The following is a 143682-nucleotide window of genomic DNA, read 5'->3' as shown; positions in this document are numbered from 1 at the left end:
GTTAACATAATTGTTACTGGCTACAAACATAGGTTCCTTAAGGGAAAAAGGTTTTCTTAAATCTGCAAAAACAAAACACCAAAAAAATCAGCAATATTTCAAAGAAAAGTCACAAAAATTATAATCATCCGTATCAGTCTTTAGTTTCATGTAACCAACTCTTGATTTTCTGCTGGCACTTTCGTGAGGCCATCAGTTTTTCAGTTACAATTCTGTAATTTCTTACCCAACCCAGTTTATAATCTGAAAGTTTATTGGAAGTCTGTACTCTAGAGTGTTAGAGTTCTTTCCGTGAATTTTTCTGAAGATGCAATGTATTTTGCAAAAGCATCGGAGTAAAACAATAACTGTCTGTAAACAAAAGGACCCCAAAATGGCAGCTGACAAAGAACTTAGCTAATTGGTGACATTTAACACTTTAAAATAATCAGACCTATGACTGATAACCAGGACAGATCAGAATTTAGTAATGTTATATAATTTTAAAACGTTTATATCAATAACATTTGCCAATACAATATCATAGGTCCCCACGAAGCAATGTTTAATTATCCTTTTAACTATGGTGACAGTTAAAGAATTTTAGGTGAATGCAGAGAATTAAATAGCTGTAAGAAAAACCTTAGCATCTGTGATTAAGGACCTGATAAAAACAATATAGGAAATTTATTTTGATAAAATATAAAATCTCTATCATTCTGGTAGACTACTCAAAGGAAAAACCTGTCATAATTTTTTACCAAGAACAGCCTCAAAGCTTGGAGAAATTATCCTTTTAAGAAAAAAAAGACCAAGTTTTAATTTTGTACCAGTGTACTTTGACATTAAAACTCATTTACTAAATTGGATTTAGTTTAATCTTAGCCAACTTGGCCAGGCATAAAACTCCTCAGGATTTTACTTTTACAAACTTGTATCACTTACTTTTTATATTTAGAATTTGTCCCTGGTTTTTTCTTTCCTTCTAGTACTTTAGGACAAATTTATCTTTCTTAACCCAGCAAGCAAAAATACTTTAATTTTTATACCTTCTTACTGAAAACATACATTTTACTTTCCTTGAATATGGAGATGGTTTTTTAAATTAATTTTCAGTAGCTTTAGTTATGTATCTTAATCAGAATCTCTAACCCTTATAGAACCTAGTAAAAACTAAAAAGCAATTATGAACTTTTATATTAACATTGTAAACTTTTTTTATAATTTTTAGAAACATGTCACACTACAGTAATAAAACACAAGCCGTGTTTACTAATAGACCTAAACACTTTTTAGTTTCTCTGTAATAAGAAGCCAAAAGTAGATAAACTTAGACATATTTGGCAATAATGTTTCAGTGTCCCATCCTATCTGAAAACAAACGACATACTCAACAGATTTTATCATTTAACTTAGTAAAACTCTAAAGTTTTAAGTTACCAAAAAGATATCAGAAGTTATTTTTAAGCGTATATACCATAAAACATAATTATTGTACTCAAAAACTTTTCCCCTTTTTTATCTATTTAAATTATTTCTTTTTAGCAATTATGTTTAGATTATTCCCAAAGACTTCGTGTGACATCAAAGCAGTTAGCCATCATCTTAAGTACATACATCATAATACATAATTATTGTTAAAAAGTTTCTCCAAAAATTCTCATCCTTCTACATTTATTCAGTTTACCTATCTTCAATAATTATATTTAGATCCTACAAAAACCTCATGAGACATTAAACAAAATCAGCTATTATTCTAAGTTACTACTCTTGCTGACAAATTTTGTAACAGAGTAACGAGCTCATTTGACCAGTGAACCCAGGCTGTATGCCTGCATCATGTCCAATGCTGATAACTTAGAGGACATGCCTATTTTAATCAAACCAGCAAACTTCAACAGGCTTTCATTCATCAATGATCATTTTATATTATGTTAAATAATTCTCTCTTTTAGAAGCGTCTGTATATTAATCAAAGACCATATTCCATTATGAGAGATGTTGAATGCCCTCTTTTAAGGGTGACCCCTAAGGTGAGCTCATCTGAAACAGAGATTCCCCAGAATGGCCATTACAATTTCAAATTGTCTCAAAGGTGCACTTATTTTCACTTGTCTTCCTTAGATCAGGAATTTCGAGGAGTTGAAGCGAAGCTCAGCGAGAGAGGTGAGAGGAGACGCAGACTGGGCTTCCGCTGTTGGCACGTCTAATTAGTTAATTATTTTCTCTTAAAGAGGCAGTGACATATTCCTGATTTTATTTAGAAGCCTCAAAAAATTAAAATAGGTTTCCTGTTGTTGTAGCTGGCTTTGTACAACTGCATATGTAAATACATCAGTTTGGGTGAACTGAAATTGGCCCATTTTAAAGTGAGCTGTCCTTTGGCATGTTTAATTAACATTGCCTGAAGGGTAGATTTCTACGCTCTTACAGTATCAGGCAGGGGAAACGGTCCCCAGTGAGACATAATGTTTACCCCCACAACATAATCTATAACACAATCAGGCAAAAGAGATATAATCATGTTACATAAAGTCCTGTTAAATATACCAACTTCTACAAAACTTTATCTTAATTTTACCCACTCTTACGCTTCTAATTATAACTTATATTAGAATTCCATAACAAGTTCCAGTATTATGATATTGCATAGGGGAAGCATTTCTAGCCAGTCATAACATTTATTTCCAAAAAAACCCAGGCAAAGTCAACATAACCTCTTCACAGAATACTAGCTTAAACACTTTAATCTTTAAAGTCTTACCAGCCTTAGCAGCCTAACTGTTGCCCTAAACAATTGCTGGTCAAGTTTCTCACTGTGATTTCACCCTCCCGACTTTTTAAATTTTTCCAAACTGAGGTGAATAGAACAGGCCTGTCTGATGTCCTTTAATGTTGGGGGGCAGCAGGGGGATCATTTAGCCTACCCAACCGTAGGCAGTGTTTTATTAAAACTTTTGTTTTAACTTTATTTATGTCTGTCCTATTTATCCCATTTTCCTTTTTAATAACTAGCTAAAGATTTCCATCCTGTTGGTATGAGCTCTGTGACTCTTCCCTTTCTGATTTCTCTTTGTTAACTTAATGTTTCCATTAGCATCTGTAAGACCACGCATGAGAAGAAACTGAGACCTCAAGTTTGATTAAGTTCTTAAGACTAGTCATTCCATTTCCCCTTTAATTTGGTCTTCTCATAGGTACCAATAAAACAACTGTTTATGACAAGAGCTCTCCAAAAGTTTCCCAACTTAAGGATCCATTGTTTATCATTTTCTCTCCAGAGTTTAAAAGAATATTGTGGCCATACGGTGTTACAAAAGAAAATCATCTCTTTTAGACGTTGGCTTATAACTATAATTAGACTATATACTCAGAATCAGCCCCAGTGGGCTCCACTTGGGGACAGACAGCACGTTTCCCATTCCGATACACAGAGACAGACAGATACACAGATCCAGACACAGAAAAACCAGACACCAGTTCATCTCTTCTCCTGGCTGACATCACCCGAAATAAAAACCCTTCCCTTGCTATAAGCCTGGCATTCCAATTTTTATTTGGCCCCTCTTGTGTGGTGGGTGAGGAACTTATGTTTGTAGCTGCTGACATAATCACTTTCCTTCCTGAGAAAGAACACAGTAAATCTTTTTTTGTTTTACCTTAGGAAAAATTGACAGTTTAATTAGAACTAACTGGGCAGGGGCCAGCCCCATGGCTGAGTGGTTAAGTTCTCTCCCTCTGCTTCAGCGGCCCAGGGTTTCACTGGTTCAGATCCTGGGTGTAGACATGGCACTGCTACTACTCTTGCTGAGGCGGCATCCCACACAGTACAACCAGAAGGACCAACAACTAGGATATACAACTATGTACTGGGGGGCTTTGGGGAGAAGAAGAAAGAAAAAAGATTGGCAGCATATGTTAGCTCAGGTGCCAATCTTTTAAAAGAAAAAACTAACTGAACAAGCAAGGGGAAACTCAACAGTTTAATGAGGATTTCTGGAATCTGCCTACTGACTGCCCTTTACATAGGTAATAAATTATCTTCCTCCTGAAGCCAATCTGAGTTAGCATTTTCAGTTATTGTAGCCAAAGGCGCTGTCATTGAAAGTCCACTGACCTACCCTTGGACTGTTGCGCAAAGCCCTCTTACAGCATCCCAGACAACAGAGGGTCTGTCCTGCGGTTAGAAGTCACTTTACAACAGAACTCCACAATCATTTTCTAAACTGATTTCAATATTTAGTAAAGCAAGACAAGGGGGCTTTTCTTTACATTTAGCCCAAATGTGCCATGCTCAACTTCAAGCCTAGCTTATTTCCAGTACCAGGACCCTGAAGATGAGCATCCGTCCCTTCTGGCCAGTTCCCCTGCAGCTCTGAAACCCATTTGCCTCAAGCCGTAATACCTACTCTGGCTGCCAGGTTGGCCCATTCAACTACATCGTTTGCATTCTTTGTTTTCAAAGAAATTTGCCCCTGCAACTGTCACATTTCATTGAATCTGAAACTCTGTCAATACATAAGACCACAATTTTATGTACTGCTAAGTAAGAAACCCTCTGCCAGGAAAGCTACGACATGCCATTGACTCTACGGCCTATCCTGACTTTGGAGATGCTAAAATGTGTTTTAAAATGTGTGCATCTCAGAATCGTTGAAAAAATGATAATTCATCTTTGCACAGATGTCCCTGAAAAATCACAAAGGAGGTGGAGAGGCTGTCACGAGCTAGTTGACCAGAGGAACTCAAGGGTGGGTTTAGAAGCATTTAATTGTTGTTCCAAATTGTTTTTTTCCTTTTGTTATGTTAAGGAGATGCCACCAGCAACCACCTGGAACCGGACCAGGCCTCACCGCAAGACCTCACCTGTGACCTTTGCCTTATTTTGAAGGGTAAGAGCCCTCCAGGAGGAGATTAGGCCTTATTGCAATCACCTGCAGTGTGTGTGGAAGCACGATTTCAAACTGAGCTTGTGCAAGAGGATTCCCACCTCTCCCTTGGGAATATTCATTCCCCATCCCAAATAAAAGGTTCCTGCTTCCCGTGGTTCGGGGACGCCATGACTCTGGAGATGATTCCCCTGGGTCTCCTTTTTGCTGCAAACATACTTCACTTTGTGGGACAGCTGCTTCTGGTGGGGAGTCTGATGTGACTCGCCAGGAGGGGACCTGCTTCAGTGTCATCAGTAACCAGACGGTTCATACCACGTTGCCTCCTGTCATTAGGAGAAAGCTGACCCTGTGAAACAGCACTGTGCTGGGCCACATGGCGTCTTGTTACCTACAGTTGCCCTCCGGAAGCTGGGTGTCCACCGAGCATCTGCCTGGGCCCTGGTCTATGGAGCAGCCTGTCAGGGGCCTTTGGCGCCTGGAGGTCTCTGAATGCCTCTTTGTAGTGTGCATGCCTTTCTTCCCCACATCTCTGAGTGTGAGGACATGCCAGGGCTGGTGTGGAGTGTGCAGAGTGCACTTTACCAGGCAACAGTCTATCTTTGTGTTTCGAGCACCTCCTCTCCTCTGAAACTTTCCCTGTGCCTCTGACCCACCGTTTACCTGTGTGTGTGCTCACGTGTGTGTGCATATGTGCTCACGTGTGTGTGCATGTGTGTACAGGTTAAGGTGGGTCTCCCACCCCTGCCCCAGACATTGCTGAGCTCTCTGGGGGACTGAAGCCACAAGATGCTGTCGAAGAAAATAATCCATAACCAATCTATAAATGAAAATTTGGAAGAGTTTATTCTGAGCTAAAATCTGAGGACCATGGCCTGGGAGAGCCTTTCCACAAAGGAACAGAGCACTCCAAAGAAGGAGGGGTATACAGGGTGGCTATATACCCTCAAACAGGATGTTTCGCATATGATTGAAATGTCCCTTTTAGAATAGTCTCAAGGCTGCTCTGTCAGCACAGTGATTGATGGACACAGCAGGTAGGTCTGCTGTCTCAGTGAACACAGCAGGGCGGCAGGTCTGTTGTCTCGAGCTGGGTGGTCACAGGTGAGCTGGGTGGTCAAAGGTGAGTGCAGCAATCAGTTCCTAGCCTAAGGAAAGGTGCTTAATCTTTAAGGAAATGCCAACATTGGGAGGGGGAGGGAAGTTGCACCTTTATCTCAGGGGCCTTTGTTCTTACCATAGGGAATGTCTAAAGCAGATATACAATGCATGCTCAACAGCCACAGTCAGGCCCTTTTGGAAAAAACAAAGTCAGGCCGAATTAGGTTTTTACCAAATGGCTTCCTCATACACTCCAATATATCCTATTGCTTGACATTTCAATTTGTCAATGCAAATGTGCGGCACTGAGAGTTCAGGTTTCCTGCCACATGCAGGAAACCAGCTTTAGGAGACAGCAGAAGAAAGCCCACCTTCGAACGGAACAAGAGGATACTTGGCAAGAAAGAGAACAAGGCAGTTCCTGCCTCTGGTTCGGGTTTCATTTCATTTAGTTTCAAGCCCAGACACATTCCTGCACTTGGGTTCTGTGACACATTCCAAGATCCGTTCCAAGAGGATATCTTCTCCTGCAGCACAAATGTCTAAAGAGCATAGCAACCATACCCCCGACTGAGGATGCACAAGCTGTGATGAAGCTCCCCAGGACCTGCAATGTGTGCATGCAAACTGGTGTTCGTCTGAGGGACGGGCGGACAGTGTTACACTGGGACTCATAGATCTGACCTTCCGAAGTGAGTAACGCCGAGAACTCTGGGCCACACATAGAATTTTTCAGACTAGCTCACTGGTGTTTAGATCTTTGAGCTCAAGTACTCCCCTTTTTCTCTGCTGTATCTCCAGTGTCTGCAACAGCGGCAGGCACAGAGCAGACGCTCCATAGATATTAGCTGAATAATCAACCATGTCTACAGGAGCGAGCCCTCGGCCTGCCGTGGAGCACGTGTGAAGCCTAAGTGGAAGCGTCTGCAGCACCCGTCCCCCTCTGCTACCCACTGTGAAGTTAGGCAAGTCGCCTCGCCCCCACCATTGCATCGGGGACATCATCACCTTCTTCATGGAGCTACCTTTAACTTCGAGTGGGATGGTCCCTGTAAAAGCCATTCGTAAACTGTAATGTGCTGAGCAAATGAGCTGATAATGATGCTAGTTTTAGGACCACATGGAAAAGGCACAGCAGGTATTTTAAGGGTTAGAAACAAAAGCTGGAAGTCTGAAAGGACAGATACAGAACAGATTTTGATTTAGGAAAAGTTTAGGGAAAAGACAAGACTCTGTAGTTAGGAAGGGTCTTCAGAGGCCGACCCAGGCCCAGGAGGAGCGGCTCCACGCCCACCTACAGCCCCTCCCCCGTTGTCACTACACCCAGCCCCAGGGGCACGCTGTCAGGGGTCTGGTTCCCCACTGGCCGCGTGTTGACGAGGCCGGGGCACCTGTCCCCATCCCCCTGGGTAACCTGTGCCGTGCTCCATGAGCTTCTTCCTGCCTCCAGCTCCTTGGTGTAAAGGGAGAGGATTAAACGAGTTCAGTGGTTTTCTAAAGTTTTTAATAGCAGAACTGTGTTTTCAAACAAAACCCTGCATATATAAAGGTCAAATTAGCAGATCTACTGTAACTATATGCAGAGAAATTATAGTGGGTGCCTTTCGTACGTGGATGATCTACAGTGAGTGTTCTTGTTGGGGCATGGCTGGAGGCCCAGGACATGCTCTTCCCTGCCCGCTCAGCCCATCTCTTTGGCGTCTCCTTCAGCACTTCCATAAAACATTAGGACGCAGAGGACACAGCGGAAATGCCTGAGCAAGATGATGTCCCCGGTGGTGTCCTTCTGCTGCAGAAAATTGGCATGTGTGACCCGACCCTCAGCTTCCTGTCGTCATCCTGTCCTCTCCCCCAGACACAGTGCTCTCTTTCTTTGGAAATGTGCTTTTTATTGCCCTTGTTTGAGCAAGATGTCCTGAATGTATGTGTGAAATCAAAGGTTAATAATGAAACCCTCTCCAGAAACCGTCTGGCTTGGTAGGCAGTCAGCCCAGCTCACATGACTGCATAGCTGACTGTTAGGTTTTCCTTTCTGAAACCACACCTGGTACATCCACAGGAGCCCAGGGTGAGCCGCTTCTCTTCTCAGAAAGCACTCCAGCCACCTGCTAGTGCCACCTGGCCACAGGGCTTCCCGGAGCACACGGTGCTCCAGGCGTTGTCAACACGCAATCATGGACCTCCGTTGGACAAACCATCCCACTGGTCTGTCTTCTAGCAGACATGTTTGTCAGTTTGAGCTGGCTTAGTGGAGGAATGGGGATCCCTGGGTTTTTTTATTATTATTAAAGCTCCATCCACCTAAATCTTTGTGCCTTCTGTTGGTTTATCTTCCCCAAGAATCAAAGTATAAGCATTAATCAACTCTGCCTTGGGGACCAAGTTGGCCTTTAACTTGTGTCAATGTGGCAGGTGAGGAAGGTGGGTGACAACTAGAAAAGAGATGACCGATATCTTCCGAGAGAAGATTGAACCAGGGTCATTGCTTAACTCCACTTCCAAGGCCAAAGACAGAAAGGATACAGACCAGACGGTGTGGGACAAAGCAGGCAACAGAAAGCTCAGTGGGCCAAGACCACACCTTCCACACCAGCTCACATCTCCCAGAGCTGGCCAACATCAGAGCCAGAAGGAATCTGAGAGGACAGAAGGAACCTGTGAGGCTCAGAGAGGGGGGTGACTCACCCAAGGCCACACAGCAGCTGAGGCAAGACAGATACAGGCCAGGACTCCTGGCCTCTGGTTTAGATCTCTTATAGCCTTTGTGGTACTTGGAGAATACGTTATTATAGGAAGTTCAAGGATGAATGGGCAGCCCTGGGCCATGCCCAGGGCCAGTGCTGTGATCACAAGGGTATTTATCCAAGACCCAGGGCATTTCCAGCATGGTGAGATCCTTGGCCAAACATAGTTCTGGGGCCTAGAGTCTGTTCTCATGCGCTGCTGCCCGCACCCTCTCCACCCCAATGCACAAGCAAACCTTTACTACTGACCCTTATTTTCCCTACATCTGCAGTCGTGGGTCTTGGAGCCCAATAGTTCTAGTTCAAATGCCCGCTCCTCACTAATTAGCTGTCTGGGTGACTTTGGGCTCATCACCTAAGCTTGCAGGGTCTATATTTCTTCTCCTGTAACTTGGAGACAACACCGAATCTTCCCGGGCAATGGACTAGTTCAAGAATACAAGATCCAGCATGCTGTCTCAGTGCCTGACAGTCTGGTGTAAGCCCCTCGCCAGAGCTCCCCGGGGTCAGCCCCACACTGCCTGGCCCCTCCCCTCCCCCAAGCCTCCTCCACCTCCTGGCTGGTTCCCCTGGGAGCATTTCCTTAGAAATCATCTGCCTGTGAATCTTCATCCCAGGGTCTGTTTCCAGGGAGCCCTCCACCCGTATCAACCCCTGAGGGTCAGCAACAGCTGAGTAAGCCTACAGAGAGCTCCTGAAATTGCACCTGCCTCAGGCGGTTGCCCCTGTGGATGGACACAGGTGTAATTCTCCTCCTCCCAGCGTTTGTGAGGCCCTGACGACAGGGGGGCATAAGCTTTTCTGTCCAAAAAGCGGAGGAGCTATCTTGTCATCTTACTAACCCTGGGAAATCCCACTGCCTTCCCTCCAGTGCAGGAGCTTCTCTGATTCTCCCCAGGCCTCTGGTGCAGATCCTCGGGAGCCAGGAGTTCTGGGGCACACAGGAGCACCCCCTGTATTCGGCGGTGGGAGCACCGGGATGAATCCTCCCCTCTGCTGTGGAGAGCAAAGTTCTGCCGTGCTTTGCTAAAAGACCACAAGGAGAGGAAGACTGCACACCCACAGGGATTTGTGAGGCCCGCCCACCCCACTGTCTTCTGGGAGCTTCCTTCAGTCCCACTTTAGTTACTCAAGTGCACAGTGAGAAAGGACTGAGCTGGGGGATCCCACCCGGCCTTCCCTGGCCTCCTGGTAGAGCCCGCCAGCAGCCTCGGCGGCGCCTCCCCCTCGCAGGGTGGCTCGTTCCTCCTTTTCATCAGACCCACGGACTCCTGGGCCATTCGTATGTCTCCACACGAGACTGCAGAGCACAGAAACCTGAGTGTTTCTGCAGCGCAAACAGACGCCTCTGCACTGAGAGGAGCAGGTGGGAGGGAGCCCTCGTCCAAGCCACGCAAGTTCCAGGAGCACGTGTGACATTCCTGGAGGTGCCAGGCCCGGGGCACTCAGCCACTAACTCTGGTCACAGAATGCAGACATGGGCAGCGGCAGAGGGTGGACAGAGTGTCAAATACAGCCTGAGAGCTGGGACAAGTCGACGGCATCTCCAAGAGTGAGGGTGGACGTCAGGGTGGGGGGTGCAGGGCAGGAAAAGTGGGGTTACAGGGCAAGCAAGCCGCATCCTATCTTATCTGGTCATGTGATAACTGGGTGGCACAGTCCTCCCACACCAGGTGTTCTCACGGCCCATCAGAACCCCCTGGAGGGCTAATTAAAACCCAGGTTGCTGGGCCTCAGCACAGAGCCCCGATCCAGCAGGTCTGGGCTGGGCCCCAGGAATCTGTGTTTCTAAAGTGCCATGTGGTGCTGATGCTGCTCATCCAGGGACCCCGCTTTGAGAACTGCTGGCTAATCCATGTTCTCAGAGACCCCACCCGGCACATGGCTCCTCGTAGATCACGATTGTTAGTGTTCACTTAATCGTCAGTCTTACTCATCAGGATGAAAATTCCACCAGTGTTTGCACAGTCCTCGGCCCTTAAGAGACACCAACATACACTGTTGAGTGAGTGAACGGCCTCAACAGCTGGGCAGTGGGGGGTACATTCCAGAATACAAACTCCGCACATACAAAGAATGACTATTTACCAAGCAGTTGCCAAGTGCCAAGCATAGTACATGGGATAGCTCTTTAAATCCTTATGACAATCCTATACAGTAGATGTTATCAGTACTCTGTTTTCACAGATGAAGGAACTTTGGCTCAGAGAGGTTAATTAATTTGATCAAAGTCACACAGCTATGAGAGAGCAGAACTAGAACTGAGTCTCACAGTCTGACTGTGCTCATAACCCCTGTACCATATCCCCTGTACTATAACTCCTATACCATAACCAGTACACCATAATCCCTATACCATAACCCTTATGCCATAACCCTTACACTATAAACCCTACATCATAACCTCTACATCATAACCTCTACACCCTAACCTTACACATAACCCCGTACATAACCTGTACACCAGAAGCCCTATACCGTAACCCCTACACCAACCCTGATACATAACCCCTATGCCATGACCTCCACACCTCTACAGATACAAAAAGACTCTTCAATAACTCTTTCCTGAAAAAGACTCCCCTGAGATCCCTGCCACTCACAGCCCAGGTGGAATTCACTGTTCGTCCCTTTGGACTGGAGTTTCAGGTTCCCTGAGAGAGGCAGGAGTGATGCTGGCGAGGGCAGGAGGTCATGATGGTGGGAGGAAGGGGTGATGATGGAGAGAAGTGGGTAGGGTGATGATAAAGGAAGACAGGGGCAATGATGGAGGGAGGAGACGGGGCGATGATGGAGGGAGGCAGACGGGGTGATGATGGAGGGAGGCAGGCAGGGGCGGGCCCGGGAGTGCCTGGTAGGCCATGCAATAACGCTAGCACCTTGTTCTGAAGGTACAGGTCAGCTATGATAGGGCTTTCAACATGGAAGAAAGATCAGAGACACATTTTCTGGATTGTTGTAGCCTGGATCCTCCAAAAACCAAGTCTGAGTCAAAGCTGTGTGAGGCTGTGATCCCAGGATGAGGGGTGGGAGAGTGAGACAGAGAAGGGGAAAGTCCTCTCAGAGATGCCTTCTTGGGTTTGTCACCACTCAAACCTGAGGCACTGAGTGAGAAGCCTCTTGGCCCTCCTTGGCAAGATGAATGAACGCATGGCAGTCTGCTCATACCTCAGAATGTCATTGAATATTTGCTGAGAGCTGAGAGATTTTCCCACAATCCCACAGCTCGGGGATGGGGGACAAACCTGACCCCACCATCCAACCCCCAAGTTGTCCTTTGCCAGGCTGAGCAACCCCGCCCTCCAGTTCAGTTGCCAGACAACTGCACACAACAAGGAAATTCTGGCCCTCTTAGTGACTTTCTGGAAATTCTGAGCCCTCAGCAATTGTGCCAGCCATGTTTCCCAGTAAATTTCTCTCCCTCTGGGCATAAATATCATCCAAATGCTAAGCTGGGATCCTGAGAACAACTGGCAGCTGAGACAGTAGAGGCTCCCAGGGCTGCATAAAACCCAGGATCCTGGAATTCGAGCGTCAGCGCCTCTGTTAGGAGAGAAAGGGCATGGACCAGGGACTATCAGGTGGCCCGTCCGTGTCACCTCTGAGCTCCGCTCACCTCACTAAGGTGCCCTCCCAGGTCACCTCCCCAGCACCCGAAGGGCTTTCCTTGAGCTGCGAAAGATGGAAGGTGCAGGTGATGCATCCTCGGCAAGGAAATGATCCCACAGAGGCAAACCCGCCAGGCCAGAGGCGACTCCATGGCCACCACCCCTCCTAAGACTGACTAGGCCAATGCTGGTCCACAGGCACGTTCCAGAAGGCTAGACTCTGGGCACAGGCCGGGTAGAGCCCGAGTCTCTGCCAGATCTGAGAGAGCATGTTCTCTGGACCCTCCAGTCCCAGTCGTTTGGAGCATCTTGGGGCCCACCAGCCCCTGTCAGATGCTCTGAGGCCCTTTGCCCAGCTAGAACTAGCCATGTTCCCCCACCAAACCCTTCTGAAGGCAGATACTGGTCAGGCCCAGGCCCAGTCAGGCCCCATGGCCCTAACTTCTGGTCTGGGGGGACTTGAAAAGCCCACCCAGAGTCTCCCTTCCTCGGGAAGATCAGAGCAGAGAAATGCATTTCATCCTTTTAGATGACGCTTGAAAACAGGCTTTCAATAAACCAGCTTCATTGCACAAAATTCATAGAAATGAGCATCATCCTGTTTGGTACAGTCCCCAAATCCTGACTGGAGGCTGCTGCCACGGGGCTGTCTCAGAAGGTCAACCACAGAGGGTAAAGCACCTCTGTGAACCTACGAAGACCCCCTTCATCAGTGTTTTGTCCCAAAGCCTCCACTACACACCCACTCGGCAGTGATTTCTGTCCTCGATCCCACAGGGAGTTGGAGTTGCAGCCAGGACACTGGACTGGAATCCTCATTGCACACACAGGCTTGTGCTGGGAAAGAGCAAAAGGCAATACTCACATGTCCATTCATCTGTCCAAGGAATGTTTGTTGACCTCTTACTATGTGTTACACTGAATCCACAAAGCCAGAGCAGGGCACTCGTTACGTCTGCTAAGGAAGGCTTCTCTCGGGGTGTGACTTGGGAGTGGAAACCGGAGTTAAGAAAAGGAGCTGGCCACATGGGAAGATCAGGGAAGAGGCAGTGGGAGGAAGCACTGTGGGACAGTGTGAACACGGTCAGTGCGTGAAGAAATGGCCAGGCCTATGTGGCTGGGGCTGTGAGGCTGAGGGAAGTGGGCAGAGATGGTGCCGAGAGGCAGACAGACGCTGGGTCACACAGAGCCTGAAGTTGCTGAGACTAGGGTTTGTCCGGAAGAGATGGGAGGCCACAGGGGCCAGGGAGCATGGAAGGTAGTGAATTAATGGAATTGTGGCTTAATTAACTCAATCTGGCTTGAGAGGGGAAGAACTTGAAGGGAGGAAGAGCGGGAACAGGGACAGGAACATGGGCACTCTTACAGCCCCCTCAGGAAAGACCACAGCGGCTTGGCTGGGGGCAAGGGGCCAGGTGCAAGAGGTGTTCTGAAGGCAGAGCTCAGGGGTGGTGCTCACGGATCAAGAGAGTGGTGGGAACAAAGTGAGAAAATCAAGGCTGGCTCCCAGGCTTTTGATATGAAACGCTGGATAATCAGTAGTGTTAAGAACTGAGATGAGGAAGCCTGTGACAGAGTGGTGTTGGGGAGGTTTCATAGGGGAGGTGGTAAGGCAAGATTTCCATGTTGGGCAAGTTAGGTTCAGGAAGCTGGTTAGATAGCAAGCAAGATGCTGAGCAAGCGGCAGATGCAAGGCTGACTCAGGGAAGGGAGGTGGTGACAGCAGCATGAAAGCCACCAGCATTTAGGGGGCGTTCACGGCAGTGAGCTGGTGAGACGGCTAAGAGAGGGAAGCTGGAGGAAAAGAGAAGAGAGCTGAGGACTAAGCCCTAAGGAGGAGCCAGCAAAGGAGAATGAAAAGAAGAGGCTGGGAGGGAAGAGGGAACCCGGCATTTTCAAAAGGAGGGGGATCAACCACTGCCTTCCAGAGCTAGCCACCTGCCAAAGGGAGGACCAGCCAAGGGATTTGGTGATGGAGGCCCTGGGTGACTTGACATGAGCAGTTCTGCGGGGTGGTGGGGGCTAGAGCCTGATTCAACCGTTCAAGGGAGATTGGGAAGGGAGCGAGTGGACACGGGCCACATAGATCAAAGGCCAAAGGACTTTCCCTTGGAAAACAGGAAAACAGAGAGAAAACAGGGGATATAGGACTCGGAGGGTTATTCAATATGAGACCTGCTTGACCCTGATGAGGATGATCGAGGATGATGAAGTCTGATGGAGAGGGGAAGATAGGAGCCAAAGACCTCGAGAATATGAGAAGGGCTGGGATCCAATGAACACTGGGGGTACTGGGGATGCTTGGAGCGGGGAGCAAGGCAGGAGGATCGAAGGCCAGGAGAAGCCTGGCCAGCTCAGAGCATAGACAGGGGCAATGCCCAATGGAAGAGCAGCTGGACAGGAGGCAGGCTGTGCCAGCCAAGCAAGGGTGAGCATCAGAAGCAAACTTTGACCACTAGAAAGGGGGCTACCGATTTATCTGAAGGAGAGTTCCTTCAGTTTCCCGTCCTTTCCTTTCTTCCTGCCTCCTTGCCTTCCTTCCACTGATACCTGGTGGGGGTCCGTCATAGGCGCACTGCCCAACGTGTGCACTGCCCAGGACGGACAAGAGAGATGACCTGCTTTCAAGAGCACCGTCTTGTAACAGAACAGAAGTCAGGAAGCCTAGTCCCAGGGCGCTCCTCTTCAGTCGTTTTCATAATAAGCCAACAGTCTCTCCAAAGCCACAGAGCTCTGTCGACCACAGTCCACCAAACGATACCCTCCCCCCAACCAAACCCCTACTTTAACTTCGTAGGTAATTTTTCCTACTTCAAATTTAATACGTAGTTTTAATACAATGTTTATGAAATAGGAACAAGATAAAAGGAGATAAAAATCCTCAGTATTTACCTAGAGGTGTTCCTACCTCTACGTAGCCATACCTAGACTGGTTTGGTTTACAGCTTTCATCTTTCTATGCATACAGAGATGAGGGTTTTTGGTAAAAAATAGGACAATTTTGTACATGCTGGATTATACCTGTTTTCACTTAAGAACATCTCCCATCTGTCTTTTCAGTCACTAAGTGTTCTGCGACACCACTTTTGATGGAATTCCACTCAAGGGATGCAGCATGATGCTTGGGAGGGGGTCTGTGTGGTGTGAAATTCTAGGCCCAGGGGACACATTGCCTACATCAGACGCCAGCTCTGCTGCTTATTGGCTGCCTTCACTGCTCGGTGCCTCAGTTTCTTCATCTGTAAGGTGGGGTAATGTAGGACCTGGGCCTTGCTTGCTCAGCAGAAACCCCCAGGCCCATGGCAACCGTGTGTCCTTCTGGCCCCCTCTGGGCAGGTAGCCCAGCTACCAGTATTTGTGACAATCTGTGCCTGGCCAGCCTGGATCCTCCCTTATCCCAGGAAAGGCACATCGTGTCTTACGGGGACACAGAGACCCTCCACGTGAGCTACTGTCCTGAGAACTCTGGTCGTACCAGGGACAGCCCTCTGGCAAGCATGCAGCCTTTGTTCCTCTGCCTACTTAAGCAAGCTTCTCTTGGGGGGCGGTTGCAGGTGCACACTTCCGTCCAGCCGGCCGCCACTGGACACGTTCCCTGAAAGTCAGTCCCAATAAATCTACATGTCTCATTCGCAGTGTCCAGGTCATTTCTTCGGTCTCGTGGCACGATATCCTGCCACCCTAGCCCAGCCGGGCTTGTAGCAGAACAGGTAATGATGGCATCTACCTCACAATGTTGTGGTGGAGGTTAAAAGGGGTAATTTACTCAAAGTGCTTAGTGAGACTTAATAACCATCAGCTAATGACAATTTATTTCCTCCTTGTCGGGCACTTAGCTTCTTCCCAATTTTCTATAAACAAGCCTTCAGTGAACAACTGTAATAATTTGCTTATTCTAAAATATTTCCTAAAGATGCATTCTTAGAAGTGGAAAACTTTCTCATACAAGTTGCAGAATTGCCTTCCAGAAGGAGTCTTTCAAGTTATGTTACAACCAGCAGGATGGGAAGTGTCCTTTCCCCACATTGTGCAAGATTGTGTGTGTGAGTGTTTATTTGTTTATAAAGCTTTCCAATTGTCAAACAAAAGATGCTACCTTGGGGCCGGTCCCATGGCACAGTGGCTAAGTTCATGCGCTCCACTTCAGTGGCCCAGGGTTGGCATGTTCGGATCCCAGGTACAGACCCACACACTGCTTGTCAAGCCGTGCTGTGGCGACATCCCAAATAAAATGGAGGAAGCTTGGCACAGATGTCTGCTCAGCAACCCTCTCCCTCACACACACACAAAAAAGATACTACCTCATTGTCACCTTCCTTTTTTTCCTAAGAATAACAATTTCTCAGTATGAACCAACTGTGTTTGATGCACGCGATGCAGCCCCTGTGCGTGGCTCTGCTCCGTGTTTCAGTGCTCATCTCTCTCTTTTAACATCTGAGTAAATGTTTCCCTCGTTCACCATCTGCCTCCCAGTTCTGGGTAGGTGTTTTGATGTGCAGAGAGGTGAATACTCATAGTCAAATCTCCTTCTTTATAGCTTCTGCCTTTCATATCTTGCTTTGAAGCGTCTTCCCAAGCCAAGAATACAAGATTCTACCCAGGTGTTCCCAGGTGGTCTCCACTCATTCCTGAAGGCCCGCTCAGGTCCTGCCTCAGGGTCCAGACCCCAGAGGTCACAGGGGCTGGGCAGGGGCCTTGCAAAGAGTACAGGCTGCTTAGAGCCAGGTGGTGCCACACTGGAATGGGGAATCCAGACTTCTAACCAAAGTGCTCAGTGTCTGTGTTTGGCAACCAATTAAAGTTTTATAAAGAAATACTGTACTAGAAAAAAAAAAAAACCACAGCAACACAGAGCACCAGCACAAACCAAATATGGCCTGTGAGCTGCCAGTGGACAACCTCAGTGCTTTTGCTTCTGTGGCACTTTCCCTAACTGTGCTGGCTCAGCCTCTGCCTTCTTGCAACAATTGTCTGTGAATCCCTGAACCACTGGCTATAATTCTCTCTTTGGCGATTATACAAAACTTGGATTCCTTCATTATAAATCGAGTCTGACCATGGGCCATACTATGACAGGTTTTTGACACTCAGACTGCAGGTTGTTGGTTTAAAACCTAAAATGTGGCTATTTTCAGCCCAGCCCTGAGGTGCAGGTGGTGGATAAGGAGCCCACATTTTTAACCAGGTGCAGCAGCTTTGTGGGACGTGGCTAAATTACTTTACCAACATGGGCAGTGGCACCAACGGTACCACCAGCAAGTCAGCAGAGCAGGTGAGTTCATGAGGAGCAAAGTCAGCTCAAGAATGGAAACTATGGCCTTCACCACATTGGGCCCTTGCTCTGGCCAACTAGGCTTGCAGCTGTGCCATTCACTGACCATGCTGAGCGTTCTGATGTGCACCACACTGTCTTACACAGGAAGCTCTGGGTCAACAGAAATGGTTTGAAGATAACCGAAAGGTGTTCCTCTGACATGTGATTCAAGCCAAGTGTACCAGCAAACCCAGAATGGATCTCCCTCCTCACTACAGCCCCAAGCTACTTACATGAGGTTTTTGCAGAATGGACGATTGATTTACTGTCCATTCTCTCAAGCCAGTATCTGGGAGATGGCCACCAGAGTCTGACAGCTCATTCTACAGTCCGGTGCAGGAGAAGTTTCTGCTTGGCAGCTCATCAAACCCTAATCTTCCATTGATTTCATGGCAGGGAGCATCACATGGAGCATCTCTTGCTCCTCAGTGAAAACTCCAGCCTAGCATCTCTCTCACAGGTGCCCACAGCTCCCAGGGTCAACCCCAGCACCAACCTCCAGTGGCCAAGCCAGACTCTGCTCTTGGCAGATCTTCTCACTGTGGTGTGGGGGACCACAGTCCTCCTCACCAGGCTGAAGGACCTCTGGTTCTTGCCCAAGGGACCACAGGGAGGAGTCAGGTTACAGATTTCCCATTTAAAAATCTCGCACCTGCTTCTTACTCATCTCTTCTTGTCAACGGTGTCTTTAGCATATTTGACATCCAGAGCAGAACATTTTTTAAAGCTCCTTCATCTATACAATAAAATTATTTCAATAACAAGCATTACTGTAGAGCTACAGAAATAAAGAGAGCATGGTATTGGCATAGGACATCATATAGATCAATGGAACAGAGTCCAGAAAGAGACCACACATATATGATTATTTATTGACAAGGGTGCCAAGGTCACCTAATAGGGAAAGGACAGTCTCTTCAACACATGGTGCTGGAACAAGTGTACAACAATATGTATAAAACAAAATTCAACCCATACCTTGCACTAGATATAACAATTAATTTGAAATGAATCATAAATATAAAAGAGAAAACTACAAAACTTCTGTAAGAAAACATAAGAAAAAAATTTTTGTAACCTTGGGTTAAGAGGCAAGTTCTGAGCAAAGACACCTAAAGCATTATCCATAAAAGAAAATATTGATAAATTGGACTTTGTCAAAATTAAAACCTTTTATTTATCAAAATGACAGCACTAATAAAATCCAAAGTTACATATTGGGAGAAAATATTTGCTGATAAAAGACTGCATAGCTCATAAAGGACTTGTATCTGAAATACATAAAGAGCTTTCAAAACTCAAGAATAAGAAAACAAACAACCCAACTCAAAAAGATGGGAAAAGATTTGAACAGATGCTTCACTTAAGTAGAGATATGGTAAAGATAAAGTGATAAATAACCACATTAAAAGATACTCCAGAGGGTCAGCTTGGTGGTATAACAGTTAAGTATCACTCTGCTTCGGTGGCCTGGGGTTCTCAGGTTTGGATCTTGGGTGAGGACCTAGCACTGCTTGTCAAGCCATGCTGAGCCAGCATCCCACACAAAATAGAGGAAGATGGGCATAGATGTTAGCTCAGTGGCAATCTTCCTCAAGCCAAAAAAAAAAAAAAAAGAGGAAGATTAGCAACAGATGTTAGCTCAGGGCCAATCTTCCTCACAAAAAAAAGAAAGGTACTCCACATCATTAGGCAATAGGGAAATGCAAATTAAAACCATGATGAGTTACCACTACATACTACATTAGGATAATGTAAAATTAAGAATACTGACAATGATAAGTGTTGGCAAGGATACAGAGCAACTAACACTCTCATACATGGCTGGTAGGAATGCAAAAGAGTACACTTTGGAAAGAAGGTTGGCAGTTCCTTATAAAAGTAAATATACATTTACCACACAACACAACAATCTCACTCCTAATTATTTACCCAAGAGAAATTATCAAACTGTACATCTTAAAAGAGTGAGTTTTATCTTATGCAAATTATACCTCTAGATACTTGACTTTAAAAGTAAACAACCAGGGGCCAACCCAGTGGTGCAGCAGTTAAGTTCACACATTCTGCTTCTCAGCGGCCCGGGGTTCGCCAGTTCCAATCCCGGGTGTAGACATGGCACTGCTTGGCAAAAGCCGTGCTGGGGTAGACATCCCACATATAAAGTAGAAGAAGATGGGCATGGATGTTAGCTCAGGGCCAGTCTTCCTCACAAAAAGAGGAGGATTGGCAGTAGTTAGCTCAAGGCTAATCTTCCTCAAAATAAATAAATAAATAAATAAATAAATAAATAAAAGTAAACAATCATTGGAGCCAGCCCTGTGACATAGTGGGTAAGTTCACACACTCTACTTCGGCAGCCTGCGTTTTGCAGGTTCAGATCCTGGGTGTGGGCCTACACCACTTGTCAGCCACCCTGTGGTGGTGTACCACATACAAAATAGGGGAAGACTGGCACAGTTCTTAGCTCAGGTGAATCTTTCTCACTAAAAAATATAATAATAATCATGTAATAATCAGTAATCATTATTGTTTATTTGTTCTTTAGATTTAAAATGATTAACAATTTTAATAAAAGCAGAAATTCTACTGTAAAAATATTGTTCAAACTCAGCAAAATATTTCATGTAAGAACTAAAATTTGCAATTACCAATAAGAAAAAAAAAACCTCAAAAATAATTCTCTATTTCACTGTTTTAAATTTTAAACATAAATTTAGGCTCCAATGATCACATCACTGAGTGGTCACGTGACAGAATTGAAGTAACTCAAGTTCTACTCATTTATCTTTACAAACACTTTGCTATTGTGTTTAATTTAGAATCTTCTGACAGTGGGGTTTGGAGGATGGCGGCATAGGAGGATCCAGAGCTCACCTCCTCCCATGGACACAGCGAACCTACAGCTCCCTGTGGAGCAATTACCCCTGACAGAGATCTGGAAACTGGATGAAAAGAACTTCCAGAACCACGGACGACACGAGGTGGGGCAGAGTGCAGTCCTGCTGAGGACAGACCCACCCTAGCCTTGGCGCCATGCAGTCAGTAGCACTCTCAGAGGGACGGAGGTGCTCCTAGGGGAGCAGGGATCTGAGCTCCACGTTAGGCAGCCCAACCCTTATCGAGCACAGGAGAGACGAGACCCCATAATACTCAACTTTGAAAACCAATGGAGAATATGCTCAGGAAAACTAGAACTTCAGAGAAAGGAGAACCTGCTCTTAAAGGCCCACGCACAGACTCACTCGAAAAGGAAACCAGCATGAAAACACCAGATAGAAAAGTGTGTAATCCATTGGTACAAGAGACTCACTTACTAAGCCCATAGAACATCCTGGAGAAGCAAGAGGTGGCTGAGCCCACCCACCCAGGGACTGCAACACAGGAGGCAGCCATTTTTGTGACCTAGTTTATTTTCCCTGACACAGATGCTGACAGCCACCATTGGATCCCTTCCTCTAGCCTGTTAGCACAGGGGTCTGCCCCACCCACTAGAGCACCCCAGGCAGGAGAGGCAGCCTGCTCCAGGGCCAGCCCTGCCCACCAGCAAGCCCTCTGCGAACTTGTGGGTCCATGTAGCTGGGGTGTGTGGGATCTCTAAGGAGGGGTGAGTGGGTCTGAGTCACTGGGGCAGGGCTGTGGGTCCATGTTGGTGGGGCATGTGGGCCCATGGGCAGTGTGGTGGCTGGGCCCCCAGCGTATCTGTGCTGCTAGCCATTGCAAACAGCCACACAGGGGATCTGCCCTGACTTCTAGTGCCTAAAAACATTGTGTGTTGCCACACCTGGGGCCAGCTCCACCCAGATGCTCTCCTGAGGCAGGTGTGTATGGAGGGACAGCATAGCCAGATCTGGCCAGAGACCTGGCCCACCCAAAGAGAGTGGAAAACAGCCATGCGCCAGAGGGAGCCACACCAGAGGCCTGTAGCAATTGTGAGCCCCTGAGCCTAGCAACAAGACATTGGGAGCCTGACTTGCTTAACAACAAAACAGCAGTAGTTTTATACAATTATACCTCACAGCCAGCTTTGCTGGTGCTTGCCATGCCCAATAAACTGACCATAGCCATCACACATGGCTGAGCCTTACAAACACCAGGTCCAGGAAGCCACCTGCCCTACCCCTGTGCCTGCAGCAATAGCAACCCTGCCACAACAGAAGAGTACATGCAGCCCAGAGAGGGCACACTCCTGGAATATTTGGACAAGAGGGGAGGTGACAAGAGGGGAGCATGTTGCTGGGCCCCATAAGGCATCACTTAGATAAAGTCATATCTCCAAGATAGGGAGATGTAGCTGATCTACCTAATACATAGACATAAGCACAGAGAAGTAGGCAAAATGAGGAGACAAAGGATTATGTTCCAGATAAAGGAATGGGACAAATCCTTAGAAAAAGAACTAAACAAAACAGAGATTAAAAAATCTATCTGATAAAGAGTACAAACTAATAGTCACAAGGATGCTCACTGATCTTGGGAGAACAGATGAACTCAGTGATAACTTCAACAAAGAATTGGAAAATATGAAAAAGAACCAATTAGAACTGAAAAATACAATACTGGAAATAAAAAAAACTCACTAGAGGGAAACAACAGTAATGTAGATGACACAGGAGAATAGATCACGGATCTGGATAAAAGAGTAGAAGAAATCACCCAGGCTGAAAAAAGAAAAATGAAATAAAAAGAATGAGGACAGTCTAAGGGACATCTGGGCCAATATCAACCATGCTAACATCTGCATTATAGGTGTCCCAGAAAAAGAAGAGAGCGACAAAGGGGCAGAGAACTTATTTGAAGAAATAATAGGTGAAAACTTCCTTAACCTGAGGAAGGAAACAGACATCCAGGTACAGGAAGTAGAAAGTACCAAACAAGATGAATCCAAAGGGGCCTACACCAAGACACATAACTAAAATGTCAAGAATTAAAGATAAAGAATCCAAAAAGCTGCAAGAAAAAACAACAAGTTACATAAGGAAACCCATTAAAGCTATTATCTGACTTCTCAGCAGAAACCGTACAGGCTAGAAAGGATTGGCATGATAATATTCAAAGTGCTGAAAGGAAAAAAACCTACAGTCATGAATACTCTACCTGGCAAGTTTATCATTCAAAATAGAAGGAGAAATAAAGAGTTTTCCCATCAAGCAAAAACTAAGGATTTCATTACCAGTAAACTAGGCTTAGAAGAAATGTTAAAGGAATTTATTTAAGTAGAAAACAGAACAACACAAATAGGAATAAGAAAATTATCAAAGAAAAAATATCATTGGTAAAGGCAAATACATAATTAAGATAGTGGATCAACCACCTATAAAGATAGTATGGAGGGCGAAAGACAAAAGTACTGAAATCAACTATATCTGTGGTAAGAGACTAAGGGATACAAAAAATAAAAGAGGCAAAATATGATATCAAAAACATAAAACTTGGGTGGGGGTATAAAAGTGTAGGGCTTTTAAAGAGCTTAAAGTTAAGAGACCACCAACTTAATATAGATTGCTATTTACACAGGTTATTATATATGAACCTCATGATAGTCACAAACCAAAAACCTAAAATAAATACACGCAAAATAAAGAGAAAGGAACCCAAACACAACACTAAAGAAAGCCATCAAATCATAAGGAAAGAGAGCAAGAGGAGAAGAAAGGAAGAGAGAAGAACTACAAAAATATCCCCTAAAAAGCAATGAAATGGCAATAATACTTATGAATAAGTTACTTTATCAATAGTTACTTTAAATGTAAATGGACCAAATGCTCCATCAAAAGACATAGGGTGGCTGAATGAATAAAAAACATAAGACCCATATATATGCTGCATACAAAAGATATACTTCAGACCTAAAGACACTCACGAACTGAAAGTGAAGGGATGGAAAAAGATCCTCCATGCAAATAGCAAAGACAGCTGGGGTAGCAATACTTATACTAGATAAAATAGACTTGAAAACAAAAGCCATAACAAGAGACAAAGAAGAGCCCTGCATAATGAGGAAGGGAACAACCCAACAAGAGGACATAACACTTGTAAATATCTATGTGCCCAACACAGGAGCACCTAAATACACAAAGCAAATAATAATAGACACAAAAGGAGAAATTGACACTAACACAATAATAGTAGGGGACTTTAACACTCCACTTACATCAGTGGATAAATCATCCAGACAGAAGATCAATTAGGAAACATTGGCCTTAAATGACACATTAGACCAGATGGACTTAGTAGATGTATACAGAACACTCCACCCAAAAACTGCAGAACACACATTGTTTGAATGCACATGCAACATTCTCCAGGATAGATCACATATTAGCCCACAAAACAAGTCTCAATAAATTTAAGAAGATTGAAATAATACCAAACGACTTTTCTGACTACAACAGTATGAAACTAGAAATTAACTACAAGAAGAAAACTGAAAAAGCCACAAATATGTGGATATTAAACAACTTGCTACTGAATGACTATTGGATCAAAGGAGAAATCAAAAAATATCTGGGGAAAAAATGATAATGAAAATATGACATACCAAAATTTATGAGATACAGCAAAAGCAGCACAAAGATGGAAGATTATAGCAATAAAGCCTACCTTAGGAAACAAGAAAAATCTCAAATAAACAATCTAACAATACACCCAAAGGAAGTAGAAGAAAAAAAGAACAAACTAAGCCCAATCTGTAGAAAGAAGGAAATTAAAAAAAATCAGAGCACAAACAAATGAAATAGAGACTAAAATGACAATAGAAAAGATCAATGAAACAGAATTGGAAAGATAAACAAAACTGACAAACCTTTAACTGGACGCACCCAGAAAAAAGAAAGAAGGCCCAAATAAATAAAATCAGAAACAAAAGAGGTGAAATTACAACAGACACCACAGACATAGAAAGGATTGTAAGAGAACAGTATGAAAAGCTATATGCCAACAAAATGGATAATCTAGAAGAAATAGATAAATTCTTAGAATCATGCAACCTCTCAAAACTGAATCAAGAAGAAATAGAGAATCTGAATAGACCAATCACCAGTAAGGAGATCGAAACAGTAATCAAAAGTCCAGGACAACGGGGCTGGCCCCGTGGCCGAGTGGTTGGGTTCACGCGCTCCGCTGCAGGCGGCCCAGTGTTTCGTTGGTTCGAATCCTGGGCGCCGACATGGCACTGCTCATCGAACCACGCTGAGGCAGCGTCCCACATGCCACAACTAGAAGAACTCACAATGAAGAATATACAACTATGTACTGGGGGCTTTGGGGAGAAAAAGGAAAAAAATAAAATCTTTAAAAAAAAAAAAAAAAGTCCAGGACAAGACAGCTTCCCTGGTGAATTCTACCAAACAGTCAAAGAAGATTTAATACCTATGCTTCTCAAACTCTTCCCAAAAGTTTAAGAGGAGAGGAGACTTTCTAACTTATTCTATAGGGCCAACATTACTCTGATATCAAAACCAGACAAGGACAACACAAAAAAAGAAAATTACAGCCCAATATCACTGATGAACATAGATGCAAAAATCCTCAACAAAATGTTAGCAAATAGAATCCAACAATACATTAAAAGGATCATACACCACGATCAAGTGGAATTTATTCCAGGGATGCAGGGATGGTTCAACTTCTGCAAATCAATCAATATGATACACCACATTAACAAAATGAAGAATAAAAATCACATGATCATCTCAATAGACACAGAGAAAGCATTCAACAAGGTTCAGGACCTTTTATGACAAAAACTATGAATAAAATGGATATAGAAGGAAAGTACCTCAATATAATAAAGGCCATATATAACCCACAGCTAACATCATACTCAATGATAAAAAATTGAAAGCTATCCCTCTAAGAACAAGAACAAGACAGAATGCCCATTTTCACCACTCTTACTTAACATAGTATTGGAAGTCCTTGACAGAGCAATTAGGCAAGAGAAAAAAATAAAAGGGATCCAAATTGGAGAGGAAGAAGTAAAATTGTCACTATTTGCTGATGACGTGATTTTATATAAAGAAAACACTAAGTAATTCACAAAAAAACTGTTAGAAATAATAAACAGATACAGTAAATTCACAGGGTACAAAATCAACATAAAAAATCAGTTACATTTCTACACACTAATAATGAAATAGCAGAAAGAAAAACCAAGAATACAATCCCATTTACAATCACAACATAAAGAATAAAATACCTAGGAATAAATTTAACCAAAGAGGTGAGAGACCTGTACACTGAAAACTATAAAGCACTGTTGAAAGAGATTGAAGAAGACACAAAGAAATGGAAAGATGTTCTGTGCTCTTGGATTGGAAGAATTAACATAGTTACAATGTCCATACTTCCTAAAGCAATCTACAGATTCAACACAATCCCTATCAAAGTCCCAATGACATTTTTCATGGAAATAGAGCAAAGAATCCTAAAATTTATATGGAACAACAAAATACCCCAAAAAGCCAAAGCAATCCTGAGAAAGAAGAACAAAGCTGGAGGTTTCACGCTCCCTGATTTAAAAATATACTACAAAGGTATCGAAATCAAAATTGCATGGTACTAGCACAGAAACAGATACACAGATCAACGGAACAGAATAGAGAGCCCAGAAATAAACCCACACATCTAGGGACAGCTAATTTTCAACAAAAGAGCCAAGAACACACAACGGAGAAAGGAATGTCTCTTCAATAAATGGTGTTGGGAAAACTGGACAGTCACATGCCAAAAAATGAAAGTAGACAATTATCTTACACCATACACAAAAATTAACTCAAAATTGATCAAAGACTTGAATGTAAGACCTGAAACCATGAAACTTCTAGAAGAAAACATAGACAGTATGCTGTTTGACATCAGTCTTGCCAGTATCTTTTTAAATATCACGTCTCCCTCGGCAAGGGAAAGAATTTAAAAATGAGACTACAGCAAACTAAGAAGCTTCTGCACAGCAATGGAAACCATGAACAAAATGGAAAGGCAACCTAACAATTGGTAGAACATATTTATTTGCAAATCATGTATCTGATAAGGGGTTAATATCCAAAATATATAAAGAACTCATACATTTCAGCAACAAAGAAACTAACAACCCAAATGAAAAATGGGCAAAGAGGGGCTGGCCCGGTGGCATACTGGTTAAGTTCACATGCTCAGCTTCAGCATCCCGGGGTTTTCAGGTTCGGATCCCAGGCACAGACCTGACACTGCCTGTCAAGCCATGCTGTGGCAGCGTCCCACATGAAAAATAGGGGAAGATTGGCACAGATGTTAGTTCAGCAACAAGTTTCCTCAAGCAAAAAGAGGAGGACTGGCAACAGATGTTAGCTCAGGTCCAATCGTGCTCACAAAAAGAAAGGGGGCAAAGACTCTGAACAGACATTTTTCCAAAGAAGATATATAGAAGGCCATCAGGCAAGTGAAAAGATGTTCAACATCACTAATTACAGAAATGCAAATCAAAATCACAATCAGATATCACCTCATGCCTGTCAGAACGCCTATTATTGAAAAGACAAGAAATGACAAGTGTTGGAGAGGATGTGGAGGAAAAGGAACCCTCATCCACTGCTGCTGGGAATGCAAATTCGTGTTGCCACTGTGGAAAATAGTGTGGAGACTCCTCAAAAAATTAAAAATAGAAAAATCATATGACCCAGCTATTCCACTTCTGGGTATTTATACAAAGAACACAAAAACACTAGTTTGAAAATTAGTTCACTGCAGCATATTCACAGTAGCCAAGACTTGGAATCCACTTAAGTGGCCATCAGCTGATGGCTAGATAAAGAAGATGTGGTGTATATACAATGGAATACTCCTCAGCTATTAAAAAACAGATGAAATCATGCCATTTCCAACATGGATGGACCTTGAGGATATTACTCTAAGCCAAATAAGTCAGACGGGAAAGCCGAATACTGTACGATTTCACTCATATGTGGAAGCTAAAACAACTCCAACAACAAACACATAGATACAGACAACAGGTGGGTGGTTACTAGAGGGGAAGGGGGAGAGGGCAAGGGTGAAAGTAGAAAAAGGGCACGTGTGCCCTGACAGATGGTAGTTAGCCTTTGGGGGGCCAATCCACCCAAATATAATGATGTACACCTGAAATTTATATAGTATTATAAACCAATGTTACCTCAATTTAAAGAAAAGAAAGAGAAAGGATCTACTGTTGAAGCACAGGAATACGGAGGTTTGAAGACGCGATTTGCATCTGAAGGGAACTTGGATGACTCTGAATGTTTGTGACCTGACTCTCAAAACAAAAGTATGTAGCTCAATCTAGGTGTATGGGGAGCTGCCTCTATAGATGAGAGTTCTCCAGTCATCAGCCAGTAGAAAGCAATGCCTATTAAAGAATAAGTAATAAATACACACTAATTTAAAGCACCTATATAACATATATAGCATACACATATAATATAGGACATAACATATTTTATATAATATATGTAAATTATACCTATCATACATAATTGAAACTCAACAATAATCAAAGCAATTGTTTAGAACTTAGATCAACCAGAGTAATACGTTACCACTCACGTTGTTTAGTGTCGCCAGCGCATGGTCGTAAGGAGAAGCCGACAGCTCTTAGGCAGGTTAATCACTGTTGTTCGGTGCTCACAGACAAGGGGAGGAACACCGCCATCATCACCACCCTCACTTCCAGAAGGAGGAGAAGGGACTTGCCCCTCACCCCAAAGTTGTCGGGAGTGGCCCCATACCTCTGCTCAGGTCCCAGTGGACAAAACAAGATGAGCTGAGTGGTCCAGAGGCTGGATGCAACGGGATGGGGGCGGGGTGGAGCCGACAGGCCCTACAGCTCCCTCTCTGCCAGGGCTGCCTCGTCTGCACACCTCATGTTCCGGAGGACACACAGACAGAAGAAACGGTGTACGTTGCATCTACAGCTTTTTAACCTGCTACCCAACCACAAGGAGATAGTTCTTGTCACCAAAACTTTTACTTGCAACTGGCGAATGTTAACAATTAAGCTGGTAAATTCGGAAGGCAGTTTTGTTTTCACAGCCTCCTTGGTTCTAGAGGCACCCTGGCCACACAGAAGGGCTGAGCCAATTTTACCATCGTTCCTCCATAACCAGAGCAGGACAAGTGACAGAAGCACTCAGTGCCTTGTTTTTTCCCAGAACTAGGGGGCGAGCCTCGTGGAGTGTCTTAATAACCTGGAACCCTAGTGTGCTGTGTGGGAACCAGGCCTCACATCGTTCAAATTGGGACTCCCACACACATACTTCTCCCCTTCTAATTTGTCTATCAATTTTTGAAAAGCTGACGTTTAAGAAAAATGAAATAAAAGATTTTTTGCCACTTATACAATTTTTCTAAATTCTTCACCATCCTTTCACAAATAAAAAAATAACTTGTAATTTGGTTTAGACAGCCCCTTGTAGAGAGGTGGGGGAATTTCCTGCTCCTGTTTCCTCCTTCCAAAGGAAATAGGAGTCTTCGCTTCCTTGCAACTTTAGAATTCTTCAAGAGACAGGAAACGCGACAAAAATCAGAGTTAGACTGGGTGCATCAAGGACAGCTGACAGCACATGAACTGTGACCTCTGTTGACATACTCGTTTAGGGACTGTCACAACAACCTGGACTTCCCCTTGAGCAAGTGGCGTCTTTGTGCCCCAGGTGGAGAAGTGAGAGGTGCTGGGATGGGGGAACGTGAGCTCCCCGGGGTGAAGATCACACCCAAAGAAGACACAACAGGGCCCAACCTCGCAGCCTGGAGGGGAGCCTCTCTGGCCTCACCACTCCTTGTCCCTGGCCCTGTTCCAGTCAATGCTTATCAACAGCCTGAGGTGGACAACTGCGGGAGATCCCACCATGGCAAGCACTGGACTGGGAGGGACGGCTTGTTTATGGGGCAGCAAATCAGACAGATCCTCACAGGCCGGTGTCGGACCAAAACCAACCAGATGTGAGGTCCCACATTTGAACTCAAAGGATCAGTCATCATCCAGAAATGGAATGAAGGAGACTTGAATTACTAGCAGTTCTGGTGAAAAAGTCCTACCTTTTAGCTCACCACAAGCTGAATATGAACCAACAGTGTGACATGGCTATTAGAAATATTAATTAATAAGCTAGAACCTCTTCACAGGGCATCCAAAGAATTTCTTTGGCTGCTGCCAGTCACCTCCGTGTCTCTGCTGCCCATCACCTACATGTCCCTACTGACCGTCACCACCAGGTCTCTGTCCCTATCACCTCTGTGCCTTTGTAGCTTACACCACTCTCCTGAATTCAGAAATGTTTCCAACTATTTATGAGACCTCTCCACTTGAACATCCCAAAGACCCCTAAAACCATACACCAACACACATCATCCACCTGCCATACTCACACCCACATCCATCACACCTGCAGCCCATTTTCCGAGGTCTCCAGGTGGCTCCAGAATTAAATACCTGAGCTCTGTCTTACACCCCTCCCATGTCTCTTCCTCACTTCTGCCAAAGCCGCTTCCCAGAGAGCATCCTCTGCTGACCACCACACTGCCCACCTCAGCTCAGGCTGTCAGCACCTCCTGCCTGGACAGTGGCAATAACCTCTCACCTGGGCTCATATCCTCATTCACCAAAAGACATCCAGAATGATGCGTAATATTCCCCATCTCCTTTAGGAGAAAGCACAAATTCTGTAGCAAGGCTTTAGAGGTCCCTCAAGATCCAGTGCCTGCACACATTTCCCATCCCACCTGCCTCTCTCATTCACAAGGAGGACATCCTCCCACATGTCACACATTTGTCCATACCAGACCCACAGTAGGGATTGCAATTCCAACCTGGCTTCAGTCCCCTTGGTCTAGACCTGGCATAAATATAAACTCTGTGAAGCATTTTCTCATCACTTTGCCCCCTACTCTCCTCTCCATTTGAATGCACTTTATTATGGCACTTTTCACAATGTATAATGAATCTCTGTTTACACGTCAACCTCAGTCATGAGACTGAGCAACCTGAGGGCAAGACCAGGTCTTGTCTTTATAACCCCAGCACCAGGTGCAGAGGTTTCAAATGCTCACTGAAGAAAAAATTAATTGATTAATGCCTAAATGCATGGAAAGATGAATGAATGAGTGAGTGGATGGAAGGATGGATGGAGTTTGGATGGATGAAGGTTTGGATGGATGGACGGGTGAAAGGGTTCCTCCCTCCATTCCTTTGCACGTTACAGTGCCCCCTCCTGCCTAGCTGAGTCTCTTCTCAGGTGCCATTTATAGCAATAGGGACTGTCATTCCAAAGCCAGCCCATGGCTCATCAGTGTGCAAGCATGTCTGTGAAAGACGTTTCCAATCAGACTCATGAGGCAGAGAAGCTTCAAGGCACAGCAAGCCTGCATCCTAACAAGCTGTTTCCGGAAGTTGTGGCACCAGCTGCCAGAAGAACAAGGGAGCTTTTCTGTACGGGCAAGTGAGCCACGCCTGAGCTCCTGAAGGAAGTCTTCAGAACTAGAGAGAAGTTGCCATATCTTCATCTCTTGTAGGAAAAAAATTGCCTTGGAGGAAAATGGAAGAGAGGGAACTGCCATTCAGAAGAGGAGTGGCACACTTCTCTGAACTTCTCAGAGCCTGTGACTCCCAAGGAAGCACTGACATTTTAAGCCATGCTGAATAATGAGCAGGTAGACAACAGATTGCAGATCCATTACAATGAAAAGTGGAAAGGAATTTTGTTGACTGCTAATTAAAATCTTATCCCCTTTCAGAGCATCTGGCAATAGAAGCAAAGGCATTCATTACACGTACAGGACTCAAGATAGACGGGCAATCAGTGTATTTTACCTTTGGAGAAACATTCAAAATACATAACCCCCCAGTCTTGGGAAGATTCCAGCAATCTGAAGACACTCTAGCAGTATTTAAATGCCAACATTCAGAACACCTTCAAAGGGCTGCATTTGAGTGGGTTGTCATTTTGTGTCATGCTAGTTACCTTTCTCTCATAATGACTTAAAGGCAAGAGTTACTTGAATTCTGGCTGAAGATTTATTACACCTGCTATCAAGAGACATTTTTATGTTGAGGCCTTTTGGTTTGTCATCTGCCCTCTTGGAAAATCAGAGAGGCAATAAAAAAACAGCAGAACAGATCAAAAGGTGAAATAGGTTCAAAGAAACCATTATTACATGGTAAGTAGAGCTTTTATCTAATTTAATACACAGTTTAGGGTTTCTAATGGTCTTGGCTAACCATCACTCTAAGTGAGAGAAAATGGATATAAAAGAAGAGATAAATGGAAAAAAAAGAAATAACTGCCATTAGGGTACTGATATGTGGCCACTTTACATATGAGGAAACTGAGATTCAGAGTTTCTAAAAAACCAACCCAAGGTCACACAGCTATGTCAGAGATGGGTGAGGAGGGTTTGCAAGGAGGGTTGGCAAGGAGGGAAGCAGTTGCAAGAGCCCCTGTGGTGAAGGGATGGGACTATGGGGTCTGGCTGAGGTGGAAGGCTATCCACAGGCAGCTGGGGGGAGGTGAGGAGCCCACCCAACACCAGAACCTGCCAGAGAACAGGCTAGGCCTTACTGCGAGTGGAACTGAGTCATCTCTGCCACTGGAAAGATCTTGAAGTTTTGAAAAAAAAAAAAAAAGGGGGTCTCTGCTAAGAAGACAATACACCCAGTGGTTTGGAGTTAGAAATCACACTGCCTCTGCTGAGGAAAAATAAAAGCTGAAAATCCAGGTTACAGCAGACCTAGATTAACAACCTCCAGGCTCCTGACAGAAGCAAACTTATATCTTTTGTGGAGGTGTTTTACACCAGAGGCACAAAGCATCCCCACAGATCAATTGTAATTTTTTTCAAAAAATCACTAAATATTTGAGGGAACAAGCCACTCAATCTAGAGTCAAGGACAACAAAAAAGTGAGGAGAGAGAATTATACTGTGAAGACTGAAGGCATGAGAATTATCAAATTCAAAAGTATAAATATGCTTAAATAAATAAAAGTGAAGGAATAAGAGACTATCAAAATTGAACATACAGTTTTAATAAAGTACCAAATGGAATTTTGAAAATGAAAAGAATATTAATTGAGATTTAAAACTCAGTGGATGAGTTAAATAGCAGAATAGCTAAAGAGAGAATTAGTCAGCTGGAAGGCAGAGCTAACAAAACTACACAGAATTCACACCTGAGAGAAAAGAAATGCAAGACAAGGAAAGCACTAAAAGTAGGAACCAATCCCAAAAAGATAAAGAAAGAATCCACTTCTGGAACAGAAGTGTGAGGAGCCTGTAGACCTGCTCCCTGGTGAAACAACCACAGGTGGTAAAATTATTTTTAAAAATAACAACTTTTGAAGTCTCTGGAAATTGCCCTAAGGGCATAGAGGAACTGAAAGAATATTTGCTCAAGAAAATTTACTAAATCTCAGTGAGAATTGCCATAATCTGTGGACCTTGAGCCACAGCCAATTCCCCCTCCTGCACCCTAGCCAGGCTTGATGGAAGCTGCACTCCAGAGGATGCAGCCAAGGAGATGGGGTTCCTGACCACTTCAGCCCCTAATCAAGGGAGATGATACCAAATCAAGGGGTATGGCCTCACTAGGAGGGTCAGGATACCAGTATTTCTCACCCCTCCACCTCTGAGTTGTAGAGGCTAAATTCCTGGTGAGTGTGGCTGAAAGGTCAAGAGCTCCCTTCTTCCACTCAGCCCCACTCATAAGCTAGAGACCCTATCCTTGGAGTGGAAGGCTGAGAATGCTGGTGCCGTGACCACCTTACCCGCAGTTACCTCCCCCCAGCTTACCCTTCATGCTGGGAAAGGTAAGTGAAGAAGACCAGAGACTAAGGTTCCCACCCAACCCTGAGAGTAGTGACTCAGAGACTGTGCCCAGGGGGGAGAGCAGGCCACAAGGACGGATGGCTTAACAGCAATCCCCAAAGGAACTGACTTAATTTGAAACACAGTGTAGGCAAGTCCAAGTCTAAGGGTGTTCTAGAAAACAATGGCAATATTGGATAAGTAATTAAGAGAAATCTGGTAGCTTTATGAAAACAATAAGCTAAACCACAGGCCAGCTACATTATTAGATGGAATAGGAAAGAGAGAGTCAAAGAGAGTCTGGTAAACCACTATCATCCTTGAGTGACTGTGCATTTGCCCAAGGCTGTGCCCTCTGAGGAACAGCACCAAAGGCTCCACACCACAGGAGAGATAGACTTCTTAATAGACTGATAGACTCAGAGTCTAGCCAGGTCATTGAACAAATAAACAACAACAAAAACAAACTCCAGAGAGGAGAGGGGGAACAGTGTCAATAGTTGCTACAATGTATCGCCTAAGGCCCAGATTTCAACAACAACAAATGTATGAGACATGCAATGACCAGGAAAGAGTGATCCTTATACAGGGAAAGAAAGTGGGAAATAAAAACTGCCTGAGAGAGGAGCCAGATGTCAGATATAACAGACAAAGCCTTCAAAGCAGCCATTATAAATATGCTTAAAGAACTAAAGGAAACGATGCTTTAAAAGTAAAGGAAGATATTGATGACAACATCTCATCAAGTAGAGAATATGAATAGAGACAGAGTTTATATTTTTTTTAAAAAAAAGGACCAAATAGAAATTCTAGAGTAGGAAAAGTACAAAAACCAAAATGAGAAACTCACTACAGGGGCTCAACTGTAGATCTGCACTGTCATGAGAAAGGATCAGTGAATTTGTAGATGGTGGAAATTATGCAAATCCAAAGAGCAGAAGGAAAGATTGAAGTAAAAATGAAGAGAGCCTTTGAGAAATGTGGACACTATCAAGCATACCAACATATGCTTAATGGGGGTACCAAAAGGAAAGGAAGGAGAGAAAGGAACAGAAAAAATATCCAAAGATACAATGGCAGAAAACTTCCCAAATTTGATGAAAAACATAAATCTACACACTCAAGAAGCTCAATGAACTCTGTGTAGGATAAAAACAGAGATTCACATCAAAACACATTATAGTAAATGCTGAAAGACAAAGAGAAAATTTTTAAAGCAGTAAGAGAAAAGTGACTCATGCACAAGGACATCGCAGTAAGATTAACAGCTGCCTTGTCCTCAGAAACAGTGGAGGCCAGAAGGCCCTGGAACAGCATATTTAAGGTGCTGAAAGAAAAAACTGTCAACTAAGAATTTTAGATCCAGCAAAACTATCTTTCAAAAATGAAGGCAAAATAAAGACATTTCAAGATAAACAAAAACATATGTTGCTAGAAGACCCATTTACAAGAAATACAAAAGGAAATTCTTCAGAATTAAAGCAAATGACCACAGGCAGTAATTTGAATCCAGACACACACACACACACACAGAAGAAAAAAAAAGAACAAGGAGCAGCAGTAAAGGCTCCATCATTTTCAGCAGAGGGACCTTCAAGGCTACTATGCAACAAGAAAATAACGAGGCATTGAAAGTAGCGTTTACTGAAAGAGATGAGGAGGAGTTCAATGCTAATGGCCACAGTGCTCCACAAGCGGACAGTGTCAGTCAGCACACAGAACCTTCCATTCAGGCACAAGCCTTTCACTCTCACAACCCCACCAACACCCCTCATGCACCTGCAGGACCACTAGACTGATCCCAGCTCTAGATTAATCAAACCACCTGCTCCCTAGAGCTTCCAACCAAGGAAAGCATTATCAAAGTCAGTAATGTTGTACTTGTATTATCTGTAACAGCGGGTCTCAAACTCTTGTGCATCAGAACCACCAGGGGGCTTTTCAAATTCAGATTGCCAGGCCCCACCCCTGAGATTCCAGTACAGCACGTCCAGGATAAGCCCAAGAATCTGCTCTCCAACAAGTTCCCAGGTAATGCTGGGATTTATAAATGTGGAAACTAATTTGTAAAGTATCTAAACTCTGTGCAAGTCCAACAAAATATGTTTGAACCAGAAACCACTGCAAGGCAACATCCACAACCTTGGGTGCTGGGATCCAACGAAACTGTGTGCACTCAGGGCCATGTGGTCAGAGCTAAGCTGTAGAAAGACTCTGGGAGCTGGGCTAGGACAGGCCTTGGATGGAGCAACAGTGCAGGCAGGAAGACGCTGCAGGCATCCACAGTGGGGCGAGGGGGCCTCACACCAGGCAGGCTGGCCGGCGATGCCTGATCAGGAGTTAAAGTGAACATATTTAAAATAAGTCTAAATGGAGGAAAAGAGACAAATCTTCCCTTCAAAAGACAATAATTTATGTTGCTACTACCCCTCCCAGAGGCAGAGTTTAATCCCCTCCACCCAGCATTGAGTGTGGCTCGGCTTAGTGACTTGCTTCCTGACAAACAGAGTATGAACCTGGCAAACCTACATGAGCCCGTGGCCGAGGGCAGCCTCACTAGTCATGCCAGGTGGGTGTCAGGACCCCTGATAGAATGTGACTAAAAGGGCACTTCGCTTCTGTGTGTTCCTCCCAAAGCCATCACCCCAGTCTAATGTGAGAAAAACATCAGACTGTCGACGAAAATAATCCATAACCAATCTATAAGTGAAAATTTGGGTGAGTTTATTCTGAGCTTAAATCTTAGGATTATAACCTGGGAGAGTCTTTCCACAAAGGAACTGAGCACTCCAAAGAAGTGGGGGTACACAGGGTAGTTATATACCCTCAAAGAGGGTGTTTCACATATGATTGAAATGTCTCCCCGACAATAGTCACAAGATTGCCCTGTCGGCACAGCGCTTGATGGACACAGCAGGTAGTGGGTCTGCTATCTCGGTGGGCGTAGCAGGAGGCAAGTCTACTGTCTCAAGCTGGGCGGTCACAGGTGAGCGCAGCGATCAGTTTCTAGCCTAAGGAAAGATACTTAATCTTTAAGGAGATGCCAACCTTGGGAGGGGGAGGGAAGTTACACCTTTATCTCAAGGGCCTTTGCTCTTGCCATGGGGAATGTCTAAAGCAGATATACAATGCATGCTCAACGGCCTCGGTCAGGCCCTTTTGGAAAGACAAGGTCAGGCTGAATTAGGTTTACACCAAATGGCTTCCTCATATACTCCAATATATCCTATTGCTTGCCATTTTTATTTGTCAAGACAAAGCCTGGAGAGCGCTCTGAAGGCCCCTGACCAGTACTGCTCAAACTGTCTAGGTCGCGAAAACCAAGGAAAGTCGGAGCAACGGTCATGGGCCAGAGGAGACGCAAGGGACAAAAGGACTAAAGGCGGTGTGGCCAGGATGGAGTCCTTGAAGAGAAACGACGTTAATGGGAAATCTGGCAACTTCTGAACCAAGTCTGGAGTTTAGTTAATAGCGCTGTGCCGATGAGAATTATGACCTTAGTTTTGACAAATGTACCATGGTAATTGAAGATGTGAATGATGGGGGAAACCGGGTGAGGGTGATAGAGATTCTCTGTGCTATCTTTGCAACTCTTCTGTAATCTAAACTTATTCCAAAATACAAGTTGTTCACACATACACACACACCCCCAAGAAGCTCAGCCCTCTGGCTGAGGAAGGCTCCTGGGTGAAGGAAGGGCCAGGCAGAGAGCAGAGACTTTGCCTTCCAAACATTAAGGAAAGTCTGAACGTCTTAGTAAATATGTGAATGAATGAATGAAATGCAAATGCTGGTGCAGAAATACATACATAGATCAAAAGCACACCTTATGGACCCCAAGGCAGACACACACACAGAGGGGCTGGATAGGCCATAAATTTGACAACAGAAAGCAATGAGTAGGCAAAAAATGCATTAGAAAAAGCATTTGTAGAAAGAATGGCTAGCTATCCGCTTTACCTCCTGAGCAAATGTGGAATTCAGACGAATTAAATACTTAAATAGGAACAGAGCTAATTGAAGGAAATGTAGGAAATCAGCGTAATCCATGACTGAAAAAATATTCCCTAAAAAAAAATAATAATAATAAGGCAAAACCCGGATAGGTTTGTCAACACTGAAATTAAGTATTTTGATTCAATAAAGCTCCCTACACAAAACCAACAGACAGATGACAGATTGCAAGGAGACATTTGTAAACTTGTAACCTGACAAATTATTGATATCGAAACTGTGCAAAGAACTCCTACAAATAAATAAGAAAAAGGACCCGAAACATCATAGGAAGAAGGGCAGGCACTTCACACAATGGGAAGCTTCAGGTTAGCAAATCACGGAGATGCTCGCACTCACTGGGAACCAGAGAGAAGCATGTTTAACACCTCTGGGCAAGTCAGAGCAACAGGGCTCAGATTTCTACCCCCGCCCACCCATACCTGAAACAGCCAAAACACAGGACAAAATATGTGCAGTAACTGTAACGGAAAGTTCGGTCTCTGAACCCGACGCCAATCCAAATAACGAGAACAGAGTCTTGAGTGGAAGAGGAAAGGTTTTTTCTATGCCAGGCACAGGGAGCAAAGCAAGGGCTCATGCCTCAAAAATTGTTAGCTCCCCAATGAGGAATGGACAGGGATTTTTATTGGGGGTTTTGGGTAGGGGAGGGGGGAACATGTAGCTTGTGCAGCTCTGTGCTTTCCCTCCAGCCTGCGTTTGGCCTTGAGAGGCTGCTTGCAGCAAGGCGGGGGGAGGGTGAGATAGGAGGATGGCAGGTGGGCGTCCTAAGCCGTTGTCGTTGTCTAGTCTTCTTGTTTGAGGCGGGTTCGAGCGCCGCCGGGAGGGAGTCGAGGAGTTGAGGTGTGGGAAGCCTCCGCTCCTTGATACTCTTGAGACAGCGGCTTTCCTGGCAAACTCAAGGACACATGATTAGCTAAACTTTAGTGTGCCTCCAACTCCAGGCCACCTGGGCTTTTAACAATTTGTAACTCCCATTTAGTTGTAAAGCTCAAAGAGTCCAAGTTTAAAGAAACAGTTATTTACATGTGAGTGGAGCTAGAGAAGCAGGAAAGGGGGTGGTGGGTTTTAGTTTTAACCCCCTAAACGCTGGGTTCAATGTGGGGAACTGCTATCAGGGCTGATGTTAAGAGCCTGTAACATAACTATTTGCAAGACTTGGGCATCAGGCAGCAGAAGACAGGATGGCTGAGATGGGAAAAGCGCTCACGGCCAGGAGACGGCATTGGGCCGCGGTGCAGGGGGCGCCCGCAGAGTCCAGGGGTCTCCCCGCACACGGCAGCTCGGAGTTCAGCGAGGAGAGCGCAGAGCAGACGACGATGCGCTCGGAGACCTGCAGTGGCCCCAGGCCTCAGGTGAGACAGGCTGAGCACGTGTGTGGGGAAGCCACCTGGAGTTGGGAAAGACGGGCTCAGAAGGACAGGAGGGCATTGCAGGAGCTCACACAGGGCCTGGCCCATCCACCTGGAGGCAGAGGACACAGGCCTGCAGCGGGCAGTTTCAGCAAGCGTAAAAGTCAGTGACGTAGAGCAATGCTAAGTCGAGCTGAGCGTTCCTGCTGGTCTCACCAGTGGGCACACGTGTGGCTGCATTCAGCCAAAAGGTTAGTTGGAAGCTGGGCTCAGCTGGATGCTGAGATAGCTGGACCTCAGTCTTTCCACTAGTTTCAGGGCTCCCCAGAGCCCAAAAGCAGAAGCAGTCAGGCCTCTTAGTAGTTTAGGCCTGGGAGTGTCATTTCCTCTGCATTATATTGGTTAAAGCAAGTCACAGGGCAGGGGACTACTCGGGCTGCATATACCAGCAGGCTTGGATCACTGGGGACCCCAGCGTTATGGACTACCACACAGCATGCCCCCAAATTTGCAGCACCCCTCACTCCCTCCCCCACTGTGGCAGCCAGTCCCTTCTGAGCTCCGTCCTCGTCCCCTGCCCAGCCTTTCCACCCTCCTTTGGGTGGAAGCTCTGTCCTCAACTTCAGGCCACCCTCTGGGGTGCTGACACCCACCCCTAGAATTCGCCAACTTTGTCCCCCCAGGGGAGAGTGACTGTGGCCAGACTGAGTCCCTGGAACAGCTTTGTTCATCCCTGCCTGACATGACTCTCACCTGACCCCAGGCTTCCTCTCCCACTACACCCACCTCGTTCCACCCAGCGCCCAGCGGCCCTCACGTTCCCATGCAGAGGATCTCATTGGCCAGGCCAAGCGCTCCCTAGGACCCATCACTGGTGGGCAGGTTCACCACACCCTCAAAATTGCCATCCTTGAAGGGCCCAGCGCTTTAGCGTCTGCTTCCTGTTCATCTCATCCTCTTGCCCATGCTACCTGCTAGGCTTGGCTGAGCAAACTGGTCCCAAGATTCCTATTTGGCCTGAGGTAGAAGGTTGGCTTGGGTGGCCACTGTGAGCTGCATCTCCCACTCATCCCCTGCAGAGGCCTGGCCGAGGGTGGGGCACGCCTTGTCTGCAGCAACGCCTGCAGGGCCTCTCCCAGTAGACAGGCTCCTGACTCTAACGACCAGTTCATACAACAGACATCACTCAGCTGCTTTTTAAAAATATTTTTTGAAACAATTTTTTATTGAGCTGTAATTCACATACCATGAAATTCGCACTGTTAAAACAACTCAGTGGGTTTTAGTGTATTCACAATGTTGTGCAACTAATTCCAGAACATTTTCACCATCACAAAACAAATTCTATACCCATTAGCAGTCACTCTCCATTTCCGCCCCCCTTGATCCTGGAAATTGGTAATCTACTTTTGTGTCTACTATGGATTTGCATATTCAAGGAATCACAATATGTGGGCTTTTGTGTCCGGCTTATTGAAACCAGGAAACAGCCGTTGATGATTAAGTATCTAGGTACTAAAGTAGTTTTTTGCAATTACTGATTATAGCTTTTAGCTGTTTAACCCACCCATTGTTAAATGGCTGCTTCGGCAATAGGCTGTCTGACTCCCACTAGGCTCCTACAGATAACACCTCCCTGGACCCTGGGTCACCATGGTAATGGGTGTGTGAGCTATTTTTCAGGAATTAGAACCCCTTGTCCACTTCAGGCCACTTGAGACCACCAACCCATCAACTGGGCCCGCACAGATGTCTAATAGGTGACCTTTTGACGTCAAGAGGCTAAAAACTCCACCCTCAGATCATGTTAACGCTGCCATTGTGTGAACATGGGTCCTATGAAGAAGCATGGAGTCTGACTACGCTTGCGCAGATCATCAATGACCTCACCTCTCCTCACCTCCAATCACCTCTCTCTCCACATTCAGACCACCTTGCCCCCCCATCCCATGAATATCCCTGAGTCCCTATTTTCTGAGAAGCGAATTTGAGACTCATACTCTCACTTCTTCACGTGGCTGCCTTGTGAGTAAACCCTCTCTCTGCTGCAAACTTGTCTTCTCGGTGTTTGGCTTTCTGGGCGGCGGGCAAAAACAAACCTGGTCCTGTAACATTATTTCACCTAGCAAAGGTTTCCAAGATTCATCCATGTTGCAGCGTGAATCAGTACTTCGCTCCTTTTTATGGCTGAATAATACTCTGTTGTATGGATAGACCGCATTTTGTTTATCCATTCATCCATTGGTGGACTCTGGATTGTCTGCACCTTTTGGATATTATGAACAATGCTGCTATGGACATTTGTGTACAAATTTTTGTGTGACCGTGTATTTTCAATTCTCTTAGGTATACACCTCAGAGAGGGGATTGCTGCATAACTGGGTAACTTCTGTGTTTAACTTTTGAGGAACCATCAAACTGTTTTCTAAAGCGGCTGCACTATGTTGGGTCCCCACCAGTATGTGAGGACTCTGATTTCTCCATATCTTCACCAACACGCGTTATTGTCTTTTTTTTTATCATAGCCATCTGAGTGAGGGTCAGCTGATATTTACACAATAAAATTTTATTTTTACATCCCAAAAATTCAGTACACAATTTTTAACACAATAGAGTACCAAAAAGTTTTCACTTTCCAAATACAATTGGTAGAATGCCCGAATCACTGTGTTTTGAACAGAGCACCAGCAGCCAGGGCGGCAGCTTGTATCTTCTGAAGATAGCTGCACCACATCTCCCACCCGCATGCTGTGGCCCTGACACTCCTCCCACCGGGAGGTGGCATCCGTGTCCCTCCTTTCTGAACCTGGGCGTGATGTTGTGATATAATAAGAAAGATATATTTGGTCTCTGCCCTCAGTTCCTGGCACAGAGCTCCTAAAACCCTTGGGATTTCCTGAGTGATGGTGGGGATAGGTGCATCTTTTGTTATAAGAGTTGGTCTTAGTCCTGGATCCTGACACAAGAGCTTCTGAGAATCTCCAGAGTGATGAGTGTCTTTTGTATGCTAATGAATGACTGGTGGCTGGGGGCCCCTAGATAACTTCAGGATGAAGGCTGGTCACCAAAAAGACCAAGGCATGATTAGAGGGTTGGAACTTTCAGCCCCACCTCCCAACCTCCTGGGAGGGGAGAGGGGCTGCAGATTGTGTCGATCACCAATGGCCAATGATTTAATTAATCATGCCTGCGTGATGGAACCGCCATAGAACTCTAAACGGTGGGGCTCAGAGGGCTTCCAGGTTGTGAACACGTGGAAGTGCTGGGAGGTGGCCGCCCAGAGAGGGCCTGGGAGCTCTGCGCACCGTTTCCCCCGTGCCCTGGCCCGTTCACCTCTTCCACTTGGCTATTCCTGAGTTGTATCCTTCATAATAAACCAGTAATATTAAGTAAACTGTCTTCCTTAGTTCTGTGAGCCATTCTAGCAAATTATCGAACCTAAGGAGGGGGTTATGGGAACCCCTGCTTTGTAGCCAAGTTGGTCAGAAGTACCGGAGGCCTGGTAGGTAGTTAGTGTCAGAATTGAATTGCACTCAGTTGGTATCAAAGAATTGGTTGTTGTGGGTAAAAGTCCCAGACACATTTGGTGTCAGAAGTGTTAAGTGAAAACACCAGCATAGTACTGGGTCTTGTGACTGCTTCGACCGACAGACAGAAGCAATGCCAGTGACTTCCAAGCCTGAGTCCTAAAGGGCAATGCAGCCCCCACCTTGCTCGCTGGCACTCCCTCTTGAAGCCCTAAGCCACCATGCTGTGAGGAATACCTGCCACAGGGAGTCCTGTGGAGGCATTCTGGCGGATGCCCCAGTGAGCCTGGCCTGTGAGCCATCCCAGCCCAGGATCCATACATGTGGATGAAGAAGCCTCCTGAGGACCCCAGCTGCCAGACTTGGGGTCTCCCAACTGAGGCCATGACATCATGGAGCAAAGTCCAGCTGGCTCCCCATGCCCTGCCCAAATGCTGTGTCTCAGAAGCTGTGAGAAGTGTAACAAAATGGTTGTGTTAAGCCACTCAGCTTTGGGGTAATTTTTCACACAGCAGTAGTCACTGCAGCCATGATGAAGATTTGCTCTCAGATGGTGCTGGCTCCAAGGGTTCCAAGGATGCTGAGGGCTGCAAGGGCAGCAGGGTTACCTCCTGCCGTGATAAAGCCACTGCAGCTGGTGACCAAGAAGGGATGTGCTAAGCCTATGACATCCTAGCATCGTAGGTAATCCCTCGTGAGGAAGCATGATACAGTGTTTCAGCTACCTGTGGGGGCCTTATTTGGGGTTATCACTTATGAATAAGCATTTTATGGTGATTTAGATACATTTTAGAGACATGTTTGGAGGTTTGGGTCCACGAGAAATGCGTTATAATTTTCCCCATCCAAAGCATTGGGAGCAGGCTCCTGCTTGGTGCTCTCAGACTGGAATTCTCATTTTAGGAACAGACTGTGGCATCAGATGAGCAATGTCGAGACACCGGCCTTCTCCAGCCTGTGTGCATGACGCCTCAGGAGCCCAGAGGGAGAAGGAAGGACTGTCCAGCCAGCCAGTGCATCCTCAGTCCAGGCTCTCACGCCCTCTGACCCCTTCAGACGACCTCCCCCTAAATTCTAGCCGGTACTTCCCTGGTAGGGAGGAGCCGCACCTCCCTGGGCCCCACTCGCCATGCGCTGCGCTGAGCTACCTGCCAAACCCAGACCCTACGGCCACATACATTCCCCAGAGCTGCTCTTTCCTGGCCCATCTCCCCTGGCTCTCCTGGAGGCCCAGCCGGCCAACTGCCCCTCACTCGTGCCCACTGCCCCAGGGAGAAGTGTGGCTGGTGTGGAGAGGGCAGGAAGATGAGGGGGTGGTCGATGACTCCTGACTCCACTGGCTTTGCTCTCCCTGCCAAGCCTCGGAGGCTCATGTCATGTGGAGGAGGGGGAAAAGGGGTCACAGAAGAGGAATGGGGAGGGGGCTGGCCCGGTGGCACAGCAGTTAAGTTCGCACGTTCCGCTTCTCGGCAGTCTGGGGTTTGCCGGTTTCAGATCCCAGGTGTGGACATGGCACCACTTGGCAAGCCGTGCTGTGGTAGGCGTCCCACATATAAAGTCAAGGAAGATGGGCATGGATGTTAGCTCAGGGCCAGTCTTCCTCAGCAAAAAGAGGAGGATTGGCAGTAGTTAGCTCAGGGCTAATCTTTCTCAAAAAAAAAAAAGGAAGAAGAAGAAGAAGAGGGAGAAGACACAGAGAGGTTTGGAAACATTTCTTGGAGGGTGCCTGGTCACATTCCTACCCAGAGTTTGGAGAAAGAGCAGGGCAGGCGGTTCTTGGCTGGGAATGTTTCTGCGGCACCATAAATGAGGGCAGTAGGAGGAAAATTCACCAGAAGCCCTTGCTTCACTGAGAGCAGCATCTGGGGGATGTTCCAGCGACCTCAGGAGTGAGATCAGACAAGGTCCTCCTGGCAACCCCTCAGTCCCCCGGGCTTAGCAGGTCTCTTTGATTCTTAGAACAGAGAGCTGAGCCCCAGAGAAACCCACCATGCTTAGAGTACTTGTAAAGCCCCACACACGCATTCCCATGGTGGCCCTGGAGACAAAGGCACTTTTGTCACCCATTGCCCACTTACACCACACGTCCCCCGAGCAGGGCACAGCCATCAGGGTCAAGGCCATCTAAGGACCAGTAGAGGCAGTCCTTCCTGGAATGGGGGGGTGACTCCATGTTATTGAAGGCTGGTGCCTAGGCCGCAGTGTGGCCCGGGGAGCCCCCGTGGGAGGGTGGTGGTCATGAACTTGACTCCTGTCTGGAAGTGCACCCTAGGGGTGTTGGCAACAAGCCCCCAGCCATTCGGACTGGGAAGAGGAGATGTCCTGCCAGTGGCCTGGCCGCCCTTATAGGCAGAGGAAGGGTCCTGCAGTTTGGCCCCAGGTCCCCATGTGAGAAGGAGCCTGGCTCTCCATCTCCACTCCTGCCCCTCTCTCGTCAGAGCTAGTGCGTAGCCAGGTGGGGTCCAGGGCACTGGAGTACAAGTACATGTTGTCTCAGTGCTGTGGGGGCATCAGGATGTGAGCCAGCGTGGAGAAGAGGACGGGGTCAGCCAGTGCGGCTGAAGCCTGTGCCTGGCCCACCTTGGACAAGGAACAAAGCAGAGAAACCGCCAACCACCACCTTCCTGGACATAAAGTGGGGGAACTGGCAGCCACCCAGCATGGACGAGCACCACGGGGCTGCTGCAGCCAGCGGCTATATGCAGAAATCTCCAGGGCAGGAGGCAACCACAGCGTCTGCGGGTGATGGCCGGGCCCACGCAGGAGCAGCCAGGCCACAGAGCAGCCTCTCCTGTCCCCTGACAGCACGTGATGGACGAAATAAAACTAAGGCTCCCTGGGGCACACAGAGCCCAAGAAAGCCCGGCGGAGGCTTGTGCAGCGAGCGTCAGAGTGGAGCAGACAGGAAAATGGTGACTGCAACCTGCAGGGCTACAGGAAGACCACGGCCCCCGGGCTGCAGCAACCACAACTGACAGCCCGAACCGCGGGGCTGAAGGAAGTATCTGGCTGAAAGCATGGCGCCGGGGCTGAGGCCTCGGGGCGGGCTGGTCCCCCGCCAGCAGTCAGCCGAGGGGGCTGAGGAGGAAGGATGCTCAGCCAGGCAGGCGGAGAGCCCTGAGTTACCTCCTGACACAGCAGACCGAGGTCTGGCTTGGCCTGGGGCACCCGCGTGTCCGTTCACAGCACAGAGGCCTGAGCTGTGGGCGGCCGAGCACCTGGGCAGGAGCTCTCCCTGCCCCACCACGTGACAGCACCTGTCCCAGGGGAGGGATGGGCCTGTAAGCACATCCCCCAGAGGACAGCAGGAGGGCGTGTGGCTGTGTCCCTGCCACACTTCACTCTGCCCTGTGATGTGAGCATGCTTCCTCCGCTGGAAGATCTCCGTTGGGCGTGAGGAAGCCTGATGGTTAGTGTTTTGAAAGAGAAAGGAAACATCATAGTTGGAGCCACAGCCGCCAATCATTTTATTTAAAAAAGAAGTCAGAAAAAGTGTAATAATCTAAAGGGAAAAAGGCAACAACCTGCTGGTACCCACAGCATTGGGGACCACCTCAGACTCTGCCCATGGCCTGTCTGGGGACCCTGCCACATGAGTGTGCCTGCGTCACCTCACCCCACTCCGCGTGCCCCTCGCTCCCACCCAGGGCTCCAGCAACTCTGCTCGCTGCTCGGGATAACAGCAGCCTGGTGCACGCCAAGGTCCCAGGAGAGCATTATCAAACAGGGGCAGGGCACACGACTGCCCAGCCCAGCACGGCCCAGACAGTCCTCCGTCCCCACTCACTGGCATCTGCCCCCGCCCCTGCCCAGGGGAGCACGGAAGACCTTATCTGGATCCCAGAGCTTCACCCATGGCTTCATGAAGGACTTCACAGTGAGAATCTAGCAGGCGGACCATCTGACTGTCCCCTTTTGGGTTTTTTTGCCGGGGAAGATTCACCCTGAGCTAATATCTGTTGCCAATCTTCCTCTCTTTTTCCCTCCAAAGCCCCAGTGCATAGCTGTATATTCTAGTTGTAAGTCCTTCTGGTTCTTCTTTTTTTAATTTATTTTATTTTATTTTATTTTTTTGAGGAAGATCAGCCCTGAGCTAACATCTGCTGCCAATCCTCCTCTTTTTACTGAGGAAGACTGGCCCTGAGCTAACATCCTTGCCCATCTTCCTCTACTTTATATGTGGGATGCCTACCACAGCATGGCCTGCCAAGTGGTGCCATGTCTGCACCCGGGATCTGAACCAGTGAACCCCAGGCCGCCAAAGCAGAAGGTGCAAGCTTAACTGCTGCACCACCAGGCCGGCCCCACTTTTAGTTCTTCTGTGTGAGCTGCCACCACAGCATGGCTACTGACAGACGAGTGATGTGGTTCTGCAACTGGGAACTGAGCTCAGGCCACCAAAACAGCGAGAGTGGCAAACTTTAACCACTAGGCCATCAGGGTTGGCTCCTCTTTTGTTTCTTGAATAAAGGGCTTGGGTGAAAACATTTTGGGCTGATGTTTGCCTATTAGAGTTCTAAATTCTTTACTTTTCTGTTCGATAAAATTGGTCAATTGCATCAGCTGGGGGCCTGGTAAGGAGAAAAAGAGAATGCCCTGATGTCTGGACAAGGGCTCGCCCAGAACACTCTGGATGCCGCCCCAGGAGCCCCACGCCAGCCTTCCATGGGCCTGTCCTCAAGTGCTCCTGCCCTGAGTGCCACTCCACCTCCTGGCCACCCTTCCCGGGCCCGGCCCGGCCCAGGCCCCATTGCCTCACACTGCCTCCTGCATTCCGGTCAGACACGGCTGGCCCTCTCCAGCTCTCCAAGCTCCAAAACGCCTTTTCAAAACCACTCTGATCAGAGTCACTCACGCTAGGATGTAAAAACTGCCCAGTGCCCCGCCCCCCCACGTACATTTGCCTTCTCAGCAGAGACCCCTCTGGTCCAAGGCTCACCACACACACGAATCTCTCCTCCTTCCCAAGTCAGCAAATGAATTTAAGAGGGAAGAAACCTCTTACCACAAAAAGAATCAGAGGCAGGCCATCAGCGAGCTGGCTGCTTTCAATTTCTGGAAGACAGAAAGCAGATGGAAACGCATGGGTGGATGAAACAGACGGTGGGACCTGCATCCCAAAATAGGAGCAGACAGGGCGAGTGTGCCTAGAAGGACCCAGAGAGGGTGCGGCTGAACCACAGGGCTGAGGGTGGATTTGAGAGGAGTCACCCAGAAAGAACACCTCAGACATACCCAAACAGGCGGGAGATCCGGTCTCCTGCCCCTTAACCAGGAAAACACCTAAGGACCAGTTTCCATCAGGCCACGGAGGTTGTGTTTTCTCTTCCTATAAGATAAGCCCTCGGACGGCACAGCAGCTGCATGACAGAAAGCAGAGTGAGGGTTTTCAAGTCCAGGTGACCACTCTCACCTCCCTTGTGACCACTGACCAGCAAACCGGGTTACACCAGAAAAACCCCCAGCAACAGCCCTGCCTAACCAGGGGTTGAGGCCTCTGAGGCTGGGGGGCAGGGTGGCAGCCATCAGCAGCCTCCTGCTGCCCACTGGACGCAGGAGGGACCCACCAGCCCAGCCCTGTTCCCTGCTCAGGCCACGTGTCCAGGATGTGTCCAGGACACGAGAGATACCAGGGGAGACACAGAGCATCCCACCCAAAAGTGGTCTTGGCACTACAGTGTGACATGAACACAGAAAGCCGCCTGACAGCAGAGCACTCCACAGGGGCCAGAAACCTCCACCCCGTCTGCCCCTCCTTCCCCCACCTCGAGACCACACTCCCTCGGGGTATGGAGATGCCCGTGATGATAACAATCCCTTACAAGGCACTTTCTGGGCACTGACCTGCCCACAAGCCTTGAATGGCCAAACCCATTTAATCTCTTTCCAACTCCAGGCAGCAGGGCCCGTCACCTTCCTTTTACAGAAAAGGAAGCCAAGGCACACAGCGGTTGCCCAGGTCCCCCAGCTGGGACCTGGGCCAGCCTGGACTTGAACACAGGCAGTCTGCCTCCAGAGGGCACTCTTGCCCTGTGCTCAACTGCCTCTCAACAGCACATTGTTCATCCTTTAATTTCTGTTTTAAACTAACATACAGTAAAAGTCGTTGTTCTGGGTTACAATTCTATGAATTTTGACAACCATACACAGTCATGGAACCACCACCACAATCAAGATTCAGAACGGTCTCATCACTCCAAAGAACTGCCTCATGCTGCCCCTTAGGGGTCAGCCCACCCCACCCCAGCCCCTGGCAGCCGCTGATCTGCTCTCCATTCCTCCATCGACAGCATGTTTTTATGGACAAGCATGTTGGTGTCCAGGGCTTTGCCCCGTCCCACAGCCATGGGCCCTGGAGCTTGGGGGTAATACAAATTGAGACAGAAAACATGTCAGTGACAAAACCTTAGAACAGTTTTTGACATGTGACTCCACATAACTGGAGTCAACCAAGGTGCTGGGCATGCCCAGCTTGAATAGAACAACCAACAAAATTCACTAAGCCTGGGGCTTATGCCCACTGTGGGCCCTGGGGCTATCTGGATAGACCTCACGGAAACAACAGTAACAATAACCATTTATTAGATTAGTTCTACGTGCTGGATCTCTCTCAGGTCAGCCTGGCAAAACTGAGCCTTGGAGAGATTGACACTCCTGAAGTCATGCAGAGTAGTTGCAGCAAGGCCAGGATGCTGAAATGAAGCTGCTCTGGCTCTGAAGCCAGCACCTTCAACCACCAAGCTATGTTGCCTCCCATGTGTACCCTCTCCCTGACTCCATTAGTGATCGCCATTGGTGTCAAACACCTTCAAATAAAGTGATGAGCAGCACAGAAAGAGTGACTGGAATACAGAGCTCCTAGGACATAAAGCTCAACGATATTTATTAACATTCTTCTCACCTTGTATATAAAACAGGACTGTTCCTCTCCTCCATTGACTAGCACTTTTGTCATTGGAGCAGCAATCCATCCACCACGCTGCCTCCCTCCCAGCGGCAGGATTAGACATCCATGATCGGCTGTGCAATTTTGCGGTTCCCCCACTACAGAGGCAGGGGGTATTTCCCTGCCTTTGCCTCTGGGTGTAGCCAATAGAATAAGACAGAAGTGATATTGTGCCAACTCCAAGCTGAGGCCCCAAGAGGCCTTGTGTCTTTCCATTCACCCTCTTGTGCTGCTGCCAAGGCCATGAGAACATGCCCAGGCCAGCCTGCTGGAGGATGGAGATGTGTGGAGCAGAACCACCCTGGCCTCCGTTGGCCAGCTCCCAGCCCGCAGATGCAATTGAGCTTTGGAGCCATTGGTCGTGCAGCAACAGCTGGCAGACTTAGTGGTCATCACCTCACTGGAGATGGGCATTCTGGGTGTCATGCTTCCATCTCACAGCTGAGGAGGGTGAGGCTCAGAGGTGCCCAAGATCACATAAGTCGTGTGTGATGGGGCTGAGAATTAAATGCAGGTCGTCTGGCTCCTAGAACGGAGCAGTTTGCCCCCTTCCTGCCACCCTTTGAAGAACTGAGCCAGAGCTCTTGAAATTGCCTCTCACCAAACAATTTTTTTCTGCTGGAACTTTCTGTTTCTTGGACTCTGTGCATCAAATTGCCTGGCTTCCATTAAAAGCCAACACAAAAGTGAAAAGAGGAAAGCTCTGGAGACTGACCAGGGCCCTTCTTTACAGGAGATGGCCACCAGCTCCACGCATCAGGTTGGAATTCAATTGTGCTCTCTTTGTTGACAAGTCTTCATGGAAATGTGCTTACTCGTGGTTTCCAACTTCCCAGATAAGCCTTGCTAACAAATATGTGAAAAATAGAGCTGACCCTTTTAAAGATTTAACACCAAATGTGAACTCAATCCAAGACCCATGATTAAGAGGTTTGGGACATTCTGAAAGAAAAATCTTGTTTGTCAGTGTGGTTCAGGGTAGAGGCAGAGTCCTCAGTCACTTGTTTCTATACAGAATAGGCCTAACTTCCATACTACTAACATTATTAAATAGGATTACCCACCTTCACTTCTGAGAACTCAAGTAATTTTCAGGAGCCCAGTTTATAGGCACAACAGGGGCTTGAATAGGGTCAGTGCTCTCCTATGGACAGTTACCAGCCCCCAAAGTTTCTGAGACTCAAGTGTGGCAAACAAAGTTAGATGCCATATGTTTCTCCTTTTCCTGACCTGGATCTCATTGGTGTTTAGACAGCAGGGACCCAACCTTAAATTGGGGCAGGGAGGGCAGGGGCGGGTCAGGAATGGTCCAAGCCAGACTTAGGAGCCCAATTCTTTAGGTAGTGTTTCGTTCATGTATGGGCATATGACCCAGTTCTGACCAACGAGTCATTATGAGAAATCTTCTGTGCACTTTGGAGGAAGACATTTTTTCTCTATGTTGAAAAGAAAAGAGAAGCCAAGATCGATCTGTCTATCTCACCTCCCAGGATCCACTTGCTGCTTGCCTTTCCATGTGATAAGGTGGGGAGATAGTATGGGAAAACAAAGCCTGGAGTTGGGGCAGTCATCTTGCAACCATGAAGCCTGAAGGAAAAAAGCCAACAGGTTGAGAATGGCAGAGAAGAAAGATGCACAGGACCTGGGTCCCAGATGACAACGGTGAGCCCCTGAATCAGCTCTGGCACCAACTCCCTCCTTACTTTTTATAATGTGAAATAATTATGTGGGTTTTGTAAAGACACTATTAGTCTAATGCTCAATTTCTTGCAGTTGAAGGCAACAAACTGACACACAAATGCAGCAACTTGCTTTATGAGGCCATCATAATCTTGATTGCTAAATGTAAAAAGGACATTTTGAGAATGGAAAATTAGAGGCTAATCTTCCTCATAAACATAGATGCAAATATCTTAAAGAAAACAGTAGCAAGTAAAATCCAGCAATATATGTAAAGTAAAGGGTAATACAATGCCCAAGTTGGGTTTATTCCAGAAATGCAAGCTTGACCTATTATTTGGAAATCACCTGTTATGTTTCACCACATTAACAGAATAAAGGAAAAACACAAGACCATTTCAATAGGTGCAGACAAGTATTTGATAAAACAGCCACACATAGGTGGAGACATGACAGGCTATAGTGGGACTGATCTAGATGATGATTTCACAATTGTGTTCACTGTGAAAATGCATCAAGTTGTAATGCGAATTGTGCCGTTTTACAAATGTATGTTACACTCAATTTGAAATGCTTGCTTAGGAATAATGGACCAAATTTTCTCATAACAATTAAAGAAATTGAATAAGAAATTAAAATCTTCCCACACAGAAAGCACTAGGCCCAGAAGGTTTTACAGTCAGGTGACAGATCTCTGCAATTACACAACCTCCCCAGAGCATGTAAGAAGAGCTTGATTCAGGAGAATGGTAAAACCTTGACACCAAACCCAAATGGCTTACAAGACAAGCTCACTCACAAACATAAATTCAAAATCCAGTGCAAAATTTTGGAACTTGAATGTAGTATTTAAAAACTGATAGCGTGATCAAGTGGGGTTTATCTCATAAATGCAAGGTTGGTTTGAAACTGTGGCATATAGTTTCTACATAATAGGTAAAAGGAGAAATATCAAGATCATCAGTAGATGCAGAAAAAGCACTTGATAAAAGTCAATTCTTCATACAAGCTAAAAACTCTAATCAAACATTCTGAGAAGACAGCTAAGTAGGATGCACCAGGAATCTGTCCCCACCTAGACAACAATTGTGCTTGCAGAATCTGGATGATTTAACTATTTTGGAACTCTGGAGTTTACTGAAGTCTTGATGCTTCCAGGGGAAAGCTTGGACAGCAAACTGTGGTTAATTTCAGTCAATGTCAGCTCTCAGTACAGCAGCAGCTGTGCATGTGCTCCTGAAGCAGTTGCACACAACTTTGGAGAGCCAGGGTGGGCAAAAAGGACCCTGTCTTCCAAAGATCAGGGATGGTGCTCTGATCACTGCTGCTTCTTATCCCAGAGGTGCAGACAAAGAGCTAGGAAGCCATTGTTCCTGCACCTCCCCATTATTACAAGCCCTTCCCCCTTTGGCTAAAGTGAGTTGAAGGGGATTTAAAGGGGGAATGCCCTTTTTTCTCCCTTCACTTTTCCCTTTTCCCCTTTTGGGAGCCGTTAAAGACTAGGACACTCAAAAGCAACTTCATATACAGGGAAAGTTAGAAAGTCACTGTGTACGCCTAGGGGAAGGTAAAGGCTCAGACAAGACATGAGAAGCCCTTAAGTTTATACCTCAGGCTGAAATACAGCACAAAGATAGCCTGAAGCAATCAACAAACAAAACTAATAAACAAAAATGAAAAAACTGCACACTCTGAGGAACAGAAAATCTGATTTCCAGAGTTAGCACATTATTAGATTCAAAAGTCCAGTTTCCAACAAAAATTCACAAGATATACAAAGAAACAAAAGTATGGCTCATTCAAAGGAAAAACAATAAACTAACAGAAACTGTCCCTGAAAAAGAACTGATAGCAGATATACTTGACAAAGACAACTATCTTAAATATACTCAAAGATTTAAAGGAAGACATGGGCAAAGTCAAGGAAAGAATGTATGAACAAAATGGAAATATCAATAAGACATAGAAAACCTAAAAAGAAACCCAAAAGAAATTCTGGAGCTGAAAAGTACAATAACTGAAATTAAAAATTAACTAGAGAGATTCAAAGGCAGATTTGAGCTAGCAGAAAAAAAGAATCAGAGAATAGAAGTCATTAAGTTTGAAAAAAAAAGATAGAAGAAAATTGAACAGAACCTAAGGGACCTGTGGGACACCATCAAGCAGACCAGCACACCCATTGTGGGAGTCCCAGAAGGAGAAGAGAGAGAGAAAGGGGCAGAGGGAATATTTGAAGAATTAATGGCCAAAAATACTCCAAATTTGATGAAAGACATCCAAGAAGCTCAACAAACTCCAAGTAGGATGAATCAAAAAGACCCACACCTAGACACATTATAATCAAATTTTCAAAAGACAAAGAGAAAATTTTGAAAGCAGGGAGAGAGAAGTGGCTCATCACAATCAAGGAGTCCTCAATGAGATTATCAGCAGATTCCTCATCAAAAACTTTGGAGGCTAAAAGGCAGTGGGCTGATATACTCAAAGTGCTGAAAGAAAAAAAATTGTCATCCAAGAATGCTATATCTGGCAAAACTGTCCTTCAAAAGTGTGGAAGAAATTAAGACATCCTCAAATAAACAAGAGCTGACGGAGTTTGTTAACACTAGACCCACTCTGCAAGAAATGCTAAAGAGAGCCCTGCAGGTTAAAATGGAAGCACACTGGACAACAACTTGAAGCCTTATGGTGAAATAAAGATCTCAGTAAAAGTAAATACATGGGCAACTATAAAAGCTAGTATTATTGTAACAGTGGTATATAACCCTAGGGGTTTTTTGTACACAGAAACAATTATTAGCCTAAAAACTAATATTATTATAACTTTGGCTTGTAACTCCAAAATCAAAAACATTTCGTTTTCTACATAATTTTAAAAACAAATCCACTAAAAAATTATCATCTTATATTTTGGACACACAATGCATAATGATGTAATTTTGAGACATCAACAACTGAAAGGAGTGGGATGGAGATGTTAAAGGAGGAGAGTTTTTGTGTGTTCTTGAAGTTAAGCTGTTATAAATTTAAATTAGAGTGTTATAACTTCAGGACATTAAATGTAATCCCCATGATAACCGCAAAGAAAATAGCTAAAGAATATACACTAAAGGAAATAAAAAGAAATTTGTTTCACTACGAAAAAGCACAAAAGAAGACAGTGATGCAGGAAATGAGGGATAAAAAAGCTACAAGGCATATAGAAAACAAATAACAAAGTGACAGAAGTAAGTCTCTCTTAAATAGTAATGACTTTAAATGTAAATGGACGAAATTCTCCAATCAAAAGACAGAGATTGACAGAATAGAATTTTTTAAAATATGATACAACTATATGCTATCTACAAGAGACTCACTTTTAGATCCAGACACAGAGTTTAAAGTGAAAGGATAGAAAATGATATTCCATGAAAATAGTAATGAAAAGAGAGCAGTGTTGGACATATAATATCAGAAAAAATAAACCTTAAATTAAAAAAGTTTCGAAAAGTCAAAAAGGATGTTATATATTAATAAAAGTTTTGATATAGCAAGAAGATATAACAAAAACATTTATGTACCTAATAACAGGCCATCAAAATATATGAATCAAAGGGCCAGCCCCAGTGTCCTAGTGGTTAAGTTTGGCATGCGCTGCTTTGGCAGCCTGGGTTCGGTTCCCAGGCATGGACCAACACCACTAATCTGTCACTGGCCACACTATGGTGGCAGCTCACATACAAAAAGAGGAAGGTTGGTAGCAGAGGTTAGCTAGTCTTTCTCAACAAAAAATATATATATATGGGTGAAGCAAAAATTGACAGAATTGAAAGGAGAAATAGACATTCTACAATAATAGTTGGAGATTTCTTTATCTCATTCTCAATAATGGATAGAATAACCAGACAGAAGATAAGCAAGGAAATAGAGGACATGAACAACACAATACCAACTAGATTGAACAGACATATACAGAACACTCTACCTAACAACAACAGAATATACATTCTTCTCAAGCACACAGGGAACATTTTCCAGGATAGACCTTATGTTTGGTGATAATTAAGTCTCAATAGATTTAAAAAGATAGATATCATACAAAGTATCTTCTCAGTCCATAGCAGGATGAAGTTAGAAATCAATAGCAAAAGAAAAACTAGAAAATTCACAAATTTGTGGAAATTAAACAACACACTTTTAATGACTGATGGATCAAAGAAAAAATAAAAAAGGAAATTGGAAAATACTTAGAGGTGAATGAAAACAAAAACACACATATCAAAACTTATGGGACACAATAAAAACACTGCTAAGGTGGAAATTTATAGCTATAAATACACTAAAAAAAAAGAAAGATCTCAAATCAACACTATCTTTACAACATAAGGAATATGAAAAAGTAGAACAAAATAAAACAAAGCCATCAGCAGGAAGGAAATAATGAAGATTAGAGCAGAGTTAAATGAAACAGAATAGAAAAATGAGGAAAATCAATGAAACCAAATTGTAGCTGTTTTTCAAAAAGATCCAAAAAATGGATAAACCTTTAGCTAGATGGACTAAAAAAAAAAGAGAGAAGACTCAAAGTACTAAAATTAAGAATGAAAATGGGGACATTACTACCGATTCTAAAGAAATAAAAAGGATTATAAGAGGATAATATGAACAATTGTATGCCCACAAACTGGATAACCCACATGAAATGGATAAATTCCTAAACACACAAAACCTGCCAAGCTTAAACCACAAAGAAATAGAAAATCTGAATAGACATATAACTAGTAAGTAGATTGAATCACTAATCAAAAATCTCCCAAAAAAAAAAAAAAAAAAAAAAAAAAAAGCCCTGGACCTAATGGCTTCACCAGTGAATTCTAACAAACATTAAAAAAAAAAAAAAACTAGCACCAATCCTCAAATTTTTCCAAAAAGTGGAAGCGGAAGAAACAGTCTCTAACTCATTCTATGAAGGGAGAATTACCTTGATACCAAAGACAAGAAAAAAAAACTACAGACCAATATCCTTTAAGAACATTTATGCAGAAATCCTCAACAAAATACTAGCAAACTGAATTCTGCAGCATATTAAAAGGAGTGTACCCCATGACCAAGTTGGATTTATTCCTAGAATGCAAGGATGGTTCAACATATAAAAGTCAATCCATGTAATACACCACATTAACAGAATGAAAGGAAAAAACAAATAATCATCTCAATTGATACAGAAAAAGCATTTAACAAAATTCAACACGCTTTCATGATTTAAAAAGAAAAACACTGAGGTTCTAGTTCAAGATGGCAACATAGGAAGATCCTGAACTCACCTTCTCCCGTGGACACAACAAATCTACAGCTATATATGAAATAATTTCCTCTGAAAAAATAACTAAAAACTAGTGGAGTGACCCCTTCACATCAGACAAATGAGAGGGAAACCACATTGAAACAGGTAAGAAAGGCTGAGACACAATCTCACCATAAATCCCACCCCTGGCCCAGCAATCCACAACAGTTGGGAGGGAACTCAAAACCCAGAGATTCACCCTGAGGACCAAAGGGTTCATGCCCGACATCAGATACCCCAACTTTTAGGACTGGCACCTGGGAGACGAGTCCCCGAAACATCTGGCTTTGAAGACAAACAGAGTTCTCGCCTACGAGACCCACAGGGCTGTGGTGAACTGAAAAGTGCCTCTAAAGGGCTCATGTCCAGACTTGCCCACCCCAAGCCCAGCGCAGAAGCAGCCCTTGGAAAGCTCCCAGACTATCTGGAGACGCGCATTTGCTGACTCTGGAGCGCTGGTCTGGGGCAGGGCCTGCCGGGGACACTTCACGGACAGAGGCTGCAGGGCACTGCCTTCCTGTTTGCCTCTGCCCTGCTCAAACCAGGGAGCTCCATATTTTTTTTCCTTTGAGGTAGGCACCATCTTCTGTGTCCTGCTAAAGCCCATGGGCACCATCTTTTTCTTTTTTCTTTTGCTCTTTTTATTTCTTTTTTGTTTCTTTTTCTTTCCTTTTTTCCCCCCTTTTTCTCTTTCTCCTTCAGCAGGTGCCGTCTTTGCACTCCCTGCTGCCCTGTTCCAGCCAGTGAGGGATAGCCTCACGCTCTCTGCTCTGCTCCAGAGCACCAATATATCCCAGGGGGAGCTGCCACACACATCTAGTGCTCTGGTTTTCACATCTGGTGATCCAGTTTTTACAGCTGCCACCCAGGGGCTGCCCCTTGGTCACCAGGCTCTAGAGGCCAGGGGGTCTTGCATTCCTGGGTGCCCTGGGAATGTAACGATCAGAGAGACAGTTCTCTGCAGGCCGCCACCCGCAGGGCACCGCACAGACTGCAGCCCGAAACACATCGCAGTTTATCTGAGGCAGAGGCCTATTTGCTGGTCCAGGAGCTCTGGCCTGAGGGGCAGGCTTCTGGTCTGGCACACTCATAGGGGCCTGTGGAGGGGTTCTTAGGGAATGGAGGCTGGTGAACACAATGTCTGTGCTCTCCCTCTGCCTTACTCCAGCTTGCTGATATCTTCCAGAAAGGAGCTTACACCCTTGTCTGGTGCCCCGATTTTTGCAGCTGCCACCAGAGGACCCTCTACATTCCTGGCTCTGGTGGCCGGGAGGCCTTATACTTGCAGGTCCCTCAGGACTATAACCAATGGAGAAAGTGTTCTTAAACAGCTACCACCCCCAGGGCACAGCAAGAGGTGACAGACGCAGGAGCTCCATCTTTCTGTGAAAGAGGCCTGTGAGCTTATCCTCACAGCTGCAGATTGAGGGGCAGGCCTCAAATTAATGCACATCTTGGTGCTGGCCATAAACCTTTCCTGAGACCCTGGAGGGTGAGCGCTATCTTCGTGCTCTCCCTCTGCTACACTCCAGAGCACCAGTAGCTCTTGGAGGGGGGCTCTTACACGTATCTGATGCCCCAGTTTTTACATCTAGCGCCCTGATTTTTGTAGCTGTCACTCTAGTACCCCTTGACTTCCTAGTTCTGGCTGCCAGGGTGGCTTACATCCCTGGGACCCACAGATCGTAACAATCAGAGTCAGTTCTTGGCAGGCCACCATCTCCCAGGCACTATACAGAGCACAGACTGAGACACACCCCCACCTTTTCTGGGAGAAGCCTGCTTGCCTGTCCTGGAGCTGTGGCCTGAGGGGCAGGCTTCAGGTTTGGTGCACATCCAGAGGCTGCAGAGGCACTCTCAGGGAACGTAGGCTGCGGGCGCCATCTTACACTCTTCCTCTGCCTCGCTGCAGCTCACTGGTATCTCCCAGAGGGAGCTTATACACTTGTCTGGAGCCCCAATTTTTGTGACTACTTCCCAAGGGACACCTCCTGATCACCTTGCTCTGGTGGCCAACAGGGCTTATGCTTGCAGTCCCACAAGATTGTATGTATGTGCATTCTTTAAAAGCTGCTGCCCAGGTTATGGCTTCCAATCAGCCTGAATCTAGATGCTGACTGAGATCCTCCCCTTTTTGACAATGACAATTTTCAGCACACCCTCAACTATTGGGAGCTATTAAAAACAAAATAGGCTGCTGAGACAATCAAGAGTGAGGGCAGGTTTGAATGATAAGGCTCATGTACTACACAAAGCCAACCTTTCAAGACTGAGAGAGGTGGCTACTCCATCTAATGTACAGAAACCAGCACAGAGAGTCCAAGCAAAATGAAGACAGAAAGGAATATGTTCCAAATGAAAGAACAAGATAAAACCTCAGGAAAGCACGTTAATGAAATAGAGATAAGTAATTTACCTGATAAAGAGTTCAAAGTAATGGTTATAAAGATGCTCACCAAACTCAGAAGAAGAATGAATGAATACAGTGAGCGCTTCAACAAAGAGATAGAACATACAGGAAACTTCCAGACATAAGTCACAGTGCTGAAGAATACAATAACTGCTCTGAAAAATACAACAGAAGGGTTCAACAGAAGACTAGATGAAGTGGAAGAAAGGATCAGTGAACTTGAAGACAGGGCAGTTGAACGCACTCAATCAGAGCAGCAAAAAGGAAAAAGAATGGAAAAAAGTGAAGATAGCTTAAGGAACTTATGGGACAACATTAAGCAGATTCACATTATAGGACTCCCAGAAGGAGAAAAGAAAGGGAAAGGGACAGAAAACTTGCTTGAAGAAATAATGGCTGAAAACTTCCCTAACCTGGGAAGGAAACAGACATCGAGATCCAGAAAGCCCAGAAAGTTCCAAACAAGATGAACCCAAAGAGAATCCACACCAAGGCACATTACAATTAAAGTGTCAAAAGTTAAAGACAAGAAGAAAATCTTAACAGCAGCAAGAGAAAAACAACTTGTTACGTACAAGAGAGCCCTCATAAGACTATTAACAGATTTTTTCAGTGGAAACTTTGCAGGCCAGAAGGAAGTGGCACAATATATTCAAAGTATTGAATGAAAAAAATTTCCAACCAAGGATACTCTACCCAGCAAAAATATCACTCAGAATTGAAGGAGAGATAGAGCTTTCCAGACATGCAAAAGCTAAAGGTGTTCACCACCACTAAACTGGCCTTACAAGAAATGTTAAAGGAACTTCTTTAAGCTGAGAAGAAAGAGTGCTAATTAGTAAGAAGAAAACATAAGAAACTATTAAAAACACTCAAAAACCTAGGAATAAAAGGAAACTATCTCAATTTAATAAAAATCATATATGAAAAACCCACAGTAAACATCATATTCAATGGTGAAAGACCAAAAGCTCTTCCTCTAAGACCAGGAACAAGACAAAGATGTTCGCTTCCACTGCTTCTGCTTAATACAGGACTGAAAGTCCTAGCCAGAGCAATTAGGCAAAACAAATAAATAAAAGGCATCTAAATTGGAAAGGAAGAAAAAAAATTACCTCTGTTTGCAGATGATATTATATGTAGAAAACCCTAAAGATTTCACACACAAAAATTGTTAGAAATAAATGAATTCAGCAAAGTAACAGGATATAAAGTCAATACACAAAAATCAGTTGCATTTCTATATACTAATGATGAATAATTCAAAAAAGGAAATTAAGGAAACAATTCCATTTACAATAGCATCAAAAAGAATAAAATATTTAGGAATTAACTTAACCAAGGAGCTGAAAGACCTGTATGATGAAAATTACAAAACATTTCTGAAAGAAGTTAAAGAAGACAAATAAATGGAAAGACATCTCACATTCAGTGATTAGAAGACATAATATTGTCAAAACGTCTACACTACCCAAAGTGACCTACAGACCCAGTGAAATTCTTATCAGTATCCCAGTGACATTTTTTCAAAAATAGGAAAACTCATCCCCAAAATCATATAGAATCTTAAGGGACACTGAATAGACAAAATAATTCTGAAAAAGGACTGGAGGACTCACAATTCCTGATTTCAAAACTTACTGCAAAGCTACAGTAATCAAATAAGTGTGGTTCTGACACAAAGACAAACATATAGACTAATGGAAGAGAAGTCCAGAAATAAACCCTCGCATGTATGGTAAAATGACCTTCAACAAGGATGCCAAGACCATTCAATAAAGAAAAGAGAGTCTTTTCAACAAATGGTGTTGTGAAAACTGGGTATTCACATGCAAAAGAATGAGGATGGACCTTTACCCAACACCATACAAAAAATTAACTCAAAATGGATCTATGGCCTAAATGCAACACCTAAAACTGTAGCACTCTTAGAAGAAAACATAGAGCAAAAACTTCACAAAATTGGGTCTGGCAATGATTTCTTGGCTATGGTACCAAAGTCATAGGCTACAAAAGAAAAAATAGACAAATTGGACTTTAAGAAAATTTTAAAATTTTGTGCATCAAAAGACGTAATCAACAGAGTGAAAAAGCAACCCACAGAATGAGAAAATATATTAGCAAATCATATACCTGAGAAGGGATTAATATTCAGAATATACAGAAAACTTCTAAAACTCAACAACAAAAAGATAACCCAATTCAATAATGGGCAAAGGACTTGAATAGATGTTTCTCCAAAGAAGATATGCAAACGGCCAATAAGCAGATGAAAAGATGCTCAACATGACTAATCTTTAGGGAGCTGCAGATCAAGACTACCATGAGATATCACCTCACACCCATTAGAATGGCTATTATTTTTTTAAAAAAGAAAGAAAAACAGCAAGTAGGTGTTGTCAAAGATGTAGAGAAATTGTAACTCTCGTGAACTGCTGGTGGGAACATAAAATGGTAGAGCTGCTGTGGAGAACAGTATGGGGATTCCTCAGAAAATTAAGCATAGAACTACCATGTGATCCAATGGCCCCACTTCCGGATATACACTCAAAAGTATTGAAAGCAGGGCCTTGAAGAGGTACTTGTACACTCCTGTTCATTACAGCATCACTCACAATAGTTAAAAGTGGAAGCAATCCCTGGGTCTGTCAGCAGGAGAATGAACAAGCAAAAGGTGGTATATACATATAATGGAGCATTATTTAGCCCTAAAAAGGAAGGAAATTCTGACATATGCTACAACATGGGTGAAGCTTGAGGCCACTATGCTGAGCAAAATAAGCCAGTCACAATAAGACAAACACTGTATGACTCCACTTTGATGAGGTACTTAGAGTTGTCAAATTCATAAAGACAGAAAACTGAGTGGTGGTTGCCAGGGGCCAGGGCATAGAGGGGAATGGGGAGTTGTTTAATGGTTATAGAGTTTCAGTTTTACAGGAAAAGAGTTCTGGAGGTGGGTAGCAGTGACAGCTGCACAGCAATGTGAATATACTTACTACCACAGAACTGTACACTTGAAAATGGTTGTGATAAATTTTATGTTATGTGTATTTTACCACAACAAAAAATTGAAAAAAGAGATCACCAATTAAAAAAAAACTCTTAGTAAAATAGGAATAGAAAGACAGCTGTTCAATCTAATCAGGTTATATGCAAAAAGACTTGAGTAAATCTCATACACCATGTAAAAGTTCTAAAAAGCATCCCCCTTTAAAATCAGAACACGACAAGAACATCTACATTCACAACTTCTACTCAAAGTCATCTGGAGGTGCTTTACTGGCACAAGAAAACAAGTAAAATTCTTTTTTAAGTATATAAGAATTTGAAAGTAGGAAACAAATGTGTCATTTACAATGGACTTCATTGTCTGCGTAGACAACCCAAGAAAAAAGAGAAGTGACAAGCAAATTATTAGAATTAAAGTTTAGCAAGGTTCCTAGATAATAAGGTCATATTCAAAAATCAATTGCATTTCTAAAGCCCGGAAAATGTTAGAAAATTAATTTGAAAAATGTCACAATGGTAGAAATTAAATAAATTTTTTAAAGGCGCACAGGAACAAATCTAACAAAAGATATATGAGACTTTATGTGGGGAAAATGCGTAAAACTGATTGAGAGACATTTAAGGAGACCTAAGTAAACGACAAACTTTGGATAGGAAGACTCGATACTGTGACGATGGCAGTTCTCCACAAGCATTAACTGATGACTGCAACCCAGTCACAATCTCCATGAGATAGTTTCCGGAAACTGACCAGTTGATTCTAAAACATATATGGAGGGGTAAAGGGCTCAGCAGAGCCCAGATGCTCCTGAGGAAGGAAAACTCAGGGGAAGTCTTGCTCAACTAATTGTCAAACTTATTACAAAGCCAAAATAACACAGAGACAAACAATGGACAACAGAACAGAGTGTGGAGCCCAGAAACGAACCCCGTGTGCTTAGCACAGGGCAAGAGCAGACTGCGGAGCAGTGGAGAGATGACCTGGAAGCAGTTGGTGAGCGCCGCAGAAAGAGTGGAAATGGATCACACCTCAAGCATGCATGCCACCAAACAGAGGAAGACCTAAAGATTTAGGAGCCGAAATAAGACACTAACTTTGTGGCTCTGTAGAAGTGTTCGTTAAACAGGACGTGAGTTTGCAGACGGGTATGTTCACTGTTGTTTTTCAAAACTGTCCATCCGCAGGTGCCACACAAAGGTCGGAAATCCAAGTCAAACGCTAGGAGATTTGCAAGATACGTCTTAAAACAAAAAGAATTTGAGACCATAATGTATACAAAACTAGAAAAAATAAGAAAAACGCAAACAACCTAATGGAAAAATACATGAATTTGCATTTCACTGAAGAGCAAACCCAAATGGTCAGTAAAATGCAAATTTAGAGAAGGCTACAAGTTCCCTTTGACCAGAAATTCTGTTTCCCAGCAGCGCCCCAGGGAATCTCCCCTGTGCACACAGATGGAAGACTGGAAACACGCGGGACTGGGGAGTGCACCGTCACATGGTCACACAGCGAGACCCAGTGTGACTGCTGCACTGATGAACAGGAGTTTCATGTGTGAGTACGAATAGTTTTGAAAACTTAATGATGAGTGAAAGAAAGGAAGTTACAGAAGATTACGGACTGTATAATATTCTCCATATCAACTTTAACAACAAGAAGTACGCTGAATGCCCAATTCTGAAGAGTTGTGCCCACTTGGAGAGGGCAGGAATGGAGCGAGGGGCACGCAGAACCGGCTCTCCGCTGTGCGCGTAATGTTTTGTTTCTTTAAAAAATGAGGAATCTGAACTAAATAGGGTAAATGGTGACTATTGTCTGAATCTGAGTGGCAGATGTCAGATGCTTATTGTAGTAATACTTTGGTATTTTCTTTACATTTGGAATATTTCATAATCTCAAAAATTATTACCAGTTTGGGGCTGGCCCAGTGGCCGAGTGGTTAAGTTCGTGCGCTCCGCTGCAGGCGGCCCAGTGTTTCGTTGGTTCGAATCCTGGGCGCGGACATGGCACTGCTCATCAGACCACGCTGAGGCAGCATCCCACGTGCCACAACTAGAAGGACCCACAACGAAGAATATACAACTATGTACTGGGGGGCTTTGGGGAGAAAAAGGAAAAAAAAAATAAAATCTTAAAAAATAAATAAATAAATACCAGTTGTAAAGCATCAGCCCTCAGGTCGTGACCCTCCAGAGTGGTCAGTCCCTCTTCCCTGGAGCCAGCCTGCCCTGAGAGTTATGAACAAGGAACAACATCCCAAAGGCAGGCACTGGGTAAGGACCAGGAGAAGCGTGAGTCTGCACTGGATGGTAGTGCGACAGGAGGCGTGGCAGAGTCTTCTAGCGAGCTTGCCAACCTGCCCTCGGCGCCAAGGGATTTTAGGAACACTGTCAACGCTCCTAAATACCGCGTGTGTAAAAGCAGAGAGAAGGCTGACGGAGCCAGGAAAACCAGAGGGTGCAGTCATGAGCTTCCAGTTCACTGAGCACTGATAAAATGATGGATGTTGCCAGTGAACGTTACAACTGACTGAAGAATCCAGAAGGATAGGTGCACCATGCCACCTCTGTGGCCTCAATTACCAGCAGCAAGAAGCAAAATCCCCCCAACACAACCACCAAGAGAAACTTCTTACACACACTCGCCCCAGGGCAGCATCCTCCCGGGCCGGGGCAAGTCTCCCGGTCCAGGCCTCAGACCCATTCTGGGGCAGAGGAGGAAACACGGGGCTTGGCCCGCATCAGACTCTGAAGTCTGAGGCTCCTGGGTAAATCCCTGCCCCCCTCGCCTGTCCTCGGGCACTTTATACACCAGAGTGTCTCAGTGACCCCGGCCACATCTCTGCACGTCTCGCCTGCTAGTGAGACGCTGAGGTTCTCAGAGGGGTCTCATGATTGCCCAATGTCACCCCACTAGAGAATGAAGGGGCCTGGGTTCAAATCCAGTGTGGCTGGCTTCAAGCCCAAGTGTCCTCCAGCCTAACCTCTTCTCCCGAGGAGAGCAGGAGGCAGAGGCCCGGGGTCCCGAGGAGCAGGGAGGACCCTTCAGAAGGGCAGGGTCCTCAGGGAACGGCACCCACTCCCCAGGCCTGGGAGCAGCACCTCAGGCAGCAGATTCCCTCCCAGGGAAGCTGCTGCAGAAACTAGGGCGGGCCCGGGGTCGCTCTCCCTCCACCAGTCTGAAAATGTCACCATCAAAAAGCGGGAGACAAGCTAGCCAAACCTCGCATAATCTGCCACGAGAGGCTACAGGGCTCCCGGACAGGAAATGATGCTCACAACAAGCCAGCTCCCACTTCCCAGGCTCTGGGAAGTGCCACAGCTGTGCATTCAAGCCATTTTCCAATTCTCCAGATTTTTTTTTAAGATAAAACCAACTGTTTCATTCCATTTTGTGATGCTCTCATCTTATCCTCAGGCCGCTTAGAGTAGTTTTGGCAGCGTAATTATGTTCTCTGGGTAAATTTATTTTGGTGGAGAAAAGACGCTGCAGCCCTGTTGTGAAGCCGCCCTGCACTGCTGTGCCTCGCAGCTCGTGCTCCTGCAGAGCCATCCAGGAGGCTGTGGGTGCCTGCCACTGCAAGGCTGCCAAGGGACTGCACAGTGCCGGGCTGCAAACCAGTAGGTGGGTGGGGAAGGTTGCTGCCGGCCGTGAAGCCCAGGCTCACCGTGGACATAAAAGATACTCTCCTGCTTTGTCAAGTCGGAAAACCACAGTTTCTCTTTTGCAGCCTCATTCCTTCTTCCTCCCTGGAGATCAGGGGCTGTCTGAAGGCCCGTGGGAGAGAATGCTGTCTGGCTGCCTGTTACTGGACACAGATCCAAATTCTTTTACTGCCACACAAGAGGGGCTGAATAAAACTGCAACACCAAGATTATGGCAAGGAAAGCTCTTTTATTTCGGGTGACATCAGCAGGGAGACAAGTGAGCCCTCAAATTCGTCTTGTCTCTCCAAAATATGTGAGGCAAGGGGTTTTAGAGTTTGTGAGCTTGTGGGGAGGGGGAGCCTGTGGCCTTGCTGGTCAGCGTTTTCCCACCAGCCTGTGTTTGGCCCTGTGAGGCTGCTTGCGGGAAGAGGATGTTGAGATAAGGAAATCTCCAGGTAGATATCGTTGGGTGTCTGCCTCCGTGGTGGATGATGGATTCTGGTGCCGGGAAGCTGAGGAGTAAGCAGGGAAAGGGGATGAACGCTGTGGTTTTAACCCCATTTGTGCTGGGTTTAATATAGGGAAAACCGATATCAGGGCCGGTATCATGCCCAGCCTGGGTCACAGGTGCACTCCTCCCCAAGAAATGGGCAAACAAGTGCCCCAGAGCTGAGAAGGTGCTTCAGGGTGAGTGACATGTTATGTTTATCCTTGACAATGAAGAGGCTTCCCCAGAGAGACAGTATTTTAATTTGAAAACCATAAAATGGAACATGGAACATTTTTCACAATAAAGTTTTGCAAGTTCTGTATTAAAAGGTCTAGAGCAGACATTTAAGGAGACATGACCCCTCCCCATCTCACGCCATGGCACCACAGGAGTCTGCAGCACGCAGGTCAGCGGGATTGCCTCAATCTTCTCCAGTGCCTGTTACTCAGATGCGGTCCACAGGCCAGCAGCAGGGCGTCCTCTGGGACCCGGTTAGAAAGGCACAGCCTCAGGCCCACCCCAGACCACCACGTCAGAGTCTGTGTGTCTGCAAGTCCGCGGGGACACTAGCCCACAGGTGGTCGATCGTATGTCTCCCAAAGTCGAGTGAGCACACACCTGCATCACCGCACACACCTCACCCTCACGCTTGCCCTCAGGTTGCCTTCTCAACCTGCCCAAACAGCATTCTCTACTCCCCCAACCTCACAGAGCTGTTGCAAAGTCACTGAATTTTGTGCAGGGTTCAATTTTGACACAAGGACTAGGAGGACATGTACCAACACCCTCGCAGAGATTCTCGCTGGGTGGTGAACAAGTTCACATTTCTTATTTGATCTACGATTTCATTTTCAAATTTTGTGCACTGAACAATTTTCTTTTGTAATCACAATAAAAAGAGTAACATTTTAAAATCAAGTGTGAACATAACTAATACAGCATGAGAAATGGCAGATTCCTCGTGGGTGACCTGCTGCATTCAGCACGTGCGTAAAGAGGCCGGCCCGGGAGCGGCCTGCTCAGTTTCCCCAGCTGGTCATTTGGGACCTGCTCGCAGTTTCCCACCCTCCTAGTTTCTGGCCCACTGCTGTTTCCTGCGTGCTGGAACCTCGAGGAGTGGCCCCTCCAGGCACCGTGCTTCTATCAGCACCAGCACTGCTGTCAAGCCAGCCCTCCCACCCCCTTAGAGAGAGATGCCTGGCCCAAACCATAGGCTGGCAGCTGCAAAACCTGGAGAGGGGGCCCTTTGCACAGGAGAGCTGCTCAAACGTGTTCAAGAGTACATGCATCACTGGAGCGAAGAGCACGGCCCTCAAGTCTCACTACATTTAAGAACTAGAGAGACTCTGAGAAGGAAAAGAGGAAGCCAGTGTTAGGCAGATCGAGCTGGGACTGGGGATGGTGATGTGAGCAAAGCTGGTTGAACAAGGCTGAGCAGATTGCAAATCTCAAAAAACTGATGGTCCCAAGCTGTGGTTCTCACAAGCCTAGCTGCAGGTTAAATCAGCTGGGGGGCTTTTCAAAATTCCAACAGCCAGCACAACCTCCTGAAAGCCAGGCCTTTGCTCTCTCAGGCCCAGGTCTGAGGCGGTGGCATCTTCTGCCTTTTGCGGCCCAGTGCAGGCTCACTTTGCCATTCTCGCGAAGTTCTCAGTCTGCCAGCTAGACTGTCCTGAAAGGGCCACTAAGCAGAGGGTACAGTTTCTCCTTTGCTGGGGCCCTTCTCCAAGACCCCGAGGCCACCCCAGGGAGCCTGACGCAGTCACTCTGGGTGTAGCCCAGGTGTGAGAACCACTGGCCCTGGGCCCTCGCCCCTGCCGGGGTAATGTACAAGTGTAAGGGGTGGGGAGGGTGCAGAGCAGCTTTGAGAGAAAGAGAATGAGGGAGCGAGTGTAGGAAGGGAGAAAGGTGGGGGGTGAGGATGTGCAATGGAATGCGGGTCAGAAACAGTAAGGCCAGGGGTGCTGGATGATACCTACTCATATGGAAAATAACAGTGCATCTTAGGCCATGTGACGCGTCCCCTACATCCAAGACCCCATTCTGGTGATGGCCAAGCAAGCTCCTATTAGACAGACCTGCCCATGGACTACAACCATAACCTCAGGACAAAATACAAAGTCAATCGCCCAGGGCAGGCAGATGCCAGCAGGCACTGACACTGGAGGAAGAGAGGTGCACGGGGAGTCTCCTGTGCCCACAGCTGCCGTCCCGCAGGTGGCCCCACCAGCACCCGGGGGCAGCCAAAACTCCAGAGCAAATGCACAAACTTCAGAGGACAGGCCAGCCCAGCCACGATCCCGGCAGCCTCAGAGAGGAGAGGGCCGGGGGACAGAGCCCCAGATTCCATGCATGCCACCTGACCCCTCAAGCTCCTGGGGGCTCCTGTTAAGCCCCTGTGAGATCTTGCACCAGCCCTGAGCCCTCTCGGCCATACCTGGAGCTGGTCAGAGATGCAGAATCCCGGTCCTGCCAAGACCCACTGAATCCGAATCCATTCTAACAAGATCTGCATCTGATTTGCACACATGTTCAAGGCTAGAACTGCTGGTCGAAGGTTCTCTCCAGCTCTGAAATAATAGATATGGGGCCCTCAGTCTCCAGGCAGTGCTGCTCATGCCTCCCAGCCCCACAACCAGTTATTAGGAGTGTGAGGCTGCAGGGCCAGTGACCTGGGCCACATGGGAGCTCTGCACTCAGCAGGGTGCAACCCTGGTCTCACCCACCCTCTGAACTTGGCAGCGGTTCCCTCAGAAAGTGGATTTGGACCCACCAGCTGCACGGAGGATAATGCGAGCCATACGCAGAAGGAAGGGAGCTGCTCTCACACAGTCAGTGCCCAGCGCGAGCTGTGCTGGGCAGGGAAGGCTGCAGTGTGCTCTGTCTGCAGAGGGAGGAGGGAAGCTCAAGCACTCTTGTCTCAGGGACCCAGATTATCTAAGAAGTCTCTGAGTTCGGGACCCACCAGGCTCTCCTGCAGGGAGCACTACGATGGGGAGGAGTCACACGGATGATTTTCACCCTATGAGGTAAACTGCAGGACACCAAAACTCTGAGAACTGTCAGTTTGCCCGCCCTCTGTTTCTTACTGAATGCAGGGCCCAGTCATGCACATATGTGACATGACCTAATCCTGCCCTCTGCACAAAGGTGAAGCCCATTAATCCCAAAACCTCCAGGGCCCACGAGCTGCCTCAGGGGTGGAGCATTGGCAGGCACCGGAGAGGAGAAGATGACGTGACAGAGCCCACAGCAACCGCTGGAGGAATGTGGCACAGACTAGGATGTCCTGGGTTCAGATCTTGCTTTGCCACCACTCGCTGATGACGGGCAGGTTACACGACCATTTTGTGCCTGGTGTTCACAGCCATGAAACGGAGACAGTTAGAGCACCGACCCCACGAGGTGGAGATGGTATGGGGACTGACATGAGCTTAAAGAGCTTAGAAGGGGCGGCAGACATCAGAGCTCAGTGAACGGGGGTCCGCACAGCCTGTGTGGGAGGCACTGTGGGCCTCTGCCTCCTCACCCCCAGAACAGGAACTGCATGCAGCTGTGGTTTCTCAGCCCAGAGGGGCTTTGAGGTCGAGACTTGCGGTCGTTATTCCCAACCCCTTGCTACAGTGCTTTTCCTGGGAAGGGCACAGACTCAGCAAGCCCTCCGTCTGCGGTACCGTCTGTGTCTGTGAGAAAGGGACACTGCAGGGCAGAGTTGAGGAGTCGGGGCCATGGAGGGATGTTCCCAAGGGGCCTCATTGCTGAGTGGGAAGATAGCCCTGGGCCCCCACTAGGAGTGACATTGACCAACAGGCAAGGAAAGCAATCCCCAAACCAAGCTCAGCATGGAGCAACCAAATCTGCGTCTAGTTCAACAAAAGGAGGGTCTTCAAACTGAGACATGGTCTGGCAACCAAAGGTGGCAACCCAGACTCTGGAAATATCGTGGAAGGGAAGTTGGGTCATCCGACCCCCACATCCTCTCGGACATGAAGATGCTAGGACTCCAGTCACAGAGCCTGGGAGTCACGTTGGAGACGTGTGTTTCCCATGTGTCCCATGGCCACCTTGTCTCTCCCAGGGGGCGGTAGATACTGCCTCCACTGGGTACTCTGAAATCGAAGGCGGGTGTGCAGGCCCCTTTCAAGAGCAGAGCCCTGGGCAGTGTGCAGCGCCCTGTGTGTTTGCTGCTGTGCTCCCGGCGCCAGCCCAAGCACAGGCGTTCAGTGAGGGAACCTCGTTTGGAGCCAGATTCAGACAAACCAGCTCTGCAAAGCTCTTGTTGGGACTGCATCTTCCTGCATCCGAGGAAATCGGATGGTGTTAGGACTCCCTGTGTGACAGTAGCATGGAGGGCATGCTTTCTAAATTGTCCTCACAGAAAGAGTCCAGGCGGTCCCTAAGACCCCCCGGCACCCCACAGAGATCCCCAGCTCCCAGTAAGTTCCTCTTTGCTAAGCTAATTAGAGTTGGGATTCTCTCCCTTGAATGGAAGTGTGCTTGGGAAGTGCTAAGCCCCTCAGGGGAGGGGGCCCCTCTGAGGCTGCTAGATCTCCATAGTCCTCATGGGAAGAACGGGGCAGACTTGGCATATGGCTTTACACACCCTGTGGCAGTCCTCACAAGAGCCTGCATGAGTGGGCATCTCATCCACTTTACAGCGAGGCTTAGGGGGTTCACGGAGGGTGAGTGATGGAGCCCGACATAGGGCTGGCACCTTCCTCCAGAGCCACCCTGTGGGGACCTGTAAGAGAAGTGACATAGAGCCGTTTCAACCAGCTTAGTTCCCTAGCGTACCTTGACCTTGACCTTCCATCCTTATTTAGAACTGCCATGCAAAGGAAACCACATAGCCGTAAACTCGCAACCTGTACGCCTCGAAAACGGTGGCCTACGCCACTGTCACACAGACACCGACGGGATGGAGCAGCCCTTGTGGACATCCAGTTGGTTCCATATTGCCTCTGTCAGCTTGTCTTCCTGACCTTTCCCCCTCCCACCGGCCACAGTGCAGCCCTCAGCAGTGTCCTGCCTCCTCAGCGGCTCTCCAGAGATCCACCGCAGACCTTCTCAGGCGCCTCCAGCACCAGCCCTGCCTCTGCTGACCGCCTCTGCTCCTTGGGTCATCTTGTCTGAAGGCCACCATGTTTGTTCACATTTACGGGCACACACGTGCACACACACAGACACTCACACTACACCCCCCAAAAATACACACACAAACATACCGCACATTCACACACACACAGACACACTGTGTTCACACACACCATACACACCACACACGAATACAAATTGACACAAATGCAGACACACACACACACACACACCCTCCCCCCAGGCCCAAGCATCTATGGCTGACTCTGCTAAAGATGTGGTGAAGTGGAAAGGACTTACAGTCAAAGCTCGGAAACTTTGTGTTTCACGTCAGACTTCCCACCAGAAAGTGCTCGATGCTTCGTTCAGCTCTGCCTCCTGCCCCCCCAGTTTGCACGGCCCTCGCTCCCTCTCTTCTGCTGCACCCAAGGTCATGACCATTCCTTACTGGGCGTGGTTTATTACCCCTTCACCTTTTCTTTCTGACACACATCGTGGAGCCTTCACTTCCGCCTCAAGTCCTCCCCACTCCCCGCTTCAGAAGGAACTGTGGATCCGCATCAAGCCAATGCTGGCCAAGGCACAGGCCACACCTCTGGGAGCCCCCTCAGGAGGCACGCGGCCCCATACCGAGGACCCCACGGAGAGGCTGAGACACAGGAGAAATGAGGCAGCTGCTGGCCAGTTCCCGCTGCTCCCTCCAGCCCCATCCAACCAGTCGCAGGAGCGACCTGGAGCGGCCTAGGACCAGACCCGCCACCAGAGCCCACCCAGGTCCTGAGAGGGAAGAGCAGGAGGTGATGGTCACTGTTGCATGCCACTAAGTTCAAGGTGGTTGGTTACACGGCAGTAGACCCTCTGAACACCTGCCAGTCTCTGTTTCAGGTCTCCACAGCCCCGTACTGACCTCAGAGCGCAGGGGTAATATTTCCTCAGAGCCTGCATTTCCACGAAACAGTCAAAAGATGAAAAAGAAGAAGAAAGGGAGGAATGGAGGGACAGAGGCAAGCAGCCAGTCTGGCAAAAAGAGAAGAGAAATCCGACCATTGGACTGGAGAGTCCCCCAGCCCCTCGCCTTGGGAAGACCCCGTCCAAGGCAGGTGGAGGGCCGGGCTCTCCTCCAGGCACCCAAAGGCCACAAGAGCCCCATGCAGGCGTGGCCCCTCCTCCTCCTCACACGGGAGCAGCGCTGTCCTGGGGAGCAAAGGTCAGCTGAGCTCAGGCCCTGCTCAGGACCCCACACCATGCCCTCAGCCGGCGCACTGGGCCTGTGTCAGAGGCAGGCTGACGGTAATGTCCCCCTGGACCGCCGAGGCAGGGACATGGCTGCCCAGATAAAAGGCAGAGGGGCGGCTGCTGCCTGAGATGACCAGCCACTGCACCACCCTGAGTCGTGCCAGTTGTGGCTCTTTACCCCTGCGTCCCGTTCACAAAGCAACACAAGCCCAATCCTGCAGAAGTAGCACATGAACGTGGGCCCTTGTCTAAATGTCCCGGGTCCCAGGTCCCCAAAGCGAAAGACAGTGGTGCCTGTTCTCATCGGTTGTGTGTGTTCAATTAAAAATCTGTCACCCAAGATGGACTGGAAGATCTGTGCACAAGGATGTCCACCACAGAGCTATCCACCATTGTGAAAAGTTATCAACAATGGGCTGCACAAATGAGTTACATGCAAGAGATTACTTTATAGTACAAAAATGACGTTTTCATGTGAAAAATCATTTAAGCTACGTGTTTATGGTGTGTGCACTCGTGTGTGCGTATTATACTTCAATAAAAAGTTTATCTAAAAATTACCTTTTAAAGAATACTTGATGATGTGGTTAAATGCTAACAATATATTGTTAAGTAAGAGAGAACTGCATTATACAGTATGAGCCAAATTTTAAATATATATATAAAATTTTGAAATATATATATAAATGCATGTGCGTGTGTATCATTGAAAGAAAACCACAAAAATATTAAGAGAGATTATCTGTAGATAGTGAGATTATGTGCAAGTTTTCTCATGTTGACTATACTCCATCGCATAATAATTCAAATTTTCTACATAGAACATTATCACTTAGAGTGACAGATTAGATAGATCCTGGATAGATGGATAGATAGATAGACAGATGATAGGTTGGTAGGTAGATAGATAGATAGATACATACATAGATGGATGATAGGTTGGTAGGTAAGTAGGTCGATAGATAGATAGATGGATGATAGGTTGGTAGGTACATAGATAGCTAGATAGGTGGATGGATGGTAGGTAGGTAGATAGATGGATGATAGGTTGGTAGGTAGGTAGATAGATAGATAGATAGATAGATAGATGGATGATAGGTTGGTAGGTAGGTAGATAGATAGCTAGATAGGTGGGTGGATGGATGGTAGGTTGGTAGGTAGGTAGGTAGGTAGATAGACAGATGGATGATAGGTTGGTAGACAGATAGATGGATAGATGGATGATAGATTGGTAGGTAGGTAGGTAGATAGATGACAGCAATGCCACAGAGGCGTAGTTCCTCTCAGCTCTTTCATTTGATGTGTAGACTCTTATGGACAGTTGAGAATGTTAAAGGATTCCATGTAGGTGCCAATTCTTTGAAAAACATTTCTGTTTCCATGGAAACAACCTAAGGCTCTGCCAACGGATGAATGGATAAAGAAGTTGTGGTATATATATACAATGGAATATTATTCAGCCATAAAAAGAAGGAAATCCTGCCATTTGTGACATGAAGGGACCTTGAGGGCATTATGCTAAGTGAAATAAGTCAGACAGAGAAAGACAAATATTGTATGATTTCACATATATGTGGAATCTAAAAAAAAAAGCCAAACTCATAGAAAAAGAGATCAGATTTGTAGTTACCAGAGGAGGAGGGTGGGGGGTGGGGGAATTGGATGAAGGTGGTCAAAAGGTACAAACTTCAAGTTATAAGTCAGTCCTGGGGATGTAATGCACAACGTGGTGACTGTAGCTACACTGCCGTATGGGATATTGGAAAGTCGCTAAGCGAGTAAATCCTAAAGGTTCTCATCACAAGGAAAAGAACATTTCTTTTTCTTTTTTTTTGGAACCTATATGAGATGATGGATGTTAATGAAACACTGTGATAATCACTTTGCAATATATATCAGTCAAGTCATGCTGAGCACCTTAAACTTACATAGTGCTGTATGCCAACTATATCTCAATAAAACTGAAAGATAAAACATCTGTGATTTGGTTTCCTCTCCAGCTCTTCAAGAAGCTCTCCAGAGCTGAGGAGGAGGAGAAAGGCACTCAGAAGAGCCGCTTCTGCCATCCCAAACCTCCACTTGCCTGTGGCCTGCGGGCACGTGTCGGCTCACACTTGACACGTCCCTCTTCCTCTGGACAAGGCAGCGTGGGTCCCCAGGTGCACACCATGCTGACGGTAATCTAAGTGGCAGCCCTTCCCCCATAGGGCACAGAGACCCTGCTGTTTGCTGGTTGGGATATAACAGCACTGCAGTGGGTGGCGCTGGTTCCACAGAGGCCGGGAGCCTGGCTCTCCAGCAACAAAAACCACCAATGGGAAGAAATGCTCAGAAACCAGCTCAGTCACCATGGAGGGCGGTTCAGACTCAATCAAGATGCATTTGATCCCAGCCAGGATGAGTGCTCTACAAAGAAAATACATTCAGAATACTTGGACACAATTACAAAACTGAAAAGCTTCCTATAAAGCAATCCGGGATAAAAATCTTATCTAGAGGGCCAGCCCCATGGCCAAGTGGTTAAGTTTGCGCGCTCTGCTTCGGCAGCCCAGGGTTTCACTGGTTCGGATCCTGGGCACTGACATGGCACCACTTGTCAGGCCATGCTGAGGCGGCATGCCACATGCCACATGCCACAGCTAGCAGGACCCACAACTAGAATATACAACTATGTTCTGAGGGGATTTGGGGAGAAAAAGCAGGGGAAAAAAAAGAAAAGAAGGTTGGCAACAGTTGTTAGTTCAGGTGCCAATCATAAAAAAACATCTTATCCAGAAACCCCGAGACTGAACTCCCAGAGAACCGCCAAGCAGCCACGCTGCCTGCAAGCAGGGCTCAGGGGCCAGAGGAAACAGAGGAGAAAAGCAGCTGAACGAGAACCCAGGATCTCCCGGGAACTGTTTGAAACATGTCATCTGAATGACAAGAAAGATGACCAAGAGAGAATGCTGGAGAGAAAAGGGGGAGAATAAAGAAAAAGAACATTTCTAAACAGAAAAATATCATGCAGATAATGTCAGTTTTTAGGACGAGTTCACAGAGCAGCACGACCGGTCTGCTGTGAGATAAACAGCAGTTTGATTACCTAGGAGACGGGAAAAGTTAAGCAACAGCCCCAGTGCTTATAGCCTCAGGGACAAACCCTCGCCCTCTGCTGGGGGTGCTGGGACTGGATTCCTACAGCCTTCTGGGGAAGACATCTGCAATAGCAAGTTTCAAAATACACGCCCTCAGTGACCCAGTGACCTCGCCCTCGTGCTGACCCCACAAGAGAAAGGGCCACGCCCTGCGGGCCTGTGCACACATGCTCCTTGGCTTGCCTCGTGTGCTCCTTTCCCGGCACCAACTGAGGCAGCAAGACACAACCGGAACATCCAGCAAATAGAAAGATAAAACTCTTTAAGAGAGACCTGGTCAAACTGTCAGACGCATTTTCTGGAATAGTAAGCAGCAACCGACAAAAATGACTCCAATCCCTCTCTGTGGCCTCAGCGGGATAACCAATGCGCTGGGGCTTTGGCAGGGAGCTTGTTTGCTTTGCAACGCTTTATTTTCTACTTCATTTCTATTTCCTATGTCTGTTTTTTAACACAAATATTTCTGAGGTAGCACCGCCTTAAATTAAATTTAAAATGGCATAACACAATGGTCAAAGAAAAAAATATATTGTTTTTTTGTTTTAGGGGTTTTTTGCATGGGACCGTCCCTGGAGTGGACGTGAGTGTGGAGAGGGGGCGGGGCCCTGGAATGCTCACTCATAGCCTGGGCTCAGTCTTAGCTGCACAGGTGCTCGCTTTGTTTTTATTCTTTATACGGTCCATGTGGTTTAGATGCTCTTCAGTGTGTGAGTAAAATTTCATAATAAATTAATTTTAACATTGTGTATGAACTCAGTTTCCCAAATCGTGAAATATAAGTCATAATTCAGTTTGTTCTGGTACAGTGTAAAAAATGGCAAAATGTTCATCAAAATAGAGAAAAAAAAAAACAGTATGCGTCACACAGTGGACAAGCTACCAAGTGTTTGGGCTCCTCCTCTCACCTGTGACCCCTCCACCCACTTCACCCCCCTCCGCCCCTCACCTCTGGCACACACTAATCTGTTCTCTGAATCAGTGAGCTCAGGTTTTTTTAATTCCACATATAAAAGAGATCATACAGTATTTGTCTTTCTCTGTCTGTCTTTCTCAGTCTTATTTCACTTAGCATAATGCCCTTGAGGTCCATCCATGTTATCACAAATGGCAAGATTTCATCCTTTTTTATGGTTGAATAATATTCCTCTGTGTGTGTGTGTGTGTGTGTGTGTGTGTGTGTGTGTGTGAGGAACATTGCTGCTGAGCTAACATCTGTGCCAATCTTCCTCTGTTTCATGTGCGATGCCGCCACAGTGTGGCCTGACAAGCGGTGTTAGGTCTGCACCTGGGATCCGAACCTGTGAACCCCAGGACGCCAAAGTGGAGTGCCTGAACTTAACCACTACACCACCAGGCCAAGAGATGGGACACAGCCATGGCAGGCTGAGGAGTCCCCACCCTGCAGACCTCCGCCCCTTACACTGGTGCTCCCAGGGAGCACGACGAGGGGTGTGAACTGAGGAGGAGAGGCCAGGTAAGGTGCTGGCTGGTGGCCCTCCTGGCCAGGCCCCTGGCTCCCTCTGCTAGGGCTCTGGGACTGGGGAAGGTGCCCCTTGGAGAGGTGTTCACCCACCAGCCCCCACCCCTCCTGGGTGGGGCTTTTGCCCCCTTAACCCTTCCTGTCCTGTGAGCAGAGATGCAAAGACCTTTGGGTGTGTGGCAGAATGTGGGCAGGTGGCCACCGGAGGGCCCACACGCTGACAAGATCTGCTACCCCTATGACAGCTGGCTTCCTGCTCCCACACTCTGAGGCCAGGCAGCTACAGATCGCAGCCTACCGAACCAATGGAAGTCAGCAGCTCCATATCCACCTGTGGTCCTGAAGACGACCCCCACAAGAGTCCTGACCTCGCTTTCAAATGGAGGGAAAGGGGGTCCAGGCAGGGGCGACACACCCACACTCCACAGCTTCCAAGCAATGGTCAAGACCTGAACTCGAGTCCCAGACCCCACATCCGTGCCCTCGAAGCCCCAGAGAAGAGCAGCCCTCCATTATCATCTCTGATGGAGAGGAATTGCCCTTGAGCCAGAGCCAATAAAGTGACTTAATCCTCTCCACTTCCGCACAAAGCACTTGTCTTCATTACGGCTGTAGGAATCTCCAAGTAAATTAGTCACCGGGGAAGGCTGTGGGCCACGGAAAGTAATAAAACATACTGACACTGGCAAGAGTTAATTAAAGCTTTTACAAGAGTTTGAGCCAAACCCCAAAGCATGGAGAAACTAATGAAATTCACACTCATCCCCAGCCTGGTCAGCTACATAGGTACTAATAAGCCATTGACAATTAATGCAAGTTTACTCTTTCTTTAATGACAATTGGAAACGTGGAGTATGAAAGACAGCGTTCCCCAGTCTACAGAAAGAGACGAGGGCCTTCTTGGACAGACATGTTTGCTTTTTGTCCACAACATTTTAGCTTTGGGTGGTGAGAAAATAAACTGGGCAAAGAAAGGTTATTGTGTGTGACAGTTCATCCACGTCTAATAATGACACCTCCCTCTGGGGCCTTGGCCAGGATCCCGAGTCCTGAGGGTCAGCAGAGCCAGTGGACACTCAGGTAGAGAGGAAAGCCACAAGGAAGCCGGGAGGACGACTTGAGCCGGGCCCTGAGGAGACAGGCAGCCTGCCAAACACCACACACAGAGGAGAACAAGTCGCCACAGGGAAAACCCTGCCCCCACGGCCAGCGGCCAGGCGTCAGGGCCACCTAGGAGAGGGCAGGGTGGCCTCCCTCAGGGTGAAGGCTGGCATCCTCAGGCCAGAAGCACACTTCCAGACCTGTTCCAAAAGGACGCCCAAGACCCCGGCTGCCAGCGTAGACCTTCCACTTACTCGAGGGGTGGCCGTGCCTCCCAGTCGCTGTGTGAGCTTGGGCCAGCGATTCTCTGGGGTCCTGGACACACGGCAGCAGTCTCAGCTGGGAGCTTGTCGGAAATGCCCGTTCGCGGACCCGCCAGAGGCCTCCTGATGGGGAAGTCCTGCAGCAGGCCCGGCCCCGGGCGCCAACAGCCCCAGCGCCTCTGACTGGCAGTTCCCGCCCAGGCCTTCTTTGGAGAGGTCACACCTGGGAGAGACTGTCATTGGAGCCCTGGCACAGAAGGGGGCTTGGTGACAGCCAGAGCAGATAGAATGAAGAAGTGTAACAGTACTGAGTTTCCCGTCTCCAGGAGAGTTTAAATAGAGGCCAAGCAGTCACTGGGCAGGGTGGGATCCCCAGGATTCAGCATCAACTCAAGGGCAGTGAATTTGTAATGGGCAAAACCAAAAAGACACATTGATGGATGGAAAAAGCAAAAGTTGAAAAAGTTAACTGTGGAATCTGGGAGGTGGGTATATGAGTATCCACTGAACAATTCGTTCAACTTCTCTGGAAAAGAAGTTGTGAGAAGAAATCAAGTGAAGAACTGAGTTTGACAACCATCCTGGGATCCTGCATCCATGGTTCTCTGGCACCCACACCTGCCGCACACACAATGTGCAGATCCAGCCCACCCTGGGTTGGCCAATCCCAGAGGTGCCCAGGGGAACTCCTCGGCAGGCTCAGCTGCAGAAGCAGAGAAGGTCACTAAGGATGGGGCAAGAAGCACGGAACCCAGGCCTCGACTCGCCCACACCAGGGGCTTCCTCCAGAGGGACCACCTCAGGGTCCTAGAACTACAATCCGGAAATTTTATACAAGGGCTACAGAAACTAAGGAGGAAGGAAAGCCAGTGAAATAGGTTATCCTCCGTTCCGTGTCAGCATCAAGCCAAATGAATGACACCCGAGACTTACAGACGCCAAGAGAAGATCCACCCAGGGCACTTAATTAACAAGGTGATAAGTGGGTCCTCAGAGCAGAATGGGGATTGAGGCGGGAGTGCCATCTCCAACCATTTAAATCAGCAACGATTCTGTGAAAAACGAGGGGGGAACCTGTGGACAAAGGCGAATCAGGGCAGGTGTGCCAGGTGGGCGGTCTGCCCGAGAAGCATATGGACTCAGCTGTGCCTGAGGGTGTACCAGGAGCTTTTAAAGTGCTCATTCCCAGCTCCACCCCCAGATCCACAGAAGGGGTTCACTGAGGGACAGATGGTCTGCATTTTTACCAAGCTTGCAGGGCTATTCGGACAAGCGGCCACACTAAGAACCAAGAACCCCACCCTGGAAGCTCCCCGGGCTGGAGGCAGGCGCCCTGGGCCCCGCAGCCCAGCACCTCGGTGCTGAGGAGGGACGCTGCAGGCGCCACCACCAACCCGCGGGGGCAGCCCTCAGCTCAGGACCCAGCAGCCTCCTCCCCCTCCAGGGGACCAGCTCTGAGACTCCCCGGGGCCCTGCAGGACCCTACTCATTAGCCCACCGTGCAGGCTGCCTGCCTGCCCCACTCCCCCACCCACGTCCCCTGGTGTGCAGATAAACAAAGGCTGTCCAGATGAGAACAAGAAAAGCCACTTACTCAGAGCTTCCGGCAGCCTGGGAGTCAGCCAGCATCACCTGCATGTGGCAGGCCAGGGGTGGGAAAGCTTTATGATGGAAAAAGGGAGGATCAGGGTGCCTGAGAGCACCGGATGCCGGCAACTAGAGTGGAGCGTCTCCTGTGACAGGTCAGGGGGCACAGCTGGCTTTCTCTTCTGGTTGATGCTAAGTTGGACGCGGGGACAAAAATTAGGGAAGCTGGCAGTTATTGACCAAGCCTGGCCATCGGGCCAGTTGCTGCAGAGGCTGAGGTCTGGCTCTCTGGCTGGTGCTGCAGCCTGCAGTCATGGTCTGGCCATTGTCTGTCAGTGTATGTGTCTCTCACTGGCACCCTCCCACACATGCTAGGTACACTCCAACCTTTGTCTCAGGGTCTGCTCTTGGGGACTTAGTACCAGGTCTGCCCGAGGGATGATTATGGTTACGGGGCCTCCAAGTCAGCTGAGCCATGGGGCCACCCCCAGAGGCCTCACCAGCTCTCTGCCCACCTGGCAAGGCCGCAGGGCAGGCCCGTCTCAGGCCAGCCGAGAGCTCAGAAGCAGGGGAAGGAGGTCTTCCTCTCCCTGATACACCCTGTGGCCAACACAGTAATGGCCCCCCAGAGATGCCCACATCCTAACCCTGAAACCTGTGAATACGGCACTTTATAGGGCAAAAGGGACTTTGCAGATGTGCTTAAGGACCTTGAAGTGGGGGGATTACCTTGGACCACCCAGGGGGGCCTACCGTAATCACATGAATCCTTAGGAGCAGAGAATCTGGCTTCGGATAGAAAGACGTGAAGGGGAAGACGGGTCAGAGAGACGCCTCCGCTCGGTGGTCAGAAGCCCCCATGTCCCCATCCTGGGACTGCACCAGGCTCTGGGCAGCCAGCCATCCTGCCCTGTGCCTTCTCCTCCTTGTCCTCGGGTCCCAGCCTCTTCGAGGAATTGCCCAGAGTCCCAACTCCAAACCCCTGGAGGAAAGGTTACCCTCAAAGCCCTTGGATATAAAACCCAACTCAGGAGTCTGTAGCTCACGGTGGAATCTCAGCAGGGCAGGGGGAGGACGATGTAGGGGGACACAGACTAAATCTACACCTGGGCCTCCGTTCTCGCGACGCCAGTGCACAGGTCACACGGCTGCTGCTGCTCTGCAGGGGGACGTTAAACAGCCCCTGGACGTGTGTCTCGCTGATGACTGCAGAACAAACTTCTCTCTCAGCAGCATACTCGTTACCCTCGAGCAAAACTTTCTCGGGTCAGGCAGCTCCAAGAATGACCCAAAGATCCAGGACCACATGACGAGGCCCAGAGTGGCCTCCTCTGCCCCCAGCTGCGGCCACATGGAAGCAGCACAAATGCCCTAACAAGGAGCACCCAACACCTGCATGCCATGCCTTTGTTCACACTGTTCCCTCTGCTGTTGCCCCTCTCCTTTCCTTCCAAGAAAACTCTTACATAGTCATCAGAACCCAACTTAAATATCCCTTCTGTGGAGACTGTGCATCACACTGTTGTGGTGAGTTCCCCAGGAGTGAATGAGATGGCACCAGGTAAGCAGGAGCCAGGCGGGGAATCAGAGCAGCTGGAACTCTGGAGTGGCCATGGGCCTGCAGAGGTGTCCTGCCATGAGCTGAGGGGCTTCAGGCTGCCCCTGGAAAAGGGCATGGCCTTGGCCCAGGCAGATCCCTTCAGCCAAGGGCAACCCTCCCAGCTGCAGTGGGAATGACCCCCTTGGTCCTGCGGTGGGGCCTGCGATGCCCACCAGGCAGCACAGGCAGAGTGAGCAATGCCACCCTCAGCTCTTGCTGGACGGCACTGGCCAGCTGAGTGATGCCCATCTCTCCTCTAGGTGAGCTCCTGGGGTTCAGGCCTGGGCCTCAGTCACCCGGTCACTCCGTCAGGGCAGGCACAGACCACTCTGTAGGCAGAGCTCTGGTCTCCGGACACCCATCCAGGTCTGAGTGACAGGCTGCTGTCCTCCTCAGAATAACTTAAGGTTAACCCTCATAAGTAGCAGCACTCAGAGTCACTGCTGGGATGACGCAGCGGAAGCCTGAGCAGCCCAGCAGGGGTCCAGCCTCCCGGAGCCACCGGGCTGGTGCAGAGGCTGGGGCCCACACAGGAGAGCGTCTATCAGGGCTTCTGAGGACACGTCTTACTGCAAAACGCAAGGCGAGAGGAGTAGAGGATGCTCGTCCCTTCCTGTCAGTCCCGGGTTCTGTTCCTGCTCTGGTGACCAAACCAGAACCCAGGGGCTGGCCAGTGTGGTCAGGTGACCAGGCTGACCCACAGGCCCCGAGCTCCAAAGTCCTGGGCTGAGAGCTCCCCATTCCACAAGCAAGAATCACGTGTAAAGAACTGGCAACTCCGTCCTTCTGCAAAGTCCACCAGGCGATGGAAAGAGAGGGCCGCCAGTGTAGCAAAGAAACATGCAGAAGGCCCAGCTGAATTTGAATTTCAGATAATGCATAATTTTCGGCGTAAGTACATTCTATGCAATATTTAGGATATACTAAAAATGTATTTGCTGTTTCTTCCAGCTTAAAATTTAGCTGGGTGCCCTGTATTTTAACTGGCAACCGCAGGAATAGGATGTCAGAAGCCATGCCAGGCCTTTATGTCACCTCTGGGCAGATGCCACAGCACTGGCAACAAGTAAGGCAGGTTGTGTTCAGCTTCCAAGGACCAACCTGATGTGAGTCTGCTGAAAATTGGCCACGCCTGGGGCCCCTGGATCCAGCTCCGCCCCTGGATCTGGGCTTCCGTCACCTGACAATCTGGAAAGATTCTCGGTTCTCATGGCAATAGCATTATCTACTTTTCCACCTCCCTGATCTGCTGGCCACCGGCTACTGACCCAGCCACAAACCTGGTTCCCATCTGTGTCACTTGGGCAGTTTCATGCTGAGAAAAAGAAAATAATTGGGAAACCCAACTCAAACGGTCTTAAACAGAAGGGAAATTTATGGGACTCGAAACTGGAAGCTCTAGCAGTCTGTGAGCTTCCTGTGGGCTGGCCCCCGGGGTGTGTCCCGCCTGAGTCTCCACACTTCTCTTACAGCCTCCTCTTCGGCCGAGCGGTCCTCGTGTGCCAAGGCCACTGGCAGCTCTGGGGGCTGCGTGCTGCTTCATTCACCCCGACGTGAGAAAGAAGGGAGGAAGGGGGAGCAGGGTGGAGAAGCGGAAGACAGCTATTCGTCCCCCAACTACAGAGCACGGTCCTTCACTGGGCTCTGTCTGAGCTTCCGTCAGTCACCTGCCCACCTCTGAACCGACCGAGCTGACGAGCTGACATGAGACCAGCAGAACCCACTCCATGAGCTGCAGTGGTGGGAGTCCCTCTCGAACACCTCGGCTGCAGGGCCAGCATCCCTGTCCCACTGCCCTGCCCCTGGCCACATCCAGCATGACAGCAGGCAGGTGGCACCTGCACTGGATAGGAAAGTCAGCAGGCAGGGTGCCTTCCAGGGAGATTTAGACCCTAATTCTTTCTGGACCCACATGAAGCAGGTCACTTTCCAAGGACACCAAAAACAGTATGTCCCTCGCACATGCTCTTATGATGTGATGGTGACACGGTCCCATTGACGGAGGTCTTCTTTGTTTCCTATTCTTTGAATCTGGGTAGGTCTGTGGTTATGGCAGAAGTGACACTACGCGACTTTCAAGGCTAAGTCATAACAATGATGCAGCTTCCCCTGACACTCCAGGGGAGCATCTTTCTTGGAACCAGCCCACCATGCTGTGAGGAAGCCCATGCAGCCACGTGGAGGTGTTCCAGTGACAGCCCCAGCTGAGGCCCAGCCAACAGCCAGCATCAACGCCAGACGTGGGTGTGAGCAGGCCTTGGATGATCCCAGGCCCCGGCCTTCGGATCTTCCCAGGTGACACCCCAGACTTTATGGAGACAGGCTGTCCTCACACGGTAGCTGACCCACAGAATGTGTGATCATAATAGAGTGGTTGTCGGTTTACACCACGAAGCTTTGAGGTGGCTGCTGCCCAGCACTAGGTGAGGGAACCCCACTCCTACAAGGTGCCAAGATTCTCCAGGACCAGGCCCAGCAGGGTGAGTGTGAAGGGCCCCAGGCCCTCAAGATTTGCAGGTTCTCCCCACTCCCTGAAAACTGAACCACAGAGAGCTTTGTGGTTTAGACAGACTGCATTTCCTGAGAAAGGACAAGGGACCGTGAAAGCCCCGTGACTGTTCCGGAGGCAGCGTGGGACCTGGAGCAGTCCAAGAACGGGGGAGGGCGGGAGCCAGGCGCCCCCAGAGGCGGGGAGCGGGCTCGTTTCTCGGGGCGCGGCGCCGCCGTGGGGACCGAGCCTTCCTCGCAGCCATAGCCCTGGGGAAACGTTTCCGCTGCGCTCTTCGCAGACGGACCGGACCAAACCGCGTCCTCCAGCCCGCCGCTCGGGTGACCACCACTGACTTCAAAACACGAAGGACGAGCAGGGTGTAAAGGTCTCAGAAGCCCATGTGATGCCTCTCCGGGACGACCAGCGTTTGTGTTTCTTCCATCCAGTAGGAGGTACACGCCCCTGCACACACACTCACCCCCGAGACGCACACCCCCGAGGCTCCTTCCGAGGCCGGCTCCCTCCTCCGCGAGGCTCTGCGATCCTCTGCCGCCCTCGCCCTCCCCGAGCCGGGGACACGCGCAGGCGCCGCCGGCAGAGGCGCCGGCCCCAGGACGGACTGCCTCGCCCCCTCCGCCCGCCCTCCAATCAGGGTCAACTGCTTGGTGCCCAAAGTGGCAGCAGCCCTCCTAGTGGCCGCCTCCAGGAACGCCTCCTCCATGAACCCAAAACCCCAGGGCAGGCTGCTGCAGGTTATAACCACAGCTCCCTGCTGGGCTCCTGGCCTTGCCCTGTCACCTGTCTCCATGGCCCCCTACCTTGCCCACACTAGAACCCTCAAACCCAAGCCCTATATGATGGTCGCAGACACCTCGGGCAGAAGTGGCTCCATTTTGCCATTGCAAATAAATCTGGGTGTCTGCACACTAGACGTGCTTTCTAAAGGCTCTGAGAAGTCCTACATACCTCGTGCATATTTGTGCAAGGAAACTTTTAGGTGCACACCTGGTATCCAACAGTTTGGGAAACGCTACTCCAGTTCTGAGGATGAGAACCTAACAACCTGTTGTCACTGAGCACTCTGGGCCATCTCCCAACTCATAATGCCCTCCTTCACGTCATCTCATCTAAACCCCACAAGAAGCCTAAGAGGTGAACACTGTCATGCCTCTCTTTTTCTTTCTTTCTTTCTTTCGTTTTGTAGCAGACAAGGAGACTGGAGTTTGGAGAAGCTTGGTGACCCACCCAGCGTCCCCCAGCTAGCACCAGGGACCCACCCTCACTGTCCCTCAAGAACACAGCGTTCTGCATGTCAAGGAGGCTGCAGGGCTTCCTCTGTGCGGAAACTTCTAGACACTGGCTCCTCCTTCTCAGAGCTCAGTGAGGGGCACTGGCTACGGCTCAGAGAAGGAACGCCACTGTCCTCACAGCCCTCAGCCCTGGAGGACATAGAGGGAGTATCATTGTTACAATCATTGAAGTATCACCATAAACTCACCAGTTACAAACATTTGGTGTGCTTCAATGCCCTGTGGCCATTATTCTTACTGATGCTAAATCGTCTGCTGGGGCCAGTGGGAGCCTCTTCGGGTTGGCTCCCATGTTCTTTTGACGGCACCACAGTGGTCTTGGGTGGTCTCCCGGGTTTCTGGGAAGCCGAGACATCCTGGCTCGTCTTGCCCGTCTCCTGCCCTTCCCTGGACTCGGCCGCTCCTTTGGGTCGGCTGGGTCCCTTCTGCTGAGAAGTTGCGTTGAGAGGTGCTCAGGGCTGCCTGGCTGCCGTTTTTTGGAGGCGTCCTCAGTGAAGAGGTTAAGTGTGTGTGTTGACTTTTACTTAGCAAGTGTGGCTGCCAGACTCTCGGGGGGCTCCCACAATGCCCACTGCTTGTACTTGGGCCTGGCTGTCCTCTCCCCTTGAGGATGGGCCCTGTGACTTGCTTCTGAACAACAGAATATGGCCAAGGTGATGGGTGGTCACCCCTGTGATAACCTTACATGAGACTGTACCTCATTTTTCTAGGACACTCTCTCTCTCCCTCGCTGGCTTTAAGGAAGCAAGTGGCCATGTTGGGAAGCCCCACGTGGCTAAGAACAACCCACAGGGAGCTGACAGCCTTCCATGAGCGTGTGAGCTTCAAAGTGGATCCTTGCCCAGTGGCGCCTTCAGTGGGGCCTCAGCCCCGGCAGGCATCTGGACTGCAGCCTGTGAGACCCTGAGGCAGGGAGCCCAGCTATGCCGTGCCACAGGCTGACCCGCGGCCACTGTGAGGTCAGGAGCGTGCGCTGTTGGAAGCTGCTGAGCGTGTGGCTGTTTGTTACGCAGCAGCAGAAAACTAACCCAATAACGGGGTATGCTTCGCTGATTTTCCTTTCAAATTGAAAAGAGATCCACCGTGGAGGCAACAAGTCAAGCACCCTGAGCGTAGGGCCTGCCGGAGGCTCACGTGGCAATGTGCAGTGTGCAGCGCCCGACTGGGTGGCCTCCAGCTGTGACCCATGAGCTGCAGGAGATGGGGTGGCAGGTAAGGGAAGGGTCAGAGGAGAGTCAGGGAGACCCGGCTGCCTGTGCATCCCTCTTTCTCATCCCAGAGGAGGCAGGAGGCGCTCCCAGGAGATGCCCTGAGGAGAAGGGGTCCTGGCCCACCCTGTCACTGCCGAGGTCCAGAAGTCTGGAGCTCCTCAAATGACACGGACAGCACTTCCTGCCCACCAAGCCAGACACAGAAGGCTCACCAGCCACTCGGGCCAGGCTTTAGAAGTCCTGACTCCAGAGGTTCCGGCAACACCAGACTCAATGGCCTCAGAACCAGCAGAGAGATGGCTCTGGGGCACGGCCTCGGCTTCCCCGCGCCAGGCGTCCCCGGCCCGCCCCTCCTCCCGCCACATCCACCCACCCCCCTGGGGAGCAGGCTCTCAAGGAGGAGCCCTGCAGTCGCCCACTTAGTGGCTGACCCGTGCTCTTCACCTAGCGGGATGACGAGTGGCCAAGCAGTGGGCGCAGCATGGAGGTCAGAAGGACACGACGCATGCCAGTGAGAAAAGAGGACATGAGGAGTGACAAAATGAATTCAGTCAGCGTTTGGGTTCCCAAACCTTAGAGGCCAGAGATTTTCCTGGAGAGTTTGTGAAACAGATCCCTGGGCCCCACATGTGTGTATGCGTGTGTGTCCGGGAGTCTGTCTTTGTTTCAGCCTTTATATGTGTCTGAGTGTGAATGTGTGTAGGTATGTTTATCTGGGTGTGGACGAGAGGTGCTTTCTCTCACAGAGGCTGATTCAGAAGGTCTGGGGTGCGGCCCGAGAGTCTGCATTTCCATCAGGTTCCCGGGGAATGCTGACGCTGCTGGTCCAGGGGCCGCACCTGAAGCAGCAAGGGGTTGAAGGACGGACGAGTGATGGATGAGACCCAGTACACCACCCGGAAGCAGTCAGGCATGCCTTGGAGGGGACACAAATAGTGCACGTCACACATGTCCACACAATTACACATATGCACAGAGATATGCACCTGTGCACACACATGCTTACACGCACAGAGACACATACACAAAGCCTTTCACCCTGACTCACAAAAACACATACAGACATGCAAGCACACAAACACACGAACAATACACGCTTGCACACACAGACACATACAGGCACAGACACGTGCACAAATCTATCAGTCAGCATTCTCCAGAGAAACAGAACCAATAGAGTGTGTGTGTCCATGTGTCCGTGTATCTGTGTCTGTGTGTCCGTGTGTGTAAAGAGATACATTATAAGGAACTGGCCCCTGCAGTTATGAAGGCTAAGTCCAGACACAGGAGAGCTGACAGCACAGTTCCAGTCCAAGTCCAAAGCCCCAGGAGCAGAAGAGCCAGTGATGTAAGCTCCAGTCTGAAGGCAGAGAAGATGAGTGTCCCAGCAGGAAGACACTCGGGCAGAGAGAGCTCTTTCTTACTTAGCCTTTTATCCTACTCATGCCTTCAACTGACTGAATGAGGCCCACCCACATTGGAGAGAGCAATCTGCATTACTCAGTCTACCAATTGAAATGCTAATCTCGGTTCCTGTCCCATGGCCGAGTGGTTAAGTTCATGGGCTCCCAGGGTTTCACCACTTCAAATCCTGGGCGTGGACATGGCACCGCTCGTCAGGCCACGCTGAGGCAGCGTCCCACATGCCACAACTAGGAGGACCCACAACTAAAATACGCAACTATGTACTGGGGGGATTTGGGCAGAAAAAGCAGAAAAAAAAAGAAGAAGATTGGCAACAGTTGTTAGCTCAGGCGCCAATCTTGAAAAAAAGAAATGCTAATCTCATCCAGAAACACCCTCACAGACACATCCAGAATAATCTTTAATCAAACGCCTGGGCACCCTGTGGTCCAGTTAAGTTGACATGTAAAATCAATCATCACAACATAGGTACACAAACACAGAGTCACACATACGTACACGCATATGCACATAAGCACACACATACTTACCTTTCATACACACTCAGATAAACATACCTACACACATTCACACTCAGGCACATACAAAGGCTGAAACAAAGACAGACTCCCGGACACACACGCATACACAGACAGACACACAGGTCTGCACATGTAACGCCACGCACACACATACACATGCACACTTCCCCTGGAGAACCCTGCCACAGAGCTGTGGAACATCAGCTCCTTCCTGTTATGGCACTTTGTGACTTAACGGGGGCCTCCTCGTGCCTTCGCTTGCCCCCCAGGCCTGGGAGTGGCAAGGCTGCGAATGGCGCACATTCACAGATGAAAGGGCCCAGCCCCAAGGAAGATGCAGTGACTGGGACGAGTCCCACAACCCCTCTGAGCTTCACCCAGAGCTTCTGAAAGGGAGACTGACCCACACCACCAGCAGCGAGCGGTCATGATGGCCGGCCCCGCATGGCCATGGACAGCAGGGCCATGCCCCCCGCCTCTGCCCCCGCCCAGACCCCTGCTTGGGACAAATCCCAGACGTGGCACAGCGATGAAGACACAGAGCCTGTCAAGGAGACACCACCCTGGAGCCCTCGTGTCACAGCCACCGACTGCCAAAGGGTGAGCATCCCAGGACCGGCAGAACATGGGGACGGTCACAAGCAGTCACTGTCTATTGAAGGCCGCCTCCACCACGCACTGCACCCACAGCAGTCCTCTCAACGCATTTCTGAGTAGCCAGGAACCCAAGAGACAGGCCCCAGGAGTTTATGTGGCTTGTCCAGTCACACAAACCCAGACGTCCCTGCCTGAAATCCAGTACAACCCAGCATGACCCACCGAGGGCAGAGCTTCCGCTGGATGGCGTGAAAGTGCGGGTCCTGATTCAGGGAGTCTGCGGTCCAGCCAGCCCCGGGGACGTCCGTGCACCCACAGTCCAGATGGCCCTGGGAGCATAGCGGCTCGGCCATTTCCTTCCTCTCTCCTCTGTAACCCCAAAGCCAGGAGGGTGCATGAACCGCCCTGAAGCTGAGACCATACAGCTTCCTCTATCCCCGCCCTGAGCATTTACGTTGAGGGAGTCCCCAAATCCTCACCACAGCCCTATTAGGGGGAAACTGAGGCACAGAGAGGGTGTCCCCCACCTAAGGTCAACCAGATGTTACAAGGCAGAGCCAGATTTGAACAAACTCAGACCATCTGGCTTCAGAGCCCCTACTCCTACCCACTGGGCGGGGCACGTCCAAGAGCGCTCTGCCAGGGCCCCAGAGCCCTGGGCCAGGGCCTGGCCTTTCTTCTCTTTTGCCAGCTCTGAGCCTAAGATGGGAGGGGGATCAGTCCCTTAGTCAGCAGACACTGCTCTCACTCGATTCCAGTGCAGAAGTCACCCCAAGGGGGCGTTTGGGCTGACAAGCAGATGTCCACCCTCTGAAGCTGCAGTCTGTGTCCAGTTTCCCTGCCCACTCCCCAGGTGGAGATGCCCACGCATCCCAGCAAACAGTCTCCTGCCCGCGGCCACTGGGAGCCGAATCCTGGGCCTGAGAAGCATGCTGTATTGAGAAGGAAACCCAAGTGATGCTGCTTCTGAAAATCTCTGCTAGTATTTTAGTGCAAGGTCTCTTGCATGTGTGTCTCAAGGGTGGAGCGCCGCCCAGGGTTTTGTTCATGGTCTTACTTCTCTTCCTCCTCCCCCAGCAAATAATCGCTGTTTGGAAACTTTTATAAAGGAAGCGGTTGACTTTGTGGCCCATAGATGTGGAGGCGAAGAGCTTCTGGTCAAATGATTCAGCAAGAAACCACCCCCCGCCCCCCATCCCATGCCGAGCCCCAGGGCCGCCATCCCCCGCCCTGCAGGCTCTGGGGGCCTCACGCAGCCATGTGGCCGGCCGGGGCGCTCGCCCTCTGCAGCCTGATCTTGAGCACCACGGGGGACCCATCCCGAGGTAAGAGTCTCTCCTCAGCACCTCCCCCCAGACTTGGGGCTCCGCTGCTCCTGGGCACTGTCGCTGACCTGCCTGGCGGCGGAGGGCAGAGATCCTCTTCCTACCGTGGCTGCCTCTGCCGGAGCAGGCATCCGGGGTCTGGGGGCCACCTGGGGACGAGGGCAACACATTCGGGCATTCTGTTTCCCGTCGCTCCCGGGGTTTGCACGGTGACCTGAGAACAGTCCCTCCCAGGGAGGCTCCCCCACGGCCCCTCGCGGGGAAGTGGCAGTTAGGCGGCTTCTATCTAACTCGTCCCTCCTGCCTGCAGGCTGCTGTCCTGAGACTTGGCTTGAGGGACCCTAAAGATCAGACCCCTTCACCCTTCCTGCCAGGCCAGCGCCGGGGGGAAGGGAAGGAAGGGAGACCTGTCTGTGTGCCAGGAAACTGAGGCACAGCAAGCTTAGGTGACTTGCCGGTGTCACACAGCCAGTGAGAGCCTGCCCCCCACACATGGCCGAATTGGCCATGGATGCTGGTGGAGACTTGGAGGGGCCCCTCGCCACCTCATTCAAGCAACGAGGAATCTGGTGCCCGAGGGCTAAAGTGACCTGCTGAAGACACAGGCCCACTGCCCAGTGAGTGAGGACAGTGCCGGAGTGGCTGGTTTCTGCCCTCCTCCCTCATGGGAAGAGGGCTGGAGCCTGGTCACAGGTGACCAGGTGGAAGGTGACCAGTGACAAGGGGACAGCTCCAGAACCTTTCAGTCCATGGAAGGGGTCACATCCCCTCTTGGTGACACTGCCCCAGTCTCCTGGACCAGCCGGGCCCTCCCCTGTCACACCTGCTCTCTGCCACTGAGCCCCACATGGAGGATCCAGAGTCCACGCTCACACGCAGAGGGCCTTGGGGCACACAGACTCCCCAGACCTAGCTGTGGACCCTGGAGCCACCATGATGAGATGGTGACATCTCATCATCCATGAAATGGGTAGATCACCGCATCCCCCTTGGGCCCTAGAGAGGCTTGACCGCAGTGGCCCACAGAAGCACCCTCTCATGGCCTGGGGTGCTTGGCAGCCTCCCGGCCACCCCTGCTCCTGAGTCTCTGCTGTGCTGGTGGCTCCTGGCTGCACGCCCCTGGCCCGTGCCACACAGATCCCTTCAGAGGCTTCCTCCGCTTGGCAGAGAGGCCTCGGGCCTCGTCTGCAGGACGGGCTCGGAGGACCCTCTGTCTAGTGGTCAGGCAGACGAAGACGCAGCCCAACTGGAATCTGCCCCTGCCATGGCTCCCACAGCCTCTCCCTCGCCTCCTGAGAACAGATTCCAGAACCTTCCCATGGGGGGGGGGCGTGACAGGAACCCCCCAGGGTGGCACCATGTAGGCATCTGGCTTCTCCCCACACCTAGACGCTAACCTGTGCTGACCCTCCCCAGGCAGCTTCTGCCTGAGCCCATCAGAACTTAGGAAATTGCTACATTGGTTTCCTCAGCCCTTTGCCTTCAGTTGAAAATGAAAAGCCCTTCTTTCTCAACCCGACTGTCATTTCTCCTGGGAAGCCCCACTGGCTGCCATGTCACTTTCTGCCCCCTCGCCCCCCGAGCCAAACTTTCAGCATCCCATCTTCTCATTAAGGGACCTCCTGGGCAGGGCCTGGGGTCCAGCAGCCACCACTCTTCCTTTTGCAAGGTGACACTGGACCTGGGCTGCCAGTAGCCAGAGCTAGGAGCGCCTGCCACGCCAGACCACCCACAGCAAGGGAGGGTCCACACCCTGCCTCCTGGGAGGGGCCCTGCAAACTGCTGTAGGCTGCGTCTGCTGTGCAGGCTGCTGACCCACCCTCTGCACTTTGAGATTTCCTTTTTCCAGCGGGGCGTCCCTGAGAGCCCCTCGCTGTAGCCGTATGGTGTATTGGACATTTGGTCATCATCACACTGCTGTTCGTGCGTGTTGTCTCCTGCCTTTTCACCACTGGCCTGTGAGGTCGCCGCCGTCGTCCCCATTTTACACGTGAGCACACGCAGGCTCAGGGAGGCTGAGCGGCACAGCCTGTGGGGGGCAGAGCTGGCATGCAGACTCTGGGCCTGTCCCAGTGGGTTAAGGCCAGGACTAACCAGCCTCCTGTTTGTGCTAGGCGGACACATGTGCCCTCGAAAGGATGGGCCTAACTCATTCCTTGAGCCCCCAGAACACAGCTGGGTGGGTGTGGCCCCATAGAATTAATGGCAACGACCAACTCACTGAATTTTGGTGTTGTATGAGAAGGGCACAGGGCTCAGGGTGGGCAGACAGTGGACCTCTGGGCTTGGTACTTGCCACCCGCCAGCCCGGTCCTTAGGCACAGCCTCCAGACTGAGCCCCAGGAGCCGGGCCAGGGCCCTCCCAGAGGTGGCAGCTCCCGCCCACACCCACGACAAGGGCTCAGAGGACTCCAGCGCTGGTGGGGAAGCTCAAGTGCCACTCTCAGAGGAAACTGCCCCCAGGTGCCACAGGGTGGGGCACCAGCAGGGACTGGCAGTGTTTGGCCCTTACCCTGGCTCCCATCTCGGGATGGCTTCACAAGCTGGGGTTCCCTCCACCTCCTGGGCCACATCTAGAACACTCCTGAAAGAGGAAGGTGGGGGGAAGCGCACCCCCCTTCCATTCCAGATGCAGGAGTTCCCCGGCGGGGCAGGCCGGAGCACAGGAGCTCTGTCTAGAGGGCCTGGTCTTCCCCACAGCTCCGGTCCACGGACACATGCTGTGTCCCACGTTCTGGCGCCTCCTACAGGACGTGCTCGGGACAGCGCGGCCGTGGTTTCTCAGAAAAGTAAATTAAGGGATGTTTACCAAAAACATCGGCTACCGGATTACTGTACCAGCTGCTCTTTGTCAGGAGGTCATTGTCCCACCTCTTGTTCAACAGCTGCCTGTAGGCTGGGTGGTAAACGGAGGGCAGATTCAATTCTCTTAACTCTGCATGGAAACAGTTACCCGCTGCTGCAGCTAACGCTCTGGCCGCTGCCTGTGTCCCCGCTCCAGAGCCGCCCATTCCTGCAGATTTGGTTTAAACTCGTGGATGTTTTCATGCAGCGTGTGGGGCCTGGAAGAGAGGACGTGGGTCAGAGCCCTCGGAGGGGGGCCGCAGAGCCTGGCCCAGGAACCAGGGGCCAGTGTTACAGCTCTGAAGAAGGGGGTCTGGAAGTAGAACAGGAATGGGACAGGATGTTAAGAGTAGAAATCATTTGTGATTAGATGGAAAAGTTACGTTTTTAAGGGAGAGATATCAAAATGTTTCCTTGAAGCTTTGCTCCCCATTCTGATCACCAGGAAGAGGCTGGGAGCCTCGACTTCTCTGAATCGTGGAATGTTGACAGGACTGGGGAGATCCTACAGAAAAGGATGGTCCGGGGAATGCACTTGTGCAGGGCCCGGAGCAGCCGAGGAGCCCCGGGGATCCCCAGGCGTCCTGGTCCCTGCAGCAGGTCTGCTGCTGTTCTCCGGCAGGGTGGGGGGAACTGCCGACGCCCTTCCGTGGCTGATTCCCGGCTACATTTTTGGTCTTAGTGCCCGCTCTGCCGGGCCTGTTGTCTGAGGACAGCAGCGTGCATGGCCCCAGGGAAGGGTCTGCCCGCCGGAACTCAGGGGTGCTCCCTCCAAGTCCTTCAGCATCTTGCTCTGCACTGTGCTGCTCCCCTCTACAGCTACACCTGTGCGTCCTGGGGGTGGCACCTTGGTGGCAGGCAGATCGTACCCTGCTCAGTGCCCAGCGGCTGTCATCCAATCGTCCCTCCAAGTCCCCTGACGCCCGGTCTCTTGCCATCTGAGTCAGGCTGTCAGGACAAGTAAAGAGCAGTTTCTCCCCTAAGAGCAGTAAGGGGGTCCTTTGTGGACAGTCCTGCCTCCGGGGCAGTCTGCAGTGGGGGGCGAATTCCTGCATCTTCTCTCCTTCCTCACAAGCCATCCTGGCCACCCATGTGGTGGCTTGCCCGCCTCCATCTTCTCTGTTCCCAGAGGGCATCACACCAGGCGGCCGTAGACAGGCTGTGTGTGGCTCCCTCCCTCCAGAGGGCTCAGCACCCTGGTGTCTTCTCTCTGGGCTCTCCCGGGAGGCCGGTCTGAGGCAGGCAGGGCGGGAGGGAGTGCCGCTCATGGGCCATGGTTCACCTCTTTCTGAGCCTGCCTGGCCCGGCCCCACCCGGCGTCGTCTCTGTGCAGTTTTTGTTCCTTCTCACACACCTGCTCCTCTACTGATTGCCCTCAGTTCACGTCACCCAGGCGTCACCATGCCACCAGTCTGAGTCACAGAGCCCCCTTGTCTCGCCCCCACACCCAGCCTCCCACTGAGTCCTGCCACTTCTGCCTCCACACTCAGCTCTCACTTCTCACCTAGCTCGACTCCACCGCCTTGTAACTGGTGTCCCCACCCAGCTGCCTCCCTCCCTCAGCTCCCTGTGCGCAGGCCGGTTGGCGTCACTCCTGGAACCTGCCCGCGGGGTCTGTGGGCCTCCCCCCCCAGACTGCCCACAGCACCTACCAACAGACACTTCTGAAATGAGTGACAAAGAGCAGTCTTTGGAATTAGCCAAACCTGAGTTTATACCCGCCTGCACTCCTTTGAGGCCTCAGTTTCCTCACCTGTAGGATGGGCACACACACGCCACCCCTGCAGAGGATGAGAAGAAGCGGGAGCAGAGGGGGCTTCCGAGAACAGCTTGCACTCACCCCGCCCCAGACTTCAGCTGTGGGCACAAACCCCAGATCCTGGCCCCAGAGGACACGAGGCCCCTGCAGGGGCGGGAGGGGCTGGGCAGGGCCCAGCCGTGTGCTCAGCCGCCTGGTCACTTGTTCTCATCCCCTTTGGGATGGCTATTCTTCACATCAGCCTTTCCCTGTTGATTTCTCCTGAGGAACCATCCTAAAAATAGGTTTGACCTTTATACTTTTTTAAAATTAGAAACGGAGCCTTCCTTGTTTGTTTAGAGACCTGCTGATGAGGTTTTACTGACATGAAGGCTACATTTTAGGAAACATATAGTTAAATAAAAATAAACCAACTTCAGTATTTTTCATAACCTTTTTGTAACTTTACCAAAATTGCTTAGGAACTGACATCACATGTTTGAAAGAGACAGTCATCTGAGATTCCCCATAACCCAGTTTCACTTCATTTTTTAAATTCTGTTTAATTCAAGTAAAACTAAATTAATACTTTTTAAAAAAACAAACAGTGGTTACCTTTGAGATATTTAGAAGGATTTTTAATGTTTTTGTTATACTCCTGTATTTTCCAAATTTCCTACCCAAAATAAGTAAGTTTATAATCAGAAAAAGCAATAAATACAATTTTTTTTTTTGTTTGGCACCTGAGCTAACAGCTGTTGCCAATCTTCTTTTTTTATTTACTTTCTTTTTCTCCCCAAAGCCCCCAGTACCTAGTTGTACATTTTTAGTTGTGGGTCCTTCTAGTTGTGGCATGTGAGACGCCGCCTCAGCGTGGCCTGATGAGCGGTGCCATGTCCACGCCCAGGATCTGAACTGGTCAAACCCTGGGCCGCTGAAGCGGAGCGCGAACTTAACCACTCGGCCACGGGGCCAGCCCCGCAATAGACACAATTTTTAACAAAGAGGAGACTAGCCACGTTAGTCCCCAGGGGTCGGGAGGGGAGCCTCCAGTCTCTGACACGGATCTGCTGAAGACTCGATCCCGTCCACAAAGGTGGCTTCCTCCTCAGCTGTTTAGACCGCACTGATGGGCAGTAACCAAGCTGTTTTCCAAAATGTTGTTTGTTAAAACTGAAATCCACACTCAACCTCCTGTCATCAATAAGTGCTGGTCCCAGAGGAGCAGCCTGGGACCCCCCGCGCCCCGACATTAGCATCAGCGTGCTTGGCGCCAGGAGACCTCCCAGCACCACCTGGGGCAGAACCACCTGGGCAGCCTGGGGAAACACAGGTTCCAGGGCTGACTCAGCTCGACCAAGCCGGCTGCTGGCGCTTTCCCTTGTTTCCATCTTCAGAGACCCTGAACGAAGCCTTCAGCCCGACTCCTCTGGGGATGTCGAATGAGGGCTGGATTATTGCAAAGGAGATCCCAGAGTGGGCTGGTGAGGACAGGGTTTCTGGCAGATGCAGACCAGCAGACAGCCTTAACTGTGTGTTGGGAAGGGCCCCAGCGCTGTCCTCTTGTCAGGGGGACAGAGGGCCAGGTTCTTCAGGTGCTGAAGCATGGGGAGCCTCACAAAGGAACCATGACCTTCGTCCTGACGTTCCGCCCTCAGGCCCAGGGGACCAGCTGGGGAAGACCCGTTTGCCAGGTGGTCCCGTTGGTCAGGTGGTGCCAGCCCTCCCCCGATGGCAGCATGCCCCCTAGGGTCACAGGACTTACCGGGACCATGCCCACTCTGCCGACTCCCAGCACGCTTTCCGCTGCACCACCCACAGGGAGAGGAGACCTGTAGGTGGCTGTGCGGTGGACATGCCAGCCAGATGCCCTCCCATCCTGGTTCTCGCACTTGGGGGGCAGGGGGACAGACGTCCAGGTTCTAGGGAGGGCAGACCTCCCACGGGGGTGGAAATGGCCTCCTCTGAGACCCTGCTTCCTAAGCTGATAAGATCTGATGCCCTGGCCAGGCCTTCTTCTCACCCTCTGCTGCAGCTATTCCCACCCAGGCCCCTCCCCGAGAGACTGACCCCACCCTGAGGCCATATGGACAGTCTGTTTCAGAGACCCTGCACCCACCTATAAAGATGTCTCCTCTCTCCCCCTAAGACCCCAACCCCCTGGGGCTCTTGGGTCAGCCCTGACCAGCGGGCCAGAGCAGGCACACAGCACACACAGCGCCATCCTGCTGGGCGTCAATCCTCCTGCAGTTCAGACTTCCTGTGCCCGGCCGAGCCAACCCACCAGCCCTAATTCCCAGCCCCTAATTCCTCTCAGGTCCCTTCTGTCAGTCCCCATGAGGAAGGGACTTCTTGTCCCCAGTGGGACATCCCAGTTCAGCCCCCCCGGGAATAATGCTTCTATTAAAGCTGCGTGCTCTGTGGGTTAGTGCTGTTTTCCTGCCTACCACTTAGATTTCTTCACATCCCGGGGTACCAGCTGGTATCTCAGGCCCCAGAAAGCCCGAATCACCTGCCACCATTATCTTCTCAGACAGCACATGTTACAACCCAAATATACCTGGGTCTCCAGTCTCAGTGGACACTGCCAGTGAGGAGGGGGAGGGGACCCCTGATCTCCTCGCTCTCCGTCCTCTGAGCCCCCGGAAGCCTGTCTGGTTAGCGCTGCTGCTACCACACACCCCAAGTTTCCACTTCCTGCTGCTTCGGCACCTCCACGGGTAGGCGAGCCAAGCCCAGCTTCCCCACTGAACTCGGATGCCTGCACGGCAGCTGCCCCCTGGGGGTACTGTCAAGGGAGGCAGCGTGCACTCTCCAGGGCGGCACAGTTCAGTGGGACCCTCTGCAATGAGGCAGCGTCCCTATCTGCGCCAGAAAGGCTAGAGTGCTGCTGAGGAGCTGAACTTTACCCTCCATTTAACTTACGTAATGTAATAAAATAGCAGACTTGCCACTGCCCGCCTCATGCGACCGCTCAACCCTGGCTCGTCTCTGGCACACTAACGTTTCAGGAGAATCTAGGGGAAATTCTTAGTAAAGGGAAGCAGCTTACAAACCCAAAAACCCTCCTCCTCTCCCCAATTTACTTAGATTTTCCCCAAAACTTTAAACTTTTTGTTACTTGAACATACAAGGAGTCCATGGCCATGGTAGAAAAATTGAGAAACATAGAGAATCCTAAAGTCCAGTCACTCATGAGCCACCAGTCAGAAAAGGCCACCATTCAGTTGTTGCTACACAGATCCTGGGGGCTTTTTATATCCTATGTTCTTTATAATAAAATCCAAAGTGCATATTTGAATGAGCAAACCCCCAAGCTGGGCCCGTCAGGACCCTGGTCTCCTGAGCCCCCGGACGCCTCTGCTCCGTGGCCCAGCGCTCACTCTCGGACCCTCCATCAGGATCTGTGCAGATGGAGCCCTGGGCAGCTCCTACCCTGCCTCCTGCGGCTCTGATGCTCTTGCCTGTTGACTTATGGAATGGAGCCTCTGCATTCTAGAGCCCGCAGGATGAGGAGGACTCGGACAGGGCCTGGCAAGTGCCTGTGAGCAAGCTGGGCGGAACAGTCAGGTTCTTCTTCAGCAAGGGGTCTCGGGGTCGGCCCGGGCTCTGCTTCTGTGGGAGCTGGGAATGGAGGACGTGGAGGGCAGAGGAGGAGGAGGGGGTCCCTGTTCTGCTCGGCTCTGTCAGATGCAACTGTTGGGGGGGAACCCCTCATGTTGCTTCCCCCATCTTTTATCCAAATTTGGGCCTCCTTGGAAAAGGAAGAGCATGGAAAAATGGAAGTCCAGCCAACCCTCTCTTTTCTTTTTTCTTTTTTTTAATTTAATTTTTATGGAGTTAATGATAGGTTACAATCTTGTGAAATTTCATTTGTACATCATTGTTTGTTAGTCGTGTTGTAGGAGCAGCCCTTCACCCTTTGTGCCCACCCCCTACCCCCCCTTTCCCCTGGTAGCCACTAATCTGTTCTCTTTGTCTACATTTTTAAATGTTTCATATGAGTGGAGTCATACAGAGATTGTCCTTCTCTATCTGGCTTATTTCACTTAACATAATTCCCTCAAGCTCCATCCATGTTGTTGCAAATGGGATGGTTTAGTTCTTTTTTATGGCTGAGTAGTATTCCATTGTATATATATACCACATCTTCTTTATCCAATCATCTGTTGATGGGCACTTAGGTTGCTTCCATGACTTGGCTATTGTAAATAATGCTGTGATGAACATAGGGGTGCATGGGACTTTTAGAATTGCTGACTTCAAGCTCTTTGGATAGATACCCAGTAGTGGGATGGCTGGATCATATAGTAGTTCTATTTTTAATTTTTTGAGGAATCTCCATACTGTTTTCCATAGTGGCTGCACCAGTTCGCATTCCCACCAGCAGTGTATGAAGGTTCCTTTTTCTCCACGACCTCTCCAACATTTGTTACTATTAGCTTTAGTTATTTTTATCATTCTAATGGGTGTAAAGTGATATCTTAGTGTAGTTTTGATTTGCATTTCCCTGATGATCAGCGATGATGAACATCTTTTCATGTGCCTATTGGCCATCTGTATATCTTCTTTGGAGAAATGTCTGTTCATGTTTCCTGCCCATTTTTGGGTCGGGTTGTTTGATTTTTTGTTGTTGAGTTGTGTGAGTTCTTTATATATTATGGATATTAAGCCTTGTCAGATGTATGACTTGCAAATATTTTTTTCCCAGTTAGTGGGTTGTTTTTTTGTTTCAATCCTGTTTTCCCTTGCCTTGAAGAAGCTCTTTTGTCTGATGAAGTCCCATTTGTTTATTCTTTCTATTGTTTCCCTTGTCTGAGAAGACATGGTGTCCAAAAAGATCCTTTTAATACTGATGTCAAAGAGTGTACTGCCTACATTTTCTTCTAGAAGCCTTATGGTTTCACATCTAATCTTTAGGCCTTTGATCCATCTTGAGTTTATTTTGGTGAATGGTGAAAAAGAATGGTCAATTTTCATTCTTTTACATGTGGCCTTCCAGTTTTCCCAGCACCATTTTTTGAAAAGACTTTCTTTTCTCCATTGTATGCCCTCAGCTCCCTTGTCAAAGATTAGCTGTCCATAGATGTGTGGTTTTATTTCTGGGCTTTCAATTCTGTTCCATTGATCTGTGCACCTGTTTTTGTACCAGTACCATGCCGTTTTGATTACTGTAGCTTTGTAGTATGTTTTGAAGTCAGGGATTGTGATGCCCCCGTTTTGTTCTTTTTTCTCAGGATTGCTTTAGCAATTCAGGGTCTTTTGTTGCCCCATATGAATTTTAGGATTCTTTGTTCTAATTCTGTAAAGAATGTCATTGGGATTCTGATTGGGATGGCGTTGAATCTGTAGATTGCTTTACGTAGAATGGACATTTTAACTATGTTTATTCTTCCAATCCATGTACATGGAATGTCTTTCCATCTCCTTATGTCGTCATCCAATTCTCTCAGAAAGACCTTGTAATTTTCATTATATAGGTCCTTCACTTCCTTAGTTAAATTTACCCCAAGGTATTTTATTCTTTTTGTTGCGATTGTGAATGGTATTGTATTCTTGAGTTCTTTTTCTGTTGGTTCATTACCAGAGTATAGAAATGCTACTGATTTATGCAAATTGATTTTATACCCTGCAACTTTGCTGTAGTTGTTGATTACTTCTAAAAGTTATACAATGGATTCTTTGAGGTTTTCTATATATAAGATCATGTCGTCTGCAAACAGCGAGAGTTTCACTTCTTACCTCCATATTTAGATTCCTTTTATTCCTTTTTCTTGCCTAATTGCTCTGGCCAAAACCTCCAGTACTATGTTAAATAAGAGTGGTGATAGAGGGCATCCTTGTCTTGTTCCTGTTTTCAGGGAGATGGCACTCTGTTTTTGCCCACTGAGTATGATGTTGGCTGTGGGTCTGTCGTATATGGCCTTTATTATGTTGAGGTAGTTCCCTTCTATGCCCATTTTGTTCAGAGTTTTTTATCATAAATGGCCATTGGATCTTATCAAATGCTTTCTCTGCATCTATTGAGATGATCATGTGGTTTTTATTCCTCAGTTTGTTGATGTGGTGTATCACATTGATTGATTTGCAGATGTTGAACCATCCCTGTGTCCCTGGTATGAATCCCACTTGATCATGATATATGATCCTTTTGATGAATTGCTGAATTCGGGTTGCCAAAATTTTGTTGAGAATTTTTGCATCTATGTTCATCAGTGATATGGGCCTGTAGTTCTCTTTTTCGTGCTGTCCTTGTCAGGCTTTGGTATCAGCGTGATGTTGGCCTCATAGAATGTGTTAGGAAGGGTGCCATCCGTCCTAATTTTTTGGAATAGCTTGAAAAGGATAGGTATTAAATCCTCTCTGAAACTTTGGTAGAATTCCCCAGGAAAGCCATCTGGTCCTGGGGTTTTATTCTTTGGGATGATTTTGATGGCTATTTTAATCTCTTTCCTTGTGATTGGTCTGTTCAAATTGTCTGCTTCTTCTTGAGTGAGCTTTGGGAGATTGTAGGAGTCCAACAATTTATCCATTTCCTCTAGGTTATCCATTTTGTTGGCATAGAGTTTTTTGTAGTATTCTCTTATAATCCGTTGTATTTCTGCAGAGTCTGTTGTTATTTCTCCTCGCTCATTTCTGATTTTGTTTATTTGGGCTTTCTCTCTTTTTTTCTTTGTAAGTCTGGCTAGGGGTTTGTCAATTTTATTTATCTTCTCAAAGAACCAGCTCTTTGTTTCATTGATCCTTTCTACTGCATTTTTTGTTTCAATAGCATTTATTTCTGCTCTGACTTTTATTATTTCTCTCCTTCTGCTGACTTTGAGCTTTGTTTGTTCTTCTTTCTCTAATTCAGTTAGGTGTAGTTTAAGAGTGCTGATTTGGGATTTTTCTTGTTTGTTAAGATGTGCCTGTATTGCGATGAATTTTCCTCTTAATACAGCTTTTGCTGTATCCCATATGAGTTGGTATGGCACGTTATCATTTTCATTTGTCTCCAGGTATTTTTTGATTTCTTCTTTAATTTCTTCAATGATCCATTGCTTGTTCAATAGCGTATTGCTTAGTCTCCACATCCATGTGCCTTTCTCAGCTTTTTTCTTGTAATTAATTTCTAGCCTTATAGCATTATGATTGGAGAAGATACTTGTTATTATTTCAATTTTTTTAAATTTGTAGAGGCTTGCCTTGTTTCCCAACATATGGTCTATCCTTGAGAATGTTCCATGTGCGCTTGAGAAGAATGTGTATTCTCCTGTTTTTGGATGAAGTGTTCTATATATGCCTATTAAGTCCAACTGTTTTAGCTTTTTGTTTAGCTCCACTGTTTCTGTGTTGATTTTCTGTCTGGATGATCTGTCTGTTGATGTGAGTGGGGTGTTGAGGTCCCATACTATTATTGTGTTATTTTTGATATCTTCTTTTAGGTTTGTTAATAGTTGCCTTATGAACTTTGGTGCTCCTTTGTTGGGTGCATAGATATTTATAAGCATTATTTATTCTTGAGGGTGTCCCTTTGATGATTATATATTGGCCCTCTTTGTCTCTCTTTACCTGCCTTATCTTGAAATCTGTTTTGTCTGATATAAGTATTGTGACACCTGCTTTCTTTTGTTTGTTATTAGCTTGGAATATTGTCTTCCATCCCTTCACTCTGAGCCTGTGTTTGTCCTTGGAGCTGAGGTGTGTTTCCTGGAGGCAACAAATTGTTAGATCTTGTTCTTTAATCCATTTTGCCATTCTGTGTCTTTTTATTGGAGAGTTCAATCTGTTTACATTGAGGGTGATTATTGATGCATGAGGGCTTAATGCTGTCATTCTGTCACTCGTTTTCCGGTTTTCCTGCGTTTCCTTTGTTTCTCATCCTGTGTGTTTTAGCCTACCCATTGACTTCTGCAATTTCTTATGCTGGGTTTCTTAGATTTTTTCCTTATTTAGGTTTTGTGTCTCTGTTCTGGTTTTTAGTTTAGTGGCTACCCTGAAGTTTGTATTCAGAATCTCGTGTATAACATAGTCCATTTTCTGGTGGTCTCTTACTTCCTTAGCCTAGACTGATTCAGTCCCTTTCCTCGTCCCCTCCTAAAATATTATTTTCATCTCTTATTCCAACTTGTTTTGTGAGTTTGTGGTTAGAGTGATAAGATTGTCTTTGCTTTGGTTATTTACTTCCCTTTATCCTAACGCTATAGTTGAATATTTGTTATCCTATTCTGATTTTATCTGTCTCCCTACTCTGTGTTTTGTGACCCCTTTCTCCCTTTTTTCTTTTTTCAGGTATGAGACCCTTCCTGAGGATTTCTTGTAGTGGAGGTCTTGTGGCTGCAAAGTCCCTTATCTTTTGTTTGTCTGGAAAAGATTTAATTTCTCCCTCCTATCTGAAGGATATTTTTGCTGGATAGAGGATTCTTGGCTGAAGATTTTTATCCTTTAAACGTTTGACTACGTCATTCCATTCTCTCCTAGCTTGTAAGGTTTCTGTGGAGAAATCTGCTGAAAGTCTGATAGGAGTTCCTTTATAAGTTATTTTCTTCTGCCTTGCTGGCCTGAGTATTCTTTCTTTCTCATTCATTTTTGCCATTTTTACTACTATATGCCTTGCAGTAGGTCTTTTTACATTGACAAATTTAGGAGATCTGAAAGCTTCCTCCAAACACATTTCTCTTTGAATCCCTAGGTTTGGGAAGTTCTCTTCTATAATTTCGTTAAGCACACTTTCTGCTCCATTTTCCTTTTCCACGCCCTCAGGGATTCCGATAATTCTTAAGTTGGATTTTCTCATTGAGTCTGCTGTTTTTTGGAGATTTTCTTCAGTTTTTTTAATTCTTAATTCTCTTTCTTCCTCTGTCTGGAGCCATTCAGCCTATCTTCAATTATGATAATTTGCTCCTCTATGGTGTCTACACGGGCATTCAGGGAATCTGTATTCTGTTTTATCTGATCCATTGTATTTTTCATCTCTAATATTTCTGATTGATTCTTCTTTATAGTTTCAATCTCTTTTGTGAAGTAACTCCAGAACTCGTTGACTTGTTTCTCCATATTTCCCTTTACCTCATTGAGTTTTTTGATGATAGCTACTCTGAACTCATTTTCACTTAGTTTACCTATTTCCAAATCCTCAGGACTTAATTCTGTGCTTTTATTGTTTTCCTTCCGGTCTGGAGCTTTTATTAATTGCTGGATGGTAGAGGAGCGGTTTTTGCGCATGATGCTATTATTTGGTTGCAGTTACAGCCTGTCACCACTAGATGATGGTCAAGAGCTGTGCGTTCTGAGCCCTCTGCCTTCAGCCATTATGGCCGTGTGCACCATGGGTTGGGGGAGAAGGGGCACTTTCTCTCGCGCACAGACCTGGATTCCCAGCAGCTCTCACTTTCTGGTCTCCCGGGGCACTGGCTTGATGGGGCTCCCCCACAGAAAGCTTTCCCTTGTTAGAGGGTTCCCACTGCATGGGTCTGTGGGAGTCCTGGACGATGCCACAGACGTGTGGCCCCTCCCCTGCTCCTTCCCTCACCCAGCAGCGATCCCAGTCTCTAGGGCAGGGAGTGAAGTTCTCTCTTACCCCGTTCCAGCTCCTCTGAGGGTGGCTCCAGCCTCTCTGCCCTCCATTGTTTGGCTGCTGTGGGTCTCTGACGATTGCTGTTATTATGATTTTTTCTTTTTGGTTGGAAAGCAGTTGGTGCTTTTAGTTGTAGTTTGGAGGGGAGAGAGTCCAGGGTGAGCTCACTCCACCATGTCACTGACGTCGCTCCCAAGAGCAACCCTCCCTTTTCTACCAAGTGCCCACTGCATAGTGGAGCTGTGTGAGATAAAGTCACCTGGGCCTGGCGTCTATCTTCAGACTTGTACCCCAAACAGCACAGCAGGAGGCAGCACACGAGGGGCATCAGGTGCTATGGCGCTGCCAGGGTGCAGGGGCCCTCGGGGAGCAGGGGCCCTCTGGTGAGCTGACCCAGAGCCTGGAAGCTGGGTGGATTCTGACAAGAGTCACTGAGATGGAGGACAACAGCAGCCTCCTTAGAAGTAAGAAGGCAGGACGGGCCTTCAGGCACTTCCTCATGGTCCAGTTGGGGACAAGCTGAGTTCAGGTGGGATGGCAGCCTTGAAGGCCAGCTGGGGTGGCTTCTCCTAATGCCCTGAGGCTGCATCCTGTCCAGAGGCTCCACTGCCTGGGATGTGTTCAGGTTTTCTGTAACACATATTGGCAATAACCTTGGGTCCTGAAAGGGGCTGTGTGGGCAGGGATGGGGGGACAGAGACTATATCTTGTCTATCCATCATTGTACCACCCACCACACCTGGTCCTCAGCTTTAAGTATGTGCAACCATGGGTATGCACAACAAAAGTACTGTGGGGGGGTGATGGGTGGGTGAACAGGGTCAGGTGGATAGGCAGGGCTGGATGGGCCCATGGCCACACTGGGAGCAGGGAGGAGAACTGAGCACCAGGCCCAAGGCATGAGGTGTGACACCTGGACCGAGGGCTAACAGCAATGTTCTTGTCCATTTCTGTGTTTGTCTCTCAGATTTTTGTTCCCAGATCCTTAACTCAGATGTGATTCCAGGATCTCCAAAAACAATAAAGACCAACAACCCAGGAGTCCTCAAAGCAGCGAGACACAGCGTTGAAAGGTTCAACAACTGCACAAACGACATCTTCTTGTTCAAGGAGTCCCACATCAGCAGAGCCCTGGTCCAGGTGAGTGTCTGAGTTCTTGCCACCAGCGTCTCAGGGACACCCCTAGGAAGCCAGGCTGCAGTGGCTCCTGTCTTACCAGGGGCTGACCCACCTAGTGTCCTGACCATCTAGAATACAGACCCAGGCCAGGAGGCTGACAGCAGAAGCCACAAATAGCCCATGAGCAGCCAAAACCAGTGTCACCCAGAGAGGAGCAAAAAGGCCTGGAGCCTCTTACTGAAACCACGCTTCTCATGGGCAGAGCCACCAGGCCAATGGCCCACAGCACAACAGGAGTGGGACTGAGGAGGTACTATAGGTGGGGGCTGAAGGCTACCGAAGGGATCAGGGAGCCAGCACACAGGAACCAGAGGATGGTGCTGGGCCCTGGAGCTGGCCCACACACCCCTGTCAGAGCTGCCCGGCCTGCCTCACCTCACCCACCCTGCAGCCCCACAGGACTTATCATTCTGCTCCAGCCCAGCCAGAATGACACACCTGTAAGGTTGCACACAGTGGAAGTCCTCACGCCTTCTCAGTGACCTCTTACAGACGACTTGGCACTCTCCCTCCTAGGGGGATGCTGGAGGGCAGAACAGGCCTTATTGCCTCTGTGCCCTGAGAACACAGGGTCAATGCAAGACACGGGATGCAGAACAGTGAGGAGAAGCTATCAGGAGGTGGCTGCCCAGCGGTATCTGCCATTTGCTAAACCCAGGGACCTGTGCAGCCGTTCAACAGCAAATGTCATGTTCATTGCTGTGGAGGCTGGCTTTCTTGGACAGGACCCACACACTCCCAAGGATGCGCAGTGGAGCACAGAAGGAGGAGAGGCTGTGGTGGCTAATGGCGTTGACACATTCTAAGGGTTACCCCTGGTCACAGGATTACAGGTGATGGTTATAATCTTTATGCTTTTCGGCAATTATAAACTATTTAAGTGCAGTATATTTTTACGACTACAAAAGTGTGTTGTAGAAAGACAGTCTATGTGGGACGGGCTTCTATGGCTTTCCATGGAAATAGCCAAAGTATCATCACACCAAGGGCTCAGCCCCAAGGATGGTGGGGCCTCTGCTCCCAGGCTCTCCCCCTCCTGCAGGAAGGCTGCAAGCGCAAGACGCTCTGTGCCCAACCGACTGCCCAAGGCCTTTATGATGGGGGACAGGAAGTTGTTCCTCAGTGTGGTGTGGGGACAACTTTCCTTCCCTTGGTATTTGATGGGGCTGAGACAAAAAACAGAAATTTTTCTCCATCTCCTCTGAGACCACAAATGAGGAGAATGACCCAGGTTGGTATCACATCCAAATGGAGAAGGGCTATTTTGAAACTAAAAACAAAAACAACAACAAAAAACCCAATATTGCCACCCAGGGCACGGACTGGCAGTCAGCACAGGCCACAGGTGGCTGATAGGGCACGGAGGGGCAGGACTCACCTTTGGCTGGGGGCCAGACAACCCTAGTCTGATGTCCCTCCTGATGGAGAGTTCTGGGCAGGAAGGAGACGTCCTAGGATAGGACACACAGCCCACGTTGTATCCCCAGGACAGAGAGCTGGCACGTGAGCAGGAATGAGAAGATGAATGAATAAGGAAGGGACAGGGAGGGGTCTGGGCTCCAAGCAACGGCTTCCTTCCCAGAGCTCTTGTGCTAAGTTCCGGACATTCCCTCTACACCACTCACTCCCTTTCCAGGGGACAGAGCTGGGCATCTTTACCACCTGCCTTCATGCCACCTCCTGCTGATGGAGGCGCTGCCATCCCTCCTATCCTGGACCAAGTAACCCAGGCCCGGCCCTTGGTTCTCTTTAGATAGTGAAAGGCCTGAAGTACATGCTCAACCTGGAAATCAGCAGAACCATCTGCAAGAAAACCAAGCACCCCAGTCTGGACAACTGTGACTTTCAGACCAATAGCACCTTAAAGCGGGTAAGGAATGGAGTCTGGCTTCCTCAGACTGCCTGCCACCTCCCGGGCCCACCGACTCTCCAGGGCTTTGGGAAGCACCTCCGTCCTCACTTCTCTGCCAGCACAGTTCCACATCTCACTCCTGAGAGGGCCAGGCCTCCCAGCCCCCGTGCAGCACCCACAGATATGGGGGGATGGAGGGGAGTCTCCCCCAGAGAACACCTTGAATGACCCACCCTACGCCCTCATTCCAAGAGGCTCATATCCAAGGAATAAATGCCATGGGTTTGGGCTGGGGGAGGTTAGAGCCAAAAAAGAACTTACATATGTAAGAAATCGTGTATATATATATATATAAGAAATCAAACATGTATATATACACACACACACATACATGCAGGGAGAGAAGTAAATGTGGCAAAATTTAATAATTCATAAATATAGGCAAAAAGTATATATATTCTTGAATTATTCTTTCAGCTTTTCTGTAGGTTTGAAATTTTTCAAAATAAAAACTCAGGGCAGGAAGAGAATTCCTCAGTAAAGAAAATGCATGCACACCCGCACATGCACACATGTGCATGCACGCATGCACACACACACACACACCCATGCCCCACAGGCAGCGCCCTGGAAACTGACTGCAGAGTGCATCAGGAGGATGGCCTGGGGCTGGAGCAGGGGGACCAGCCTCGGTGGGGGAGGGGCAGCATCGGGAGGAGAGCCGGGGGTCGGGGGGGGCTGCTGTGGCAGGCAGGATGGCGCTTAGGTGCCCTTCTTTGTTTCAGACTCTCAGCTGCTACTCTGAAGTCTGGGTCATCCCTTGGCTCCAGAGGCTCGAGGTGCCCGTTCTCCTTTGTCACTGACTTCCTCTCAGCCAGACTGCTGCTGGGACAATCGCGAGACACCTGTGCTCTTTATTGCCCTCAGTCACAGCTCCACTCCGGCTGGCACAGGCCCTCTGGGACTTCAGAAATAGTATCTCACAAGTGAGCAGAATGGAAGTGCCAGGGGTTCACTGCAGAGTAGCTGGGATGGAAGACACTGCCCCATGGCTAGATTAAATCGCATTTTCTTCTAAACTTAATTAATTTCATCGATGCTGTACACCTGATTCAGGGTCTGAACATACAGGACTGAGTCCTCCGATGGGAATTATTCAGGTTCTCACCCCCTGAGGGAGCCCCCGCCTCGATTACCCCATGGTGCCAGGCTCGTTGATGAAAGCCCAGAGATCCGTCCTTAGTGGGAATCATTCCAGCCCTGGGCAGGGGACCACGTCTGCTGTAGAGCATCTTGACCTTTCGTGGATGAATAGAGCTATGAATAAATACGAATAAAGAACTGGCCATCTCAAAGCAGTGGCTGTGGCTGTACTTGTTAAAGGGGAGTCAGGGGGTGAGGTGAGCATTGTGAGGAGTCCGCCTCCCTGGTGCTCTGGCGAGTCTAAGTCACTTCCATAATGCCCCAGGAGGCTTTCCAGCCATTAGCTGCTGGCTAAAATGTACTGGAGACCAAGGCAGCCAGAAACAGGCCAGCCTGTCTCCACGTCATGAGCCGGCAGGGCCAGCAGCACTCCACCTCAGGGGGCACTCACCCTCCAGCTGTGCCTTCTTCTGATTGGGGGCCATCCACCCAAGTTCTCTCTGCTGCCTCAGAGGCCCAGCATATGGGCAGGTGGGATGGGACAGAGTGCTGGGACCACTGCCCACAGCCCCACCCAGGAGAGGGAGCATGCCCCCAAAACCCAGCCAGCAGAGGGAGCACCCCCCACAGCCCCACTAGGAGAGGAAGCACCCACCACAGGCCCACCAGGAGAGGGAGCACCCCCCACAGCCCCACCAGGAGAGGGAGCACCCCCCACAGCCCCACCAGGAGAGGGAGCACCCCTCACAGTTCCACCAGGAGAGGGAGGACCCCTCACAGCCCTACCCAAGAGAGGGAGCACCCCTCAGCCCCACCAGGAGAGGTAGCACCCCCCACAGCCCCACTAGGAGAGGGAGCACCCCCACAGCCCCACCAGGAGAGGAAGCAGCACCTCCCACAGACCCACCCAGGAGAGGAAGCACCTCCCACAGCCCCATCAGGAGAGGAAGTACCCCCCACAGCCCCACCAGGAAGGGAGAACAAGGTTAGGGATGGACATCCTGTGCTGGGAATGCCGGAGAAAGAAGAGACTGTGAGCCTGAAGGCACAGGGGTCCCTGGGAGACAGTGTCTGCACTTGTTTGGAAGCAGTGCAAGGCTGGACCACAGAGGAGAAGCCCAGGAGTTTGCCATGGCCAGAGTCCCTGAGGCTTCACTCAGAGATGAGCCCAGACACACTGCACCAGTAAGCCCAGTGCAAACCCAAGGGACACTCGCTTTGCGCTTCTTCTTGGGACGCAAATAATCCACAACCAATCTATAAATCAAAATTGGGGTGAGTTTATTCTGAGCTGAAATGTGAGGATCATATAGCCTGGGAGAGTCCTTCCACAAAGGAACGGAGCACTCCAAAGAAGTGGGGTGTACAGGGTGGTTATATACCCTTAAAGAGGATGTTTCACATATGACTGAAACGTCCCTCTTACAAGAGTCACAAGATTGCCCTGTCGACAGGGCACAGCGATTGATGGACACAGCAGGAGGCAAGTCTGTTGTCTTGAGCTGGGCGGTCACAGGTGAGCCCAGCAATCAGTTCCTAGTCTAAGGAGAGATGCTTATCCTTAATGAAATGCCAATGTGGAAAGGGGGAGTTGCACTTTTATCTTAAGGGCATTTGTTCTTGTCACAGGAAATGTTTAAAGCAGATACACAATGCATGTTCAACGGCCACATCAGGTCCTTTTGGAAAAACAGGCCGAATTAGATCTATACCAAATGGCTTCCTCATATACTCCAATATATCCTATTGCTTGCCATTTCTATTTGTCATTCCTCTCCAGGTCCTCTTCAGACTATGGATTAGTACAAAATATGTTGTCGCCTTTAAAAAATATGGACCCAATAATTCACAGGAAACAGAAAATCTGCATTAAATATGTAAGGCAATTTAGCATGCTGTCATAAACTTAGTCAATGTAAACAACCAAAATGAATTACCATTGGCGTCCTTCCGTAATGAGAGTAACTGTGATTCCAAACCCTCATTCATTTTTGCTGCCTTGACTTGCCTCCTTCTGGACATTTAATTCAGTGACAGCGGTGGCAACTATGCCACAAGACATTTAATTTATTCGCTGGTTCTGAAGGCCCCTAAAGGCAATCTTTTCATAACCATAAACGAGTTCCCTCAGCGCTGCTGACCCCCTACATTAACAAGATGGCAGGCACACCTGGAGGGACAGAGCTTCCGAGCTGGACCGGGCCTTGGACACAGCTGCATGGGGTCTGCGTGACTTACGCAAGATGATGCAGCAAGAGAAGGGGAGGCCCCCACGCCCTGAGCTCCAATCGCCCCCGTTTATGAAATACTTGGGCCTCCAGGCTCCACCCCCACCCTGGCCTCACAGGCAGAGGTCAGAAACGAGAATGAAAGCTCAGGCAGGTGTGCGGAGAGCTGCATTTGAACTTCCCCTTTGCCCAGCCGGGAGCCAGGGCTAACCTTCCCTCCAGGAGGGAGGGAAGAGGAAGCCTCAAATCTTCATCTCAGAACTCTCAGGTTTCAATACCTACCGATAGCCACAATTTTCAAAACATCATTTGGGGCCAGGCCTTTATCCCTTCCTATACAGTAAACAAAGAGAAGTCTTCTAACTAAGGCAAACTAGCCACTGCAGATGCCAGCTGGCCGTGTGGCCCCCAACCTCAGGCTTCTGCAAACTACGTGGGGCCCTCACGGGAGCTCTACTTTATAACCCAGTCATCATCTTATTATTCCCGGTCTGTTTTATGGGTTATACCTCACAGAAGAAAAGGCTTGTCCTCAACTCCAGCTAGTGACACCAGGAGGAAAGGGGCCGGCCAGTGAGCCGGTGTGGGGCTCCCCTGATTTTTGGAAGCCTGCAGCTGGCATACCTTTGCCCTCTGCAGAGACGTATCTACCAACCAAACTACCACGGACATTTGTTTCAGCTGACCGGAGAGCGGGCTCCGTGGCACAGCGCCCACTTGACTGGCCAACTCCATCAGCTTGTCACATCAACGTGACTTTGACTGCCGTGAAGACTGTTCTCTCCAGACTCGGCACCCCAAGGCCCACCTGAGAGCGAAAAGCCAGAAAGCCAGGCGGTAGGTCCAAATGGAAGAGACAAAACACCCACGTGGAGATGGAGTAATTCACCTCAGATAACGGATGTCAATCAGCGATGACCTAAGTCCCGTTATACCTAACCAATTTTACCTGTTTTGTTTTGTTCTCCCCAAAGCCCCAGTGCATGGTTGTATATTCTAGTTGTAAATCCTCCTAGGTCTATGTCAGCTGCCGCCACAGCATGGCAACTCACAGACGGGTGGTGTGGTTCCACGACCGGGAAAGGAACCTGGGCCACCAAGCTGTGAGAGCGCCGAACTTTAACCACTAGGCCATCAGGGCTGGCTCGCAATTTTACCTGTTTTTGAAAACTGACCAGCTTTACTCATACTCAGAAGGAATGATTCTGACAGAGGGAAGCTGTGCCATCATCTAATGTCTTTGTCACTGAGAAAATGTAAAGTTAAGTACCCAGGATTCTAAGATATACCAGAACTATGACCAAAAAGAAACACTTTTGTTCAAGATCTCCAACTAACCAAAATCAGTTAAAATTCTAACAGCCAGTCCTGCCCTAGTGTTTGAGAACTTTCCCCCAGCCATGGCCCTCCACACCTGCTCACCAGCTATACGCACACTCTCAGGGATCAGCTCTACTGCCCCCTGCTCCTGACGCCTGCCCAGCCTAGCCCCTTCTAGGCTGCTATGGGCCCAGGCTGTGATGAATGTCCCACCAGCCCACAGGTGCCCCCTGTGAAGCTGTAAACCACGCTGATGCCCAGGCCACTCCAGACACCTGGGCATCCTAGAGGACTCTGATGTCCAGCCAAGGTCTAACCCCTGGGCTGGGCAGGGGCCACCACAGAGTCAGGTCCTGGGAACGCCAGCCTGCCCCCTCCTCGTGTCCCAACCTCCCCAGCAGATTCTGCAGTCACAGCATGGGCTCTGGATCAGCTGTGACTCTGGCCAAGTCACTTCCCCCTAGCCTCAGTTCCCATGTGTAAAACGACGCCATATCCCCTTGCATCATTAAAAGGTCACTGTACATGAAAAACTTTCAAAACTATAGACCTCTCTGCAGGTGTATGTTGATGATAAAAATCTTAAAATGGGACCTCTGTCTTATAAAAGGCAATAACTGAATTCTGATGGGGTTTATGTAATAATAAAGAAGCACACAATGAATGAATCACTTGATTTAATTTTAAAAGCATGTTAGTAATTCACATTAGAGCAAATCTGTTTTATGTCTACAACAAAGGCATATGACACATTTAAACCTAATGAGGCTATATTTTGTACCTCACCATGGCAAATTACCACAGGAAATGACTTTGAGACAGAAAGTCAACATCTGAGTCAAAATCAAGACTCCTTTGTTGAAAACTGTGAAAAGCAATCTACCAGCTTCTTTGCATCGGTAAAAATTAAGCACTAAAAGCAAAGCCCTCTGTTCTGAATCAAGAAGTCAACTTATACAGGCTCAGCACATTTAAATTACTTTTTACAGCAGAATGACCAGGTTTTACCTTATTATTCCTGTATACTCAATATATGGGGTGCACCATTATCTATTAAAAAGTATTTAATAATCACGACTCAATTTCTTTCCTATAAAGTCATGTAAACAATATTAAGTCATTCATCTGAGACAACACAAGTTGCATCAACTAGACAGAAGCCCATGTAACTCTGGTTTGCCTGCTGCACACAAAGCCAGTCCTGAGTAGCCATCAGATCCTGACTCCTCCCCTAAAATGAGGCCGGAGCCACACATGTCGGGGTGCCTGCTGCTGGGAAAGGGAGCAAAGGGGTTGCGGCCGGCCAGCCAGTGCAACAAGTCACAAATGGTTCAGATTTTACCAAGGCTGTCAATCCTCTTCGAATTTTAATATCATTACCAATTTAAAAACTTGTCTTTGTCAAGTTGTTAAAAACAATTCCAGACACAATCTCTTGTGCATTCTCATAGACACCCAGGAAAGAAAGGAAGCAATATTAGCCCCATTTTGTAGGTTGGAAAACAGGAGAGCGGCGTGTATCACTCTGCCCAAGTGATTCAGCGCTGGGAGACACACAGTGTGGAGGCGCGCAAAGGGGAGGCACACAGTGGGAGGCATGCAGGGGAGGGGTCAGGGGAGGGACCTGAGCAAATGAGAGGAACTGCTCCTCCCTAAAACAAGATCCCCACCAAAACAATCCCTGGGTCAACACTTGATGGAATCAAATTTCAGTCACTGTTAAAATAATTATATTACAGTAGAGAACACCTCCCAAGCAACACCATCAAAAAAGGTTAATCAGCAGAAAAATCAATTTAATCATCATTATTACATGGGTCTCCCTGACAAAATTAGGACAGTGTGTAGACATACTCGTCAGGATACACAGCAACTTCAGGCTTGTGACAGTCGAGCAAAGATGACATTAACACGTACACTATTCACATCTCTGGATCGAGATGTGAGGAACAAGGGTGTGTAAACAGGACTTCCTAAACGCACCCCTGCGGTGCCCAGCCACTGGACCCATCACTGCGTGTGGTGGGTTGTGCACAGAGAGAAACCCAGTGAGTCCTCAGAATCGACATGCTCTTCCTGTGCAATTACTGAGGTCCTTGCCTTTAAAAGCTGATGGAGACTGGGGAGTCTTGAAAGCCCTCTGGTAGGGAGGGAGGTTGGGGGGTGGGAGCTATGGAAGGGCGGGCCCAGGCACCAAGGGCTGTGGCCTGACCTGTGCAACTCTAGAGAATAGGGTCCCAAGGTCTTCACCTGCGCAGCTCCACCCACTGGCCTCAACGCACTTCTGCACTGAGCTCTCCTCGTCCTTCCCATGTCCCTCCCCCAAAGAAAGGTCCCTCATTTTATAGTCAAGACATGAAGCTGGCAGGACAGAGGCAATGGCAGAAACAAGACCCCCGGACAGTGCACCTGCTACTCGATCCCCAAACCCTGAGGCCCGCTAGAGGGCATGAAGTCTCCTGAGTCCTAGAGAATTGCTCTACTTAGACAGTTTAAGAGAACACGGCTTTACATGGACTTATCTTTCCTAGGCAGATGCTATGCTGCCCTAAAAGCAAAGTGACACCCAGGTGAGGGGCGTCCTGCCGGGGCCCACACATCTGTGACATCACATACTTCCAGGACCGGCAGGAGCAGGAGGACAGGGCAGTGTCCATGGTGCCTCCTGGACCAGGTGTGGTGCCCCCTGTGCAGCAGGCACAGCTGCAGCTGGGGCTGCTATACAGACTGGAGGCTGAGTCTGCAGAGGAAGGGGGACCTGAAGGAGCCCAGGTACAGGTGCCCGTCCTGCTCGTGCACTTCGCTGAGGTAGGAAACCACCTGCCCGTCGGGGTCATGCAGGCTTCTCCGAAAGGCCCCGCTGTCGCTGAGTTCTAGGACGAGGCTGTACCGCGGCACAAACTTCATCACTGTCTCCTGACTAAACAGCTGGAAGGCAAGCACAGTGCAAGAAGAATTTACCTCGTGACTAAGAGAATGCTGTGAGCAGATCCAACCTATTAAAAACAAGACGACAGGCCCAAAAAGGAATCGCTTACGCTAAGCCCCACGTCACCAAACCAAGTCTGAACTACAGTTCTGGCTCTCCCAAAATGGAATCTTAAACCAGTCAGTCAGGAGCTGCTTGATCAGCGTTAGACAGGTGACCTGCCTGAGAGACCTCTGCCAGCCCCTAAAGGAGAAGGACCTGCAATCTCCAACCCTCTTTTTCGCCTGGACTAACTTCCTCGTTCCTGCTCCCTTCTGCCTATAAAGCCTTTCGCCTTGTAGGGCTCTTCACAGCTCCTTTCTATCTGCTGGATTGGATGCTGCCCAATTCATGAGTCACTGAACAAAGTCAATAAGCTCTTTGACATTTACTCAGTTGACTTTTATTTTTAAAGACCCCACAGCCCTTCATCACTTAGTAAGGGCCCAGCTCCTCCAGTGACAGGGAAGCCACACAGGGCAGAGTCAGGTTAAACCAGCTCTCCGCTCCCAGTACACAGGGCCTGCCCCACAGCAGGCCTCCCCACCCCCACCCACGTAAACCAGGCCAGGGAGCCTCCTGTCACTTGCACCCAAAGAGGCAAGGCTACTCCAGCACAAGGACAGCAGCTACCTAACAGTCCTTGTGACAACGCCCCCCCGACCTGCAACACAGGCACCTCTCTGGATGACCTAGCTGAAGCACAAATCACAAGTGAGGAAGGCACAGCACTGAAGGCAAGGCCTAGAGTGACATCAAGCCCAGAATGCTAGGTTAAAACCAGCACAGCCTAACCTGAACAAATGCCAAGCCCTCTGATTAGGTTTAAAACATTTCAAATGTGCAAGGAACAAATGATGGAGATTTGAGAGTGGTCCACATTAAAGAAAAAAAACCCAGGGAGGTTAAATGAAGACATCCCCACCCCATGAGACATGGCGGCTCTCCTTGAAGCAGCTAGAGATGGAGGGAACACCTCCATGCTGAGCCGACTCAGCCAGACAAGGGGCAAACAGGGCTAGTGAAGGGTTTTAAGCACAGAAACCAGATGGTGAGATACACAATTTCTGGCAGGGTAGGATACCAGGTAGGAAATGATGACAAAGTACACCACTGCATAAGACCAACGAATGAAAATTAATAGGCAGATTTCTACTTTTTACCATAAGGGAAAATAGCCAAACAACTGCAAATGTCCAGTGAATAATGTCTCCTAGTCACCAGAAATGACCAAATGAAAAATTTAACTGTGTTCTAGAAAGTTCTACAGCAATGGATCAAAGTTGCATTATAGCTCAAAATATCCCATAAGGCTTCCCATGACCCGTGAAATGCCACCTCCCTTCGGTCCTAGGTCCTCCCCTCTCTGCTCTCTCTCTCTGATCCCTAGGAGATCTCATCCCCTATCTTTTGTTTAACTAGTCACCTTCCCAGAAAGCTCTCAAATCCCCCCTCTATTTCTGACCCCAGTGCCTGAGACCCTCCTCCACAAGCTTTCTAACAGCTCCTAAATCCAAGAGATTCCCCAGCTTAGGAGAAAGGGCCCACGCTTGACTCTAGCAGCTGCAATGCAGCCCTCACACTTGACTCCTGTCTCTTCAAGCCCCGCAAGCCAGGCACCATGGGGTCTTGTCATCTATGTATGGACCACCCCCACCCTGGGCTCTGTCCCACCATCTCTCCTGACCACTGCACCCACCTCCACACCAGGGTCCCCCACCAGTGGAGCCTGACAGGCTGCTCTCCACACTGCAGCTGCATGTACCTTCTCAGAACATTCTCTGTACCACATCACTCCCCTCCCAACAATTTAGTCAAGAAGCAGCTTGTGGGGTCGAGCAGGGTAGCTGTGTGCAGAGGGTAGGGGAACCCCAATGGCCCAGACCAGGGAGTCAGTCTGAGCAAGGTAAGAGAGAGCCCACGCTGGGGGAAGGAAGAGGGCAGTAGCATGGAGTAGGGTGTCAGAGTCGAAGGGCAAGACAGTGTCCCCACAGTGGGAGGCCTGGCACGGGACATGAGAGCCCAAGCAGGGCCAGGCGGTGTCCCCACAGTGGGCGGCCTGGCACGGGCCGTGAGAGCCCAAGCAGGGCCAGGCGGTGTCCCCACAGTGGGCGGCCTGGCACGGGCCGTGAGAGCCCAAGCAGGGCGAGGAGAGTGTTTATCAGGGGAACAGCTTAGAGTAGGTATCAGAGCCTTTGAGGGGAAAGGCAGGCCCCTGCACGTGGTTGGGAGGAAGGAGAAGGCCCAGTGTGGAGTGCCAGAGCCCTAGCAGGCCCCTGAACAGGGGACAATGGCTACAGATTGGTGACATTTAGGGAATCTGATCAAATAGGTATGAAGGATTGTCGGATCCAGGTTTCTCGCTATTAGAGAAGGAAGTACAAAGATGGAAGGGGAGAAAACTAGAAAAGATCTTGTGGTATGGGACTGGAAGGAGAGATACCAGCATTACTTAAATAAACAAATGACAGATAAACAAACACAGGTGTCAATGTGTGTATGTACGTTGTACACATGTAACTATGAATGAATACAAACACATATATTCCCTGGCTTTGTCCATTGAGGGGGCCTGGGAGCAGCAACACCCCAAAAGCAATGAGCACACTTAGCACCAGATCTCTCTAAAAGGAACCAGGGCTCCCTGGAGAAATGGTTGATTCCAGAGCTGGAGCAGAGAAAATACAAGACAAGCGTGGTGCCAGAAGCCAGGAACCCACTCCACGAATGACAGTGACTTGTCCAAAGGTTAAGGAGCCACACTGAAGGGGTTCGCACTGGCCACAGCTGGACAATGTGACCACGAGAAATAAATACTGATGGTAACAGATTATAACCCACTGAATAAAATAGGCAACCATGAGATCATACTCATATTTACTTAGTTAGAAGTACCTCCCCACAAAATACTCATTAATTACAAATGGAAAAAGAGTGACTTCACCGTGGAGAAGCCTGGCATTCACAACTGAATCAGGTGGCCAACACCGCCACCACCAGCATGGGACAAAGTTGACAACACACACCTCCTGACAGGACTCTGCCGCTCTTGAGGATACTTCACTTCTGCGGTCTTCCTGCCAGAGACACAACCTGAATCTAACCCTGAGAAATACCAGACAATCCAAACGGAGGGGCATCTGCAACAGAACTGACCTGCAATCCTCAAAAAGGACAAGACTGAGGAGCCATCCCAGACCGAAGGAGAACAGAGAGACGTGACAACTAAAGGCCATGCCTGATCCTGGGCTGAGCCCTCTGCTACACAGGACATCACTGGGGCAGTGGAGAAACCTGAATGGGGGCTGTGGATTAGACAGTCGCAACGTATCCATGTGAATTTCCTGTTTCGAAGCGTGGTCATGAGGGAGAATGTCCTTGTTGCACGAAAAACCCACTAAAGCATCTGAGGGTGGCTGGGCATGAGGTCAGCAACTAACCTGCACACAGTTCAAGGAAAAAAGTTCTTTGTATCCTTGCTACTTTTCCGATATAGTCTCAAAATGAAAAAACAAAAGATCCTCAATGACTGTGATCACATTTTGAATAAAATCTAACCTCTTTTTCAGGTCTACAAGGCCTGTGGTCCTCTCCCTCCGGCTCTCCATCTGCCATTTCCCCAGCCACAAGGAGATACCCAGCTCTCTCCTGCCCAGGGAACACATCCCATCGCTCTGGCTCCTTCTCATACTAATGGTCTCCGCTCTCTCATCACTCATTCATCCAACAGTTAATTTCTGGATGCTACTGTGTGCCAGATACTGTTCTAGGTGCTGAGGACAAAGGAGGGAACTAAACAGAAAAAATACCTGCTCTGATGGAGCACACGTTCTATCAGAGGGAGAGACAGACAACCACCACCCACAGACTACATCCCTGCTGTGGGGAAACTGACAGCACAGAAACTGAACACTTATTATACTCCACTAAGGGGTTTATCTGTATATTCTCATTAAATGTTTTCAGCACCTAATGAAATGCTATTATTCTTCCTATTTGACAGATGGAAAAACTGAGGCAGAGAGACCACAGGTCATCTGCCCAGAGTCCCACAGCTGGTCTGGCCTTCCTCAAAACCCCTCTCCTCGCCCACCCTACCATTCCACCTCCTCCCAGTCCCAGTGAGAACAGATGCGGGCTCTGGAGCTGGCAATACAAAGAGGAGGAGTGTGTTGTTTCTGAGCAGATCAGGACTTTCCACAGTGGCCTACTGAAGTGGGAACAACACTGAAAGCCAGTGTGACTGAGCAGGCGCATGCAGCCCTGGGCAGAGCCCACTCACAGGCTCAGCATCATACAGACTCAGGCACTGCTGCCTGGCACCTTCCAGACCTTCATTTACAAACATTTTAATACCTCTTCAAATATTCAGTATCACTTTCAAATATCTATTCAGCCCATGATCCTGGGCTGAGCCCTCTTCTATACAGGACATCACTGGGGCAACTGGAGAAACCTGAGTGGGGTCTGTGGATTGGACAGTCACAAGGTACCCATGTGAAAAGAAAATTTTGTTGGAAAAGAAGACTTCTGCATGACAGAAGCACCTCTGTCAGCAAGTTACTCATCCACAGCGTAAGAGGCACTGAGCTCCGCTTGGGGGTTTCATGGAAGTCACTGGGAAATGGCAAGATGAGAGATGTTTAAAGCTGTGTTGAAAGATCTGTGGTGGCCACTGGTGAGGTGGGTGATTTTTTTTCTAATGGGACAGAGTTTGGTGTGCTGAGAGGTCAAAGGGCAGAATCCCATGGAGAACGGTGACAGATAGGAAGGTTCCAAGATGGTAGGAGAGAGCAGGTGGGACAGAGAGCGAGGTAAGTGGCCTATATGTGTGCCTACAGGAAGACGCACCTGACGGCCATTTGAGAAGGACACTGCCATCTGCTGGGGTGGGAGTGGTAAGTTGCAGGGCCTCGAGGAGAGAGGAGACGGGAGGAGGGCTGAAACAGCCATCGCAGAGAGGGGAGAACGCAAATGACAGGCAGGGGAGAGGCCCCAAAAGGTCTTCATGATGAGGGTGACAATAAATACTCAGATAAGGAAACCAGAAGAAAAAAAAACAAATGGTTCAACAAATACTTAAATTTCCACTTCAGGCTGAAGAATAAAATGTCTGTTAAGTCACCAGACGTACTAAATATTGTAAGCAGAACTAGAATTTTTAGAGCTATAAAGATCAAAAAGATCATAATTAGATGCATTTCATTCTGGTTTTTGGAATTATAGTTTTCATAGTTACCTTAAAAATCATTCTCTTAATATAGGGTCTCTCAGATAAGAAATCCAACATGGAAAACCCAGGGTTGGAGCGGACGGTCGCCATGCCGACCCAGTACCCCCCAGAGCTGCTGGGTCGAATGTTGTCTGGGAATCCAGGCAGGTTCTCCACGAACAAGTCAGCCCCTCCCTTCATCAGGCCAGACACGTAGAATCTGAAAAATTCACCCAAGCAGGCAGTGAGCAGCAGTCCCTCAATTTAAGGAAAACTTTAGCCAAGTGTCGAATTGGTCTCAGGCCAATAAGCTTATGGAAAAAACTGTAAACGTGTCCATCACGAGCAAGGGCACAGAAGCAGCTGTGGGGAGACGGGCAGGCCAAGGACCACCCGGCAGGGAAAGGGACCTGGTTTGCACAGGCAGCATTAAATCAAAATTCTCCCAGACCACGACGCTCAGGTAGGCTGAGAAAGGGAAAAAGAAAACGCATGCCTGAATTTTACGTGTCACCACCACACAGAGTAGAAGGCGCCCTGCTGCAGTGCCGTGCCCATCGTGGGCCAGGACGAGCTCTGGTGAACACTGACAGCTCGGCGGACACCACACGCACCTTCTTATCCTCGCCATGGTCGTCTCCGCCACCAGGACGAAGTCCTCTGCAGGAGAAAGCTGCACTCCATTCGGGAACCGCAACTGGTCCAGTAAGACCTTCACCTCCTTGGTCTCAGTGTCATACTCTAGCAGGCTGTGGGGCGCCAACAGCAAAGGGTTACATGGTGTCAGTCCATGGCCCCTCTCTGGGCCCTGGGGCAGGGGCCTGTGGAGGGGACTCAGCCTCACACTGGAGTGACAGGGCCCCTGGGGTCCTCTGCCCAGACCTGGCTCCCGGCTGGCCCCTGGGGGGCCCTTCTACCCAGAGCAGACCCAGGTATCCTTCAGAGAACCCCCAGTCAGTTCTCTCACTGACGCGGGAGATGGCTCAGCACCAGGGAGGGCCACCATGGCTCCAGCCTTGCAGGAGTGCCTCTTCAGACGGATGACGCGAAACCCAGGCCTGTCTGTTAGGCATCTCCAGACCATCTAGACCACCCTCTCAGACGGCCTGGCCTAGTTTAATTTCATTTCTTCCGAGGGAAAGTGGGAACACCTGCTCTGTTTGTTGCACCCATCACCCGTTTCCAGAAGCCATGAAAGTCCCATCTTAAAAGCTGAAATATTATGCTCAGAAACACTCCAAGGGTTCCTAGAAGTATTAGCTCTGTTGAAGTCATCTGCCTGGCGGACGATCTCACTGGGCACAAGATCTGGAAGGAACACTCACCGCCCGTCGTCCGTGCCCTCCAGAGCCAGAAGTAGGTAATCTCGTCTTTGCCATTTGCTGCTAGAATCCGTAAAATAAATCTTCCTCCCATCCTGAGTTATCGTAAGATCATTCACAAAGGACATTTTCCTCCCCTCAATGGGTATCTCAGAGGAGAGCAGCAGTTTCACTTCACCTGAGGTAGGTGGGAAGGAGAGAGAAAGAAGGCAGGCGAGGAGGGAGGGAAAGAGAGACCCGCTTTCACTCTAAGAACTTGTATCTCAATAATTTCAAAACATTAATCAGCCTGACCGATTTAAAAAGAAAAGCCAAAATGAGCTTCTCCATGTCCTATGTCAGAAGATTCATTCCCTCTTACAGTAAAAAACAGTGTTCTCCTTTCCTTCATCTGTTAGGTGATAAGTTTTTTTAGATGAACTTCATCAAAGGCAGAATCCTTCCTCTAAGGATGAGGAACTCTTTTTTTTATGAAGACCACTGACTTTCAAAAATCTATTACGAGTCTTGAATAACAAGGAAATTTTCTATTTGTCTGCTTGAGAGAAATATAAAATGTCCCACTCATCTGCTTTTAAAGAATATGAGCAGTAGCAAATTTTTTTAAATTGTAGAGCAAAAATTTATTGAGGGCTAAGCTCTTTCCACCTATGCCCAGCACCCCACGCCCCACCCATCATAACTAACTCCTCCACAGCCTGAATCTCCCCCACTGAAGCACACACAGCAATGATTACAACACTGGTCAAGGTGACATCATGGCTCGTCAGGGGAGAGAAATGGGAGGAGGAGCTGGAGGAAGAAAAAAATGAAGACAGAGATGAAGGGGAAGGAAAAAGGAGAAACAGAGGCAGAAAACAAACAAAGACAAAACGTAGTGAGAAACACAAAAAAATAGAGACAGAAAGAGGAGGTCTAACACCCTCACAATGAGCCCTTTTGAGACCTGTGGGCAGAACACAAACACCCACAGGAGATTAAGGCACTGACCAAAGCAGCCATGAGGAAGGAGTTCTATGATGCTGATACTGGCTGGTATTGGGAGGCAATACTTACAGTACTATTCAATGAACAAGAAAATATTAGTGTCCAGTAGACTGTACTGAATGAACTCTATTGGATCCACTTGTGCACATACTGACTGAAAGATCTGAAATTATCATAGAAGGAAACAAGATATTGTCACATACGTTTCCAGGGATTTACTTCAAATAGTCCCTTGTATGCGTCAGCCACAAAAAGGGTCCCGTTGGGCCCGGCCCGGATGCCCAGGGGTCTCCCACAAGCAGGCTCATCATCTCGGGTTTCTGGGGAAACAAATGGACAGGAAATGGTGGCTGGTCTCAGGTTCTACCCCTGCCCCGCTCGGTGTCCAAACGCCTCAGCCATTCCTTCCTAAATATCCACTGTGACGCAGAGAACAAAAAAGCTCATGGCATTAGAGACACACTTGGCCCCCCGCATGCCAGCCCACTAGAACTTATGACGATTGTCCAGCATGTCCTGAGACCAACTGAGAATCTGCATCTGGACATACACACAGCAACTGGTAACCAAGGATCATGTTCACATCAGCATCCTGAGACTTAACAGTCAACTCAGGGACATCAGTAGGACCCAGGCCCCAACTCCAGAATCCCCCCAGAACCTCAGAAGTTGGGTTTAAGTCCAACAGCCTGACATGAATACTGTGCCTGTCTAGGAACACGACAGTTTTCCCTCCTCCTGGCATAAAGGAAGAGTTACTACTTTATTCCTTAATTCTCCTCTCTACTACCTATACTCTTTTTAAACCTGTGGGAATGCATATTTACTACAGGGTGCTTACTGCTGGGAGCTGATGCAGGGTGCTTACTGCTGGGAGCTGATGCAGGGTGCTGACTGCAGGGCGCTTACTGCAGGGTACTTACTGTAAGGTGCTTACTGCAGGGCATTTACTGCAGGGTGCTTACTGCAAGGTGCTTACTGCAGGGCATTTACTGCAGGGTACTTACTGTAAGGTGCTTACTGCAGGGCATTTACTGCAGGGTGCTTACTGCAAGGTGCTTACTGTAGGGCGCTTACTGCAAGGCATTTACTGCAGGGCGCTTACTGCAGGGCATTTACTGCAGGGCGTTTACTGCAAGGTACTTACTGCAAGGTGCTTACTGCAGGGCATTTACTGCAGGGTGCTTACTGCAAGGTGCTTACTGCAGGGCATTTACTGCAGGGTACTTACTGTAAGGTGCTTACTGCAGGGCATTTACTGCAGGGTGCTTACTGCAAGGTGCTTACTGTAGGGCGCTTACTGCAAGGCATTTACTGCAGGGCGCTTACTGCAGGGCATTTACTGCAGGGTGTTTACTGCAAGGTACTTATTGCAAGGTGCTTACTGCAGGGCATTTACTGCAGGGTGCTTACTGCAAGGTGTTTACTGTAGGGCGCTTACTGCAGGGGGCTTACTGCAGGGGCACTTATGACCAAAATACAGAGTGGAAAAAGCAGGTTAAATAACCAAACATAGAGTATGATTCCATTACATAAAACCATATGTGGATGGGAGTATCCATGAACGAAAGATATCTAAAAAGTAATTCATTTAAATGTTAGTAAGTTACAGCTGAGAAGACTCTGAGGTGATTTTTACTTTCTTCTTTGTACCTTCATGTTGTTCACATTTCACAATGAAAGTGCATCATTTTTACAAAAACATTCTAGCTATTAAAAAATGACAGGGGCTGGCCTGGTGGCACAGTGGTTAAGTTCACACTGCTTTGCAGTACGCTGGTTCGGATCCCAGGCACAGACATATATACCACTCATCAAGCCATGCTGTTGCAGGCATCCCACATATAAAGTAGAGGACAATGGCCACAGATGTTAGCTCAGGGCCAGTCTTCCTCAGCAAAAAGAGAAGGACTGGTGGCAGATGTTAGCTCAGGGCCAATCTTCCTCAAAAAAAAAAAAAAAAAAAAAAGACAATTAATAAGTCTGTGGGCTACCAGTTTTTAAACAGTGAGATTCTTCTACTCTAGTTTTCTAAAATCTGAGTGACTTAAGAGCATCGTTGCTTTGAATGACACTGCTGAGATTCCTGAGAAGCCAATGCAGAAATCACATTTAAGCATCCAAGTAATGACAAAGCCACTGCTTTTCTACAGCAGCACCCTGACAACACGTCCTCTGCAACGGTAAGGGGTGGGGTCCATGAAGCAACTAGCAGGCGCCACGGCCATTACCTAACTGGGAAACTGTGCCTGCAAGGTGACAATCAGGCACCCTGAGGTCCAGGGACCACAGAGCAAATGAAGAATTCGTAACACCCAAGTCAGGCTCTATCTGCCAAGTGGTCAGGGGCTCTTTTTCTCCAAGGGGGAACCTGACCTCAAGGGAAATGAAGTTCCACATGGCCATTCACCACCTTTATGAATGACTGGAAGAGACAAACATCAGGGGGGACTGTCACTGACTTACTGCATGGGCCCGAACCAAACCGGGCGATGGTCTCTACTTCACCATTTTCAAGTTTTACAACACGGCCATCCATGGTACCAGTAAACATCACATCTGTTTAAAAAAATAAAAAGGAATAAGAGTGTTACTGGGTTAGTCTAAGAACTATGACCATACCACCTTCTTCTATAACAGAAGTGGCTTGTGTTTTTATCTCTAGAGAGGAAATGGCAGTTCTGAAGATGAAGAAGTGATGCCTGAGAACAAAAAGTCCTTAAATCATGCAGCATTTAAACTACGGGGGCCCAGTCAATCAGTGTGTGGGCCTGAACCTGACACTGCAGCAAGGATGCAGCAGATACCAGTTAGCAATAAAAACTGTGAAGATTTTCTACTCTGAAAACAGCATGAGGGGCCGGCCCCGTGGCCAAGTGGTTGGGTTTGCATGCTCTGCTTCAGCGGCCCAGGGTTTTGCTGGTTTGGATCCTGGTCGCAGACATGGCACCACTCATCAGGCCACACTGAGGCGGCATCCCACATGCCACAACTAGGACCACCCACATCCCAAAATAAACAACTGTACCAGGGAAGTTTGGGCAGAAAAAGGAAAAAATAAAATCTTTAAAAACAAACAAAAAAAAGAGCATGGACTCTCGGGCGGACACTCAGCACTCAGGGGCACACATCAGTGTCTCCCTTACGTCAGTGTCTACTGCTGGTGCTGATCATATCCACCTAAAAGGGAAGAGCTGCTAGGAAGCCCCTCAGGATAAAACTAGAACATATTATGTGCTCATTCAGCAGCACACATACTAGAATGGGAACAATGCAGAGACAAGCATGACCCTGCACAGGGATGACGTGCACATTTGTGAAATCTTCCATATTTTTAAAATGTATATTACAAACTCTAGGGCAACCACTAAAAAATTTTTAAAAAGTATAACTCATATGCTAAGAGAGAAAATGGAATCATATAAAATGCTCAATTGAAACTACAAAAGTCAGAGCAGAAGACAAAATTAGGAACAAAAAAAAGCAAATGAACAGAAAACAGTAATAAATATGGTAGATAGTATCCAACTATATCAATTATCACTTTAAACATCAATGGCCCAAATACACCAATAAAATGACAGAGACTGACAGAGTGGATCAAAAAAAACAAAACTCAACTATAGCTTGTCTAAAAGAAACCCACTTTAAATATAAAGACACATATAGATTAAAAATAAAGGGATGGAGAAAGATTATACCACGTTAACACTTAACAAAAGAAAGCTAGAGCAGATATATTAATCTCAAACAGAGCCAACTTCAGAGCAAGGAACATTATTAGGGATAAAGAAGATAATGATAAAGGGTCAATTCTTAAAAAGACATAGCAATCCTTAACATGTCTGTGCCTAATAACAAATCGTCAAAATACGTGAGGCAAAACTGATAGAACTGAAAGGAAAAAGAGAAAAATCCACTATTAGAGTAGGAGACTTCAGCATACCCCTATCAGAAATGGACAGGTCTGGCAGATAGAAAATCAGTAAAGACAGAGTTGAACTCAATAACACCATCGGTCAACTGGATATAATTGATATCTATCAACTATTTCATTCAAACACAGCAGAATATATATTCTTCTCAAGCTCACATGGAACATTGACCACGAGAGACCACATTCTGGGCCATAAAACACACCTGAACAAATTTAAAAGAACAGAAATCATAGAATGTCTGCTCTCAGACCACAATGAAATTAAACTAAAAGTCAATCACAGAAAGACAGCTAGAAATACCAAAATACTTGGAGATTAAACAACACACACTTCTAAATAACACACTGTTCAAAGAACAAATCTCAAGAGAAATTTAAAAACATTTTGAATTAAATGAAAATGGAAATACAACTTAGCAAAATTTGTGGTATGCAGCTAAAGCAGTGCTTACAGAGAAATTAAAGATCTAAAATCAACCATCTAAGCTTCCATCTTAGGAAACCAGAAAATGAAGAGCAAATTAAACCCAAGGTAAGCAGAAGAAAGAAATAATAAAATTAGAGCAGATATGAATGAAATTGAAAACAGGAAATCAATAGAGAGAATCAGTAACTCCAAAAGCTGGTTCTTTGAAAAGATCAATGAAATTAATAATCCTCTAGCCAGGCTAACTAAGACAAGAAAAGAGAATACAGAAAATTACCAATATCAGAAATAAAAGAGGGAACATCAGTACAGACCCCACAGACATTAAAAGAATAATAAAGGAATATTATGAACAACTCTATGGCCACAAATTTGATAATCTAGATGAAATGTACCAATTCCTTGAAAGACACAATCTGCCAAAGCTCACACAAGAAGAAATAGACAATTTGAATAGGCCTGTATCTATTGAAGAAATAAATCACCAATTAATAAACTTCCAAAACAGAAAGCACCAGGCTGAGTTTGGTTCACTGATAAATTCTACCAAACATTTAAGGAAGCAATGATACCAATAACCTACAATCTTTTGCAGAAGATAGAAGCAGAAGGAATACTTTCTAACTCATTCTATGAAGTCAACATTATCCTAATAACAAAATCAGACAAAGTCATTACAAGAAAACTACAGACCAATATCTCTCATGAAGAAAGATGCAAAAATCCTCAACAAAATATTAGCAAACCAAATCCAACATTGTAGAAAAAGAATTATACACCTCATCAAGTGGGATTTATCCCGGGTATGCAAGGCTAGTTCAGCATTTGAAAATCAATTAAGTAATCCACAATAGCAACAGGCTAAAGAAAAATCACATGATCATATCAATAGATACAGAAAAAGCATTTGACAAAATCTAATACCCATTCATGATAAAAAAAAAAAAAAAACTCAGTAAACTAAGAATAGAGGGGAATTTCCTCAACTTGATAAAGAATATCTACCCAAAAAACCTTATAGTTAACATCATACTTAATGGCGACAAACTAGAAGCTTTCCCACTAAGATCAGAAATAAAGGAAGGATGTCCCCTCTCATCACTCCTTTATAATACTGTACTGGAAGTCCTAGATAATGCATTAAGACAAGAAAAGGAAATAAAAGGTATCCTGATTGGGAGGGAAGAAATCAAACTGTCTTTGTTCACAGATGACATGATTGTCTATATAGAAAATCCCAAAGAATCAACAACAACAAAAAACTCCTGGAACTAATGAGTGATTATGGCATGGTTGCAAGATACAAGAACAACAGACAAAAGTCAACCACTTTCCTATATATCAGCAAGGAACAAGTGAAATTTGAAACTAAAAACAGAATACCATTTACACTAGCATCCAAAAGAATGAATGAAATATTTAGGTCTAAATATAACAAAATATGTATAAGATCTATATAAGGAAAACTTTACAAAGCTCTGATGAAAGAAATCAAAGGACCAAACAAATGGAGAGATAGTCCATGTTCAGGGATAGGAAGATTCAATATTGTCAAGGGGTCAGTTCTTCCCAACTTGATTTATAGATTCAAAGCGATCCCAATCAAAATCCCAGCAAGTTATTTTGTAGATATCTGCAAACTGATTCTAATGTTTATACGAAGAAGCAAAAGATCCAGGACAGCCAACACAATACTGAAAAGGACAAAGCTGGAGGACTGACAGTACTAGACTTTAAGACTTACTATAAAGCTACAGTAATCAAGACAACGTGGTAATAGCAAAAGAACAGACAAACAGATGGCTGCAACAGAACAGAGTCCAGCAGAAGACTCACATAAATATGTTCAAACAATCTTTGACAAAGGAGCAAAAGCAATACAATAGAGCAAAGATAGTCTTTTCCACAAATAGTGCTGGAACAACTGGACATCCATATGCAAAAAATGAATCCAGACACAGACCTTACACCCTTCACAAAAATTAACTCAAAAACCACACACCTAAATATAAAGTGCAAAACTATAAAACTCCTAGAAGATAACAGAGGAGAAAATTTAGGTGACTTTGGGTGTGGTGGTGATTTTTTAGATACACCATCAAAGACATGATCCATGACGAAATAACTAATAAGCTGTACTTCGTTAAAACTAAAAACTTCTGGGCCAGCCCTGGTGGCCTAGTGGTTAAGTTCAGCACACTCCACTTTAGCGGCCCAGGTTCAGTTCCCGGGCATGGACCTACACTGCTCATCTGTCAGTGGCCATGCTGTGGTGGTGGCTCAGACACAAAAAAAGAGGAAGACTGGCAACAGATGTTAGCCCAGGGCGAATCTTCCTCAGCAAAATAAACAGAAAAGAAAAAAACTAAAAACTTGTGCTCTGTGAAAGACTGTCAAGAGAATGAAAAGATAAGCCACAGACTTGGAGAAAATATTTGCAAAAGATACATCCGATAAAGGACTGTTATCCAAAATATACAAAAAACTCAATCCTTAACAGTAAGAAAATGAACAATCCAATTTAAAAAATGGCCAAAAAGACTTAAAAAGACACCTCACCACAAGAAGATATAGAGAAGGCAATCAAGCATAGAAAAAGATGCTCAACATCATATGTCATTAGGGAAATGCAAATTAAAACAAGGAAATAACACTACACACCTATTAGAATAGCCAAAAATCTAAAACACCGACAACACCAAATGCTGGTAAGGATGCGGAGTAACAGGAACTCTCATTCATTGCTGGGGGGAATGCAAAATGGTACAGCCACTTGGAAGACAGTTTGGAGGCTTCTTACAAAACTAAACATACTCTTACCATACAATCCAGCAATTGTGCTCCTTGGTACCTACACAAATGAGTTGAAAATAAAAGTCTACACAAAAACTGAAAAGACATGGCGGACCTTAAATGCATATTACAAGTGACAAAAGCCAATCTGAGAAGACTACACACTGTGATTCCAACCATACGACATTTTAGAAAAGACAAAGCTATGGAGGCAGTGAAAGATCAGCAGTTGCCAGGGACGGGGCAGGGAGGGATGACCAGACGGGCACAGAGGGTTTCTAAGGCAGTGAGACAACTCTGTATGACACTATGATGGTGGATACAGTCACTGCACATGTGTCCAAACCCCAGCACCCTCCTGAGGCTCGTGCCTCCTGTCAGTCACAGGCCAGCTGTCCCCCACAACAACTTCTAAATGAGGCAGAAGCAGCAGGGCCCTGGAGGCCTTTCTGTGGTTCACCCCCACAGGGCAGTAACCAGAGAAGTCCCTACTATGCCTACCCAGAAATGTCACCAAGATAATAACTAGCTCCAAAGAGAAAAAGGGGAGACATGGTAACAGAACACAATGAGATGTCAGGCCAAGTGGAAAGGAAAAAGAAAGGAAAGCATTCTCTTTGAGAGATTAACCAAAAAAAGATGACTTTAACTCGCCGAAGGTCCAGTTTTAAATACTAATATTTGATTTTTCACCAAAAAACAAAATTTGTGAAATTTATTAATAAATGTCAATGTCTTCTTAAGAGAAATACAAAGTTCTATTATGAAGTACCTACACCAGCCAAACAAAGAAACAATTGCATAAACGCACCAGTCCTTAGGTCGGGCATTGGGCAGCAGGGCTGGGAAAGCGAAGCTGGTCAACACCACCAGAGGGCCGGCCCTGACCTGCCCTCTTCAAGATAAAACAGAAGTCCGCTGGATACACATGTCCATAACCACTCCCCAGAAAACATACTGTACTGTGGAACGACGATCGGTGTGCTGAGGAAAACCGTTCAGAAGTCCTCACACCACTTTAAGTCCAGCAACCTTTTCATTAACTGTATCTTTTGATTCCTAAGCTTAATTCTCATTCTAACAAACAGAAAATGCCTTGCTCCAGGTAAGCAGAGACTCCAGAATTAGAACTAGACCCAATTCTAGTTCTCAGGTTTGGGAAACTGTGAAGCAGACAGTTACCCTTAATGTACCCACCAAAGTGAACTTTAAAAAAAACAAAGAACAGTGGAAATATTGAAAATCATTCCTATTCTTTTCAAAAGTGAAATCTATACAAACTGCCAAGTAATACTTACCTGACTTTGATAAACGAACTAAACACCATTTGTCCTTTTTCCTTTCATTTTAATGGGTCCAACACCTTGAGGAGAATAAAGCGCTCCACAGACATGAAGTCAAAATTGCCCCGACTAAAGTGGCCTGCAGCTTGGAGAGAGCGACAAGCAGAGGCACCCACAGCTAAGAATGATGGCCAGGGTTCCCCCACCAGGAGCAGGGGGCCAGTATGGCTGCTCCCACGGAATCTGCCACCCCATAACAGACAGCCTTGCAGTCCCAGAGGCTTACTTACCCCCAATATTTGCTATGGACTCTGGTCCAGTCAGTTGATTTTCAAATAGTCTTTCTGCCTGTCGTAACTTCGTATTTGGTTGCAGAACACCAAGCCAGAGAGGAGGTTCTTTGAAGCTGTAAAATAATGCAATCATAAGGATTTTCCTACTAAAAATACATGAAGAAAGTGTTTCCTGAGGACCTACAAGGATGTACATGTGTAACTCCCCCTTCTTTGATAAAGAAGGCACATTATAAAACATCCTTAGATGCCAGAAACACAAATATCAAGAAAAAAACTTTCCAGGATATCAGGAAAGGTCATGGCACAAAACAAAAATGAAAATATAATATGGCTAATGCAAGAAACCTGGCAATCGCCTGCCACCTGAGAGCACCCCGGGGCCTCTGCCAACTGAGTCCCTCATCAGCCATCCAATGCCTCACGCTCATGGCAAGTTAGACCTCCACACACCCTCTGATTCACACCCCCTGGTGTTTACCTTCCCAGTGGCTGCCCAGCCATTAAAGTCCAACTAAGATGGAGGGGAGCCATGTCACCATTTCACAGCTGACAAGAGATTTTCACATATTCAGACATACAGGGTAACTATTCGAGTTCAAAACTGATTCAGCTTAAACTAAAAAGCCTGAGTTAGGGCCTATCAGACATACATTGCACATCTGCTTAACCATTAAATAATGTACTCTCTTAAGAATGCATTCTTCCCCTCATAGCCCTACTGGTAATGCCCAGATTAGCCCCTTCCCCAAAGTCAGGGTCATGTGGACCTACTAATTTGCAACTGAGTACCTCTTTCAAGTGCTGATGCAAATGCATCCTGGGTGCATTTAACATATGTTCTTTGTTCTGAAAAGATTTAAGACTGTACTGAAATCCATGCTTCTCTGGAACGCCTTCTAAGGCCTTCCTGGGTTATAATTCTCACTCTGGCTCATAATAAACTCACCCCAATTCTGATTTATAGGTTGGTTATGGATTATTTGTATCAATACAGACTTGCTTCCTGCTTCAAGGAGAAGAAAGAAGAAACTAGAGGTGACTATCCTGGGACTGGTGCCACGGCCTCACCGTACAGCACAGGCGCACTGTGCCTCCCAGCTGTCACTCAGTGCTCATCCTGGCTTCCCTCTGAAGCCAGCCTCCACTGGGCCCTGGATCCCTCCCCTCACACAGAAACAGCTCCAGGAACTCTTCCCTCTCCATGGGTCCTTCCCACTCACAGGTAAATACGCTGTTTCTCCCAGTCCACCAGCAAATCGTGCTAATGCCACCTTCAAAAGACACCTCACCAAACCTCTTCTCCCCATGTCCTTGCTATCACCCTGCTCCAGGCCACCATCTTCTCTTCCCTGCTTCCTCCCTTGTCCTCTACAGTCTTTTCTCAATCCAGCAGCCCATGTGAGCCTTGTGAAATACACTCAGGTCATGGCATTTGTCTCTCAAAGACCTGCAACGGCCCCCTCTCACCCAGAGCCAGCCCTTGCAGTGGCTCTTGGCCCTACACAGTCTGGCCCATCACCTCTCTCGCCTGTCTCTGCCTTATTCACTGAGCCTCCACTCCCACCCCTCCCTGCTGGTTCAGCACGAGGCATCTCCCATCTAAGTCCTCGAACTGCTGTATCCTCCATCCTCACCTTCCCAGTGAGGCCTGCTCCAACTACCCAATGCAATAACCAACACCACCCCCAAAAGCCAGAGCTCCTACCCCACCCACCCTCTTTTGTCCGTAGGACTTTTCAGCTTCTCACATCTCTGTTATGTTCAATGTTTATCTGTCCCCTCTAAACACACAGTCCATGAGACCAGGGATTTGTGTCTGGTTTTCACTGCTGTATCCCAAACACCTGGCACACAGGAGGCTCCCGATGCACACTGTGGAAGGGAAGGGGTGGGGTGATATCTCCCAACTCCCTCCTCACCTTGCCCTCCAGCCAGGCAGTTTCCTAGCCAGCTCCCCAGAGTAAGAGTGGGAGAACCGAGGGGGTGCAGTTGAGGATGTGGAATGATGGAAAAGCTCTCTGCCTTGCCACCCTCGCCCTGCCCAGCAAAGCACTTCCCTCCTTGCCACCCTCTCTGAGTCAGCACGACAGCCCCTGAATTAAATTCCCCTCCTTAACTCTCTACCCTGCCTCCTAATCATGGTTTTCTACCTGCTTAAAAAAACACTCTTGGCTTAACTAGAAGTTTTATTTCAAAGGAGGAGAGCAGGACTGCAACCTGCATGCTTTTGTGAAAAGAGCCTGGGCTATGGAGATGGACACACCTGGGTTCAAATTCTGACCCTGGGAAGGTCACACTTCCCAAGGTACCTACATGTGAAGATACAACAACATAGACAAGCACATAGAGTGTGGGGAGAGAGGACGGCACACCTGTACTCAGCCACCTCCTCCCACCCACTCCTTAGACCCTGCCTGATTCCCTACACACAGGAAGTCCTCAAGAAACTTTTGTAGTCAAACTAATGGGTATATCAAGCACTGTCCCTGCACACAAAGAGCCTGCGTACCATCTCAATAAAGAGACAAGATGACAACTCAGGAGAAAATGCAAAGGCCGGGCAAGAAAGGGCCCCCACTGATTCAGCTGGGCAGCAGAAGCAGCAAGCAAGAGCCACTCCAGGAACCCCAAATAGCACTCCACGGCCACCAGGCCCGGCAGACTCCTGTCAAAGCCAGTGAACTCCTGTTGCCTCTTATCAACTCCTGTTAACTCATTAATTCCACTAACTCCATGTGTCCTGAAATGCATCCTGAAAGTCGTGGTCAACATCCTCCAGAAATCAGGATGTCACATATGTGTCTTTGACAGCCCTCCAACCTTCCAAACAAGGAAAAGAAGGTCTCTTTGCACAGCAGGTTTTTGGCAAAGCCCTGCAGCTTCCCAGTAACTTTGCTCCCCGGAACTGAAACTATCTGCATAATAATCCACCTGTAAGTGTTTCCACCCCTCTGTCTCCTGCCACACTCCTGGTGTGTCTGTTCTCTCTGATTTCTCAGTTTCCTAAGCGTGGTCTAAGCTCTCAAAGGAGGTCACTCAGCGCCCTGGAGACAGACTCCCCTCTTCCCCAAATCCACCAGCTGACCTCCCGCTCTGCCAGTTAGCCTGATCCTGTTTACCATTTCGCCCCACCTCTGCGTTGACCGAGATGACTGAGGCAGAGCAGAAGCCGGGAGCTCTGCTTTTCTGTCCTCCTCAATACTGTACCACTTGCCCCAGACATGGGTTTCCCACTTCCTTGCTCTTTTTGTTCTGAACAGAGTTTTAAAGAAGCCCTTCCTGCTGCTGTCACAGCATTTTCCCCAAACCTCAGTTTATTTCTGTTCTTACACTTTCTGCCAGTCCTCTGCTTTTGGCTCTGCATTTTGGGGGCCCATGCTTCCAATTTTTAAGCAAGTCATTCCCTAAAACTGAGTCCACGGGAGAGATCCCAGTCAGCCACGCTAGCTTCTCTGGGTTTCTCCTTCCTTCCTCATTGGGCTCATCTACTCCACAAACAGAACTCACTTCGTACAACTTCAACTCCTTACTGGGCCATATTTCCCTTCAATTTCTGGTCAGGAGTACACACTCATCTTTCCTCTGAATTTCTTCACCACTCTTTCCAACATAAATTCACCTTTACTGAGATCAAAGGTCTTCAGTCACTGAAGCTCCATCCGTCCCCCGCCAACCCAACAGTTTGATCTTCACCTTCTCTCTCTGCTTTCCTCCTCTTTTCCAAGGCTAGCTCCTCAGCCCAGGCTTTCATCTCCAGCTGTGGAGAGTTCACACCCACCTCGTCAACTGGATTATCCAGAAAGGCCCAGGCCAGTTTCTATTTGAGATGGGCTGAGCTGCATCCTTCTATACGTCGAGAGGAGTTAGCAAGAGGCCACTCCCCTCAACGTGTCCTGGGAGCCTCCCTGGAGAGGACAGGCAGTATGTCCTTAGGTGCAGTTCAGGCAGAAAGACACATGCTAGGGCACACTGGCACACCAGGAGTTACACAGCCAACACTGTTGTGAGTCCAGAGCACACAGGCTTCACCGACTCTCAATCTACACTGAGCTAATCCTGTGCTTACAGCACCCTATATCTTTAGTCATTCTAAATCCAACAACACAAAGGTGACTCTTGTACACATATGTCAATCTAAGATCAGAAGTGTCTTCTTTGTATCAACCATAGGAGGTGCTGAATACACTTTCAGTGAATTGAATCCAACATAAAGCCTTAATTTTTATTTACAAAACACTATTATTCAGTTGTGTATGCTATATTTACTCTATAATGAGACATGGTTCTTATCCGAAGTTTTTAAAGCCTAACTCTCTTAAAATAAACTTCATGGGGCTGGCCCTGTGGCTAAGTGGTTAAGTTCACATGCTCTGCTTTGATGGCCCAGGGTTTCGCCGGTTCGGATCCTGGGCACAAACATGGCACTGCTCATCAGGCCATGCTGTGGTGGCATCCAACATGCCACAACTAGAAGGACCTGCAACTATGTACTGGGGGGATTTGGGGAGAAAAAGTAGAAGGGGAAAAAAAAGATTGGCAATAGTTGTTAGCTCAGCTGCCAATCTTTAAAAATAAATAAATAAACTTCAGATAGCTTCACCCACCCTGGGCAGTTTCAAGAGGAAAAGGGAACTTACTGAACCAGACTGCACAACCTTCCTGCACCAGCTTGACAATATCATAAATCACACCAGTAAGAGCCTGGCTCTATATTACTAGTATTACAAACATGAATACATTTCATGGCACCTCTAGGTATATACTCTTTCTTTCAATTTATAATAGACTGCATTACTCATAGATTCCCACTGATAAATGGTAACTTGACAAAAATAGAACACTAGTTTTTTTCAATCTGTTACTTAGAAAATTTAAACAACGTAACTTAAACTTAAGCTTCATTTGTGTGTGCTTTTGCCACTTCAAATGAATTCAGGTTAATTATCTCTAATACTTAAATTTCTCTTTTCGGGTTTTTTCTGATTTTTATTTTAGGTTTGTACAGTTTTGTTTTTGAAGCAATACCATGGACCACCATATATATTTTCTATGTAACATCTCATACCACATAAAAGACAGGCACTAAACAAATCACAAATCTCTGTTTCTCATAGTTACTTACCTTTCAGACCAGATTGGTTTAAATATGCTAGAAATTATTTCAGTTTATTATATATATATTTTTTATTTGTATTTATTTATTTTTTTGCTGAGGAAGATTCACTCTGAGCTAATATCCACTGCTAATCTTCCTCTTTTTTGTATGTGAGCCGCCACCACAGTATGGCCACTGACAGACAAAGTGACAGCCAAGTAGTATAGGTCTGCACCCAGGAACCAAACCAGGCCATAGAAGCAGAGCACGCTGAATTTAACCACTAGGCCACAGGGCAGGCCCATCAGCCTATCATATTGTGTTGAGCAACCACTCCCAAGCATTCTGGGGCAGCTCACCTGAGAGGCTGTGGATCTATGGGAGAATCCAGCAGCATCATGGCTCCAAGCAGGGGAACAGTGAGGGAAACAGCCAGCATCAAGAAGGTCACTCGGAAAACTCTGCCGCTAAAGGAGCTGCCAGAAAGAAGATACACAGGTCATCAGCAGAAGCTCAGAAGGGGATGAGCTCAGCTAGTCTGGAAGCCCCTCCAGCATACAGCCTCTTACCCAGTTTCCCCACCACGAGGCTGCCAACCTTTGTGGCTTCTGATTAAACTGCAGCACTGTTTACTAGCATTGGCAAACACACCTTTGTTCTTTTTTTAAAATCTTCCAGCTGAGTGGAATACTCTTATCAGTTGTTTTCCAGACAGTATGTTAGGCTGTATCTGGACTCCTCTAGCAGAGTTTTAAAGGGGGCAAACTCAAAGAATGGATGAACACAAAAAGTAACAAGAGAAAGAGGTGCCCTGAGGAAAAGAAGACACACTCATCTACAGACAAGACAGGTGTCCCCCCAAAGGCCCCTATTTCCTAGTACATACATTCAAGGCAGCAACACTCAGTTCTGTGTGCCCCTAAGATCTCAGGTTTTGTGGATAAAAGAGACAGAGACAAATTCATGGAGCCAATGGAAGCAGAAGTGGGGTGGTGCTGTAACAATATGTAAAAATGTAGAAGCAGCTTTGGAATCAGCTGTGGGTGGAGGATGGAAGAATTTTGAGGAGCAGGATAGAAACAGTCTAGATTTCCTTGAACAGGCTGTTAGTAGAAACATGGATGTTAAAGGCTCTGCTAGCGAGGGCTCAGAATGAAGTGAGGAGCACGGCAGAGAAAACATATATCATCTTAGAAAATATCTAAATTGTCAGGAAGAGACTGTTAGCAGAATTATGGACATTGAGGGCGCTGTTGATGAGGGCTGAGAAGAATGTCAGGAACAAGTTATTAGATACTGGAGGAAAGCATATCCTTGATATATGGTGGCAGAAAGCTTGGCTGAATTGTGTCCTGCAGTGACGTGGAAAGCAGAACTTGTAAAGGATGAACCAGGACATTTAGCTGAGAACATTTCCCAGCAGAGCTGAAGGTGTGGCCTGGTTTCTCCTTGCTACTTTCTCCTCCAGACAGAGCAGGACAGGCATAGGGGATAGTGCTAACCATTTCTTTTTTCCTTTGACATCTCCCCTTTGCTATTGAGAATCCTAATCTGTGATTATTTTCCTTCTAATAACCTTCCAAAAACAAATTTTGTCCCTAACTTCCTTTTCATAAGAGTTCAAAACCCACCCCCAGCCAGGTAAAATGCCAAGTTGTCAGTCTCTACCCTTTTTGCTAGCTGGGAAAGGAGGTGGTCCAGGTCCCAAAGACTGGGCTAGGAGAGGCCAAGAGAGCCAAGCTCCTGGAAGAAGAGAGGCGACCGCAAAGGGAAATATCAGGCCAACCCCTACCTCCCAGCCCTGTCTCCAAATACCAGGGCCACACAGCTTTCTTCTAATGTGACTGACTTATGCCGGTCAAGGGTACAAGAATACAGAGTATGAAAATGCATATATGGCACTGATGAGCTATGAACCTGACACGACAGCAGGCTAGTGCAACCCGAGGGGTCTGCAGCAGGGAAAGGGGCAAGGACCATGAAAAGAGTAATGATAAAAACAGTGAGAACAGGAACCTGCCAGGCAATGTGCTTTACGTGGGTAACTAAGCAGAACTATGTATCTCTCTGCTTTACAAATGACAGCAGAGAAGGGCACAGGTGGCTTGCCCCAAGCCCACCGCCAGAACTGGAAGACATGATTGAGGGCCAGGTCTGACCCAAGGCCTGCAGTCACTATTAGCAATGCTCCCTGCCGAGGACAAGAGGACAGGGAGGGGATGCCCAGACCTAGAGACCTCAGAGTTGGGGTTTGAAACACTGTCTGCAAAGCTAACGGTAATATGTCTATTCTGGACATTTCATATAAAAAGAATCACACAATATATGACCTTTTGAAAGTGGTTTCTCTCTCTCAGCATAATGTTTTGAGGTTCATCCAAGCCGCGGTGCATATCAACAATTCATTGCTTTTACGGCTCAATAACATTCCATCGCAAGTCTATACCACAATAGGTCTATCCACTCATCCACTAATGAACATCTGGGTGGAAAGGGGAAATGGGGAGCGATTACTTTCGGTTATAAGGTGTTTTCATGGGGTGATGAAAAAGTTTTGAAACTAGAGAACTAGCGGTCACCCAACACTAAATATCACTGTACACTCTGAGGTGGTTAACTTTATGTTACATGAATTTCACCTCAAAAAAAAAGTTAGTGATGAAAATGTTCTAAATTTAGATTGTGGTGATTGGTGCAAAACTCGGTGAACACACTAAAGACCACTGAATTGGACGTTTTAAATGGGTGAATTTTATGGTATGTGAATTATACCTCAATAAAGGTGTTAAAAAAGAATACACGCTTTAATGGGCTGTTTAACTCTAAGTCCCCATTTCCAAACCTTGACCACAGAGGTGGAGTGACCACATCAGGGAGGTCATGGCAGAGCGAGTGAGGGGAAGCTGCTAGAACAGCTCAGGGGCGGGGACAGATCCCACACAGTCCCGAGGGCCGAGGAAGTACCCGCCAGCACGCATGGGGGACATCCACCAACGCCAGAACATCGAGCACTGCCATAATTCTTTTACTCAGGGAACCTTGGCTGCTCAGGTCATCCCACACAACGTGTTCTGGGAAACACGCTTTGCCCTTGCTCACGGTGACTGAGCCCAGTTCTGCCCTCGGGAGCAGCAAACCCTCGAGTTCCCTGACAGCTCTCCCTAGAACTGATGCCTGCCGTCACACCGCCTCGGGTCTCTCTTCTCCGGGTGAAGCATCCCCGTCCTGCGGGAGCTTCTGAGTTGGTGTGGCCTGCAGAACATTATCTCCTGGTTGTTTCAGAGTTTGTCAAAGTCCCCCACAAAATGTGGTGCCCAGAACTCAAAGCAAAGCTCTAGCCTAAACCATAAGCTATCATTCCACAAAATGGCTTTATTCGCCAAAACTGAAAAATAAGGGGATTTCACATAAAAATCTGGGTTTCCAGCTTCACTTCAAAAAGTGGGAGATCTGCCCCTATAAAACCCAAAGCTGCGGGGCAGCTGCACAGCAGTATCCACTCTTCACAGGGGCGTGCACTCTCCTCTTCTCCTCAGTGCCCACACTTGCTGCAGACCCAGCCACACCAGGTTGGTGTGAGAACCAATGTGACTGATGCACGTGCAGTTCTGAGACCAGGGCCTGGAACACAAGAAAGGCACTCAGCAAATGGCAGGGAGCAGGACTGCAGCTCCCCTGAAGGCATGTGAGTCTATGACTGTCAGGGGGAACAGAGTGCCTTGGGTGGGAGTGCTCTGGGCACTGCACTTACTTTAGCCCAAAGTTCATTAACTCTTTGGCAGACCCATCTCACAGCTGGTTCCAGAAAACTCACAGTCAACTACAACTCTGCCTTTCCTCCATGTCTGCCCCTGCCTCTGCACATTTGCCTGATCTTAACTTAAACAAAGCACTATTTAGCTTTATCCATTTAGCCTTATCCATCTTCACTGACAAAGTGCCACACCTTCCCATCGCACTCTCCTTCCCAGTCTGTGCTGACGCATCCAGAAAGGCTGGAAACTTCCTTCCCAGGTGCCGTCAGGGGAATCAACTTGTTTGCCCCAATCTCTTGGAAGAGCCCCAAGCAATGCTCACCTCCTTGAGGACATATGCACCCTGAAATTTCTTACAGCCTCTAAGGGCAAGAGAGCAATCATGGTGATGCAACAGGATTTGACAGTCACTGTTAGCTCAGCCTGATTTCAAAATCCTATCCTATCATTTCACCAGCCTAATCTCAAGGGCGTTCTCTAACCCCTTCTGCACACAGGACACAAGGGCCTCAAGTCATGGACTGAAGTCCTGACCAACAGACTCCATGAGATTAAAAAGAAACTGTGAGTTTCATGGAAAACCTGTTAGCCCCAAATCCACATGGGACAAGAACCTCAGGTGTCCAGGTATTCCCTGGAACCTAAGAAAGTCAAACAACAACAAACACAGTCTTTTTAAGTGACTGCACCTTGAATTTGTTCATTTTCACATGCTTTGAAACTGAAGCATTTGGGGAAATAGATGCCAAATAATAATAATCCTAGACTGCAGATGTCTTCATTTTAGCATTGAAAATAAACAACAAACAAGTTAAAAGAGGCATTTGAAAACATACACCCCGGGGAAAAGCTAAGAAAAAAACTCCGGATTCCTGACTCCTCATGACTTCATGAACTTATGACGGCCCCATCCGTTCCTCCACACTGCCTTTCGTACTCTTCAGTCTTAAAAAGGAAAAAGGAAAATGGACTGAGTAGAGATTTTTAACTAGTCTAATATCTTTTAGAAGTAGACTGAAAAAGCAGCTGTCAAATTTTTGCTGTATTTGCTCTTCACTCCTAAACAGATGGATATTAGTAACAGCTCTTCTCTCTTCCCAGACAGAATTATATTCCAAAAAAAGGAATCACTTCAGCATTACAATCATTCTGTCAATAAAGTTTCTAAAGCACTTGTGGAAACTGATGCCAAATGATAATAATTATAACCTTGCTCTGGTATGTTAAAAGTGCTTAGCTCATCTACGTTCCACACTGAATAAAAGGATTTAATGACCAAATTCCCCCATTATAGCTCAAACACAGAAATTCAACGCTTTGGCATAAAACCTTATTTCCAAAGCATAATTTTAAAAATATGGTGCTCCATCATTGTTCAGCCACCAATTCTACCCTTCTTCATTCATTTTCAAGTCTCTCTTGCCTCCATTACTCTGTAACTATATAAACCCCTTCACCCACATAGACCTCATCGACCTCATCAGTAAAACAGAGCTAACACCACCTTTCGTGTCAAGAGCCAGGAGACCAATCAAGGTATCACTAGGTGCCCCTGCCACTAAAATCTGTTGTCCCACTTCTGTTCTGTTAACGGAACAATAGCTCTTTCAAGGTTCTCTTTAGCCTGCAGCACATGTAGTGTATTCTACAGTTGTCACATTTCTACTTCCTTCCGATTCCTTTACTTCACCCACAATTACACAATGCTTTCCTGTCTTATAGGGAACCCTCAACTTTTAAGATAACCAAGAAGGTAATTAGATGAACTACTAGAAATGACCACAAAAGAAATGAAAAAGAGGAGAATCGCATGAGAAAACTAAGAAAAAACAACTCTAGACTTATAATAATAAATGTAGAAAGGGAAGTGGGTGACAAGACCTCACTTTAAAAGACATCACTTCAGATTATATAGAAAAGAGATCAAACAAATAAGAGAAAGAGGGAAACAGGAAAGTAAGAACAATGTTCATGGACAGGGAAGTCAAACTATCTTAAACACGTGAAAGACACACTAGGAAAGATCAGCAGCAGAGGACGACTGTGGAACATTCAATTTACCGTGCCATTAAGTCGGAAATCCCCACAGAGAAAGTGAAAAACAATTTAATTAACTGTGCGCCTCTGCCCTGGGGCCAGGAGTGTCCGAGGAGCCGCTGAGAGCTGGGCCCGTCCAACAAGTGCCCTCAGGTACTGTACACCCAGGTCTTCAAATGACCGCATCTCCTGACAAATGCAGGGCCAGGGGCACTTTCATGCTTCATATAAAAGCTCATACAGCAATGCCTTGTTTTCATGGTTTCTGCAGCAGAGCACGGCCAGTCCTGGCATGTCCATCCCTAAAGGCTCCTCAGTCATCAGCAGATGATGACTTCCCAACATCCACAGTGAAAGGGTAACCAACTTGTCTCGGTTTGCCCAGGGTTAGCGCTGAAAGCCCCACGTCCTTGCAAACCCCTGAGCCCAGGGCAAAGCAGTGATGGTTGGTCACCCTAGTCCGCACTACATACGGAGCATATTCCCGCCCGTCCACTGGCCCCGGGGTCAAATATTACCACAAGATGCTTTCGGATCTCCCTTCAGAAAAAGAAGAGCGGGGGGCGGGGATGCGCAGGGCCGTGGCCAGGAGGCTGCCCCCGGGATAAGGTGAGCCAAAAGGACAGCACGGAGGTGAAGGGGGAGCAAAGGACCAGCGGGGAAGCACCGCTCTGGAAGGTGGGCGGGAGTGAGGGGAAGGAGGGGGCGCGGGCGGCGCGAGGCGGCCGGGGGACCCGAGGGCCTGGGAAGCAGGCTGCAACAACGCCCGGAGGGCCCGGCAGGTGCAGGGCCCGGCAGGTGCCCCCGCTGGTGGGAGCGTTTCCTCCGCGGTAAGAGGAGCTGTGCCCGCGGCCGGGACCGCCGCCGTCGGGGCTAGGAGGGCGCCCGCCGCTCGCGGCCCAGGGCTGCGGGCTCTGCCTACCTGCCGTCCTTGGCCGCTGGGGCCCGGCCATCGTCCGTGACCACCTGCGGCCGCAGAGGCCGGCGCTGCCGTAGCCCGTCCGCCTCGCTCATGGCGCGGGCGCCACTGCCGCCCACCGTCCACCAGCAGCCAACCACCCGACCGGAGCACCGCTGGCTCCGAACTGGCCGCGCGCAGAGCCGGCCCCGCCTCCCCGCCGCCAGCACCTTCTCGGCTGCGCACGGAAGTGACGTGATCCTGCCCCGCCCCTTCCGGCCGCTGGGCGGGCGGGCCCCGGACGTTGCCTCCCTGCTCTGCCCGGGCGGCTGGAGTCGGCGCGGGGCTCGGGACCGAGCCGAACGAGCGGTGAGGCGTCTGGTGCCCGCAGTGCGCCCCGCAGCGGCGCCCCCGGCCCTCCGCTCCCCGCTGCCCCGCCAGGCTGCGTCGCCCGGCGCGCGGGACCGAGCTGTGGGTTCGTGTCCCAGAGAGGAGGGCGCGGTGACGGAGCCCCCGGTTCCTTCGGGCAGCGGGGAAGCAATGAGCTCCTGTGCTTGGAGGTGGAGAGTGCAGTCACCCCC

The 143682-nt window shown here is 47.9% G+C and overlaps 2 protein-coding genes, 2 long non-coding RNA genes and 1 other non-coding gene across 11 annotated transcripts in view; 2 read left to right on the top strand and 3 right to left on the bottom strand.

The window, feature by feature from the left end:
* LOC123277212 (uncharacterized) overlaps positions 1-48127 on the bottom strand; it is a 60332-nt gene extending 12205 nt beyond the window's left edge. Inside the window, exons 1-2 of the long non-coding RNA XR_011494508.1 lie at positions 47577-48127; positions 47347-47396 (exon numbers count right to left, since the gene is read on the bottom strand). This is a non-coding gene — a long non-coding RNA (uncharacterized lncRNA). The remainder of the gene's footprint in view (positions 1-47346; positions 47397-47576) is intronic.
* Positions 48128-65432: 17305 nt separating this feature from the next.
* On the bottom strand, positions 65433-97367 carry LOC139040290 (uncharacterized). 6 transcript variants are annotated; one of them, XR_011494506.1, is made up of 5 exons: positions 94829-97367; positions 93041-93293; positions 79098-87279; positions 68291-78387; positions 65433-65875 (listed from the first exon to the last, which is right to left on the bottom strand). It is a non-coding gene; the product is annotated as an uncharacterized lncRNA (long non-coding RNA). The 6 variants fall into 6 exon arrangements; XR_011494503.1 differs by having other exon boundaries at positions 65434-65875; positions 68291-77946; positions 78156-87279; XR_011494504.1 differs by having other exon boundaries at positions 65434-65875; positions 68291-77929; positions 78156-87279.
* Positions 88818-108755, top strand: CST7 (cystatin F). Of its 2 annotated transcripts, none has more exons than XM_044748523.2 (4): positions 88818-90231; positions 105376-105509; positions 107302-107418; positions 108186-108755. In XM_044748523.2, exons 1-4 carry the CDS (start codon positions 90042-90044, stop codon positions 108261-108263), a joined length of 519 nt encoding a protein of 172 aa, XP_044604458.2. In that variant the 5' UTR covers positions 88818-90041; the 3' UTR covers positions 108264-108755. The 2 variants fall into 2 exon arrangements, with proteins under 2 accessions (XP_044604458.2, XP_014713459.2); XM_014857973.3 differs by having other exon boundaries at positions 88831-90231; positions 105337-105509.
* Positions 108756-112751: 3996 nt separating this feature from the next.
* APMAP (adipocyte plasma membrane associated protein) lies at positions 112752-143356 on the bottom strand. The gene is made up of 9 exons (XM_014857972.3): positions 143126-143356; positions 136771-136887; positions 131311-131426; positions 125047-125139; positions 122784-122900; positions 121597-121771; positions 120886-121020; positions 120299-120491; positions 112752-115019 (listed from the first exon to the last, which is right to left on the bottom strand). The coding sequence occupies exons 1-9, from the start codon at positions 143215-143217 to the stop codon at positions 114810-114812; spliced, it is 1248 nt and encodes a 415-aa protein (XP_014713458.1). The 5' UTR covers positions 143218-143356; the 3' UTR covers positions 112752-114809.
* On the top strand, positions 125815-125916 carry LOC123277476 (U6 spliceosomal RNA). Its single transcript, XR_006514427.1, has one exon. It is a non-coding gene; the product is annotated as a U6 spliceosomal RNA (small nuclear RNA).
* Positions 143357-143682: the final 326 nt, after the last annotated feature.

Source organism: Equus asinus, chromosome 15 (assembly GCF_041296235.1).
Source record: "Equus asinus isolate D_3611 breed Donkey chromosome 15, EquAss-T2T_v2, whole genome shotgun sequence".
Classification (NCBI taxonomy): Eukaryota; Metazoa; Chordata; class Mammalia; order Perissodactyla; family Equidae; genus Equus; species Equus asinus.
Note: the sequence above shows the minus strand (reverse complement) of the source record. Positions and strands in the feature narration are given on the sequence as shown.

Bases quoted from the DNA above. Each gene is read 5' to 3' on its own strand.
- CST7 (XM_014857973.3), top strand. From the start codon at position 90,042: ATGTGGAGGCGAAGAGCTTCTGGTCAAATGATTCAGCAAGAAACCACC. The intron at 90,232-105,336 runs GTAAGAGTCTCT...TTTGTCTCTCAG, and splicing joins CACGGGGGACCCATCCCGAG to ATTTTTGTTCCCAGATCCTT. The intron at 105,510-107,301 runs GTGAGTGTCTGA...GGTTCTCTTTAG, and splicing joins TCAGCAGAGCCCTGGTCCAG to ATAGTGAAAGGCCTGAAGTA.
- APMAP (XM_014857972.3), bottom strand. From the start codon at position 143,217: ATGAGCGAGGCGGACGGGCTACGGCAGCGCCGGCCTCTGCGGCCGCAG. The intron at 125,140-131,310 runs GTAAGTAAGCCT...TTTTTTAAACAG, and splicing joins GTCCATAGCAAATATTGGGG to ATGTGATGTTTACTGGTACC. The intron at 121,772-122,783 runs GTATGTGACAAT...CACCTACCTCAG, and splicing joins TGAAGTAAATCCCTGGAAAC to GTGAAGTGAAACTGCTGCTC.